This window comes from Trachurus japonicus, chromosome 3, assembly GCF_045865225.1.
Source record: "Trachurus japonicus isolate A0001 chromosome 3, Traja_1.0".
Lineage (NCBI taxonomy): Eukaryota > Metazoa > Chordata > Actinopteri > Carangiformes > Carangidae > Trachurus > Trachurus japonicus.
The window spans coordinates 30,422,040-30,542,181 of NC_140909.1; the positions used below are offsets into that span (position 1 = coordinate 30,422,040).

Sequence of the window (120,142 nt, forward strand, 5' to 3'; positions counted from 1 at the left end):
AAGATACAAATATGTCTGTATGACGCTATATATCATAAATAATAATGATAAAATGAAAATAATTTGTTTATTATATTTACATACACAACTTTCATACATATCCTGTTCCAGTTAAATCTCACGTGGTGTGTGATGAGTCATCAATGACAGTTCATGTTGAAAAGTCATCATTTGATGGCCTCCATGAAGATCATCTGCGGCTCAGTGATCCCTCCAACATTGCCTGCAGCCTCCAGACACACTCCAACAGCACCCACGTCATCGCCGTTGTCCCCCTCAATGCTTGTGGCACTCAGATCGAGGTAATGAGGGTCGTTTGTTTCATTACATTACCAGTGTTGGATGTTTCCGTTTTCATTTACTGCATGTGAACATTACCCTTTTCAGGAAGATGATGATTACCTCATGTTCAAGAATGAAATCACCACCGTTGACAACATTACAGACGTGATCACCAGGAAGCACCTGCTGGAAGTGCAGTTCTACTGCAAGTATCCCAAACGGGGAAATGTGACAATGGGCTTCACCGCACACAGAAAGAATGTCACAGTGTGGGAGAAAGGCTTCGGCACGTTCACCTACAACTTTGAGTTCTACCCCGATGGGCAGTACCAGGCCCGCATTGATCCTCGGTCATACCCTCTGGAGTACGACCTTGGGAGCAGGATTTACATGCAGATAGAAGCCACCTCCTCAGTCAACAACACTGAGCTGTTTGTTGAGTCCTGCAGAGCCACACCTTATGATAACCCCAACTACCACCCAACCTACTCCATCATTGAAAATGGGTATGAAAACTTGTTGTTGGGGCTTTGTAATTAAATCTCCTGTGGGTGTGATTGCTCTGTCGCTGTAGTGGCATCAAGTGCAATGTTTGCAATGTTCTGATCTTTTTTTTTATTTTCCTTTGACTAGGTGTGTCATGGAGCCAACTGTTCAACTCCATACCCCAGCCCACGAGAACCAGTTCAGGTTCTGCATGGAGGCCTTCAAGTTCATTGGACTGCACGATCAGGTGAGCAGAGAATCATTGAATTAGGTTTGATCAACACCTATAAATGTCTCCTGTCAGATTTCTCAATGCTTAAAGAGATAGTTTGATAGACAGATGTGTTTGGTAAGGTGGTATGTGAGATTTGACAACTGTTGTTTTCAGGTGTACATCAGCTGTTCAGTCGTGGTGTGTGAAGCAGGATTCCCGAACACCAGATGCTCGCGGGGATGCGTCAACTCCACGTGGCCAAGTGGTCAACATCACCACCGAAAGAGAGAGGCCATCGTCCAGACCACCAACCACTTTGTTTCCCAGGGCCCCTTGCGCTTAAAGAGATCAGCAGAAGCACCATCAGCCACAGGTATGAAAATGGGCAGTGTTTCCTTATCAGCCTTGTTTGAGTCCCAAGTAGACTTTGGACAAGACTGAATTCAAATTGTGTTTCTCTTTTCTCCAGTGACCAATCTGAACCTGAACCTGGTATTCATCGCTGGATGTCTTCTTGCAGTTGTTGGCATGATCTGTGGAGTGATCATGTACAAAGTCAAGACGTCAAAGGTCAAATACCAACCTTTGCCTACGTCTGAAAGTTAAGGCCGCAGAGTTTGCAGAATTAAGAAGACATCTGAATCTCTAAATCTTATTTTGACAATTTTCTTCTGCATAATTTGGGTGTTTGTGTTTCTCCTAATATTGACAATGAAATAAAGGATTTTTATGTTCACATTCTTACAATTGCCAACAGCCATACAGTATGTGTTTAAATGGAAATACTGGAATCAGGAAAATTATGTCTTTGCAAGTGGAAAAACAAACACTTTTAGAATGATTAACATTGATGATGATGAACTTGTACTGCAGCTACTCGGTGATCGATCAATGTGTGTTTAAAGGTCTGGGATTCTAACTGCTTCAACTTATATTTACTGCTGTCTGATTTAAAATGCATTGAAGATGCTGATGCATCTGAACTCCATCTACGATGTATGTGCTTTGGAAAAATAAATCTCAACATATATACACCACTACACCTATTTTGGCTTTTGTCATTTGTTGTGATGTGAAAATATCCCCAAAAGCAGGAACCAAACAGAACAAATACAAGTACAAGAAAATAGAAAATACAAATACAAGAAACTATATTTTAAAGAAATGTAGATCTTTGTTATTGTTCAATAACTGACTGGAATTGCTGCTGTGGTGGGTGTGGCTGTTCGACAGGCTCCTTTAGCTAAAAGAACATGTGCTGGAATTTCTGCAGAGTGAATATGTCCCTCTAGATATGTTCTACATTTCAGCACCATTTCATTCTGAGACCCGGCCACCACAGAGTCTAGTGAGGACTTTACATTTCACCTTGGTGGCCTTCATTAAGTTTGGCAAACACATCAGTCTGCATCACTGATGAGATAAGTTATGTATCTTTCAACAGTAATTCATCCTTCACTTTATGTGTGGCTCATTCAAGTCAGTAATTTCTCAGCAGCAGTTCCTGTTTTGCATGATCCCTCCATCCTTCCATGCACAGCTTCATAACACATGAACAAACTTGACTTTGTCTGTCTGACTTTGTGACAATGCTTCAAATATTAAGTGAGCAGTTATGGTTTGCTTTCCAAAAGAGGAAGAAGATGCAGTATCTGATTACATCAACCTAGGAAGATGCAGAGTTGTGGGAAGGCCTATCCAGAGGTGAATGGGAAACTGTAGACCAGATTCTCACCAGAGGAAGTCCTGTAGTATATTATACTCCTTAATGTTCTTTGTTTTAATATCTTGTTATTATCATCATGTATTCTTTTTTGTATGTGTGCCTTGTTTGGAACTGAAGGAATGTCTGGACAGATGTTCTACTTTATGGGTTCCACAATTTGCTTAGAAGTCATCTGACCTAATGGGATATGCATGGTCCAAGACGACTGAATGACCCGGTTGTCTTCTCTAATGGGTAAGATCTCATTTTGGACCAGAGATGCTCCAGGATTCGGCATTTTTGTACACTGTTCTTCTTCTTGTTAATAAACTTCTTTTTTGAATACAAGCGAAGACGTGTCAGCGGTGATCCCTTCTTTTCATCAACACATCAATATACCACACATCAACAATGCTTTGCCCATACGTTGCAGTTAAGGGTTGGTGATAGAAGGATTGAGTGCAGACGTCTGCTCATCAACAGCTGCGCTGGCGATTTCAGTTCATCAACCGTGGTGTTCCTATATTCCAATAGACCCAGGTACAGTAGGGGTCTGTCCACTGTGCATGTGCTTTGTCCATGAAAGTTTTGGCTGTTTGGACAGTCTTTTCAGCTAACCCATTGCTCTGTGGGTACAGTGGGCTACTTGTGATGTCCTCAAAGTCCCATGCACGAGCAAATTCTTTGAACTCCCATTAGCTATATCAAGGTCCACTGTCACTCATTAGTGTCTGTGGTATTCCAAAGCTAGCAAACATAAGCTTGAGTTTTTGGATGACTATGTTGGATGTGAGGCTGGTGATTTTTTCCACTTCAAAATATCTGCTGTAGTAGTTGATAGCAACAATGTAATCAGTGTTGTTTCATGTGAACAAATCTGTGGCTATCACCTGCCAAGGTCGCTCCAGAATAGGATGTGATATCATCGGCTCCTTTTGGGTGGAGTTGAGTTGCTCCAGGCAGATGTTGCAAGAATCTACCAACGCCTTTATCTCTTTACCCATCCCGGGCCAGAATAGTACATCTCTCGCTCATTGTTTGCATTTTTTTCAATCCCTAAGTGTCCTGTCCTGTGTGAATGCATGAAAGCATTTCTGCTCTGAATGAGTGTGGCATGTAGCCTAGAAATCTAGACGCACCCTAGCGGCAGCAAAAATATTTGCTCCGTAGGTGGGTCTAGAAATGAGCCATAGGAACTTTTTGAGTCTCGAACACCGATTGTGTTCACCAATCACAGCACTCTATCTGTTTACAGAGTCGTTGGGCGGGCTTAACGCCATGACGACATGCATTTTAATTGGCTTGTCAGGCTTACGTCATCCTGCTCTTTGCTCTGATTGGTCGTAGCGCTACCCTATTGCGTGCAGAGGCAGTTTGAAAGACAGCCTTCATCCCGCCCCCTGGATTGAGCCGAGGTCTACCGGTCGTTGCCAGACTATACATTTTAATGATATAGTCTGGCTTGTCAGGCTATGTGGCATGGTGATTTTTTCTCCTTTTAGCAGGATACTACTTTGTCTCCGATATCTCGTCCCTGTGGTTCCCGTATTGCCAAAATAGCAGTATGATATTTCTTGTGTGACTCTGGCCACCCTGAGGTGCCTAAACATTGAGAGTTGCTCATCTTGGGCTGTGGCAGCTCTGATCTCTGCCATTTTGTTATCACTTAGGCTAACCACAGTGTGTATTTGTAAGTCCATACCTTAACTCAGTGAGCTCTCATTGCACTCAATCGGCTTTCTGGAAAGTGTGTCTGCAACTGGTATTTGTCTTCCAGGCTTGTGTGTGACGACAATGTCATATCGCTGTAGTTGCAGTATCATGCATTGGAGTTGTCAGGGAGCCGCTGCCAGATGCCTCCACATGATTAACTCCAGCGGTTTGTGGTCCGATTCGACAACCACCTGGCTACCATGCAGGTACTGATGAAACCGTTTGCATCCAAAAAGCACTGCATATAGCTCTTTTTCTATCTGAGCATAGTTTTCTTCTGTCTCATTCAGTGCTTTGGATGCGTATGCGACTGGTTTCTCTTCCTGGAGCAGCATGGCTCCTAAGCCGTATTTAGATGCGTCACCTTGCAGCTTTACATCCTTTGTGTAGTCAAAGTATGTGAGTACAAGGCCAGGTTCCTGCGTCAGAAGATCTTTCACTTACTGAAAAGCTGTGTCATGATTTTGAGTCCCACACAAACTCATTGTTCTCCTTTAACAGCTGTCTGAGGGCCTTTGAAAGTCTGAGGGCAAACATGGAGAGGTAAGTGACCATGCCCAATATGGTCTCCAGCTCTGTTTTGTTGATCCAGCAAAAATATACTTTTGTCCACATTGAGCTTTATCCCTCTCTCTCTAGTTCTTTCCAACATGGCACACAAGTGTGCATCATATTCCTTCTTGGTGCGGCCATATACCAGGATGTCGTCTACGATGGCTGCGACGTCTTGAAGCCCTTCATAGGCCTCATCCACCCTCCTTTGAAACTCGTCCTGTGCAGATATGATTCCGAAAGGGAGTTGCTTGAACCTGTATCTGCCGAAGACGGTGTTGAAGGTAGTGAGCATGGATTCATGGCTTAGTTTGATTGTAGCCGGATCTGGCATCCAACACACTGAAGTATTGTGCTCCAGCTAGTCTTGTAATGTCGTCTAGAGTGGGAAGCGGATAGGGTGGTCTCTGGATGGCTTTGTTTCATGATTGAGGTCAGGATCAAGGCACACCCTGAGTTTTCCACTGCCACTAAAGCATTTACACACTCATTCGGTTCTGTCACCTTTTGGATAATATCCATTTTTTCCATTTCATCCAGTTCATCTTTGAGCCTGCCATGGAGAGTGTATGGGATGCGGCAAGGTAGGCACACTACTGGTGTAGCTGAAGGTTTGAGGTGGAGAACACATTCACCAGGAAATAGTCCAATGCTTTTTTCATGTAATATGTTGAGAGTGGACAAACCATTTTCTTCCTCTGAGGGTGCCTTTTAACCACTGAGCACATGAGCACAGAAAAGAAAAAAGAAGAATAAAGGAGCTTATCTGCCTACATCAGCACCCTGCTGCCTGAAAAAGTATTTCTCTGATTGATTGCACACCACTGAACTATAAAGAATGAGAAAGATGTGGTGTTGACTGGTGATGGTTTTAGCTTTTCAGAAACCAAATATATGGCTAGACTTTTTTTTCTTTCTTTCTTTTATTTTTTTTTTTACTTATTTCTGTCTAACCTTTTAGTGTTAAACAGCTCCTTGAAACTGCCCGTTTAATGTATCATCCAATGGTTGTACTGTATTAAATTTCTAACATTCACAATGATCACCAAACAAATAATGTCAAGGCAAAGGCAAGATCATTTTATGTGCACTTCACTTTCAGTTTGAAGATTAAAAAAAAAAAGTGTTTACATAACAAAAAGTTATTGTTCAGTAAAAACCTGTTTTTTGAACTTGGAACTATTGTTCTCAAACATTGTATGCATGCCTTTAAATTTGATACGATCGTGTGCAGATTCTCTTGCAGGTCTGTGGGTGTATATAAAGATGCTGCAGGTGGATGCAGCAGAGAATCTGAGGACAGAGGTAAGTTCTGGGCATCATGGCTTCAGCACTGGTGCTCCTGCTTTCGCTGCTCCTGGTCTCACTGGTGTCTGCATCACATCACTTTGGTGGAACTGTGACCTTCACCTACAAAGGAAGAAACTTAGATGGATCACATAGAGTGAGTAAAATGGATGTGTACTGATGATTTATTTTTATTGTCATACTCAAGAAACTTTCTCTGATTTTGTGATCTATTATTGTTATTATCAGTAAATTTTAATCAGTAAAGTAAATTAGTATTTGGAAATTGCTCTGAAAAGGTAGAATTAAATTTTCCATTTCTGCTTAATTAAAGCCAACGTCACTGGTCACTGTAACTCATTAATATTAGCATTATTCTGTCGACTCTTGCCACACGTAGAAGAACCAAACAAAAAAAAAGAAAGATAAATAAATCATACAAGTTCAACTAAACAATATTTTCAGAAATGTAAATTTTTTGGCATTCGTTGCAGCCAACCACAAAGGCAGACTTTGGTCTTACACAATACTTACATGAAGTCAAATAACTTCAGTACAATCAAACCTTGGCTACTTTACGTCTTTAAGTACTGTATCTCTCTAGTAGACAGGGATGTACCATTTTATTCCTCTTACCTTATTTTTAACCACTGAGTACATGAGTACAGACGAGAAAAACAAAGGAGCACTTCTGCTTACACCAACACCCAGTTGCCTAACAAGAGAAGTTTACTAAGGCTACTTCATATTGTAAATAATCTCTCTGTGATCAGTATTTGCAACAAGAAATTTGGTTAGGATTAGACTGTGACATTCAACTAAAGGAAGGATCACAATATGATAATTCCTTAATTTAGGGTACACTAACCTCCTATAAAAAGCATTATAAAGAGATTTAATGGGTAAGTTTACAGGGTATGTTCTCATATCCACACAAACATTTAATTTAATCATTTTCCACAGGTAATTATTCGAAACAGGAACACATTTGATGGGTGTCAGTACCACCATTACTGGTACTGTCACCACCAAAACTGTGGCCAAAACACAAGAAGTCAGACGGGTGTGCTTGACAGGAGCACCAGTGCTCCACAATACAACTCACAGTGGTGTGAAACTGAAACAGTCATTACGAAAAAACTCTGGAGTAATAGACCTTTTCAAGAGAGGTGGGTATTTTTTCTTTCTACCTCTTTTGTTTACATTATTTTGTTATTAATTCTACACATCTACAGTGCATCTTTCAGTATTTGAAGTGTCATTTCTACACATATCAGGGCAGCTAGCTGTTGCTGGATCCCAACACGCAATGCAGTCAGTAGCTGGAGGCTGATGACTCATGTGGATTTGGGAAACAGATCTGACACCAGACAACCAAACAGATCACCAGACATTGCCATTCTACCTTTCCTCCGGTAAGCTTCCTCTTGACCCTGAAACTACTCACCACTGGCTATTTTTTAAAGAAATCCACAATATTTGAGAATTTCCTCCTGATATCGAAACACACTTCTCCAACAGCTGATTTGATCTTTTTTTCTTAACTCATGTTTATGTGTCTGTTCAAGAGTTCCTCAGAACTGCCCACGGACATACAACCTGATGTCGTATGATCCTGACGGTGACCGAGTTCGATGCCGATACGGAAGGGTTTTTGGTTTAGAGTGCACCAACTGCCAACTGCCTTCAGGCTTCCACTTAGATCAGGTCATTTGAAAAATCTGTTTACGAATTCATTGCAAAATATTAGAGTGATACTATAACTCTTTTATTTAAACATTTTTCTCATTGTTAGGACTCCTGTACATTACACTACCAAAGCGCCAGTTCCAACCCCAGAGTTTTTGCATTTGAGTTGGTGGTGGAGGATTTCCCACGTGGCCACATCACTCTAGCCTACACCGATGGATCCCTCTCCTCAAGGAGTCCACTGATGACAGGGAGGAGAAAAAGACAAGCATGGACTCCCTGGACCACGACAACCGCACCATCGACTTCAACCCCAGGGTGGTGGTACACTACAACCCCACAGTCAACCACCACTGCAACACCTCCCACCACAGCTGGATCAACCACATCATCATGGTGGTGGTGGCACTCTACAACCACAGGTCCATCAACAACCACAGTCAGAACCACAACACCATGGTGGTGGTGGCACTCTACAACCACAGGTCCATCAACAACTACATCTGCACCGACAACCACAACTGCAACAACAACCACAGTCGGAACCACAACACCATGGTGGTGGGGGTGGCATTCTACAACCACACAATCAGCCACCACAACACCATGGTGGTGGGGGTGGCATTCTACAACCACACAATCAGCCACCACAACACCATGGTGGTGGGGGTGGCATTCTACAACCACAACTGCAGCAACAACCACAGCCAGAACCACAACACCATGGTGGTGGGGGTGGCACTCTACAACCACAACTGCACCGACAACCACAACTGCAGCAACAACCACAGCCAGAACCACAACACCATGGTGGTGGGGGTGGCACTCTACAACGACACAGTCAACCACCACAACACCGTGGTGGTGGTGGCACTCTACAACCACAGCTGCAACGACACATTCAACACCATGGTGGTGGTTCACAACAACCACAACTCCAGGGCCAACCACAACCAGGACCACGACACATTACACAACGTCGTATGCAAACACTGCTCCTCTCAGTAAACTACCTTTGCAGTTCTCTTTACTTGGTAAGTATTATTGTCCGCATACATGTTTGACAATATTTCTGTGAGGTAATCTACATTATTCATTCATGTTGAAAAACCTTGATGTGTAGCATTACATGAGCCTGTAGAAACTATTAAAACGATGCTGACATCCAGAATCAAATCAAATCCTCATTTTAAGATAAGTTGGCTGTGATTTTTTTTTAATTTTCTATGTTTAACTCCAGTGGACCCACCTGCCCCCTCATGTCAGGAGGGATTCTACTTGCCAAAGTTTTTGCAGCCAACACCTGAAAATGGAGCACACATCCATGCAGAGGTCAACAAAGAAGTGGAGATCAGAGTCAAAGCTCAAGCTGCGTATGCAACGTAAGCATGAACCTATGTGATTAGTGAGGTCTTGTAGCAACAAAACATTGTATATATTAGCATAGAAGATTACATCACTGATAATGAAACAATATCTGGTTTCTTATGTTTTCACACAGACTATATGATATCATCATCAGTGGACCACTGAACATCACCAAGCACAGGAACACACATGATGAGTTTGTCATTAGGTGGACACCTGTCCTAGATGATCTGGGAGATCATTACCCAATATGCTTTGCTGTTGAAGCAGCAACAGGGTGAGCACTGGGTTCATTTCACTTACGACAAATCAGTGTGTGAACAAAATCATAATGTAAGTGTTTTGCATATTTTACAGGTCTGCTGCAACCAATTTTCAAACCACACAAGGTCACTATTACCATCACCATGTCACCCCAACTTCACAGTAAGTGACATTTCTCTGTGTTTGATGTTCTGTAAAATCCATGTCCAAGCAAGACAGTATAGAGGGCAAAACCTTAATGATGAGGCATAGTTGAGACCAAGAGATGACAATTAATGCCTCTGTGAACAAGACTGTACAAAGAAGTTTTAAAACATGAGTGTCATAGGTTGTGGCTGGAATTTTTTCTTGGCTCTTGTGTTTCGTGCCTCTTGTTGTGGGTTTAGGGGTCGATTTCACTGGGCCTGGAAACACCTTCCTGCTTGAGAATGTAATAGACGAGAGGGAGGTTGTGGCCAATGGCACATTTGTTTTAATGCTGGAGGTCCAGTGCTATATCTTGTGGGGGATACAATCGTCTACAGAAGTTTTAAGAAAGCACTAGAAAAAATTAAGGAGCCTGTTTAGCAACCAAGATTTAAAATGATTCACAATCATTCACAAGTTAGATTGAAATGCTGATGGCTTCTGCATCTTCACATTTAATCTCAACATCTATGTTCACCAATGCTTTTCAGGTCTGGCATCTATCAGTCTGAGATGAGGTGTGTTGTAGTGGACGTTGAAAAGAAGCAAGGTGAGTCACAGGTGTACTTTACTGTCAACATTTGATGTTGCAAGTCCACCTGTAAATGTGTAAATTTTCACCCAATACTTAACCTGCTAAATGGTATACAGCCATATGGCTGCCGCGCATTGGGGTGCAAACTATCAGTGTTTAACATTTGTCTTTGGGAGCCATTTAATTCAAATTTAATTTAAATTTATAAACATACGTATGTCTGCATGAAGTTATATGATTAAAAATAATTAATGTACATACACAACTTTATACATATCTCATTCCAGTTGAAGCTCATGTGGTGTGTGATGAGTCATCAATGACAGTTCATGTTGAAAAGTCATCATTTGATGGCCTCCATGAAGATCATCTGCGGCTCAGTGATCCCTCCAACATTGCCTGCAGTCTCCAGACACACTCCAACAGCACCCACGTCATCGCCGTTGTCCCACTCAATGCTTGTGGCACTCAGATCGAGGTAATGAGGGTCGTTTGTTTCATTACATTACCAGTGATGGATGTTTCCGTTTTCATTTACTGCATGTGAACATTACCCTTTTCAGGAAGATGATGATTACCTCATGTTCAAGAATGAAATCACCACCGTGGACAACATTGCAGACGTGATCACCAGGAAGCACCTGCTGGAAGTGCAGTTCTACTGCAAGTATCCCAAACGAGGAAATGTAACAATGGCCTTCACTGCACACAGAAAGAACGTCACAGTGTGGGAGAAAGGCTTCGGCACGTTCACCTACGACTTTGAGTTCTACCCCGATGGGCAGTACCAGGCCCGCATTGATCCTCGGTCATACCCTCTGGAGTACGACCTTGGGAGCAGGATTTACATGCAGATAGAAGCCACCTCCTCAGTCAACAACACTGAGTTGTTTGTTGAGTCCTGCAGAGCCACACCTTATGATAACCCCAACTACCACCCAACCTACTCCATCATTGAAAATGGGTATGAAAACTTGTTGTTGGGGCTTTGTAATTAAATCTCCTGTGGGTGTGATTGCTCTGTCGCTGTAGTGGCATCAAGTGCAATGTTTGCAATCTTCTGATCTTTTTTTATTTCCCTTTGACTAGGTGTGTCGTGGAGCCAACTGTTCGACTCCATACCCCCGCCCACGAGAACCAGTTCAGGTTCTGCATGGAGGCCTTCAAGTTCATTGGACTGCACGATCAGGTGAGCAGAGAATCATTGAGTTAGGTTTGATCAACACCTATAAATGTCTCCTGTCAGATTTCTCAATGCTTAAAGAGATAGTTTGATAGACAGATGTGTTTGGTAAGGTGGTATGTCAGATCTGGCTACTGTTGTTTTCAGGTTTACATCAGCTGTTCAGTCGTGGTATGTGAAGCAGGATCCTCGAACACCAGATGCTCGCGGGGATGCATCAACTCCACGTGGCCAAGCGGTCAACATCACCACCGAAAGAGAGAGGCCATCGTCCAGACCACCAACCACTTTGTTTCCCAGGGCCCCTTGCGCTTAAAGAGATCAGCAGAAGCACCATCAGCCACAGGTATGAAAATAGGCAGTGTTTCCTTATCAGCCTTGTTTGAGTCCCAAGTAGACTTTGGACAAGACTGAATTCAAATTGTGTTTCTCTTTTTTCCAGTGACCAATCTGAACCTGAACCTGGTATTCATCGCAGGGTGTCTTCTTGCAGTTGTTGGCATGGTCTGTGGAGTGATCATGTACAAAGTCAAGATGTCAAAGGTCAAATACCAACCTTTGCCTACATCTGAAAGTTAAGACCACAGAGTTTGCAGAATTAAGAAGACATCTGAATCTCTAAACCTTATTTTGACAATTTTCTTCTGCATAATTTGGGTGTTCTTTTTCATTAATCAGGAGAATTATGTCTTTGTAACTTTGTAGCTCCTGGGTGATCAGTCAGTGTGTGTTTAAAGTTGTGGGAATTCAATTAACCTTATAACTGCTGTTACTTGCATGTACTACAGTCTGATTTAAAAACAAGTGTCTTAATTGTCATTATATTGTATTATCATAAATCCTTTTTACGGCTTTGGATCAATCTAGACTTCAGTTATGATATGTGTTTTATGTTGAAAATAAAACAACATACACTCTAACACCAATTTTAGCATTTGTCATTTTTATTTATTTTGAATGAACAAACACCAAAATAACACTATCCTTGACCTTATGCTGTTCTCTGACCAACACGTTCTCACTCCCAGTGCGTCAACAGCCTGACGAACGGTCACTGTCCCTCATCGTCACATGCCTGACTCATTAGGTACCCGTTTTTCGTCAGGTTTTGACGCGCTCGGCTTTAAGTTGATTCCAATGCAATCCCCTTCGCGGCGATATGTGACGCTCAGAGCAAGTGATCCAGCCGACCCGGCGTGCAGCACTGAAAGACGCTGTGAGCAGAGGATCACTTTTTTTTTTTTTAACTTTTCCTTAAAGCTTTATTGAACCTGATGCTGCTGTGTCTGACGTAGCTTTCGGCAAGGATGTTATTTATTTATTTCTTTATTTATTTAGTGATCATTGTGTTTGGTGCAGAATAATCAATGAATAAATAAATAAATTAGGTCGGAAGCTACGCCAGACCAGGGGGGGGCGGGGGGGGGGTTGTGGATTCTACAGGTGAAGACTACTTCCGCGTTCAAAAAGCTGCTCTGTTTAATAAATATTCTGAAGAAAGATCTGATTATTAGCCACAACGCTGTAACCATCCAAGGAAGACTGTGTAACAATATTATGTGCTTCTGCTGAGTCCTAAAGCCCTGTGTAATATCAACTTTATTTTAAGAAAACACGCTTTGTTTCCAATGTCATATCACGGAGAAGCACTACATTACCCATAATCCTCATATTTATCAGTGACGTGTCTGATTGGTTGAGCTTGCTGTTACCAGCAAATGAAAAAATAAAACAAATTGAGCTTATATTATTTTCTTAGTAACTTTTTTGTTTTCAACATTGAATTAAAAAAACGGTGCTATATTGTTAAAATTCAACAATAAAGTGCATAAAAGTTGGCTTGACTTCTTTCTTTTTTTCTTTTTTTTTCATAATTTTCACCAGCATCTTTCTGGTCCACATCACATCACATTTATTGTAATTTTTAATTCAATGAGTGAAATTTTATTTTTTATCTGAAAAACATTATTATGAATTCAAGGGTCAGAGGTCACTGATTAGTGTTAAATTTAACCTTTTTGACCCTGTTTCCTTGAATAAATCACTAAGACTTTGATGCGGGAAGCTGAGATTTTGATTTGACTTTGTTCAGAGCACTAGGGACAAAAGTTTCTGTAGAATTTCAGACCTGTCGGACTTCCAGAAGGGTCACAGCTGACCGTCCAGGCTCGTTTCTCGGCCTTCAAAGCCTAGATTTAGAAGCCTTTTGTCTAATAATGTCCACATCCTTGGGGTTATAAGGATGAAAGTTTAATGTATTTGTCCGGGGCCTAAGGCCATCCACCATGTGCAATTTCAAACCTGTGCGACCTTCACAAGTGTCAAAGGTCGCTGATCTGTGACCTTTTTGACCCCGTTTCCTTGAATAAAACACCAAGACTTTGATGCGGGAAGCTGAGATTTTAATATGTGGTCCAGAATGTCTAGTAGATTGTGTGTGCAAAGATTCAGAGCTCTGTGACATTCAGAAGGGTCACAAATAGCCAAAAAGCAATGCTCCTTTCTCTGACCTCTTATTAAAGGAGAAATGTTTCAACAGCAATTCTTTAATAGCTTCCAGATGCTTTGGCCTATCAGGCAGAATTTTTAGCTAAAGGAGCTGGTGTACGATCAGGAAGTAGGGGAGCTGTGCATAAAGCCAATTGGTAAGTGTCAAAGGTCACAGGGGTCAAACATCAAAGTGAATCCAGCCATTCCTGCTTTTTCTCAACAAAACATACACGCTTTAAGTTATCATCATGAAATATAAATATGTTGTATATCAGAGAGTCCTCTATCAGAATATTTTGGTCCCGTTGCTCTAGGGGCCCCGGGGGGCCACTTGGCTTTCCCATGCTCCCACAGAGTTGGGTCTCGGGGTGATGGATAAGGGCCTCACCATGAGTCCACAGGCCAAGTTTCAAGTGATTTGGTCGGTTTCTATGGAAACGGCGGCCTCAAGGATACAGAGGAATGTGGCTGTTTGAAGTAGGGCCCGACCGATTTATCGGCGAGCCGATTAAATCGGCCGATTATAGCCCGTTTGAGAATAATCGGTAATCGACCAAAACTCGCCGATTGTCGCCGATATTTTCAGAAATAAAATGCAGGGAATAAGACTTGGTTTTACTTTGAAAATGTTCCCCCATTTGAAAAGATCCCCGACATTAGGTTATTTATCCTGTAGAGGGCGCATCCAACTGCATCCACTATCCACCTCACAGCACAGCAGAGTGACTGATCTGCAGCAGGACACGCTCCGCCATAGCCTCGTCACTCACACACATCACACAGCTTATTAACAACTTGATTAACTGTTAACTGTCTCAAAACCAGTGTTGCTGCTGGCTTTCTTTTAACTTTTTTTTTTTTTTTTTTTTACACCGCGGTTGGGTTGTGATTTAATTAATTAATGCTCGTGACTCCGGCTGTGTTGGGTCCGAGATTCAACAAGCCGGTCGGGTTTTACAGTTATTACCGGCAGTAGCCTACAGTAGCTACGCCCGTTTATCAATAAACACAGTGGATGAGGAGGGTGAGTGACTGAGCTCAGGCTGTGTAGACTGGGGGGCGGGGGGGCGGCGGTGCGGGTCTCTGACTGCAGCGGGACAATCATGTCTCTGCTCCGTGACACACTAAAGCGCTGTGGGACCGGGGCTCGCGGCAGCACCCGCTAAACATTGAAAACAGCGGTGATACGTGCTTCCACTTCGAGTTCAACAAACCAGAAACGTCTGGAACAACACTGGAAAAAGTCGCTTTTCAAAAAAAAAAAAAGAGAGCGAGAGAGAGAGAGAGACCGCCGTGCCGTGTAAAAACAACAACAACAACAAAAAAGTGTCACGTGTCATGACTTCCTGTATCTGGCCCTTCAAAATAAAAGCCCTATAGCCTTTCACAGTTCAGTCATTGATTTTGACTTAATTTTGACAAGACAGTACTCCAAATGTTGTTGTTTTTTCCTGCAACCAATTGACCAATGAACACTTGGCAGCCCTAATTTATATATTATATAATATATGTAGATATATTACTTAAATTAATAAAATTGTAAAACTTTATAAAAAAAAAAATAATCGGCCGATTAATCGGTTATCGGATTTTTTCCCCCCTAATAATCGGCATCGGCATCGGCCCCAAAAAATCCATATCGGTCGGGCCCTAGTTTGAAGCCCCGCCTCTCGAAAAGTAATGGCTCAATCAGGACCGAACACACATCTACACGTTCGTCTTGGGCCCCCGAACCATGTATTCAAAATTAGAACTGTACGACTTTTGGAAATGTGTTTTGTCTATTTCGGCTTTTCTGACTAAGAGGGTCTCTCACGCTTTAAGTCTGACAGACTCTGAGTCAGTCAGTGTGTTCGGTCCTGATTGAGCCATTACTTTTAGAGAGGCGGGGCTTCAAACAGCCACATTCCTCTGTATCCTTGAGGCCGCCGTTTCCATAGAAACCGACCAAATCACTTGAAACTTGGCCTGTGGACTCATGGTGAGGCCCTTATCCATCACCCCGAGACCCAACTCTGTGGGAGCATGGGAAAGCCAAGTGGCCCCCTGGGGCCCCTAGAGCAACGGGACCAAAATATTCTGATAGAGGACTCTCTGATATACAACATATTTATATTTCATGATGATAACTTAAAGCGTGTATGTTTTGTTGAGAAAAAGCAGGAATGGCTGGATTCACTTTGATGTTTGACCCCTGTGACCTTTGACACTTACCAATTGGCTTTATGCACAGCTCCCCTACTTCCTGATCGTACACCAGCTCCTTTAGCTAAAAATTCTGCCTGATAGGCCAAAGCATCTGGAAGCTATTAAAGAATTGCTGTTGAAACATTTCTCCTTTAATAAGAGGTCAGAGAAAGGAGCATTGCTTTTGACCCTTCTGAATGTCACAGAGCTCTGAATCTTTGCACACACAATCTACTAGACATTCTGGACCACATATTAAAATCTCATCTTCCCGCATCAAAGTCTTGGTGTTTTATTCAAGGAAACGGGGTCAAAAAGGTCACAGATCAGCGACCTTTGACAGTTGTGAAGGTCGCACGGGTTTGAAATTGCACATGGTGGATGGCCTTAGGCTTCGCACAAATACATTAAACTTTCAGCCTTATAACCCCAAGGATGTGGACGTTATTAGACAAAAGGCTTCTAAATCTAGGCTTTGAAGGCCGAGAAACGAGCCTGGACGGTCAGCTGTGACCCTTCTGGAGGTCCGACAGGTCTGAAATTCTACAGAAACTTTTGTCCCTAGTGCTCTGAACAAAATCAAATCAAAATCTCAGCTTCCCGCATCAAAGCCTTAGTGATTTATTCAAGAAAACAGGGTCAAAAAGGTTAAATTTAACACTAATCAGTGATGTGGGAGCCAAAGTGTGTTTTGTGTGCTTCTACAGGTTTTGTTTGTTTATTGTAAAGTTCACATTATTGTAAATAAATAATTGATTTGTTTTGGATAAATAGTTGATTAAAAATAGGCAACAGATTAGTTAAATTCATGTGATTTAATTCATGATAAGTTAAATGTGATTTTTGTAACCTATGTTACTGTCGCTTTAAGAAGACAGAGGCAGTTGAGGCTTGGTTAGGCATGAGCCACACAGTTTTCTTAGTGTAGTGCCTTTTTGAATGAGAAAACTTTGATTTTGGATTACTCCTGTAATAAGATACCTTTGGAAAACAAGGAATAAATACATTCTTTCTCATCTTTTTACACCGGAGTCCTGTGGACATTTTTTCCATGCACTAAAGGTGCACGAGTCAAGTTAACCTGGCTAAAAGCTTCAACTCCCACGAGTGACCTCTGACCCTTGAATTCATAATAATGTTTTTCAGATAAAAAATAAAATTTCACTCATTGAATTAAAAATTACAATAAATGTGATGTGATGTGGACCAGAAAGATGCTGGTGAAAATTATGAAAAAAAAAGAAAAAAAGAAAGAAGTCAAGCCAACTTTTATGCACTTTATTGTTGAATTTTAACAATATAGCACCGTTTTTTTAATTCAATGTTGAAAACAAACTTTTTAAAAACCTTCTTAGTTACTAAGAAAATAATATAAGCTCAATTTGTTTTATTTTTTCATTTGCTGGTAACAGCAAGCTCAACCAATCAGACACGGCACTGATAAATATGAGGATTATGGGTAATGTAGTGCTTCTCCGTGATATGACATTGGAAACAAAGCGTGTTTTCTTAAAATAAAGTTGATATTACACAGGGCTTTAGGACTCAGCAGAAGCACATAATATTGTTACACAGTCTTCCTTGGATGGTTACAGCGTTGTGGCTAATAATCAGATCTTTCTTCAGAATATTTATTAAACAGAGCAGCTTTTTGAACGTGGAAGTGGTCTTCACCTGTAGAATCCAAAACCCCCCCCCCCCCCCGCCCGCGATATTTTTTTTCATCTTTCCCGCCGTTCCCGCCTCTGATTGGCTAGATGGGCTCCATTTTCGACTCTGATTGGCTAGAAGGGCTAGAAGGGCTCTCGCCTGATTGGTTGTTTGTTTTAGTTGTGAAAAGGCTGTGAAACGGCTGTGAAACGCAGGCTGTCGGCAAAGCGTGATAAGTGCCTAGATCTACCTGGACTCTCTCTACTTATCTGGCATGTCTACACTCTACCTGGCCTTTTTACTAAACTCAACCAACTCCTTTCTTCATTGCCTAAACCTAACCAATGGCACAATTACACTTCTCTCAAACTCAAAATGTAAACTTGGAATATAAATTTAAAAACTAAATTTTTCGGAATGTGAAACCAGCGGGGATCAAACTCGGATTCACCACACCGCAGGCGAAAAAGCAAACCGCTATGCCATGGCGTCTGATCACATTTAATACTTCAGTTGTGTGTATTTTAGTTTACTACAGTACTGTTGTGAGATGACGTCAATCGGAGGAGAATTCATCCAGCCAATCAGAGGCGGGGAAGAATAAGAAGAAAAAAAATATTGCCCCCCGCCCCCCCCGGATTTATTTATTCATTGATTATTCTGCACCAAACACCATGATCACTAAATAAATAAATAAATAACATCCTTGCCGAAAGCTACGTCAGACACAGCAGCATCAAGTTCAATAAAGCTTTAAAGTAACATTGCGGAGTTTCAGCGCAGTGCTTCCACCATCTGGTTGAGAAGCGCTATCGTCTGGGGGGAAAAACGAAAACGAAACTTATCAGCGAGCGCATCCAGCGTTTATTCCCATTATTAAACGACAGTATTTCCCACATGTTTGCAAGGAGACTGTGTGGTGGGTGGTCGGGGGAGGGGGGGAGGGGGTGTGTGGGGTGGGGGGGCAGCGGCGGCGGCAACAACGGCGACGACGCGCGGAGGAGAACCGTAGTTTCGCTTTTACCCACCACGTCTCTCCCTCGACGCAGAGGGGAGGGGGGAGGAGGGGGGGCGGTGTTTCGTACCCGTGCAGGGAAGTTACATAGTGCGGTTTCAGCCGACGCGACCCCGCTCAGGCTGCGGCGGCAGCACCATTCATCCTATTAACCATTTTTCTACCATTGCAATGAGTCTGGAAACATTATTTTAAGGCCGAAAAACTCCGCAATGTTACTTTAAGGAAAAGTAAAAAAAAAAAAGTGATCGTCTGCTCACAGCGTCTTTCAGTGCCGCACGCCGGGTCAGCTGGATCACTTGCTCTGAGCGTCACATATCGCTGCGAAGGGGATTGCATTGGAATCAACTTAAAGCCGAGCGTGTCAAAACCTGACGAAAAACGGGTACCTAATGAGTCAGGCATGTGACGATGAGGGACAGTGACCGTTCGTCAGGCTGTTGACATACTGGGAGTGAGAACGTGTTGCTCTGACAGTTAGCGGAAGGCTTGCAGAACATTTGTCAAACTACTGTTGTGTTTTTTTGTTGTTGTTGTTGTTGCTGTTGTTGTTTGTATGTTTTCCAAGCAAGGGAGCCAAGAAAGTCCCATGAGAACTAATATTATCTTGCTCATACAAGATAATGCTTTGTGTTACAAGTTATTGTGGTTATATCTTGTGGATTCTGCATAAAATGTATTATCTTGTGCACACAAGTTTAAAAAATACTTAACATTTAAGCAGGATCATTGCTAGCCATGAAGCTCTACTGGGACACAACTCAGTCCTTACCATTTAAGTTTGGGCGGGTCAAGCAGCACCTGTATAGGCACACATACACTCACTACACACAAAAAATGCACTTTCCATGGTACGGTGACACCCGACCCCTGGCTATACAAGCACTGATGTGCTCATATCATGCTCAGGCAACAGTGGAATTCATCATACTGCACAACAGAAAATAGCAATAAAAACATGTGCTTACCTTTTAAAACTGCTGACAAACCATCCATAGAACCTTTGGACTCCTTATTCCTATATTCTTATTTTACTCTTGGCATAGCTGTGTCCTTTTGTTTTCTTTTATTCCTGCTTTCCACCTTATTTGCGCCCAACTCTGATTAACATGCATCCAAAACAGGCAATCTATGATGTAACTTCAAAGAGAAATTTAATTGAAGAGAAATCTGGCATTTGGATGTGTCATCATTATCCTTGCTGGGGCTTGAGCCCTCAACCTCAACCAGCTCCTAACTCACTGAGCTAATTGTCTGGAAGTGAGTCCTGGTGTGTGACTTCTCAAATAGACTCAGGGGGCCCTAGTTTCTTGGCGCAGCGCAGGTGGCGCAAGGTAACGCAGCTGGTCTAATGCAAGTTTCGACCAGCGCAGCCTAGCGCAAAGTCAGATTGGAAGATTGGCAGATCGCGCTGCGCTGAGATAGGCGTGGCCGCGCAGCAGGGGGAGGCGTCACAGATTCAGCTTGGTGCAGTGGAAGTTTTGTGCGAAAATGTCCCGCCGAGGTTGCGCTGAAAGCTCGCCACCTCCAACCAGGTCTACTCTCAAGCGCAGGGCGGAGCGCAGCAGGTGCAGTGGAAGTTTGGCTGACTGACGTGCAGTGCACACACGTCACCAAGACCTCACAGGCAGATCTCCACAGTTCCAGGCACATTTCAATGCAATAAATATCCACAATAACCACTATTTAACGCAACTAATGGAATCAACACGTGAATTTATATCTATATAGATTGTCCCGTCACATCTGACGTCAGATCAAAGCAGAGATCAAAAGCTGTCGGTGCGTAAAGGAAACTCCACCTGAATTAACACAGCAGGGACGAACTGGCACTGAAAAGCAGCTGTGGATGTCCCAAGCAGGACTGAGGGTGGATGACTGCATGTCGCTGCCGTGTTGAGATACCACTCTGCCCTTGTGATGATCGCTTTATTTATTTATTTACTTATTAATTCATTATCGCGAGCGACCGCATCACGCAGCCGTAATGAAAAACAAAACACAAATCTTCATCTGTCTTAGTCCACCACAACAGCCTCGGTATCATATAGTCAGTATATAGCCTACTACAGTATACTCAGCATCTCTATCACAGAAAAAAAAGAGACGGACAGAGAGAGAGAGAGAGAGAGAGCGTCCTTTACGCTGATTTCATCCCGCATGGTGTTTGTTTATGTTGTGATTAGTGTAGCCTACACCTCTCATCTTGCTTACACAGGGTTTGAATAAATGTGAGTTTCTTTATTAGTTTATTAGTTGTTGTTTCTTACACTGAGCACCGGTTCTCAGTGTATCAGATCAATCCTGGTTAAGTATATTAGTATTATTATTAGTAAACTCATTATTGGTCACTCTGAGCTCGGACCTCCGGACCAAAACAGCTGTTTCCTCCGGGGAGAGGTTCGGCCTCTGGCGTCGCTGTCTCCTCCGTCCATGTCCAAGTATAAAATGACAAACTTGCAGCGCGCATCACCCGCCGCGTAGTTAAAGGTGAGGAGAGGAGCTCATTTGATTGGTGAAGATCTGACTCGGCTGTGTCAAACCCACTCCACGCCTTTCTCTCCTCCTCCTGTCTCCCTCCCGCCCTGTCTCCTCCCTCTTCACCGTTTGCGCCGGTAGGAGGGACGAGGGGAGGGTTTACGCTGGCGTAAGTCTGACTGCACGACCCACCAAACTTGCGAAATGGACCTGGACACGCCTAGTTGACGTGGCGAAGCTGCGCTGAGGTTAGACTTCGCCCGGTCTACGAGACTAGGGCCCAGGGAGTCACAAGCCAGGCAGCAATTGTCAAAATGTCAGAAATACAGTTATCTAAACAAAAATCTGATAATACATTCATTACATTTAGATAGGATGGAAATGTTGGTGAAGTGTTTTGCATCGTAAGATAAAATCTGATGTTTAAAAAATGCCACTCTTATATTGACTGCAGTTGTTCCCATGAGAGCAGATTTAAAATGTATTTAGCAGGAATTGGATAGTATATGTTTACAGTACTGTTTACAGTCAAACGTTTTCATGCACTGTAGGCTCAATTTTTTTTTGATAAATCAAAAATCTGTCTGGATCGTTTGTGGAGGACAGTGTGAAGATCCTCTCCAGCAAGTTTGGTGTCAATTGAGCAAAAATTGTGGGAAGAGATAGGTTTAATAAGTTTTACAGATTTAGAAAAAAACAGAGTGATGGACTTCATAATTTGTAATGAGTTTAAGTGGACAAAAGTTTCAGCAGTATTGGAGCGACATTTTGGTGAGAGTTGCAAATGTTGGTTTGGTAAAAATTTTCAAAGTTTTTAAATTGAAACACTTAGTGTGAAAAGTCTGAAAGTCTTGTCAACATTTTACAAGAAACATGTTAACATAAACCAAGAGAGAAAGAAAAAGAGGTAAAGAGACAAGGTTACAACAAGGTCATTAAAGCGAGATACTAACCCACATCCTTTGTGTTGCCAAGCTGACACCATATGCACTGAGCTGCAGTGAGACTTGTTTAACAGGGATTTTGCACTGTGATCAATTTGATGTTATTCAATGATGGCTGAAAGCCAAGCAAAATGCTAGAAAATGAGACCGACCAAGTGGTAGTAGTTTAAGTTCAAAGAGGCTGGTACACTAACAAAGTTGGCATGGTGGGATTTGAACCAGTGATCTTGCAGTCAGGAAGCAGCCACCTTGCCGCTGGACTATAGCAATACTTGAGAGAATTAGAGGTTGAGACTTTTATGAATGTGAGATTATTCATTGATTCACACTAATAATAATAAAGAAAATGTCTGACACAAACAACAATAAATGTCTGACACAAACAACAATAGAGTGAATGCTGGAAGAAAATGGCGGACACAAACAACATTCAGCATTCACACCAATAATACGGTCAATGGTTGGCGCTGGGCAAGTTTTTTTTCCTTTTTAAATTTAAAGGCATGCTGTGACACTACCATTGAAAACATCTGGGATTTTAATGTATCCTCATGGGTCACCCTTACTGGGCCTTGAACCCACAGCCTTTGACACCAAGAACCAGCACCTATCTCACTGAGCTAATTACCTTGAATTGCGATGTGGTGTGTGGCTTCTCAAATGCTCGACTGGGCAGCATCTGTCATAGCAGATTTTGAAAATTGTCAAAATGTCACAAATTGTATTATCTAAACAAAAATCTGATAATACAAAATTGCATCTTGACACTATGGAAATGTTGGTGATTTGTTTTTAATGATAAGTGTTTTTCTTCATAAGAGAAAGTCTGATGTTTAAAAATGTTACTCTTACATTGACTGCAGTTGTTCCCATGAGAGCAGAATTCAAAATGTTCTCAAAAAATCAGATTTTGAGATAAAATTCTGATATTTGCCAAACTTCATCAACCATGACTCCAAAATATTGTCAATTTTTTTCAGGAAGATTGAAAATGTATTTAGCAAGAATTGGATGGTATATGTTTACAGTACTGTTTACAGTCAAACGTTTTCATGCACTGTAGACTCAATTTTCGATAAATAATCTAAAAAAAAATAAAATCTGTGTGGATCGTTTGTGGAGGACAGTCTGGAGATGCTCTCTAGCAAGTTTGGTGTCAATTGAGCAAAAATTGTGGGAGGAGATAAGTTAAGTAGTTTTACAGATTTTGAAAATAACAGAGTGATTGACTCCATAATTTATAATGAGTTTAAGTGGACAAAAGTTTCAGCAGTATCTGGGCTACATTTTGGTGAAATTTCAAAACTGTAGCATGTACCGTTGTTTTGGTAGAAATTTTCAAAGTTTTTAAATTTAAACGCTTATTGTGGGGGGAGCACATGTCCTTGGAGTTGAGTAAATCTGGCATGGGGTCGAACATTTCTGTGAAGATTTTTTCACTGATTATGCATGGGAAGTAGGACTTCCTAGGAGGAAGAAAGAAGAACACTGAGAAAAACAATAGGGTCCTGCCAGCTGATGCTGCCCAGCCCCTAATAAAATACAGACAGAGAACAAATAAAGTTTACCGGGACATAGCTCATTTATACTGGGACTTGTGCCCCAGTAAAAGTGGTCTGGTGATGCCCATGGTTGCAAGATTTAGGGGCTCTGTAGTAGGCCTAGATACAAACTACATACTTTGCCAAAAAATCAACTTTCCTGAAACATTAAGAAAACACTGTGGTATTGGGGAACATCCAGTGAACATTATGCAACATTCCCACAAACGGACATTGTTGCTGTTGATAATAAGTCACAATAAGGTCTCATCAGACTCTTTTTTATGTCTTTCCCCGGGGGCTAAGAGGTTCGTAGCCATGTGCCCCTGAGCCCAGGCTACACCAAAAAAGGTTGGGGAGAGTTTCAATGATGGTGCAGCTTGAGGCAGGTGGAACCACCCATTCAGAGAACTTGGATTATAAATGTAACCTCTTATTACTATACGTTTGTCAACCGTCAGAATAGAGTTGTTACAGGGTGCTCTGTTGGCTGAGTGGTTAGGGTGCGTAAAGTGGAGTTGAAAGTTTCAAGATTAACTCCCGTCCTGAGTGACCATTTATTGCCCCAACTCTCTCTTCATTGTATCTGTCATCAAGGCATACTACAGCTAGTGCATAGCTTCACGTCAGATTTAAATCTAAAACACGATATAACAAGGAAATAAACATTTCAAAAGGTGAAAATAAAACCACGCCGAAACAAGAGATAAAGCTGAGCCTGTTCACTGACACATGCATCACGTCAGATGTCGGGTGTTTTATTGGGAAAACACTGACGTAATCTGATGTTTGCTAGGTCATGTGTAAATTTCTTTGTGGGTCTCCAAATATTTTTACAACACTTGTCACTTTGATGGGACTGAGTAATTCTTTTTAGAGAGAACAATTTCTTCAAAGATTTGGAAAAACTGCCCTACAACACTGTTTGAAAGTGATTTGCACATTTATTCATGAATGTGTTTTTACTTCTTCTTCTTTCTTTTTTTTTAAATTCAACATCAGTTTGCATTATGGGCAAATTACATTTAAATTCCTTGGCTTGCTTTTTACGTAATGGTAAAATCAGATTAATTTTCCATCTGTATTTGAGGGAGATGGAAAGCAGGTTGGATGGGTTTCTCAGGGGCTCTGGGGGCTTCTGAGGGGTTATTATTATTGACAGAAGTAACAAGTCATGAAATTAGGTTAACTAAACACAAATCTAAAAAAAAAAAAAAAAAAAAAAAGCAAACATCAATGTAAAGTATATTCAATGAACAAAGAAAGACAGCTGTCTCTGTGCCTCACTGAAGCATTAACTTTGTGATTGTTGAATCTCACCCTCTCTGTAATGCTTATCTGCTGATTGTCTTTCTTTTTTGTGTTCTCTACCTTTTGGTATGAGTAAGGTGTGTTTTTGTTTTGTCAGTCTCTCTATCTGCCCCCACCCTTGTCCATTCTCTCTCTTTCGTTTCACACACTGGCTGCACACCTGTAATCCAGCTGGTCGACTGGTTTGTCATCAGATACCCATTCACCTTATGAACTCGGAAATTTCATCCAGTCACCCACAGATGGTTGTGCCATTGATGCAGTTTGTGTATATTCCACGTTTCTGCAGTGCAGTGATAGTTATGCTAACGTCAACTCTCGCTCTCTGGTTCCTCTGGTTTGTAAAGTATGAAAGCCTGGAGGTCTCAATCTGTGTTCATGAGACCGTCATTGGTTCAGCGCAGTTCAAGGTGGAAACACTCAGCCATGGTGGTGATGATTTTTATTTTTCACTTACATGTCTTTATTATATAAAAAACCTCATATGGACTTTTTTTTCTTTTTTCAAATATGTATATATTTTTTTACATTATGGTTTATGTACCATTTGATTCTTCTTATCAGCTACCAACAGGATGCTCATTAAATATTATATCTTAATACAATATTATATCTCTTTTTGAGCATTCTTGAGATATAATGTCGTCTTCATTTTAAAATGTGTTGTAGGGCCTTGTTTATCCTTGTCGTCTTTGATGGCAGGGCAGTCCCACATGTTGGGTAAGTGCACTTCCACAGTTCCTTCATCAAACAGGTAGATTATTATCATAATGGGATTTTTGGGCCATATTGACATTCTAACAAGGTTAGAGTCACACATCAAAAAAAGATTCAGCCAAGACAAAATGTATTCATTGATTTTGATTTTTAACACATTCATTTTTATAGTTCATATAAATGAAGATTAATAATGAGAACTAGGTCCCAGTGCCATTAAAAACTGTTGTAAACAGACTGTGACACACAATATGAGAACTTTATCATGAGCATGTTTATACTCAACTTAATATCAGGTGACTAAAACATTTCTTCTCTCATCTAAATTCATTATTGATTTGCTATCTGAATCTGAGAATCAAAGAATTCAAACTGGAAGGTGAAAGCACCAAAGCCTTTCTCTGAGAAGGCGTACGGTATGGGTTCTTGCGCTTGTGGAAATAATTTGACTTGTATCAGCAGATGTGATCTCATTCTTGAAGATGATGTTACCATTATCCTCCTGGAGGTAAAGAAAAAATAAATGCAGATCGTTATAACTGATTCAAGATTCAAATCACTTAAATAATACATCAAACAATAACAACAACATAGGCTACAGTAAAACATACACTCAAAAATACTGCATTAATCAGTGCTGAGGAGCTGGACAACTCTAAAATGTTTTGTCCAATTTTGTTGTTGTACCTAGCTGTCTGAAATGATGGATGCAGAGTACACTTCTGGCGCCAGTCGGGTATAGTGACAAAGACTCAGTGCCAGTCCTTCAACAGGTGTGGCTGAGCTATTCTTAACTCTATATTGTTTGATTGTTTCACTTCATGTCTGCTGCTGAGCCAAAAGAAACATGTCAGTGTTGTGCAATATGCTTGTACAGTATTTGATGCCCAGTCGTCTTACAGTAAACCCCTCCCCTGTGTTTGCAGGTTTCCAGTAAACAGATCATTGTTATTGCTGCTCATTGTTCCCAGATAAACAAAGCAGGTTAGATAACAACAATTCTCAGTTGAGCACAAGCTGCTATTATTTTGTACATAGAATAGAATAGTACTTTTTTAAATCATTTGCAGGTGATTATGATGTCACAGCAGCTCCAACAGAGTAGAATAAATTAAAAAAAACAATAAAGACGAGATAACTTAGAAGAAATAACTTAGGCTAGCTATAGTACTATTAATAGAAAAAGAAAAGAAATCTGTTTTCTGGCCAGTGATATTATCTTATTATCAGGGATAACAGCTACAAAAGTGACAAAAATTAGAATTGCTCAGAATTGTCACTGCGATGCCATTGTGTCACTGGTCAATTAATGAAAACACATGCAAAGACTCAAACAAACAAAGTTACTAAGTCAGAAAACATCAACAGCTAATGATTGATATAAATCTTAATTTTACATTCTGTTTTCTTTCCCTAATACTCTTTTTGTTATTTTATTTGGGTCCTTGTCTGGTATCATTTCCTTCTCTTTGTATTTCCATGTGCCATATCTTTGCACAGTTTTACACATGTTTTTTATTAATTTTCATAATTATTATTTTATGTTCAAATTCCACTTAAGTTGATAGATTATTAGAAGATAATAAATCAAATATATTTGAAGAAGTTTTAGTTGAACCACGGATCCTGATCCTGTAGACGTCATTCAGACCTTGCTGTTCTGGTACAGTAGGCTATTGCTCATCAGCGAGCTATGAAAGTGTTGTCATATCATGTCACGTAGCTACCATGAAGTGACATGTGAGGTGATACACAAGACTTCTTTCAGGTGCATCCTCATCTTCATCACAGGTTATCAGTGTGTCACCTTTATTACATTCTTGCTTGTCACATTCTTGTCATGCGAAAGTGTCCGTTTGTGTGAAGCATCTCCTGCTCAAAAGATGCTTGTCTAACTCACTCAGCCTGTTTCCACCAAAAATGAAAGCGACACTGAACCAAATGATAACAAATTCTGACCCATCAATCTGTGTCCTAAGCAGAAATCCAGATTCCTAGTTTTCTAGGCGTTGCTTGTTCTGATGTTAGGCTTAACTGACACACATGACCTGTATCTGCAGGACTTTATGCACTGCATTGATGCCACATGATTGGTTGATTGGATAATTGTGTGAATAGACAGATGTACAGGTGTTCCTAATATAGTGCCTGGCCAATGTATATACCTAATATGCAGTCAATGAAAAGGGAAATCAGCAGCCAGTCTCTAATCTTTCCCAGTCTTTATCTAGTTCAAATTGTAGCCAATGCATACTATATGATAAAAGATTAAAAGGTGTCACAAATACATCAGTGATCTACTGGTAGATCATTAAGCCTTTCTCATAGATCTGGAGAACTAAAGAAATCTGGATAAACTAATACACCCTTGTTGGTTGTTTGCAGTTGCAAATGTTGTCTGCAGAGTTGCAGTTGTACTTTCTCAAAATGTTGTAACGTGATAAATAGGATCGCAATCACAACATAGACAAACTCATAAGGCCACATGACATGAAATTTGTGTTCATGTTTTTTTAGTGATAATCTAAAGTAGGATGAAGTTTTGAAAACAAGAAGCCGTGTCTCTAGGTACAGTCTCTGTGATTCTAGATACAGTTCATTCTTGGTGTCATTCATGTGAAAGCTGGACTGAAGCACTTGTAATTCAAATACAGTTAGAACAGAGAGGCCTCAGGTTGGAAACACACCCTGAGTCTTTTTCTCTACAGCAGGTAGATCTGTGGCTGAAGAAGGTTGGTGCAGAGGGTAACTCAGAGGATTTGCTGCCTCCTTCAGAGGCTGCATTAGTGAGCGATGGTTGTTCAATTTTCAAAGCCTTCTTCAAATGCAACAGTGAAATGTGACCTTGTTTTACAGAGAGTTTCCACCCATTGGATCCTTGATGGCCCAAACTATCCTGAGATTTGCTGTGCATCAATACTGAAAGAAAACAACACTGACACTGAGTCAGAGTACACTTCAGTATTGTGTTTAGCTCAGTGGTAACAGCTGTTTAAAAACCAACAAGTAAAGTTTTTGTGAAAGTAAAAAGTTACGCTGATGCAAAGTGAGAATCCTTTTCAGTCATCACAGAGGGGTGCAGCCTTGTGATTGGCAAAGCAATGTCTGCTTTACTGTTTGGTTTTTATTAATTTACAAATACATGACAGCTAGTTTTTGTCTGCTTTCAACTCCTTCGAGGCCTTCAACTCTGTTTTAAATGAGGGACAATGTGAGACCATTGGACACAGCCAAATGGTAATGGTATCCATTGGTATGTGCATCATTTCCTAAAAGGCTTACAGGAATAAGGACTGAAAATTAGCCACAGTCCTACATACATTGTATCTCTTTCACTTAGACTATACCTACAGTACATGCATTGTCCCTGACAGATTAATTGATAATAATTATATGAAAGTAGACAGAGTTCTTTGATCAAGATCTTTAGTGTTGCTATGTGACAGTGGTGGTCCTGTCACTATGCCTCCAATTGATCATGTGCCCTGGCTACTTGGCCAAGGGGATGTCCCTTTGGGTGACTGGCAAGCGCACATGACTATTACCTGGGAGGAGTGGGTTCCATCCCCGCCCGGGCCCTCTTAACCTTGCCACACTAACAGAAAATTCTGAAGAAGCTTAAAATAGAAAAGAAAGAAAAAAGTCCAATAAAAGAACAATATAAAAACACAGATTATAAAACAATTGCCACATCAGAGGAACTTGGGCACAGCAGTGAGTTGTCACATCAAAGTACACGAATGAGCAGTGAGTTGAAGGTTGAACTGCTATGTTTATTTAACGTGTTTGTGAGAGGAATTTGCATGAAGGTCAGTAGGGCAGCCAAGACAGCTGACAGTCCATCAGTCAACTCTGATGAAATGTATCTAAGACACCAGCTCACACTTTTCCACAGATGACTGACAACACCGTGCTGAGCCTTTGTGATACAGGCAGTGATTGTTTCAAGGGTGTAACTTCCCGGACAGGAGCTTATCTCTGATCATATAGACAACTCCCACAGACAACTGTAAATCTCTGTGTTGATCCAGATGTCAAGTCTGATGGACAGCTCCGCTCTACTGTCAGCTTCTTTCATCACACCTCACATGTAGCCTAAAATTACAATCATTCCAGTCTGATTAAGATCCAGAGACTTCTGACAAACACAGGGCCAAATCTTTTCAATAATTAATTTCTTTATTTTCTTTTGTTATGTTTCTCTTTTGTCTTTACATAAACCTTTTTTGAAACAATTCAGTGGGTATATCACTTGAAATCTAATGGTATTTTGATACATATGTATGTATATATATATATATATATATATATCATATATCAATCACATATCAATACATTGCTCATTTATATGAAAGTAATCTGACACACTGAATGTAGGCTACTTCAGTTTGATGATAGCCTGTAGATTCATTTTGTTTGTATTCAGCTTCTGTTTTTGGATAAAACTGGAAAAAGTTCAATAAAAACAATGTACAATATACAATAAAAACAACAACAATAAAAGTTCAATAAAAACAATGAACAATAAAAAATAACAACAATAAAAGTTCAATAAAAACAATAAACAATAAAAAAATAACAACAATAAAAGTTCAATAGAAAACAATAAACAATAAAAAATTACAACAATAAAAGTTCAATAAAAACAATGTTCAAAGAGTAAAAATGAGACAGCATTATGCTCGAACCAAACTTAAAATAATATGCATCTGTGGATTGGAGTGTAACATTTAATGGGACAGGTGCTGTACTGTAGTATTATTTTTATAATTTAGTATTTATTTTTTTTAAGATATTAATGTAGGGATAAGACAAGATAAGCTTCTGGTTCATCCTATGGCTTATCAGACATCTTTGAATTAATTATTAATGTGTGTAAGGTGCTTATATTGAGTCATACTTCTCATCAGCTGTACTGTTGAATGCTTTTGTTATATTATTTTCATTATTATGTTTGAATGTTTCATTTTATTTCTTCTATTTAGTTATTGTTCTTGTTTGAAATAAAGGAGAATAACATCAACAACAAAAAAAAACAAACATGTGGAAACTTTCCATGATTTGTAAGATATCCTGTATGACCGTTTGTATCAAATTTGATACATGGGTTTTTGAGACCTCTATATCCTCACTGTGATTTTTTTTCCCTTGAAAAACCTAATGTATACAATCAGATACATGTAATGGTCAGATAATCCACCAGGGTGAAGTAATTACATACATCAGGGGGTCTTCACTTGGGACATCCAAAATGGCCACCGTCAATCAGTGACCCACATGTGTTTTATCGTGGATATTTTTGGCTATTTTGAAAACATTATGGAAAGAAAAACTTTTTTTTTTCACTGAAACTTGAATACAGGGCCGGCTCTAGCCATTTTGGTGCCCTAGGCGAGATTACTCTCAGGCGCCCCCCCAACAATGATCATAATGATCATAACGATAACATAGCAGTGTATCTCTATGTCCCTTCTGACCCTGAGATACACAACTTGCACAACAATCAGTAAAATTGCATTGAGTATATCCTGGGTGAAGACATGAAAAAATTAGTCTCTTCACAATCATGACAACAAACTGTTGTGGTGCTTGAAATGGGTATACGAAAGTCTGGGCTTCACAAAAGCAGTGGAATATACTGTATGATATAAGGCGATAAGTGTGGAAAAAAAATTGTGAAATTGCTTTTTGAGCATAAATGTTAGGCCTAACTGTCATTCTCACCAAATGTCTCAAATGTGGGATAACAGAAGCTATAAATATTGACTTCATTGACTTCAACTTCATGAGATGTGTGTAGCCCTAAATGAGAGATTTTCTCCAAATATCAACTAAGTAGACAAAAAACACACAAAATTTACAATATTTAGCCTATATAATGTATCCTATATGTGTTGTCACTGTGGTACTGTTTGAGAGGTAAAAAAAAAACAACTAGTTTGAGAGCTCAGCAGGTCTGAATACAGAGCTGGAGCTGATCTGGAGCTGTGGCCCACTGGCCCTGCTGTCTGAGCAGGCTGAAGTCTCAACTCTCTCTTCTTTTTTCATAATCTTCCTCATCAAATTAGTCAGAACTTTCAACCTCATCATCCTCACTGCCTCTCTCTCTCTCTCTCTCTCTCTCTCTCTCGCTCTCTCTCTATCCCTCTGAACGACTCTGCTGTTTCGAAGCGCTTCACAGTTGTTGTTTTGATTGACAGGTCATCAAGGGCGTGCGGCCGTGCGTATTTGAAAGAGGAGAGTCTCCCAATCACAGTAGTTGAACCACATTTCTACTGCGTAAATGACCGAAATATGAAAAAAAAAAACATATTGAGACGGTCGCGCAGACGCGCCGGCATTTGTGCCACACATCTAATTAAAAATGTGGCGTTTCTAACAAGAAAACGGCTTGAGAGCATTCCTGCTGCAGACAGGTATCTGCTGTGTGTGTGACTATACACAATTTAGGAACATGTTTGTCATTGTTTATTTATTTGTTTTGGGGTTTTTTTTCTACACAGAAAACACTAAGTGAGGGGGCGCCAGCGGACATAAATCATTATTATTATATATATATAATAATAATGACATAAATCATTATTATATATATATATATATATATATATATATATATATATATATAATGATTTATGTCCGCTGGCGCCCCCTCACTTAGTGTTTTCTGTGTAGAAAAAAACCCCCAAAACAAATAAATAAACAATGACAAACATGTTCCTAAATTGTGTATAGTCACACACATATATATATATATATATATATATATATATATATATATATTTTTTTTTTTTTTTTTTTTTTTTTTTTTTTTTTCCCTTGACTGGCGGCGCCCTCAGTTGGCGCTCTAGGCGACCGCCTATATCGCCTATGCCTAGAGCCGGCCCTGCTTGAATAGGAACAGTTACTGCATTGATGTAATGTAAAATCATTTAATATTTAATAACTTGTAAATAAATGTGTGTATCAAATTTGATACAGCAGGTTTAAAAGGTAATTTTTTTTTGCAAATCTGTCAATAGTCATTTTATTGCATTTCATACATTATGCATTCCATAAAGCAACATACAGTCTTCTTATTATTTAAAGTTACTGTCCCAGGTGGCTATAGCCTATTTAAGATTTTTTCATCAAATTGCACAACTAAACACCCACCCCCTCTGTCCAAGACCATTGCTAAGTAAAACAAACCATTGCTAGCCTTCAGAGATGGTTCAGAGTGATGAGTTAGGCCCAGTCCAGTCAGTCTGCATCGATGCAGAGTCACATGAGTAGCAGCACTTTGAGTCTCAAAGATGAAAAATGTCCTCTTAGTTCTTTGTAGTCGTTTCCCAGTAATAAGTCACCAACTATGTCAAACAGACATGAACTAGAAAATGAAGTCATTCACTCGCTTATGCAGAGTGTGTACGTGAGTATGGCTTGGAGTTGGGCCTGTGTCATTCTGCTGTGGTGCCACCTGCAGGTGATCTGCAGCACATTTGTACACACATTCGTTAACCTTTTTACCCAACTCTGTTTGTGAGCGACTTTTAATGTCAATTAGTTTTTCCTCAGTTGTTTTGAGCTCAGTTTTATACATATTACTCTGACCTGGAAGATCATCCCAAACATCAGAAACACGTGATTCATATTTAGAGCATTTATATGTATGTGTGACAGATTTTGATAGTTGAATGGATCATTTTTCACTCTAATAATGAAATTCCATTTATAAGCAGTGGAGAGTTTGATGATTTCACAGAGAATCAACTGATTATTTCTGATGAAGTGATTTTTGTGCATGTTTGTGGTACATTCTTTACGTTACACACATCGCACAGTTACACACATCACACTTTTTTTTTTACTTAGCACTAAAATCAACACTGCCAATTTGTTGTATATACTTTTGTACATCACATTTTATTTTATTTGCTATTGCTATTTTATTATGTATAGTTTGTTCTTTATATTTTACTATTTTATTATGTATAGTTTGTTCTTTATATTCTTATTCTTTATATTCTTATACTATGTTGTTATCAATAAAATCTGTCTATCTATCTATCTATCTATCTATCTATCTATCTATCTATCTATCTATCTATCTATTCTTTTTTTTTTTTTACGTTTTTGCACACATGTCCCAAAACAATGCAGACATTGTAATTGGTTGTAAACAACAAATAGGACCATTTTTGTCATTGGAGAATTGAGCCAAAGTGAAAAATAAAACCTTTAAACAACCCAACAGTCAATGTAGTCTCCTACAGGAAAACAGTGTTGAATGTCAAAATACAACATCGTCTTGTGTGTGGCTCAAATGTTGTGTAAAATGTGGAGTGTAATCTGATATGTGAAACAGAGAAAAATTATTACATACATGTTGGACCCAGCATCCAGGAGAACAGAATCACTGTGTCTTTGTTCATAGATAAATACTGTAATATAAGGTGTTTTGTAAACAACCACATGTTTACAATATCTATGCAAAATCATTGTGCAATTATTATTATTTGACGATGACTCAGCTGTCACCTTGTTTTGGCAGCTTCTTCCCCAGAATCTGTGAGTTACTGTAAGACTGAATCTGTGTTTGTCATCAGTCACCACCTCATATGCCTTATCTCTCTGAATAATCATGATAACAATTTCAAAAAGAATCATGGCACACAAAACAAACCACAGACACACAAACACACAGCATTGGGTTTATTACTAATTAAGACTTTACAGTGTGATATTCTATTGTAATTAGTAAAATGACCGTCTCTGATTTACAAGGAAACTTTAACAGTTGCATATTCATCTGACCAGAGCTACATAACATGTTTTTTTGTTTTGTTTTTTTTTACTTTTTCTTTATATCATGTGTTTAACAAATGAAAGATGAATGCATAAAACAACATGGTTTTAAAACAAAAAATGTGACCAACGTACCAAGTTATTAAGCAGTAATAGGTAGTAACCTCTCCAGTTTCACTGACGCACACTCTGTGGGTTAGTGACATCACGACTTCTGTTGTGTTGTGAGTTTTTGCAGTGCATGTGTTTAATTATTGCCTGAATTTGTGGCACATTTGTGTCTTTGCATGTATGTTTAAATTGCAGTGCATTGACCCCTCAGGGGAGATGATTCTGTCACCTCCAGCAATAACGTCCTGATCTTGGCGTCTTCATCAAAACCAAAAGCACAAAATGCTACCAGCTAACTGGCTACACCAATGCCACTGTTCACACAACAGGATTCTCACGCAAACAGATTCACACAGCAGCTGAATTAACTCTTCATGGTCAAATTAAAGGTGTGCATATTTACGGGGATTAAACAGGACTGTATTATTTGCTGAACACAAGATACTGTCCATCTTTCTTAGTTCACCTGAGGATAATTGCTGCAAAAAATCCTGCAAAACCAGATAAAAGGAATTTTGTTTCCATAAGAAAACTGGTTATGTGAGGGTTTGAAGAGCCATAAATAGAAACCAAAATCATTCTCATTGCAGCCATTGGTTTGTTTGACTGTGATGCAATGCACAATGGAAAATTATCAACATGAACAACAAGAACAATGAAGCAGTAAAGATTATAATGATTCCTTCTGTTTGTACTGGCCATTACTGTAAAATATCTTTTGGTAAAAGAGATGGGGTCAAAAAGCTGCACAATAAGGACAATGGCTCAAAGCATGTTGGGAAGTTATCTAGTAAAGCTCCATATTTTACTTTTATTTTACTTCTGTGTTGATTGATTTGAAGATACGACAATCACCAGATTGACTGGATGTTTTCTGAGTGATCCAAGAATATCAAGCGGGTTTCAGAGAAATGTGTCTTGTGACTGTTTTGTTCACACGGCTACAGACAGTCGTGACAGCTCGGTAGGGTTAGGGTTAGTTATGCCAGGTATGGCACTGTAGGTATAATTTTCTTCTTAGCAAAATGAGTTATTTAAGGGTGTTGCCAAGAATCTATGACAAGTTTTGCTTTGTTAAGGCATTTGTGGTGATCAAAGAGATTTTTCAGTGATACAATACACAGACATGTTGCAGTTTGGACAAAGTCAGCAGAGCCTTCAGATTATTTTCTTTGCAGTTTAACCAGACTTTACAGTAAGTCATTCTTTAAATACAAAATTAAAATCTACAAAAACTTCAGAATATTTTGATTAAACCTTGAGGGAAATGTTTTATTATTTTAGGGAAATCTTAAGTCACTTAAGGTGTTTTGTGCAACTCGCACCAGTTTCTGAATCCAGGCTGTGTGCATTTTTCTGTGGACTGGCTTTGTTACTTTCACAGTATTAGAACCTAGACCTGAAATACTGTAATCCTATACATGGACATCTAGCTTTATACTGTATGGAGCTGGAGCAGAATGTATATAATTTGAGGAGAGACTTTTTAGTGGTATGTCACACTTGAGAGCAGCTGGGTTTAGCTGTCTACGGCAGAATCTATGAGAGCGCTTCGATCTTCCTCTTTTCTCTTCTTGCTGAAGTAACGAACCATCACAGCCATCAACACCACAGACACTAAGAAGGCGCTGGCAAAGACCACTGTGGTGATGTTGGTGGTTAGGAGCCGCCGGATCTCCCAGTCACCTCCTCCTGATCTCACATCTGGAAAAACTGGTGGAGGACTCACTGAAAGGTAATACAGCAGTTAGATAGATAGATAGATGATAGATAGATAGATAGATAGATAGATAGATAGATAGATAGATAGATAGATAGATAGATAGATAGATAGATAGATAGACAGACAGACAGACAGACAGACAGACAGACAGACAGACAGACAGACAGACAGACAGACAGACAGACAGACAGACAGACAGACAGATATAGATATTAACCTGCTGGGTGCTCGTCACTCTTTTTCATCACAACCTTATCATCACTTGCTGCATTGGGAGCAGCCGCCCCGACAAACTGCAAAGGCCCCTGGGTAATGTAGTGGCTGCCTGTCTCCCTGCCTGAGCTCCGCCTGCGTCTGCGGGATGGATTCTGCAGACAGCCAAGGGCACATCTGGAAAAAGGACTGTCAACCTTGCACAGGATGACGGAGCAAGTGATGTACACCTGCACAGAGGGAAAGAGAGAGTTTTTAGTTAATGGCAGGAAATGTGTTTGTGTTGTGCTGCAGTTTGTATTTCAGCAGGTTAAGAGTTCACAAACCAGATGATCTTGTAAGATTTGTCTTTTTACCTGGTCATGGTTTCCAGTAAATTTAAAGGCTTGAACCTCAAAGTTGAATGAGGTTTGATTAGATGGATGAACTTTGACTGTCTCATCCTCCATACACCTGAAGGACACAGTTTATGAAAATGTATTACCTTGATCTTATTGTGATAATAAACATGTTCTAAATAAAGAAATACTAAACGTTTGCATGCCTTGAAAAAGCATCTGGACTCACCCATTTTTGATGAGGTCATAGGACAGGCTGTTTTCAGGATTGTCGTCAGGAGTGGCCTTGCACGATTCGACAAACAGTTTCAGGTTCGGTAGCTCAGACGTGGCGTCGATGCCCATGAAGATGGTGTCCAGCAGCTTGACCTCCACTGGGTAGGCGCGGGCCTCCACTTGGTTTGTGAAGTTGCTGTCACGGTAAATCTCAAACGAGTAGCCAAAGCTGCCGAAGCTGGACTCAGTAAAAATGTAGTCAGATTTGTGGAGATTGTAGAAAGTGGAGATTCGGATGCTTTTGGGAAACTGGCAGGAGAAATCGATCTTAACCGTCCTCCTGCGGGTTATGACCTCGTTGGGCAACTCAAAGGAGTTGATCTCATTCTTGAAAACAATATAGTCGCCTTTAGCCTTGATCGAGACAAAAAGAAAAAAGAATTGTTGACCTTGTTTTCCTGTCACAACCTTTCGTAACTTGGGTGAAAAAATGTAAATGTTATTTATTATTCTCCACCTCGATCTTAGTGCCACAGGTGGAGTAGGACATGCTGCCCGTGATGTGCGTGCTGTTGGAGGTTAGTGAGCAGGACGGGTCGCTCAGCTTCAGGAAGTTCTCGTCGATGTCTGGCATGGAGCTTTTGTCCAGGACCACCCTCATCATGTTGGTGGAGCATTCAACTTTGGCCTTACCTTTAAATCACAGACAGACAGACAGACAGATACCTAATTAATATATAGTCTGAAATTCTTGAAAATTAATCGTAATCGTTTTAACTCTGCGACTGAGTTTGCAATTTTTATTTGAAAGATAAATGATGAGGAACACACCTTCAATGATAGTTGCTTTGGTTACCATGACAACAACACACCTCATCTCTGACTGGCTGAAAGACAAACGTAAGAAGGTATGTTTCAGTGCAGAAACACGGGATGAGGGACAATAATTATTATCTTTATGTTACTGGTGCTTTTCAATATTTAAAAAATCGTGCTGGATTAGATTATTATTTGCAATTTATTTGCAATGGTACCGATACCCACAGCGTCATCTTCACCTCCTCCACTTGACTCAAGCAACCTCACACATGACCTAGTTAACATTCACCACACTGAACTTAACATGGCTGAAGGGTCATTGCCACCATTGTTCCGGTGACTGTAGATGAGGACACTCACGTTTCATTAGTCTCTGCAGTGAAGCAGATGGGGACAGCTCTGTACAGGTCGCTCTGCTGTGGTGTCCAGCTCACAGTGAGCTCAGCTGATCCTGATTCATAGTCTCTCAGCTCTTTGCTCATGTTCTGAGGGCCGCTGAGCTGGAAGTCGTGTATGCTTCAGGAAAAAGGAGGCAGAGAGGAGGAAAAAAAGTCACAAAACATTTGCTCTTATCTTCTTTTCCTTCAGCCAGAGATGATGAGATTCAGTTAATAAGTTAATACCTGGCGTGATGAGCTTGAGCTTGGGCGTGAAGCTGGAAGGTCTGACCCACGGTGGCATGAAGAACATCACCGTGTGAAGGAGTCTGAGACAGGAACATGGGCTGAACACGACCGGCTTCACAGCTCGGTATGGGAGGAAGAACTAAAACACAGAAACAAGAGAAACATGCTTTATTGCTTTATGGTGGTTTCTAGTTTCTTTCGGAGTAATAAGGAACCCTGGTGCAGTTTGTTCCTCTTCTTTGAGAATAGTGGAAGACAAAGTGTGACTGAAGACAGGGCCAGTCTATTTACAATCATTGAAAAATAAGCTGTGCGTAATTAAGCAAGAAATTAATCATAGCTCTGGAAATTATGTTCACACGAACACTCTATTGAAGTACATTTTTTATATATTTGTCTTTTACTTACCTTTATATCAGAGTACTTCATTTCACTCTATAACTTTAACTTCTATTCTACTACAGTATACATACATCTACAGAGTTGTGCAGACAGTCGGCTCATCTGTGAAGCCTTGTGTTTTTGTTTAGCTTACTCTCCACACGGAACTGGAGCTTCACCCTGCAGAGAGGCGGTGAGTTTATGTCAGACGCCTCCCGAGATGCTGATGTTCCATCCGCATAGGTCAAAGTGATGTTTGTGTTGGGGAAATCCTCCAACAGCACCTCAAACACCTGCACGCCAACGCTGGCTTGACCTGCACTTGTCAGTGTGCACCGAGTCTGGGAAGGAACGAGGAAGGTCAAAAAAAGTTATAAACCATAAACCACCAAAAAAAAAAAAAAAAGCACTTTTTAAACATTAGTTAATTCATCATTGATACTAACTAGTATGCAATGTTTTAACAGAGATATACATGTTTAACTTTTGATTAATAAGCTCATCTATCATTTGTTCTTGGTGTGGATTTAATGTCTGACTATTAGAGCCTCTAAAAGTCTGTCGTCATGTCAATTTACTTTGTCCAGAGTGAAGTTTGAAGGGACTGGAGTGTCCGGATTGAAGCGGCATCTCACAATATCGTCATCTGGATCATGGGCCAGAAGCTGGATCACTGAGAAACAGTTCTGAGGCATCCTGATGAAAATATACACACACGTCAATAACATCACTAAATATAAATTAAAACATTTATCTACTGTCTATACTGCCTTTCTGTGCAGGGTCGTGGGGTCGTGGGTGGGCTGGAGCCAATCGCAGCTGACATATCAGTCAATCAATTAATCACATTTCTTTATATAGCAGCTTTCAAAACAATCAAGAGCAATTCAAAGCACTTTACGGTTTGATCGAGAGAAACAAAAATGCACATAAAAGATAAAGAATAGAGACAGAAATAATAATACAGCAGTAATAAATGAAAGAGATCAAGAATAAAAAGTAAAAACGATCATCTGTCACGTAGTTTTTAATTTACCTTAAAGCTGACACAGCTGTTGTCACTGGACATCTGTTGAGGGAACGGGAGTCAGATCGAGTTCCCAGGTCCAGTTCTGCATCACTGGTCCAGTTTGTTCTCCCATTGACATTCGACGCCCAGCAGCAGCCTGAGCCTCTGAGAAGAGGGCATTGGAAGGTATAATCAGTGATTATGAGAAATCAAGCATTAAACTTTGTAAAAATCCCCTTTGGATATCTCTGTTGTTACTGTAATACCCATTAACAAAGATGGCCGCCATCTCTAGAAAGGAAATGTTGTTTTTCTGCAATAAGTTCATCCACAGTTTTCTCATATGAATAATCAGAAGTGTTTTTCTTCTGAAATGTTATTTTTGGCACAACTAGCCTCGCACGAGGTTGCCTGGTGAGCTAACTTCAAAACAGAATGTCAGATTGTCTTGAGCCGATAAGAGCCACCACTGCTGCGTCCAGACCACACCCACAGATGAAAACACAACCTGATACCAGAAACAGTTTGTTCCCATGACGTGGACGTACCTTAGAGAAAAAGAGGTTTTATTGGTCGACACAATTGCCGTTGTGTGTCCTTCAGACTGGCACCAGCGGCCTTGGCCTGTGTCATCCTGATCCGTTTGCAGGACACTCGACCTATTAAAGCTGGTGCAGACCCCTTCTTCACAGCTGAGGGTCGACTGGTCCTGACAGGTGCTCCATCCGTTCTGTCTGTGGTAGAAGGTCACCTGCAGCATTTGGGAAGAGAGCTGCATTAATAGGCTACTGTGGAGCAAGAACTACTTCAAGGTTTATTAGAAAAGAGGGTGAAACACAATATCTGTGATAGTTTAGTAAAGACACTTAATTGACACTCAATAAATATTTTATAGGTGACAGTCTTGCATCACAGAGAACATTTGGCTGCATGGTTTCTCACAACAGCAACAACTGAACTACGGTACTTATTGATCTCAGTACACTACTGATAGCCTATTGTATTAAAGCAGAAGTAAGCGATCCGGTGGTTTTGGCTAACTTCTTGTCAGCCGATGGAGTTAGCAGCCCCCGCCCTCGTCATGGATCTGTTGGTCCTCGTCCCTACGTCACCACATTCACGCGCATCCCTTGGCTGCACACAGAGAGAGGACCGCCCCTTTATGCCGTTCTCTCTCCTCATTGGATAAAGGTTGTAGGATACAAGGAAAGTTTTCTCCTCGGCTTACAGCAGAGCAGAGTGACTGACAGACCCATGTTTCAGACCAAACACTCTATATAAGTGATTGCTGTCGGAAGATAGAACTATTTAAGACTTTTATTATTATTATTAACACAAACACAAATATTCCGCTTACTTCTGCTTTAATACCTGCCATAATGTATCTACTATTATCATTATATTATTACTCAAACAGCATCATGACTCTTCTCTCATCCCACCTATCTGTTACTGCATTGTTTCCTTTTTCTTCTCAATTTAATAGAGTATAAGGCTATTTATCATTGATGTATTTCTTTTTTTACTAAATGATTTAGAATAATTTATGTTAAAATGTTTACGGCCTCTTAGAACAAAATTTTCCACCTTATGTTTCCTTTTTATTGATCTTGTTTGGCTTATTGTACCGGATCTCCTTCTGTTTGTATTGTCATGCGAGAATTTTTTTGTTGTTAATTTAAAAATGATAATAAACAAAGAAAAGAGAGTAGACATAGTTTACTCCAAGTATAGCATTTAGCTGTTATTAAGTAAGTAAAACCCAAAAGTTTGCCAAATGGTAGTATTCTCTAATTTAATTATGTTTAATAGCTATATTATGAAGATTTAAAGAAGTCAATAAGATAATTACTGTACCCTGAATGTCCCATCGCTGTTCTTCTGTGGAGGCATAAAACTGATGCTGTCTCCATTAAAGCCCTGAGCCCCAGCAGACCCCAGTGACACGGACACCAGTAGCAGCAGGACAAGTGCTCTTGCCTCCATGGCGTCTCACTGAATCTGTCTGTGCAACAGCTCATTCTGTCAGTTTCAGTGTCACCTATGGGTGAGGCAGCTCCTTTCCAAATTCACTAAACAAACCAGTCAAACCAGATCTGGACTGTACTATGACAATTCACTCTTTTTTTTTTAATCCACCTTATGGATATTGAGTTTTTTTGATTTGATTTGGTCTTGTCAGTTTGTAAACTGAACTTTGTTCTTGTTCTTGAAAAAAAAATATCCTAAATATTTTCACATTGCCAAGATTAAAAACACAAGCAAATAACAAAAACAACTTCACAGATCTGACAGTAGCCCACCTGTGCAGCATTTATTTAAAAAAAAACCTACAAAAAACAGCAAAATGGGAAAAGCCTTTTGACTAGACCTACCTAATCTTTCCAATTGATCCAGTTAAAGGCTTAATGGTAATTGGCTGAGCCTTTCATGGGGTCGACCAGTAGGTGTTGACCACAGCTCCTGATCGGATGTGGAAAAAAAAGAAAAGTTCTTTTTACAGTCTATGCTATGAACCATAGACTGCTATGAACCAATCATTTTCAGCTTTTAGAGTGACGTGTTGAAGCTTAGAACAATTTTCGCTTTCGTCAGATATTTGGGCCTGCAAGCACCCGTAGTGACGTCAGTTTATGGAAATTCTCAGAGTGACAAGATGGCTACGGAACCAAATAAGACTGAAATCCTCACCATTTTCAAAAGATTAAGATCCATTCCTACGAACAAGGTAACCGAACCAAACGCCGCCGACGTTTGTGTATCATCCTCTACGCTTGTTGTGTACTGACAGCTCGTCGGTTTGCTCGATGTGTCCGGTAAGAAGCGGTTAGCTGTCTGGCTAACTGTTTTCCAGCTAGGCCCGGCTCTACGGTCGGGGAGCAAACGGGAGCTAACGGGAGCTAGCCCACCGGTAAAGCAGTCAAACATAAAGGCCACGTATACAATTTGTGTTTGCCGAGGTGGCAAACCAGTCTGTTGAGCCTCGCCAGGTTCGAGAAATGACAGAAATCTTCGTTAGCCGGTCAATAAAACTAGAAATGTCGAAGACGCAGCGCGTGTAACGTAGACGGACACATTTGTAGTTTTGAAGCATTTGTCGTTGATGTTCACAGAGGATATCGAGCAGGTTATAAGAGCCTTAGCACCAGCTGTACAGTCATGTATATGATATATCGGCAGGCCGTCTTCAGTAAATGAATAAACAAAGACGTTTTTCAGCTGCTTTAGTGTCCCACCATTGTTACTGAGGCCATTAGCGTGGCAGCTTCTGTCTTCATCGGTACTTATTGAGGCCTCAGAGAAAAACTCACTATCATCCAACCTTTCATTGACTGTTCTCCAGTTAATGCTTATTTCACTCTAACTGTAAATTTCACTATTAAAGTCAAACCTAGAGTCATTTATTTTACTGTGATCCTCACAGTTTCCGTTACAGTTACAGTTGTGTGGCCTTTAGTCCTTGTCCTGTTACATAATCCCTAATTACAGTTTCTGGTTGTAATATGAATTTATTTGGCTACAAGCATTTGATGGTGGAAAACTTACTACAATCAATGGTGGTTGAGTGGTTATCCTGATGGGTTGGGTTCTTGATCTGTTTTTCTTTTAAACTTATGTAAACTGTATCATTACTATGGAGGTTTAGTGTTTTACTATGCTATCAAAGTGAAAGTCAACTTTATTATTGATTTCTGTTACATATAAGGCATACACATTATGTTTCTCTCTAACCCCCTTAAGGATCAAAAAGCAACACAAAAGAGTATGGAAAAAACATAAATAATAACTTTTTCTGTTCCACCTGTATTTATTAAATACTTACACAAGGTGCTCTATGTTGGCTCGCATGACGAGGAAACTCCTAATTTTGTTAACATGGTTTTTGTTAAACCCAGGTGACTTTCAACAGGAAAGTCTACTTTCAGTACCTCTGAAGTAGAGGGACAGTTATTCCTCCTCTGTTGATCTTCCATAAACTTTTTGAACTATTTCATAAGTTGGTGTTGTGTGTTGTTGAGCTTTTTCAAAGTCTAAGAGACCAACGTGACTGTCAGCTGTGAATTTTCTTTGTGTGTGTTCATTATTATTTAATAACAAAAGTAAAGATAGACCAATAGTTGAGATAAGAAATTGGGAGCTTGCGATTACACATAATATTGTGTTTGAAAACAGCGGTCATGTTGTTAAAGATCTCAGTGAAATTGTCCTAGGACAAACGTTTCCTCTTCTAAGGAGGTTGTTTCCACTTGTTTATCTGTCAGCAGGATTATACACAAAGCAGCGAACTGATTAGCAGCAGACTTGGTGGAGGGATGGGACATGACATGAGTCAGGGGATTTTAACTCACAAGAGTTTTGTTTTCTTTCTTTGAAGTCTGGATGCATTTTGTTTGACATTGGGAATGGTGGAGGTCTGTGCTTTCTGAGCGTTTTCAAACATTTTGTTCTTTGCAGGTATGTTTTGACTGTTCAGCTAAAAACCCCAGCTGGGCCAGTATTCCCTATGGTGTGTTCTTGTGCATCGACTGCTCTGGCATCCACCGCTCCCTGGGAGTGCATCTCAGCTTCATCAGGTAGGCTCAACAATGAGTATTGTTGGTAGCAGTCGCAGACATGGTGCGTTCTTCCCTGACAGTTCTTTTGTATGAGACAAAAGGCATGTGCGTGCGTCACTTCTGTTACAGGGAAGGGGACACGAGTGAATATTTCTGTATACACTGTTCAGATGAATACAGTTTTCTCTTGGAACTCACAGCTTGTGAATGACAGAGAATCAATAGACATTTGAGCCAACTGTACCTCAGCCACACTTTCCAGACTGAGTCATTTTGCGAAATCAAAAGTTCAACATCGACACACACTGCTGTGTGGAAGTCAGAAAGGAAGCCTGGGTTTTCACTTCTCTTAGGCCTTTTTTCTTTTGTTACACAACAATTTGTAGCACTTGTCATTTGTGCAAACTAGTGCATCACCATGTCTGTCTTCCTCAACAGCACCACATTGTAAATACTAGTTCAGAGTACCTGTCATACAGGAGCGCTGACGTGCCGTCTTCTTCCCTTCCTCCATCAGATCCACTGAGTTAGACTCCAACTGGAACTGGTTTCAGCTTAGATGTATGCAGGTTGGCGGCAATACCAATGCGGTAAGTTGAATAAAGTCCAAACCCACATTCCAGGAAGTATGATCACCTGAAACTAAAAAAAATTAACTCTCCCCCCCCTCCTCTCTGAAGACGGCATTCTTCCGCCAGCATGGCTGTTCTACGAACGACACCAACGCCAAGTATAACAGCCGTGCAGCCCAGATGTACAGGGAGAAGATTCGGCAGCAAGCAAACGCCGCACTGTCCAAATATGGCACAGATGTGAGTACAAAGGAAGTGGAATCGAATCCCGTAGCCTTAATCATTACAGATGAGTCCATTATAGATGACCCGGCTGTGTCCCTGCCTTCGGTGGCAAAGCTACAGGGCTGTATTTCATTTTGTTTTTTAAATACTTCTAGCAATTTGTTACGACCCCCCCCCCTCGTGTCTAGGGGTGTGGGAGCAGTAACAAAACGAGTGCGCAGGGAAACAAGTGAAAATGGTACGTGGATTTATTGGTTAAACAATAACGTAACAAGATAATGGGGACGTAACGGGTGGCGTCAAATCAACAACAAAACAAAAGGATCAAATGGAATACAAAACGAGAACGCCACCCATAACCTAAAAGAAAAACACAAGAAAACCAGGGGGAAAAGCAATCCCCGAACAAAATAGCAACAACCAAAACTAAGTCCTAATCCCCAAACAAAGACAAAACAAAACGAAGGAGCGAGGCGTGGGGCCGACAGCCACATGAAGACTGGGCCCACCGAACTGGCCTTCCAGCCGGCTTATGAAGCGTCCAGGCTTCCGGCTTCCGGCACGGACGAGAGATGACGAGGGATGACGAGGGATGCGTGATGACGTATGACGCCAGCAGCGCACACCGGGACCTGGGCAAGGACAAAGGCAGCAACACACACACAAACAGACCTATACCCATAACACCCCCCCCCCCCACAAATACAAACCCCACAGGTTTGTTACACAGCACGAGACAAGGCATCTGCAACTACATTATCAGACCCCTTCTTATGCTTAATCACCAGGTTATAATCTTGTACCAGTAATGCCCATCGCATCAGCCGCTGATTTTGATTATACATGCGCGCCAAAAACACCAACGGATTGTGATCCGTATGGACGACTAGGGGCAAACTACACGGACCTATATACACGTCAAAGTACTGTAATGCCCACAACAACGCCAATGCCTCTTTCTCAATAGTTGAATACTTACTCTGATGGATGTTAAACTTACGCGAGAAGAAACTGACTGGATGATCCACACCAGAGGAAAATTTCCACATTTGGGCTGCTAACAGATATTATACTGTGAATATCGCCCAGGCCTCTTCCAGCTATCATGAATCTGCACAGGCATAATGAACCCTTTTTTGACACAATAAACCTGTCTGCATATTATCCTGTATCTTAACTATACACACACATACACACTTATATCTTCCTCAGTCAAAACATAGCTGTCAGTTTAATATCAAGTGAAATGTTTACATCGATCATGTGATTTTTATGTTCACTTCACTGCTCTGATCTCTGGTCCAGCTCCTGTTGTATTTTAGCTGACGGCTGCACACAGTCTGATACAGCAGTTGAATAATGGCTTTTGATTTGCCTGGTGCCGCCTGGTGGATCACTGACATGTTGCATAATAATGATTATCAGCCACAGTGGCAGAACTGGTTCAGAGTCCACACAGTCCATCACTGGCAATAATCCAGAAAAATAAAGATAAAAGAATTGTTATCATTCTTCTGGGCGTCTCGTCCTCTCCGTCACAGCTGTGGATCGACTCTTCTGGAGGAGGCACTCCCACAGTTCCTGAGAAGAAAGAGACAGACTTCTTTGCTGAACATACACAGGTTCGTTTGTTTTCCTGTCAAATTCACAGCAGTAATGCTGCTGTTGTCTTCTGCTAACAGTTTTATGACGGAAACCATTTCAAGTCAGGGAATATGATTTCTCTCTTTTTATATAATTTCTAAAAGAACTTGGGGGATGGTGGGTTTGAAGCTGAAGCTGGACAGACACAGTTGGGACATTACATTAATGTCGCACTAATTACAGATTACACATGAGTTACAAACATCACTGGGATCTTAAGTGGTATCAATAACTTTAAAAACTATGTTAAAGTTGAGGTAAGAAAAATAACTGAGCTGTACAATGATGTAGTCTAAAAGTGGTTCTGAAAACAGCATAAAAAGGTATAATAATAAATTACAAATACTTAACTTTAATTGTTTCTTTGCAGCTGGCTAATGACTGGAGCATGGCGCCGGCCTCAGAGCCAGAGCAGAATGGAGCCGCTGTCACCCCACAGCTGACGGACACAGCAGCTAAAGTCCAGGATGACACCCGTTAGTAAAAAACACATTCGTCTGTTACCTCATATGTCTTGCTACTTATGAAAGCTGCTCAGCCAAAACAACTGTATCACGTAACTGCACTGCTGCTGAAAGAAGCTTCCCAGAGTCTGACAAAATGTTGCTTTCATAGTAAGGGACATGTTTTAATAGAAAGTGTTGCAGGGGATGTGGAGCATGCGATTTACACTCCCTGCTCTGATTGGACAGTTGTTTTCTGCTGCTGTAGGACACACGACCACCTGTCTTCCTTTTTAATATCCTGGTCCATTGTTAAAGACATTTCTGAGACCCCACAGTACAAATAGAGGCTGCGCAGCCATTGGCCACCATCAGAGCCAAAACTTCTTCTGATAACAAGAGTTAATATCCCATTGGTGCTGATTAATCAGTCCACCTCTAATCTTCTCAAAGTTGCCACGGAGCAGCTGTCAATGTGGCAGCTTTTTGAAAACATAATGACCTTTAGTCTTTAGTCTCATTGTTTCAAATGTTTGATGTTTTATTTTTTGTTATGGTTTTTTTTAGCGCAAGAGGAAGGACCGAGCATCGATGGCCTGAGCACATCACCCAAAGCCTCCATTGGTGAGTCTGAGCGCCGTCCTGCTCCGCTCTTATCTAACCGCTGTCACATGTAATTCCTCCTCTCACGTCTGACACTCGTTCTCAATCTCACTCTGCATCTTCATCTTCATCTCTATCTCTCTTTCTCTTTCTCTGTATGTCTCTATTGCTTTCACTCTCTTTGTCTCTTTCAATCTCTGTGGTTTATCTGCACAAACTATTTGACTTTGTTCTACACAGTCGACATGACTGCAGATTATGCTGGTTGTTGCTCTGCAGGTTCAATTGCACAAAGTCTCCAGGAGACAAACAGGGTCCTGATCACTAGAAGTTTTAGACACAATTAACAAGAAAACCATGAGAAATGTTAAAACTCTATGTCTCTGTCTACTGTTAGGTGAGGTGTCTTCATAATCATGAACATGACTTTCACTTTTTATTTTCAAGGTCTGAAGCAAATGTGCCAGTGTTTACATTATTGATTATTTCCCTGATTTATTTTTTCAGTCAATGATGCCAATGTAACACAAAGTAATGATGCGCAAGAAGATGCAGCACAATAATGGAAAAGTGTATAAATAGACAGTAATTACACCTCTATAATCTGTTGTTTGACAAACGGGTTAATTGATGGGCGGTTGTGGTGACTGGTTTGTCTCCTCCCGTAGAGGAAAACATGCGTTTGTCATCACAGGAAGAACGGACAGCCAGAGGTGACTGACTGGTGTGAGCTAAGCTGTTGTTTCTTTTGCCCCAGGCGCATGGTTGTGTTGCTTGATTGACATCTCAAAAACTGCCTCCCTCTCTCCCCCGTTTCTCCCGCACACCATTCCTGCTGTTGAACAGGTTTTGGAATTGAAAATGAAATGAAACCTTCTTGTTATGCAGATGATGTGATTAATCGTCTCATCTGAGTCTCTCTCAGTCATATCAGTATCAGAGTATGTGTTGGTCAATAAGAAACCATGACAAATATTTTTTTGTTCCCTCAAACTTCACAGGTGAACTGGGTTTAATTTAGAAATGTCCTTACATTGGTTAATCAACTAGAAAAAAATTCTGATAGTGTTGTGTTCATTCAGTTTGTGGTTCTCGCATTTCTATAGGTTTGTTTCACACAACACTGTTGGGCAAAGTGTGTCATTATTCATTACAAAAGTTGAAAGTTAAATATTGAGCCTCAATACATATTTGTGTTTGAACCATAAAAGTATGCGTAAACATGAGGAATATCAGCTGATTAATCAGTTATTGAAATGTTTTACTCCCTAATATCAATTATTGTTTGGGCCCAAGTTGTGGAAGTGGAGATGTTTGCGTCGTGAGGTCGCCCACGAGTCTTGCTGGAGCTCTGGGGAGTTTCTTGTCACTCACTTCTACAGTAGTTAGGGGTGTCAAGATTTCGATTTTTTATCGAAGTCAAAGAGAGGATCGACGACCCCCCCCCCCGCCCCCCCCGCATGTCCCCATTGCGCACCACGCGTCTTTTCAGTCACTGGTCCAAGTTCTCCTTTACTTTGTCTTTCGAGATAACTCTCTCTGTCTCTCTCTCTCTGTCTGTCTGTCTCTCTCTCTTTTTTATTTTACCGGCGGTGTCAGCTGATGTGCACATCTGCAGCAACCCAAACAAATACACGTGTTGACTGGCTCTATTCCAGCCACATGATTGGTTCGGCACAGCGGAACTCTCAATATCATTGGCTATTTGCCAAAACATGGATGAACGAAACCTATCGACCATGTCTCATATTTCTATCGAAGAAAAGTTAATTCACAATTTATACTGTTTTATTGCCCAGCTCTAGGTGGGCTATTGTCGACGGTAAATTAATGAAAATAAAATTATGATAATGTACAGAATAAATATATTTGTTTCAAAACCTGGGGGGGAAATTTTGGCCCCTGGATCATGATTTTTTGGGGGCATTCTTAGTAAAATCGTTACCTTTATATTGTAAATAAATTATTTAAATGTGACCATTAGTGCCTAATGTGATACATTATGGAAATTGCATCACTTATATGTATGTAGCCCATCTTTTGAAATAAGATTTTCTGTACAAAATTTGATGAATAAAACCAATGATCATAGACTAGACTAGTCTGAAAATGGCATAGGCCATTGTGCTGTAAGAAAAAGAAAAAAAATCGAGAATCGAATCGAATCGTGACCCTAAAATCAGAAATCAAATCGAATCGAGGATTTGGAGAATCGTGACACCCCTAACAGTAGTTCAAATACAACGTATCGTCTGATTCTCATAAAGGAGTTTAAAAAAAAAAACAGTGATTGCGAGAAGGCAGATGAATTTTGGAAACTGAGGTGAAAAGAAGAAGAGGAAGGAGAAGTTTAGATACTGTGTCTGTGCTCTGGCTTCTCTAACAGAGCATCCTGCTTTGTGTTTTTGTTGTGAGTTGCAGTTTGAGAATTAACCCACTCAGTGCTGCTTCTCCTTAGTGGCAGCTTTTTGTTTTGTTGAGCTGGTGTGTTTTTCTTTTCTTAAATCAGGATTTGAAAATAAAAATATCCTGCAGGTTTTTTTTAATAAAGATTATGTCACTTTTTGTTCCAGATGTGAAACCTTCTATTATTGGAAAGAAGAAGCCGATGGCGGCCAAGAAAGGGGTGAGTCACAGTTTAACCAGAAAGTTCATGTTGGTAACTGGACTGGATAGTAATGATGACGGTAAAGTGTAGAAGGAAGTGTTTATTGATGTTGAAGATGGCCCCAAGGGTCAAATTCAAGATGTAGGCATATAAGTATTTACTTTTTTGTCTGTTTGTCCCTTTTTTTCCTACATAACAATGAAATATGGATGTTTAGGCCCCAAAGAATACTGTACTCAGGAAAGCATATTTCCTTTAAAGTATTTATTATATTTTAAGTGCAATATTTTTTTTAATGCTATGTCTTAACTTGCCATACTACACCTCCTTTTGTTGTATAATTTGTACAGTGACAGCAAAAGGCTTTCTATAGTTATAAAGCTTAAAGATGCATAGCAAACCATTGTTAAAATAAACTAAGTTGAAGAAGAAGTTACCTTATTTGTGAAAAATATTAGGAAATGATCTGCTTTGAATAATAGTTGATGTTACAAGGTGTTAACAAGGTTGTTCCATTAAAAAAAAAGCTCAACCATCACAGTCAATAAGGAGGAAAACACTAACTTTTTTCCCTGATGCAGCTCGGTGCTAAGAAAGGTCTCGGTGCCCAGAAGGTGAGCAGCAAGAGTTTCTCCGAGGTGGAGAAGCAGGCGCACGTGGCCGAGAAGCTGAGAGAGGAGCAGGCGGCCGAGGCAAAGAAACAAGCCGAGGAATCCATGTGAGTTTTCTTTGATCTCTGTTTGTCTTCAGCTTTGAGGGAAACCGTGACGGCTCCTCACAATTGTCCGCGTTGCGAGTTGACGCGGCTCCGTCTCTGTGTTCTCAGTGTGGCCTCGATGCGTCTGGCGTACAAAGAGCTGGAGATTGACAGGAAGATGGAGGAGAAGAAGATTCAGACCATGGAGGGGAAGAAGAGGGAGCAGGCGGAGAGGCTGGGCATGGGCTTCGGCAACAGGAGGTAACGTCATGGCAGGAAATGACGGGTTGCTTTCAACCTGAAGGTCACCATGGGGACGAGTCGTCTGTTCTCCACCGGTGTTTGAGCTGCGAAGTTGAAGCTTTAGTGTTTGTGTTGTTTCCCGTTGCAGCGCCGTGTCCCACTCAGTGATGTCAGAGATGCAGGTGATCGAGCAGGAATCTCCCATAGGAGCAAAGTCCTCTTCTCGCTCCAAACTGGACATGTTTGATGAGCCGGGCTTCACCTCTGGACCCCCCAAGTAAATATACGTGCCCTCCCTTTATTGATCCTCCTCTGTCAGTTTTAAGTCGTGAACCCACCGTGGTTAAACCCACTGTGGTGGATGTTTCAGGTACAAGGACAACCCGTTCACAGTGGGAGATAGTTTCGGGTCCCGGTGGGACGCTGACGGAGGGAGCGCCTCCTTCACCGCCTCCTGGGCTCTGGAGAAAGACGACCCCAAAGAGGAGGTCACCATCTCTAGTATTCAGCCAATAGGAGAGAGGTAACTACACTGACTCTAGGGGGGTTCAGCCTCTGCTCAGTGCCGTCGTGTCCGCTGCAGCTCTGACCGTGTGCTGTCCTGTTGAATCCAGACTCCCCAGCAGGAGGAAAGCTGAGGTGGCGGCTCCGGTGTCGGAGTCGAGCGAGGCCCGGCAGAAGTTCGCCAACGCCAAGGCCATTTCCTCGGACATGTTCTTTGGTCGGGAGAGCAGTGCCGAGGTGAGACACCACATCTCCCTTCACCTCTGTCTAGAATAAAAATCTTTACTGTGTATTTTTAAAATATTATTTGATGTCCTGTTACGATCCTTGTTCTAACTTTCTTTCCGTCCTCTGTCAGTACGAGGCCAAGACGAGACTGGAGAGCATGTCCGCTAGCACCTCCATCAGTTCAGCTGACCTGTTTGGAGACGGCAGTGACCAAAAAGGTGAGAGCTGCTCCTCAGTGTGGAGCCAAGTACATTAAAAAAAGTTAAAGTAGCAGCAGCTTAAAGGACGTTACTGTGTTCGTGTTAGTGACGAAAAAACAACATTCAGCATCAAGACAGTGTCTCTAAGATTTCAGTGAATGTATTTTGAGCTCTTAGATAGATTTAATGTTCAGAGAAGAAAACAAAAAACACGAGAAACAGGAACAGGGAGGGTTACTGATCATTTCTCTACAACAAAGTGATTAATTTGTCAAAATGAAATCAGGTCTAGTAGGAAGTTGTAGTTGTGTGTTTATCGCTGTCTGTGGCACTGAGCTGTACATCTGTAAAAACACAATATAAATCTGACTTTGTAAAGTCTCAGAATCTCCCAAAACAGCTGGTCACTGACCTTATTTAATTAAACCTCACTCAGAGGGAGTGACGTGAATTTGTTGGGGACTATTTTCTGCAGCGGATTAATCCACATCCTGTAATATATTGTGTGTGTGAATTGGAACGAGTGTTAATGGAGTTGAACTGCTCTGCTCCTCAGCGCGGGCCTCAGGCTTCGACAGCGTGCTTCCCTCCGGCCCCGACATCGCTCAGTTCAAACAGGGAGTCAAGACCGTTGCAGGCAAGATGGCCGTCCTCGCCAACGGAGTGATGAACACGATCCAGGTGAGAGTGCTGACCCAGAAATCATATTTTCATCTTCAGCATTCAGTTCACAATTATTGCTCATAACGTAGATCAGAGTTCTTTTCCTGTAGATCTCTATATAAACTTTCGTTTTCGTAAAAGTTTTTACACTTTGGGGCGGTGGATTTGTCAGCGCATCGATAAAATGAAAATGCGACTTTTTGTTATGGAAACAGGTTATGCGAATTGAGCCAGAGTTTGTGGGTGAAGTGCTGCTGGACTTCACCCAGCGACGTTCAAACAAATGGAGAACAACGCGGTGTCCCAGCTCTCGTCTCTGCACACCGCAACACAAACGCACTCCGTAACCCGTAATCTTTTGTTTATGACGGTTAAGACTACACAAACACACACGCCGTAACATCGTATATGTTATGTAACGTTATCCACCGCTCCATTTATTGATTTTTCGCCGGCTTTGTTGTCAACAGATGCACATAGGCGAGAGGAGCATTATCCAAAACAGACTGTCACAGTTCCCTACTGTCTTTCTGTGTAAATATCTCATGTTACAACATGAAAACCTGCCGCTTATATTCAAGTGCGGCCTATATGTACAGTATTTTCTTTTAAAATTTAGCTGGCGCGGATTATATACAGGTGCGTCTATAGTCCGGAAAGTAGTCAGCTGAGTGTCAACTGTTGTCATGGATACATTCAGGCTCTCTCACGGCGCACTCCTCTCCCAATAATCGCAAAACAATAATGAATGGAAACGGTCATAAATTCGCATTTGCTTTTTGCGCATTTTCACAAAATCTGCTCTTAAATTTGATACATTTGGATGGAAACCCAGCTATTGAATATACAGGTTAATACCAGGTGTGAACGGGACCGTGTCACAGGGTGGAGGAGCATGTCTCCTGCTGTTTGACCTTGTCCTGACTGTCGTGTATTTCTCTCTTTGTTGTTGTCAGGACCGTTATGGCTCCTACTGATCGGCCCCCAGGTCGAGCGTCGGCCTGTGGGAACACAAACTAACCAACGTCTGCGTAGAGCCAACCAGCCTCCTGACTGACATGTGCATTTGGGCGGAAGAGACGGGACGAGAGAGAAGAGGGGCGGGAAGCGGAGGATTTGCATGAAGAGTGGAGGAAGAAGTCGTCCTTCTCGCCCGTCCCTCTTTTAGAGACAATTTTCCAGGAGTGAGACAGTATTTTCTCCTCATCCTCATTAGCAGACTCTTGAGTTTTATTTTCATAAAGGAAACCATGGAAAGGTGTAGTCTTTTCTAAACCAAGAGTTTTGTTGTAATTTACTGTCAAGAAAATTTTTTGGTCTTAGATTTTCACAAATGACGTCAAGAGTTAATTCTACGATATTTTATTCCTCCTGCATAAATCAAAGTGTTGTTCATATTATCGAATATTCTTCCCAGTTTTGTCTTTTATTTTGTTTTATTGTGATATTAAAAAAAATGCAGTATATATATTTTCAACTTTTAGCATCAATTTGAACAAGAATCCACAATGTTTGCATTCAGCGTTTGATTCACTGCTGCTCACTCACAGTAGAGTTTGTCCACAGGTTATTGTTGTTTTTTTATTTACACAATTTCAGAGACTTTGTGAGTTCTGGGATGCTGCACTTCTGTCTGGGTGAAAACACTGGAGCATTAGATGTTTGATGTCCGAGCTGCTGCGGTTATTTATTATCTGACTTGTGTCGGTCGCGCACAGGAATTTGAGATTTCAAATTAAGACTGATGGGAGGGGGGGGCATTGAATTAAAAATATAGATCAATGTGTATTGTGTTCAGATAGAACGTGCTCAGTCCCAGCTCATTAAAAGTTGACACTGTCTCGACTATGCATCTACATTTTACAACTGTCTCTGCCAGTTGGATCTGAAGTCTGCCACGACCCTGAAAACACAAGACGCTCTGTTGGCGCTGCCTTTTCCCCCGTTTTCTTTTTATTACTTTGGAAGGCCGATGTCTTCAGTTTACATGGTTATCGTTTCACACATTTTGACCAATGAGAAAATATTCCAGACGTTCACATTGTAAAACATGATCATGTTTGTGCCTCTTAAGTGATGATGATGATGCTCAGAGTAAGAAGCCTTTCAGTATTTGTCTTTCTTCCTGTTTGTCTCAATCCCCTCGGTCACTTGAGGTCCTGGCAGATTTCACATTCAACATGTTATTGAGAGGACGGTCTGAACAGATGAGGGTCCTGGTTCGTGATTTTTATTCTTTTTTTTGGAAAGATCAGAGTGTCATATTTTTTTCCCAGCGTGGCCGAGCCTGCGTGTGTGTGTGTCCCACCCGTGTGATAAACTCCCACAAAGTAACAACCATGTGGAGCGAAAGGATGAAACATTGGACTATTTATTTGTAGGCTACAAAAAACAGAAACTTATTCAGTATGTTAATAAAGATGGAAAAAACCTCTGCTGCTGTGTTCACGTCTCTGACTCCGACACCACTGCACACACTTCATTATATATATTATTAACTTTAATCTGCTTCAGTAGCTTCACTTCTCTGTGCATGATAACTCTCCAACAGTGGCTGGTGGAAGTGAGAGGTGGAGAGGTTTATGTGCTTCTCGGGTTTAAATCACTGCACCGCAGCTCTGCCGTCACTCAGACACTTGTGATTCTGCCTGAATCTTACAAATTTGACAAGTCAAGTGCTAATACTCCACTGGACAGACAACGAAGAAATCAGACGTTCATAAGGCAAAACACTTTCTTTAGCATTGATCAAACCAGTTCTTTGTAGTGTCAGAAAGAAGGATTAAAACCTGCAGGTCAGAATCATGTGACTGTTTAGATCTCTGAATTCAGAAACATGACACTGTCATGCTGTCACTCTCTATATTTGATTGTTGGGGGGTGGGGGAGGGTCATGATGGCGGGTGTGTCTCTGACCAGCCATGGGACACTTTATTTCTTGCCGTCGCCCCCACGATGATGTTAAAAAGGTTGAAGGTGGAGACGCAGCAGGTTTTAGCCCCAGTTGTAGAAGTAGATCTTCTGCCAGGTGGGGAGGTAATCCATCAGAGGACCTGGGACACAGACACAGGGGGCGGGGTCACAGCCTGCTGATTCTTGATATATTTTCTTTGTATTTTATGTTTAACTCAATAAACACTTTTTTCTGGAGTTGAAAAGACCATGACGTGATTGAAGACCTGAGTACTTACGAGCAACGAGTCCTATTCCTGGGACGTGATCGGCCAGGAGTCTGAGCAGGAAGAGGATCTTCTCCCTGCAGACGAAGGAACACGATGCCAAACACAATTAAAACAACAAATCTTAAAAACATTTAAAGCTGCACAGATAAAAAAAAAGATATGCATGTTTTTCTTGTTGAACGAAAACAATTTATCATTAAAGGGATACTTCACCCAAAATCGATAACTCACCAATTTTCTACTCACCGTTATGCCAAGGATGGGTTGGAGAGAAACGCTTTTAGAGTTCCAGGGGGGGTCCGGCTGGCAACAGATTTTCATATCATGGTGGCGGATAGAGTTCACTTTTGAATCGTCCAAAACACACAGAAACATCTAAATACTTAATTTGATCTCTGTTTTTAGCTTGCATGAGATTTGCTGCGAGATGTTCATTCATTGCCATCTCGCAGCAAATCTCACGCATGCGCACAAACAACAGAGCCACTGGGAGTTGTTGCTACAACAAGGCTTAAAAACAGAGATCACATTCATTTTTCCGAACAACTTTTTCATGTCGTGGCTTCAGGACACTTGGGTCAGTACGGACGACCAGTATGGTGGTATTTGGATGTTTCACAGTGTGTGTTTTGGACGATTCAGTAGTGAGCACAACCCGCCGCCATTATATGACAACACGTTGCCAGCCGGACCCCCCCTGGAACTCCTGAAGTGTGACTCAGAAAGTTCTCCGAACCCTTCCTTGGCATGACGGTGAGTAGAAAATTGGTGAATTATCGATTTTGGGTGAAGTATCCCTTTAACCTAATTGATGGAAAAAATTGTTATCTTGTTTTGGACTTTTAAACATACGACCTTGATCTATGGGAAATCTTCTGAAATTTCACAGACTTAAATATTTTACTGATTCTTAACAATTTAATGGACTTCAAAAATGACGGAAATGAGGTACGTCGCTGCGACACTTACTCTGAGTATTTGTCGTAGAAAGGCGAGCGCAGCAGGTAGTAGAGCAGGAGGAAGGTTCTCCTCCTCATCTCCGCTCTCTCCCAGCGGTTCTGAAACTTGGTCTCATTGAGCAACGCGAAGCTGCAGGAAAGAAAAACACAACATCAATCACTGAATGACTGAACATGAAGCTTTTCATAGCTCAAATCAAAGACACAGAGCACATTTATCTTTGATTTATTCATAGCAACTGGTCAAGAAATAACTGACTACATTTCTTTCCAAAATAATAAAGCATAATTTGTCTTGCCTTGTCTTGTCTTGGTTAAAGGGATAGTAGCATTTTTTTTAAAGTGGGGTTGTATGATCTACAAATAGCCTCTAAGTACTTTAATTGCAGTAAAAGACTCTCTGCACTCCTCCCGTAAGCAACGCCAGCCCATAGCCCTGCCCAGAGATTTACAACATACAGTGTTGTGAACAGACCCAAAGAAACGGCCTATTTTCGCAGCCTAAAAGAGGTTTTACCTGAAAAAAAAATACACAGTTCCATTGTTCGCTATAATATAATTTTTTCCAGCCCTTCAAAGTGCAGGAAAAACGCAGTTTTTATTTGGACCTAACCAACTCATGTATCCCTCCGCCCAGGGTTAGCGCCCACCAATCAGCAGTTGGTTAGGTCCAAATAAAAACTGTGTTTTTCCTGCACTTTGAGGGGCTGGAAAAAATTATATTATAGCGAACAATGGAACTGTGTATTTATTTTTTCAGGTAAAACCTCTTTTAGGCCGTGAAAATAGGCCGTTTCTTTGGGTCTGTTCACAACACTGTATGTTGTAAATCTCTGGGCTATGGGCTGGCGTTGCTAACGGGAGGAGTGCAGAGAGTCTTCTACTGCAATTAAAGTACTTAGGGGCTATTTGTAGATCATACAACCCCACTTTAAAAAATGATACTATCCCTTTAAATATTCAGTATATGTACGTGAGGACGTGAACCTGTTTTGGAGGAGCTTTCTCACCTGGACAGTTCGAGGGCTCCGGAGATGAGCCACGGCTTCCACGACCGTTTCCCACAGATGGCGAGGCAGAGCACTGCAGGCAGCGTTCAGGAAAAGTGAACTGAAGCAGGACCCTGGTCTTCTTCTGTTAACATTTACATGGCTGAGCTGCACTGACAGATGTGCTGAACAGCAGTGGACTGAGACAGAAGGATACAGTGGACGAGAGGCCGGCTGATGTACACAGACTCAGCGATGGTCTCCTGCAGCCCCAGCTCTGTTGGCTTGTTGTGGAGCTTCTCCCTCAGGCTGCTGCTCCTCCTCTTCCTCGGAGTCGGTGCCCCCAAGAGGCGGGCCTGCAGGGACGGACCTGCCGCAACATCAACAAATAAATCAGTAAAACAGCTGCTGGTTTAAGGCAAATGTCGAGGCAAATGTCAACTTGTGCGTAAGCAGTATGTTGTTTGTTTTCTATTTTGACTATTTTTTTTTGTGTGTGTTTTTATATACGTGTAACAACAATATGCAGATAACAGATGGTATTAAGGCAGGCTGGTACAATTGTGAGAGATCACTAAGACACTACTGAAGAGCTCAACTGAGTCCTGTATATCGAGACACTAAGGAGAATCAATTGGTCCACGATGGAGTTGCTGAGCTGGTCACTGAATGCCATTGACAGAGTGTTCTCAACAAGGCGTGCGGGTTCTGGTGAACCTACATGCCCGGACGGGACCTTCATGTCTGGCTACATCCTGGATGGATGGGAAAAGTGCCTTGCCGCACTGGATGTGGAGGATGTCGAGGACGTGTACATATTCACGTTCATGACAATTGGAATGATCACCTTGGGATGTGGAATCTTCATGCAATATCGGAAAATGAGGAAGATCGCCACTGAGCAGACCAATGCGGGGGCAGACAACGCCACTACTCGGAGTGCTGTGGTCGGGATGCGCTCTGACATCTCAGCAATTTGCGAGTACATCTCAATGATGAGAGCTGACGTAGCCAAAACTCGGGAGGATATGGCGAAGTTAAGCGCAGCGAAAGCCGCAGAAGAGACGAATGAATAAAAGAAAAATGTCGATTGGACCACTTTGTGACTTTGTGACATGCCAGGCTACAAGATGAGACTGTTGTTCACTCCTGAGTCCTGACGGACAAATATGGACACATGTGCAGACACACACGTAATCTGTATGTACTGTCTCGAGCTAAACTTCAGCTCTGTATACTACCTACTGCTGTCAAAATGTCATGAGTAAAAGAAAATGTTATGTCAAAATGTAAAAAGCAAAAGAAAAGAAAAGATTATGATGAAGATTTTATTCTGTGGGTAATGGGGGCGGGACTAGATAAGCTTTAGCTTCTCCCGCTTTCCCTTTCGGCCATGTGTATTGTATTATTTGAACTAAGATAAAGTGTGATGATGATGATTTAATTGACATGCCCGAAATAAACAAATAAATAAATAAACATTTTTGTACTGTTGTAAGTTCACACTTTCTATTCATTTCTTGTTACTGCTATGAAAAGAATATGTGTTTCACATTCAAAGCAGCACTTTGAGTGTAAAGAACCTTGTTTTTATTTGAATGGGTATAACTTGACGAGCAGAAGAAAAAATAAAGCTGTGACATTAAAGAGAGTCCACAGAGCTCTGTCCATCGTCCCCATGGAGACAGAATGATGATTTTTTTTCTTACCACTGCCCAGCGGCCGAATGACCCGTCCTGACCTCTGACCCACAAAACACGTGTCATCTTGCGCTTCGCCGTCAACATCATCTGTGGAGAAAAAACAACATTTGTTTTGTAGTTTGAAGCTGCTTCAGTGATTTATGTTAGGCAACAAAAGAAGCTGTACATCATTACCCTGCAGAGGCGACATGATGAACTTGTTAACAAACACATTTACTTATTCTATACATTTGTTTTAAAAGGACAACGAGGAGTTTCTATTTGGTTATAAAAAAGTCTCACATTAATGTGGATGAATCTACGTTACCCACACTTGTTAATGGCTCCATTTTCGATAAATATATCGTTTTGTCTCTATCGTTATTTTGTTATTTTAATTAATGGCAGAAATGCTAGTCGAGCCGACCGTTTATGGTCGGAACTACGACGGTATGTGATCGTCTTCAAACCTCTGACTTTAATTATTGATGAATGAAAACATGAGTCCATCTTGCGGCGGTCAAAGAATTTCACGGTGTGCGCAGAGGCTCATAAATGTAGTGTGAAACAATTTGCTTTTCCAAAACTCCTCGTTGTCCGTTTAAACAAAGCCCTTCTGGTTTAAATACAATTTATTTATTTTATTAAATTATTTTTTTGTTTGTTTCATGTTCATTTGCAGCACTTTGGTCAACTCAAGCTGTGTCTGAATGTGTTCTGGAGATGACACTGACTTGACAAATATACATCATTTGATATGTTACTAATAGAAAAATAATGAGAATATTGGGAAAACGTTTTTTTAATTACATTTTCTACTACATATTACAATTTGACTCCCTCTATGGAGGATCAGTGAAGTCTTATTTCATCTTAGTGATGAGTGCAGCTTTAATTAACTGACATTAACTGTTAATTGGTGTAAATTGTTGGCAGTGAATCTGAAGCCATGCTAACAGCAGCTACGAGCTAAAAGCTACTGTTAGCAGACACATGCTCACTAATATGTGATGTAACCTCTTGACTTTGAAGCTCAGAGTCCAATATTAAAAGATAGCTGACCTTCAACGCTGAGCTCTGCAGCTCTGTCGAGGGGGATTATGGGAGGTGAAGTCTGGATACCAGATTTATACCACAGAAGAAGCACAATGCGAAAAACTGTCCTGAGGATTAACATGAGAAAAAAAATGTCAATGGAACAACAGAGTTACTTCATACATTTATGGTTAATTAGTAGATATTATTATACAAGATCTGACAACAAGTTTTATCTTATTTCTGCATCTATTCCTTTTTTTTTTAGAATCTAATCATTAAATAATATGAAACAACGCATGTACTTCAAACCAGGTACTAATTCATCAACAAGTTCAATCCATTTTCTGGTTCCAGCCATTCTACCAGATGTTGAACCAGCTGCAGAGATTTTCTTATTGCAAAACACAGACGGTTTATGTTGGTCTTAAAATCCAAATGTTTCTTGTAAGATTAGTGCACAAGTTAAATATGGGATCACTCCATGTTTATTGAAACTTAACTAGAGGAGTTTTGAGGGATAGTTTACACACATACTTAAAAATCTGAATGAGTCCGATCACCAGCCAGCGGCCAACGTCACCCCATAGCTTACAGGCTCCAATCTCCAGGAAAACTTCCACGTACTCCAGCACAGAGAGCCAGGTCAGGAGCCTCTGCTGAGACAGAGACTGAACACACACACACATCAGGTGCCAAAATTTATGAATGATGTTGCCACACTTTTTATGTTTTAGATTTGAATTCAATAGTTGGGATTCAGTTACAAGTTTAAACAAATGAGTGACTTCTGACAACTCCTAAAGCATCCCTGGAAAGTATCCAGACCCTCACAGTGTCGTGTTCATGAAGAAAGACAAGAACTAAATGGGTCGTTGTGGTTCACTGAGTCCAGCATGATGGACAAAAGTTGTTTAAAGGGGAAGCCTTGAGGAGGAACTCACCACAGGGAAGGTACATCTCAGGCCTTTGCGCAGGATGCTGTCATTGAACAGAACCAGGAGGTTGGAGGCAGAATAAACTGAAAAATACACAAAGAGGTGTAATCAATCTGAATAGCAGAAAACCCCTGAAACAGGCCCAACAGTGAACCGATTACAAAAACAACTGCTGTTTTTTCTACAGATAAACTCATTTTACTGCATGTAATGTTAATTACTTGTTGTAAATAGATCAACAAGAGTACTCACCTAGTTCAGATATCTCATGGGAATCTGCAAATCGCCCTGTGTGAAATAACAGTTACAACATGTTACTGTTTATTATGTGCTGGAAACATTAGAAAACAACAGAAACACTGTGGAAAGTCTCTCTGGTGTTTGGACACATCAACATTGACAGGGAAAATTGTATATCTCTTGATTTCTGAAAGTGAACAGAGGTGAATTCAGACAAATGAGTGTCTCTTCAAATGTTTCTGTTAAAAGAACAGCATCTAAGATCAAGACAACTTTCAGATACAAAGGTCACTCCAAGACAGAAAATGACCATCCACACAAAATTCACAATCACCATATCTGCCCCAAAGGTGCAATCACCTTTAATGTCCTAACTGCATGCCTCTACTGTATTGCTCTGTCTTAACATATATTAGTATCAGTAATGTGTTGTAATATTGTATGTGTTTATGCTATTTCCTACTTAAAATGTATTCTAACCTTTTGTACTGTATTGTAACACCAACCTGCCTAGAGGACTCCAGATGGAAATTAGCCCTCTGGCTAGAATCTGACACATTTACAGGTACTACGGTACATGTTTTATTAATGTGCATTGTCCTGACTTCTAAATAAATAAATTACAAAAATTACAAAGAGATAGATACTTTATTTGATTACTTTATTTTAAGGCCTAGGTATTAACGTTACCTGTGATATTGGGTACTGAATCAGTAGCATGGTGCGATAACAAAGCTGCGGTGCAATAATTAATCATTTGATGCCAGTTTTAAGGACAGTCTACAGGGGAACTGGTTATTTTCTACTACACAAGTCAACATGTAATTTTGCAAACTTTTGCGTACAATGGAAAATGAAACTACAAACTCTCTAGGTTGAAGCGAAGCGCAGTGATATCCTGTCACTGCCGATGCTCAGCCTTAACACGGCCTCTACGCGACTGACGCTTTTTAAAAATATCGTTAATACGAGTTTAACCAGATGCTGCTGGGACTCACCTGCGATCAGATAGGACAGTGTCCGCACGGTGCTCTCCAGCTGTGCTGTGGCAGCTGGATTCGTCCTCACGTACTCGGTGTAACGCTCATAAACACGCGTCAGTCTGTCCACGTACTCTTTAATGTGAGACATTTTACCTCTCACTTACTGCGCATTGAAAAACAAGCTCTTCATTTAATGTCTGTGCCAGTCAAAGTTTGTTTGTTTATTTCCTGTTTTCTCTAATGAACTGTTTTTTTCAAACCAAGCAAACTTCCGTGTACATGGTCCGCCGCTCATTTACGTCCCCCCGCTCTCTCCTTCCAACACATTAGTTCCGGTTCCGGCATTTAACGCTGCTGCTCTTCCGGGCACGCTATTGTTGCATCAGCACCCAGCCATCCAACACTGTGGCAATGTCGACCTCAGGAGAGACAGGTACTGTGACAATAATCTCACACTCTTTAGCTGAAAAACAAGAAATTGCCCTGACAGTGATGTTCTCCGTGTTTTGTTGTTTTTTACCACCTGTCACCGCCGCTGAGCTAACGTTAGCTTGGTTAGCCAGGAGAGAGGCTGCAGCAGAGCAGAGCCGCTTATAGCTGCAGCCACCACTGTCACTGACTGAAGTGACAGACTGAAGCCCATCAACAAAAACCTGCGAGTTAAGCTGATTGTTTATGGATCGGAATATATCGGCAAAAACAGATAAACAAATTAGACACGACGTGAAAGTAAAGCGGACACGCTGATATTCGGCAGATGTGTTTCACATGGAGGTGTGTCAGTAAGAAACGACAGATGTTGTAATTAGCTAAATGTTTAAAGATTTTTGTGTCACCTGTTGTCATTTTAAGATAAATATATGCCAGTCCGTCATGCTGCTTTAAAAAAAAAAGAAAGAAAGAAAGAAACCTGAGGCAATTTGAATAGTGTTCCCAGTTTGTGGCTCTTTATGAGAATAAAATGCAACGCTGCAGCCTTAAATCAAGACAATTACAATAGGTATTATTATCCTGTTCACAATGTCCCACCTGAGCTGATGTTGCATCATCTGGAACAGGTTATAACGGTGCTCTGCATAACCGAGAAGATGTCCCTTAACATTTTAATCCTGTCCATATCTCCAGGGGGGTTTAATTGTGTACTGAAGCTTTGATGTGATTGGTCGATGTTGTTGGATATTGTGTGTTTATTTATACACTGAAATAATTACATTTTAAGAAGTTAGTTTTTATTTTCAGTTTCTATTGCTGCATCATCCAGTGGGATAGCTCAAATGTGAAAGTGTCAAACAGAAACTAACAGTGCAGTGATCAAGCACTGTCATTCTTATAAAAAAAAAGGAATAGAATAAATATAATATAATAATAATATTTATAATGATCATTATACAAATATTAATATTTCAAATGTGTGAAAAAAAAACTCAGTTCACTTTTTCCATGCTCAGTATAATATAGGCTACTGTTCACCTCTTAACTATTGCTTGTATTGTGTGTTCTTCTCTTTGCATTGGAATAATCAAATTATAATAGATTAGTGTTTATTATTCAGTTTTGCTTAGGTTGCATGCAAAAGTAACTCATGCTCACTATCGCCTCTTTAATGCTTTGAAATAGATGGTTTATTTGGCAATTCATTAAGCCACAAGCCTTAGCCTAATAGCGCAGTCATCTCAGTCTAAACGATGCTGTATATTTGTTGCTTGTCCCTCATTTCATGTTAGTGACGTATCCTCATGAACCACTCGCTTCTGTTGTTGTTCCAGCTTTGTCTGAGTCACTTTCTTTTTCACTTTGTTTTCACTTTCTGTCTTAGTATTTCATTACTCATGCATGGAGCAAAGACATTACGTTTCTGTTTGAGTTGCCAGTTTTCACTCTTATGGTGTTTGTGTTTGTGGGTTGGAAAATTCAGAGGATCATTATTGGATTGGCCCAATAGAGATTCAGATTTTGAAACTTTCTTTAACTCTTTTTCCACTTATTTATCTGTTTGCATTGCAACTCCCATTCAGAGTCATTTCCCCTGCAGTGTCCATGTTCATGTCTGAGCCCCATGCTGTCATATAGTTGCTACACCACGGACAGAGACAATGTTAACTCTGCCAGATGTCACTAGACACTACCGGTAAATGCAACATCTGGCATCTGTATAGTTGAAAACCCAGCGTCTTGGTGCATTGGTACATCTGCCCAGGACCATAATATACCATCTCATTTAGATTTAAGCTGATCATAATGGTTAAGTATCCTTTCAAGACAAAGACAGGTTCAGCTTTTGTGCTTGTGTGTTACTTTTCAGGAAGATTTCAGTTTAGTGAAAATTATTGTTGTTTTTTTTTTTTTACATCATGTGAGTTAAAATGTGCTTCTTCAGTTGATCTGGTGGTTTCAGCGTGAACTTCCTCACCGTCCTGTTGTTGGTGTTTTTCTCTGGCTGTTGCAGCCTGGTCGGTGATTCATTGCGAACATCTGCCCTCTTGTTTTCTGCAGCCTTTGAGTTTGGCTTCTTGCTACAGATAAATGAGGAGGCCGCGCTGGCTGTGGCCCTGAATGACTACCTAACCTCACGCAGCTACCTGGCTGGGTTCAGCCCCTCCCAGGCCGACCAGAAAGCCTTTAAGCTGCTCCACAGGCCCCCAGATCCACAACATGTGCACGCTCTGCGCTGGTACAGACACATAGCAGCCCTGCAGCAGGACCTGACCTCTGAGAGCAGCAGTGAGTAGACAGCTGAAGGCATGGACAGGATAGACATGGTTGAAGTTGAGGCTGCCTGAGGCAGGAAAAACTGAGAGCAGCTCTAACCTGACGCTCTGCAAACACTGACATGCATGCACCCTGAGCTTCTTCTGCAGGGGTTTGGATGAATTCAATTTTAGCTTTCACTTTTCTTGTCAGTAACAGCAGTGGAGTGTGTGTGTGCTGCCTGTAGCCGAGCACCGAGGACTCTTTTTTTTTTTTTATCGCTGTTCAAACAAAAAGACAGCAGCTGTGACAAACTGCACTAAAGTCACAGACTGCACATTTCCTTACAGAGAGACACACCTAGCTGGTTACACACTAGACCACTGATTTGAATAACTTAGGGAGACCACAGACGTACGGACAGTTTCAACCAAACAGGAGATGATTTAGCCAGACCATAAGACCACACGCCTTCCGTATGTGGCGACAGTTTCACTGTAGAGATTCCCCAGCAACAGATCTCACTGAAACTCATGTGATCAATCATGACTTTAGATGAAAAACAAATATGGGACATGGTCAGTGTCATGAGGAGAGACTGTCCTGGTGTGTACTCTGTTATGCTGTGGAAAAACAAAAAAAGAAGGAAGTATATTGGTGAAAATCTGGCTAAGAGGACAGTGTAGGCATGGCAACCTGTAAGTGGCAACATCCGGTTTGTGATGCTGGTCTGGTCATGGTTATATTATATTGCGAGTATTTCCATCAGAGGTGAGGTTCCAGATCTTGAGGCTCTGACTTGATTAGTAACAGGAAATAAAATAATAATTTTGACACGACACACTTGAGGATTACATAGAGTAATCATCGTTTATGACATGCCACACATCAGGCCACACCCTTTGTTGTTGAGGAAGACAACTTGTGCCTAAAATTGTCTAGTGTACATGTGTAACCAGCCTAACGTGAAAATCTGACAAGGCCCCTGCAGACACATCAACACACACGTTTTCAGAGTATTAGACATTGTCTCTCGCAGGTTTTCACTGCACCTATTCATGTGAACACCATGTGTGGGTGTTTGTGCATGCTCTGTGTGTGGCAGCTCATTGTCTCCTGGCTTTATGTGTGTGTTCCTTTATATGAGCTCTCAGCTCATGGATCTGCACTGACCACTCACCTCTCTGTTATCTGACTGATCCAGACCAAACTCACTCACTTTTCACACTTTGAGCCAAATATATAATAAAAATCAACAACAAACCAAATTTCAAAAAATCCTGACAAATAATAAAAATCGGACTCTTATAGTGCAATAGTCACTATTATCAAACATTAGTTCAATCAGACTAGATGTGATCTCTCACATCTAGATATGAAATGCATCTTATCTTGATCAGATGTATTTTTCCAGAAATTGTTTTGTGTGTTTTTCATTGATCACCCAATCAATGGAAATTGAATCTGCAACATTTTCAATTTATAGTTTAAGCAAAAAGAATTGCAACAGTAATTTCCTCAATTTTTTTGATATTCTATTATCTTATCTAGGAACGTAAAATTGAATAAAAAGTACACAGTATTGGTTTAGCAAATTTTTATTAACCATTCCTTCTACTTAAATGCTAATTATTACGTAATTTATAATACATATATAATTGTTTAACTCTGGATTAATAAAATCATCGATAACTTGTTGAGTGATACTTTAGTTTATAGGCTATTTATGTTGAATGATGTACATATTAAATTATGTACAGGATTGTTATTGGATTATTGCACATTGGTGAAAAGGGATGATCGTCCACGATCAATCACTTGTGATACCAGAAAGTAGCAGGACAACAGTGAACAAAAAGGCCTAAACTCCCAAAACGAGGATGTTTAAATAATGACAAAAAGTAAAGTGATGCACAAAATTAATGATGAAAAGTAAAACTGAAATGTAAAATTCTGCATGTAGTGACTTCAATCTTTCTTCATAGAAAAATAATAAAGTTCAGGTAAAACATTTGCATTTCATTTTTCAAAATGAAACAAATGTCCTTTGTTAAGTTACTGTGTGTTTGTGTGTTGTTTCAATTTCAGTGAAGGGAAAGCGGGTCCAGCCGGCCTGGTCTCCTCCAGCAGGAACAGGAGTCCCTCAGCTTCTGCTCTACAACAGTTTGACCAGAACAAAGGTCAGAGGTCAAAGTCAAATCCCTGTGGCTGTGCTTGTACTCGCTCATTAACACAATACCTCCGTCCTACATACAGTACTCAATATATACTGCATTGTGTCCATTACCCAGCTGATGTTCATATGAAGCCAGTATCCCAGAATGCATTTACTGTAGCAGGAATAGGCAGCAACAGTGATGTTTGGCATGATTTTAAAGAAGGCTGAAAGCTGATAACACTTTTATATTATTTTTCTATTTTTAGACGAGAATTAAACTGTGTTACAGTTTTTGGTCCACTTCCTAGCCCACTATTGTATTTTGAACAGCCGCAGTGCATCATGGGACAGTTCAGTGTGAAATTCTTGCTCATGCTAATATTTCTCACGTACACAAAATTCACCTACTCTGCTGTGTGAACGCACTACAGAATAGAATAGAATAGAATAGAATAGTTACTTTATTGTCAGTGTGCACAGAACGAAATTTCGTTTCACTGACTCTTGGCACAAAACAAAATGTATATACGTATATAAATATAAATAAATTAAAAACAGACAAGTGAGGGCGGTCAGTCAAAGTGCTCTGTGTGCATATGAAAGTATTTAAAAGAATCACAGTTAAAAAAGTTAAAAGTGTTAAAAGTGGCATGTACAAAAAACACACTTATTTTAATGTCAAAGTATTCTGCATAGTACGTTAGTAGGGGGTTCCCAGCACAGCCTTTATCAATAATCACTCATAAAACAGGGACTTCCTAATATTTGATGTCAGAGGTTCCACTTTTGTAAATTTAGTTTTTCAAATCGGTTGACTCCAGTGATCTTTTTGTATGAAGTGTAAAGTTTATCAGAGGAGTGGAGCTGATTTCCCATTAGGACACATGTGATAATAATAAGATGAGTTCTGACCATTGTCCCTCAGCTCATTAACATTGATTACCTTTCTTTTCCAGGAGCCGTTTGTTCCTCAGAAAGGGAACAAGGTGACCTGGTACTGCTGTGGCCCCACAGTGTACGACGCCTCACACATGGGACACGCCAGGTGAAGTGACTAGAAAACCCACTGTCATGTGTCGGTCGCTCACCAGCAGCACGGTCTCTGATAGTCTCTCTCTCCTCCATCAGATCCTATATCTCCTTTGATATCCTGAGGCGGATACTGAGGGACTACTTCCAGTACGACGTCCTCTACTGCATGAACATCACAGACATAGACGATAAAGTGAGTGTGGTGCATTAACAGGGATTATTATTGTTTTTATTTTTAATAAGCTGTGAAATGTAATTGATTTAATTTGATTAAACCCAGGATTGATTTAAAGCCTTTTCCCTTTATAACTATCCATCCATCCATTTTCAACTGTTTATCTGAGGTCGGGTAGCAGGGGCAGCTGATCCACTTTCCCCTTTTATTACCCTGTATTTATATCAGATTGAGTTTTTCACCAACCGATAATTTTGGTTGGCAACATGTAGCGTGTGCATTATCATTTTAGGATTATGAGTTTAACACTGAAACATGTCTGAGACAGGCAGCCATTATGTCCTCCACTCACTATTGGCTGACAGGATCAGATGACATGATTGAGGAAATCTATACTACTGTTTGTGAGTGTATGTGTATGTGACCTGTTAGTAAGTTGAACTTGGAACAGACCTGCTTTACCACCCTGAGCAGGTCTGTTCTTACACTTACTCAGTGACGGCTGGTATCAATGGGCTAGTGGGGCTAAGCCCTCCCTGCATTACACAACAAAAGATGAGGAAAAAATATTATATATAGCCTATATTATATTCTCTAAATAACATACAAAAGATTGTTCTAAGTCTTAGTAAAATCGGAACTGGCAACAATATTAAATAGTTTCAAGAAAAACACAGGATATCTCTAAATGGGCTAATTTTAATCAGCCCGAGCTCACCGAGTCTGCTCTCATTCATTTTCCGACTGTGGATGATTGACAGGTGCCATGTCCCGCCCTCGCCATTGACCGACTGTTTGGGCTAATTTCATTCAGCCCACAGGCCGATCGGTTCTGACCAATCAGCAGCGGGCTGACGCAGGGTCAGTGATTGACAGGCGTCATGTCCCGCCCCCTTGGTTAACTTGTCATTGGGGCTAATTTCATTTAGCCCAACACCGCTGTTTTCAGACCAATGACAGGAACCGGAGGAAAAGTTGTGTTGTTGTGGGAGGGAGAAGACAGAAACAGCGGCGCTAGGCGCTAGCATCACAGGTAGCATAACTTTACTGCTCTAAACTGTCTTTGCTAACATGAACGAAGTGGAGAATCTAGTTTCTAAACTCACCGGGAGCACCAGACTTAAATGACATGGCGATAACAGACCAGAAAGGCCGTCGATATGAGCTGCATATATCGTCTTTTTTATTTATTTATTTATTTTTTAATTGAGCAATATCGTCGGGTGTGTGTGCGTGCGTGCGTGCGTGTGTGTAAGTGTTTGTGTGTGTGCGTACGTGTCTCTGTGTGTGTGTGTGTGTGTGTGTGTGTGTGTGTGTGTGTGTGTGTGTGTGTGTGTGTGTGTGTGTGTGCGCGTGCGCGCGTGCGTGCGTGTGTGAGAGAGGGAGAGAGAGAGAGAGAGAGAGACTGTGTGTGTATCATAGACTGTGTGTGTATGTGTGAGATAACCAGGTGAAGTTTTTTTTTTTTTGGACTAGACCCTTACTTAATGCAGTGTGTAGGCCTAGTTAGTTGTTATACTTTTGTGAGATGGGATAACCCTAACTTTTAGCTGTGTTAACCATTTAATGGGTATAATTTATTTATTAGCCCACCCAACTAATTTGACCACCAGCCGCCACTGCACTTACTGTAATTATAGATCACATACCATACACACCAACACTCGCAAACAGTACATTATAGATGTCCTCAATCACCTGATCTGTTCTGTCTATCTCTGTAGCCTCATGTCTGGAAGGAAATGAATTAATATCAATTATATACATCCTCTTGATGTAGAAAGGTATTAATGTCAAATACCCACTGTAAAATGTGTTAATTTTTAACACACACACACACACACACACACACACAGATTTCAAGGAGAGATGATCATGTGGGTCTCTTATAGCTCCATCTGTACAATATGGGACTGTTGACCCTAAGGTCATGGATTTGATTCCCATGTTGACAGAGATCACACCCCAGCAGCGACCCCTGTGGCACTCTCAAAATTTCTGGAAGGAAATGTTCTGATTATACTTATTGCATATGTTCCACTTACTGATATTTATATTATTGTCTCAGTTACCTTATCCTTATTTATTTTAAATGTTTTGACACATGTGGGCTTCATGTTGTGCCGTCCTTGTGTTTCAGATCATTAAACGGGCCCGGCAGAACTACCTCCTAGACCAGTACAAGGCCAAGCAGCCTCAAGCTGCTCAGATACTGCAGGATGTCCTGAGCGCCAGAGGGGTGAGACACAGCATCACTTCAAATCAATTTATTTTAAAAAACCCACACATTTAAAACAAGCAGAGTTGATGAAATTTCTGTGCAACACCATACAATGAATATAACATAATAACAGCTTCCTGACTGACACAGACAGAGAGGAGTGTGAGATAAAAACACAGGGGATAAAGGTGAGATTTTAAATCTGATGGACACTCGGAGTCCAAAGAAGTCGATAAGTCAAAGTGCATCAGATCAGATGTGTAGGAAGCAGATCAGTTAAACATAACACACTCTGGTTAACCCAACACACTCATCGACCACAACACACTTCCGTTAACAACGTACTGTAGGAGCTGAAACATCAGACCTGAAAGTTTAGTGTAGGTTACTTAAATCTGTGTGTGTGTGTTGGTTTTCAGCCTTTCCAGGTCAACTTGGCTTCGACCACAGACCCAGACAAGAAGCAGATGCTGGAGAAGCTGGACGCTGCTGTCACTGCCGCTCTGCAGCCTCTGCAGGCAGCGATGGAGAGGAAGGACGAGGCGGTGCAGCCTCTGGCAGAGGTGAGTCTGAACCCACGGCCTCTAATGTTCAACTGGAGTTCTGCATTTTAATATGGATTTACTTTCCTTTGGAAAGACGGAAATACCAGACTGTGTGTGTAAGACATCTTATAAACTGTATTTGGTGTCCACATAGAATAGACACAAGGAATAACAAGTCCATCTTAATAATTGAATATGATCTTGCAATAATATTGTTGAGTGAAAAATTCATTTGGAGTCAGCTGTGATTCAGGCTCAAAATTTTTGGTCTGATCCTGTCAATTTTTAAAAGGCAAACACAGCTTGAAAAGAAAAAGAAAATAGAGACAGAGACATAAACAAATGCCGGTATTACCGATAAGCTCAAACGATAATTTGGACTTATTGCTATTGTTTTACTATTTTATTAAAGTTGATAACGGCCGCTATTTTTATATCATATTTAATGTAAATATCCTAGTAACATTGTTTCAAAAAGTGTTGTACAAACAGAGTTATTATTGTCATCATTATTATTGATTTCCCATCATTTTTCCAGGTGCTGTTGGAGAGCTCCAAGGACCTGCTGTCCGACTGGCTGGACAAACAGTTTGGAAGTCAAGTGACAGAGAACTCCATCTTCTCCATTCTGCCCAAATACTGGGAGGGCGAGTACCACACAGACATGGCCGCCCTGAATGTGAGTCAGGCCACGAGAGACCAAGAAGGCTTTAGGTTCATCACACTGTGTCTCCACTGGGGTCGTGTTGATACTGTAATGTCCAACTCAATTGACCATTTTTAATAACACCAGAGAAAATGACTAGGAGGCATAAAGGCATTTTATTCAACGTTAATGACAACAGTTGAGCTGTGACACAGTTTATTCTTCAGTCTTTCTCTGGTCATTTGCCTTGTATGCAAAATAGTGGACTTGAAAATCTTACCTTAGTACCAATCTATTTTTTTGACAACCTCAGTCTCCATTCATCTGATGTATTGAGAACTGTAGGACATCGGTCATATGTCAAGGATTTTGTCTCATCTCGTCCTGCTCTGCTCCTCCAGGTTCTTCCCCCTGATGTCCTGACCCGAGTCAGCGAGTATGTCCCCGAGATCGTGGAGTTTGTGGAGAAGATTGTGTCAAATGGTTACGGGTGAGGAGGACACTGCAGCCGTTAGACACCGCTGACACAACCATCTGACTGTGGCATTGTTGTTGTTGTTGTTTCTTAACTGTTAATTAATGTTAATTAATTAATTTTTGTGATGTTTCACAGGTATGAATCAAACGGTTCAGTTTACTTTGACACCTCAAAGTTTGACGCCAATCCAAAGCACTCATACGCCAAACTGGTGCCAGAGGCAGTGGGAGACCAGAAAGCCTTACAGGAGGGAGAGGGTATGTCAGCATGCCGTTACAGCTTAAGTTACATTGCGAATTCTTTTTTCTTTTTTTTTGACATTTTTTTATTTTTATTTTGTGAGAGCATTACAATACAGTAATTACTTTCAAGAAACATACAATGTTACTTCTGCCACTCACAATTACATTTTTTTTTATGTGTGTATAAAACAATAAACAAAATACACAAAGGTAAATGAATTACATCTAAAAACTTTGAACAAACTGGGAGAGATAGGCCTACATAAAAGAGCAAATAAAGAAATGTCTACCAGGCAGTTTTGAAGTAAAGTATGAGTGGTACAGATTAATCCTAAATTCCAACAAAACAATAAAAAAAAAAAAAAATAAAATAAAATAATAAGGAAAGAAAAAAAACAGCATTGCAAGGTCACCCATTCCGTACTTCTGTCTGTTCAAGACCGGCATATTTAACCCACTTGGCCCACCTTTTAGTAAATATGATTTTTTGAAGGCGGAGGGAGAAGGTAATCCTTTCCATAAGGTAAATGTCATTTACGATACTTATCCACTCCTGTATTGTGGGTGGATCGGGGACCAACCAATGTCTTGTAACTGCTTTTTTACCAGCAGTTATCAAAGTATCAAATAAGTATTCATCAGCTTTCCTGACCTGTAAATCAAAATTTCCTAAAAATAATGTGGAAAACTGCATAGGCAAATTAGTGTTAAATAGACCACTTAATACTTTATGAAGCTCTGCCCAGAAGGATTTAACCACTGGGCATTCCCAAAAAATATGCCAGTGATTGGCTTCCCGGTGTCCACATTGCCTCCAGCACGTAGCTTCCCCTCCAGTAAAATGTGCCTTTTGTTTAGGTGTAATAAAGAAACGGATCATACACTTCCAACCGAACTCTCGCCATGAATGAGAGCTGGTGCATTTCCACTGGGATTGGCAAATGTTGAGCCAATCCTCTTCAGATATTAACAGACTACCCTCTCTCTCCCATTTTTTCCTAACATAATCTGTATTGTGGGACTTTTTAGACAATAGGCCTTTATAAATTCTGGAGATGACACCCTTGTTTGATTTTCTTTGATAAGCATCAGTAAAAATTTTTGATATGGGGTCATTAAGGTCTGTTTCCTTTCTGATATTTTCAAAACGACTACGTACCTGGAGGAACCTAAAGAATTCAGTTCTGTCCAGGTTATAGTCTTCCTTCAACCTATCAAAGCTTTTAAATTGTCCCTTTTCTGTAAGAGAATAGTATGTCGTTATCCCTTTCGAAATCCATGATTTAAATCCTTTATCTATTGCGTTAGCCTTAAACTCCGGATCGTAAGCACACCATTGAATTATTTGTAATTTGTTACTTAATTTGTACTCATCTTTTATCATATTCCAAATTTTTAACTGCACTTTGATCCATGGGTTCTGTATCTTATCTACAACTCCTCCCAAATGTTTGTGAGGTAGTGCTGCTTGTATTGGGGGATCAACTAGACTTGAGAGTTCTATATCTTTCCATCTAGCTTGAAAGGATGGGTTACACAAATTAATTAGGGGTCTAATCTGAGCTGCATAAAAATAATCTTTAAAATTAGGTAGTGACATTCCCCCTTGCTCTTTTGGGAGTTGTAATGTCTTAAATCTAACCCTGGGTTTTTTACCCTGCCAAATAAATCTGGAAATAATCTTATTCAGTTCAGAAAATTGTTTTGGGGAAATTTCTACAGGGAGTGCCTGAAATAAGTAGAGATATCGTGGGAGAATATTCATTCTTACAGAGTCAATTCTGTGACTAAGACTAAGAAAAGAAATTGAGTTCCATCTGTGTATGTCGTCTTTAATTTTCGTTAAGAGGGGGCCATAATTTATCTCTGCCAGTGTTTGAATTCTTTTCGGCAGGTTTATTCCGAGATATTTTAACGACTTTTGATCCCAGTTAATGTGAAATTTCTCTCTAAGTTGCTTTGTGGGTTGATAGTTAATGGTCAAAATTTGTGTCTTTTGTATATTTAATTTATATCCTGAGTAATTACCAAATTTTTCTAGGATGGTCATTAGTTTGGGGAGTGAATTAGGAGGGTTACTTAAATAAACCAACACGTCATCGGCGTATAGCGCCACCTTGTGGTCTCCGTTAATGCAGATGCCTTTAATATTCTGAGTCTGTCTTATCCACAAGGCTAGGGGCTCTATATAAAGTGCAAATAACAGGGGTGAAATTGGACATCCCTGTCTCGAGCCCCGTTCCAGTGTAATGGTATCGGAAAGGTATCCATTTATTTTCATCCGAGCCGATGGTTTGTTATATAATGTACGGATCCCTCCAATAAAAATGTTGTCCAAGCCAAATCTTTCTAAAACTTTGTATAAGAAAGGCCAACTTACCGAGTCAAAGGCCTTCTCGGCATCTATACTAACTAAGCAGGCTTCAATATTATTCTTTTGGATATGATGTAATACATGTAATGATCGCCTAATGTTATCGTGAGTCTGTCTTTGTGAGATAAATCCGGTCTGATCGTTGTGTATAAGCTGAGGAAGAACTTTGTCCAGTCTTCTGGCGAGGACGGTTGCATAAAGTTCGTAGTCAACATTCAACACCGAGATGGGTCTGTATGAACCGCACTCTAATTTATTTTTTCCCTCCTTAGGAATAACGGAAATAACCGCCTCATTCCAAGATGGGGGCATTTTAGCATCTGTTAATGTGGTATTACAAGCTCGGAGAAGGATTGGCGTTAGCTCAGCTTTAAATGCCTTGTACCACTCTGAGCAGTAGCCGTCCGGGCCAGGTGATTTGTTTGATTTTAGGGTGGAGATGGCCTTAGTTAGCTCTATCTCAGTTATAGGGGCCGTTAATATTTCGTTTTGTTCTTGAGATATAGATGGTAAATTGAGAGATTTTAAAAAGTCATCAATTTGCTGATCACCTTCTAATTGGGGTTGTGTATACAAGCGCTTATAGTATTTTCTGAAAGTTCTTTGTATTTCTTCTTGTTTGTACTGTATAGTGTTAGAGTCTATATCCCTTATTTTGTATATTGTGTTGTCTGCTCGTTGCTTTTGCAGTTTTCTTGCCAGGATTTTAAGTGATTTTGCTCCAGACTCATAATAAGTTTGTCTTGTGAATAACATCTTTTTTTCAATTTCCTGTGTATATATTAGATTTATTTCGTTTCTAACTGCTTTTATTTTAGTTAGTATTTCTGGTTTTTGTTCTCTTTTATGTTGTGTCTCAAGATTTTTCAGTTCTTTATTAAGATCTATCAATCTTAATTGTTTTTGTTTCTTTTCATAGGCACAGAATGATATTATTCTCCCTCTAATAACAGCTTTTAAAGTATCCCATACTGTAGCTGAATCAACCTCGCCGTTATCATTTTCCTCGAGAAATCTTTTTATTTCCTCTCTCATTTGGGTTTTAAATCTCGGATTATTTAGGATACTTGTATTCAACCTCCACAAAGTTCTACCCGGGTTATCAATAATATCTACAGTGCAGGAGAGGGGGGCATGGTCAGATAGATCAATGCATCCAATATCACAATCGCGAATTCGATGACGGTCTCTCTTTAATATAAAAAAATAATCTATTCTGGAATAAGCATCATGTGGATGTGAATAAAAAGTATAGTCACGGCCGGATGGATAGAAGTCTCTCCACAAATCCAAAATGCCAAGCTCTGTTATTAAGGCATTAATTTTCCTATGTAACAGCGTAGTAGCTGGGTTTTTGGATGAATCCTGTTTTGGATTGAGACGGATATTAAAATCACCTCCACATATGACAACCCCTGTGTCCTTCATCATCAAGTCAAATATGTTTCTATAAAAAGCAAAATTACTTCCAGGGGGAGCATAAACATTACAAATTGTTATAATTACATCATGTATTTTCCCTGTGACTACTACATATCTCCCTTCCTTGTCAGATGTCTCTGAGACCTGTTCAAATGGTATTTGTTGTGAAATCAAGGTTGCTACACCCCTCCTGTGACCTGATTTATAAGATGAGTAGTATACCCTTTAAAAACCCATTCTTTTAAGTTTTTCGTGCTCCAGTGAGGTGAGGTGCGTCTCTTGTAATAGCACAATCTGCGCATTCTCCCTTTTCATTTTTGTTAGTATCTGCCTCCTCTTAGCTGGATTTAAAATCCCATTCACATTAAATGAGATCACTTTAAGGGTTTGCCTGTTCATTATCTATCACTGTGGTCCACATTTACTGTAACACACCCACAAATCTCTCCTGGGATACCTGGACGTACGTATAACGTTACTAAACCTATCTTTGAATTCTTTTTTTTTTTACATGTGAATTTACTTGCCAATTAAATTTACTTGTAATTTAATTGGCTTCTCATTTACACATGTCCACACACCACACAAATATTCAAAATAAGACATAAAACAAAACAAAGGAGGCAAAAAGTAGTAGGGTCATAATAATAGGTTTCAAAAAGGTGAGCAGTTTTCATTAAAGCATTGGCGTGATCCACCTGCACTATAACTGAACTAGTTTTAACACTGACGTCACCTCGTGACTCTATTGTTTTAAACAAGGAAACTATTTCTCCGTCCAGGACTCTTACCCTTCAAGTCGTGTTGCTCATGTTATTTGCCTCTCTGTTCTGTGCTGCTGCAGGTGACCTGAGCATCTCTGCTGACAGACTGAGTGAGAAAAAGTCCCAAAATGATTTTGCCTTGTGGAAAGCCTCCAAGCCAGGAGAGCCATCCTGGGACTCTCCATGGGGGAAGGTGAGTGGTCACTCTGCCTCCAGCACAATGTCAAAGAGATGATCGTCTCATTCACTGAGTAAATAACAAGAGAAAGTGCAGAGGGCAGGAACAGAGGAGGCAGTTTGGCCAAACTTGCATGGTCTTTTATTAAAGCAGAAGTAAGCGGAATGTTTGTGTTAATATAAGTCTTAAATAGTTATATCTTCCGACAGCAATCACTTACATAGAGTGTTTGGTCTGAAACACGGGTCTGTCAGTCACTCTGCTCTGCTGTAAACCGAGGAGAAAACTTTTATTTTATTTCCTTGTATCCTACAACCTTTATCCAATGAGGAGAGAGAATAGCATAAAGGGGCGGTCCTCTCTGTATGTGCAGCCAAGGGATGCGCGTGAATGTGGTGACGTAGGGACGAGGGCGGGGACTGCTAACTCCATCGGCTGACAAAAAGTTAGCCAAAACGACCGGATCGCTTACTTCTACTTTAATTTGCTTAGTTTATAAATTAGTTGAATAGTCACATTCATGTTTATTTTCAAGCACAAATGTAAAAAAGCTCCTGGTTCCAGCTTTGTAGTGATGTGTTATTTCTCTTTGTCATATTTAATGGGGAATGATGGTCACCTCTGGCTCTGTGAAATTAAACTGGACATTGTTTCTGTTTTCTGACATTTTACATGAATCTGTGGTTGTTTGGATGTGGTAACAGGGAAGACCAGGCTGGCACATCGAGTGTTCAGCCATGGCCGGCTCCATCCTCGGAGAGTCCATGGACATCCACGGCGGAGGGTTCGATCTCCGGTTCCCCCATCACGACAACGAGCTGGCTCAGTCTGAGGTGCAAAGGAAAAGTCTGACTATCACTGTGAACTTGTTCGTGAGATGATAAACAGAAACGTTTTCTAAAGTAAAATCCAGATGTTGAGAGCCGCTGGTTGTTTCCCTTGCAGGCCTTCTTTGAGAACGATCACTGGGTGCGATACTTCCTGCACACCGGACACCTGACAATCGCAGGCTGCAAAATGTCCAAGTCTCTGAAGAACTTCATCACCATTAAAGATGCCTTGGCAAAGAACACAGGTGAGTCAGATGCCTGACCACCAAAGGAGTAAAAGTAAAATCATCAGTGTCAAAAGAATTTCTGTTTAATTAAAATGAAGCTTAGTATATTTTATTAGATAGAGTTCCCATGTAGCTCTGCTTTGAAACAGAGACCAGCAGGGTTTACCTTGACAACCATAAATTCTGCTTCATAGTACAAGATTATCAGGACGACCAGTGTTAGGTTCAGATAACCCAGATAACTGAGAGTTTTCCTGCATTTTTTGAGCGCCCTTGGTAGTACAGGGTGGAGCCACAAGTTGCAGTCCTCATAAGTTCCAGCAGAGGGCAGCTTCATATGACAGCGTTTCACAGCGTCTCTAACCCTGAAATGCTGATGGTGGAAATGACGCCTCCCTCTGTTTGTCCTCCTGCAGCTCGACAGCTCCGTCTGGCCTTCCTGATGCATTCCTGGAAAGACACCCTGGACTATTCCTCCAACACCATGGAGTCAGCCGTCCAGTACGAAAAGTTCATGAATGTGAGACCAAGTGTGGTTTTGATCCTGACAGCTTGTCTCTTCACATGTTTGGCCTTGATCTAATTAGTGCCTTTTTTTCATTGAACAGGAGTTTTTCCTCAATGTCAAAGACATCCTGCGTGCCCCCACCGACATCACGGGTCAGTTTGAGAAGTGGGAGGCAGCAGAGGAGGAGCTCAACAACAGGTGAGAGAAAGTAGAGAACAACATTTAACCTGCTCATAGACCCAACCACCTCTGCACTAAAGAGAGAGAGAGAGAGAGTCTTTGCATTTCAGTCACTGAAGGTTCAGAGCAAACAATGACCAGATTTAAATGATTGTGGGGAAATATAAAGAAGTCAAAAAACTAGGACACTTTTTGTAACATATGGACTGGATCACTGTAAAATAATGTATTCTGTTCGTCTGGAAAACGAAAGAAGCCTCAACATTGAGTCTGTATCATTTGAAAATGTTAGAAAATTAGTAGATCTGTTATTCTTATATTCTATATATTCTTATATGATGAAAAAAGTTGCACAGCAAGGAAGACAACTAGATAACTAGTTAAAAATCTTGAATATTAAAACGTTTTCTTGGATTCAAGAAGACATTTTCAACAATGCAATTATATAGTGCGTGATCAAGTTGTAAGTATGAGATCATTAGATCTAAACTGGAGCCATTCAGTCACCCATTGAAAATCCATTATTTTTGTGAGATTCCTATGTGTTTCTGGCCCATTGTTTAGATAAGGACTCTCAAAATATGTCTGCCTCTGTCGTCCAGTTTCTACGACAGGAAGTCGGCCGTCCACGAGGCTCTGTGTGACAACGTGGACACTCGCACCGCCATGGAGGAGATGAGGGTGCTGGTCAACCAGAGCAACAGCTACATCGCCGGCAGGAAGGGGGCCAAGCTGAGGCCCAACCGGCTGCTGATGGAGAGCATTGCCGCGTACCTCACCAACATGCTGAAGGTGAAGCTCGTCTTCACCACCACTGTTTTCCATCATCATCAACATTTATAAACTGATTCATTCAAAAAAAAATATGGAAAATATTCAACAAATGTCCATGGACAACATTAAACAACACTCAGAAATTATCTTTTTCAGCAATAAACATGATCTGTCCCTCAGCCAACAGTCAAACTCTGTAAAAACTGAGCTAGAGACAAAACCATCAGTTTTTAATTAACATGCCAAACACATGAATAATTTCAAAGGCATCGTACCACTTTATTGATTTCCCATTTATTGTCTGTTTTTTATTGTCTCATTTTAAGGAAACACTTAAAATTTGCTCAAGTATTGCAGTATTGTTTACAGTTGTCTTAGAGAAGAGAGAAAAACAAGATTTTTCTCAGTAGAATTGAAGATTCCTGCTGTTTATTTTCTGTGGGACGCCTTGTTTGTTTGGCAGTTTTGGATAAATGACTAATTTCATCATTTCATTGTTTTCTGATTTAGAATATGACGTGATATTCTATGTGAAACAGCATTGAACCCACTGACCCCAGTCTGTTGCCTTGTAGATATTTGGAGCCATCGAGGGGTCAGATCCTATTGGTTTCCCCGTGGGTGGACAAGGTCAAAGTGTTGATGTAAGTGATGAGACTTTACTGTGTTTTTACTATTTGTATTTAACACTGGCTGGTTCATAGAACTTAAAAGATCCAGATTCTCTCCTTCGTCTGCGTTTTATCTTTAGTGTTGATACATCTCAGGCTTCCTTCTGGAGCCATAATAATAAAAAATCTGTGTCAGCCAATCAGAAGAGAGCAGAATCTGAGTCACTCTTCTAATAGACTGACTGTTTTCTGAATAATCCAATAAAAATAGAGCAGATTGCAAGTGAAACACTCAGAGAAACTAAATCCTGCATCCTGCTTTATAATCCAACAAATACTATATATGGAGCTTTTATGACTTTTACAGACATGTTGCTGCTCATTTTTACACAATTTCAGGCCACTGGTCTTTAAATCACACTGACTGAGGTATTGTTGCTGCTATTTTTCCAGCTGGAGAGCACTGTGATGCCCTATCTCACGGTGCTGTCCGATTTCAGAGAGCAGGTCAGAAAAATTGCCCGAGAGCAGAAAGGTAAGAACCTGCATTTAACACCAATAGAATTCATGTCTGTATCAAATAAGAGAGGCTTCAGGAGTTTTTTTCAAGGTCTAATTAAACCCACAGGATATGTATTATATATCCACACCCAGATATCATGTTGTCTTTGGAGCGTCATTACTCTGCAGGAGTGAGTGCTATAGATATGATCGCCGACTATAGTCTGTCTGTAGCACTCAATAACTTTCTAACGTAAAAACACAAATGTAGGAAACAAAGGAAAGGTAAATGTTTATTTGTCTTTTTGTTCTTCTTTTTTAATTTAATGTAGTGATGGAGCTGCTGCAACTCTGTGACGTTGTCCGTGACGACACATTACCAGAGCTGGGTGTCCGACTGGAGGATCATGAAGGTAATGCAACTGTTAGACATCATTCATTCATTCTTTCATTCAACTGTTATTTCAACTAGTAACCTAATTTACAATGTTGTTGAAAGAGATGAATTAAAAGGTCCTAGACACAAGAAACAGCGATGTCAAGCTCATACAAGTGGCAGGAGAGTGTTAATAAATACGACAACAATAAAAGCCACAGACCTGAAGAATATTTAAAATAAATACAAACTGAAACTATATTCAAATAAAGATGTACCGATCAGCTAAAAGAGAAACATCTGAAGGTAAAGTGTGATGCAATTAGAGATTTAAAGAGCCCTAAGAATAAAAGTAAAGGATGTTTTGGACTTTTCTGTTTCAGTTGTTCCATGTTGCAGCTACACAATAGTACTAATGATGATAATGATACTAAAGATCATCAGATTGTTTCAGATTGTTTTAGATCTGAGTTATGGACAGAAGCATACATTTAATTTTGTCTACATTAAGAACCACCATATGATTGTTCAGTGCAATCTGTAGATTAGAGAAACAGTGTTGGGGTGAATTAACAGCAGAGAGCAACAGGGGAACACCACAATAAATGGTTAAGGATGTTAATTAGGAAAATAATATTCACTTTGTTACAGCCTCAGTTTAGTTAATGAAGGATTGTTTTACTGTCAGAAGCTCATAATTTGGTGACCTCATGTTGCAGGGCTGCCCACTGTGGTGAAACTCGTGGACAAGGAGACACTATTGAAGGAGAAAGAAGAGAAGAAGAAGGTGAGAGGAGGATAATATGACATATTGAAGCATGTCTTCTATCTTGAATCGCATTATGCTTAATTTGGCACATGAAGTGCTGCCATTCACTCATTATACAGCGCTGTCCAAGATGTCCTCTTTCAAGTCCTCCAACTCCATCCCATCCTGCCCTGATCTTTGCAAGGACTGTGTTTTTAGAAGAGTCTATACAGTCATTAATTCTTGAAACAAGTCTTCTAGAGTTGAAAACAGTTTGGAAAGTTGGTATCATGATGGTGGAAATATCAAAACAAACTAGACCCAGGCCAAATTTGTGTGATAAGTCATCAAAGCTTACAAAAATACAATTTATGTACATATCTTCAAATTTATATATGAATTATTTCTAATGTAAAGATACTTTTCTTCTTTTATAGATGGAGGAGGAGAAGAAGAGGAAGAAGGAGGAGGCTGCCAGGAAGAAACAGGAACAAGAGGTCAGACGGATCCTTTGTCTACTTGTATTTACTCCTGCTTTCACTCCTGTGTTTTACTCCAGTTTCTCTTAACAGTCATGTGATAAAGTGTTTGAGATCATTTCTAATGCAAAGCTGAAAAACTTGCCTGGACAGAGACTGTGAACACGGTCTGAGGTTCAGTTCTCGGCTGATGTTGTTATGTCAGTATATAGGGTTAAGGTTAGCTGTTGACGTCAACTTGGCACAGACTAGCATTTTTGCTTTGATGACATCATGCCCACTGCCATGTGTCTCTGTTTACACCGGCACCACCGAGATTACGGCAGCCAATCAGCGCTGAGCGACTGACGGCCAGAGAGTTGGGATTTCTCATCTCGAGCGACAGAGCGAAAAATCCCTCGGAGCCCCAGTGATTTTTCGCCTGAGCGATTAAGCGCTCAATCGCTCGTTTGCATTGACTTAACATGTAAACTATTCACCAGCGAGAAAAACAAAAGGTCCGGTGTGAACACAGCTTTACAGCCATCAAGAAGGTTGGAATTGCCAAATAGAATTACTTGATTTGTTAATATTCAGGAAATTTAAAGCCATCCACATGTGAACATCATTTAGACAGTTCAACAGAGCTTGGGTGGAGGCAGTGTTATTGGTTTAGAAAAGCAGGTAAATCTGCAGGTCATCAGCAAAACAATGAAATGGTATGTTATGTTTTTTAAATATGGACCCCAGGGGGAGCATATGAATTGAAAAAAGAATAGGGCCCAAGATGGATCCTTGGGGCCCCCCACATTTAAGAGGGGATGTGGTAGAAGTGTGTTCACCCATATGAACAGAAAAGCACCTCTCTGATAAATGAGATTTAAACCATGTGAGGGCTGTACCTTTAAGGCCTTTTTGTATGTCTGCGTCTGTTTTGCCTTGATATTGTCTGTCTATGTTCTGTCTTGTAATTGTCCACTGTATGACTTGTCATCACAAGGTTTTAAAGTCTTCTGTATTTATGTCTTTTAGAAACCTGCCTTGGGACTGCGGCTGAAATTTAGCAGTTGTGCTAAGTCCGGCACATTTACACTAATGCTTAATGCGTCAGTGTTGATGAATGTGCACTGTCCCAATTCAATAAATAAAGAAATGAAATGAAATGAAGGCCTACACACTGGTCAAGACGTGATAACAATATTTCATGATCTACAGTGTCGAATGCAGAAGTCAGGTCGAGGAGTTGCGCTGGGAGTTTTGTTCACCATCACCAGTCACTGACTCATTGTTCTCACTCCTACAGATGGCCAAACTTGCCAAGATGAAGATCCCTCCATGTGAGATGTTTCGCTCAGAAACAGACAAATACTCCAAGTTTGATGAGACGGTAAATTGCATTCCTGATTCTCACTAAATTTCAAGTGTGAAGTTGAAGAATGGATATATTCAACTGTGATGCAAACTTGTAGAAAATGGGCCAAATACACTGTAGGTGTTTCAGATACAAGAAAAACATTCTCAAAACAAAACAAAATGAAAAATGTTTGTAGTTTTTTGTATCAGAATCAAAATGGTCTTTTTTTTTTTTTTAGCTTTACACATTGAAATTATAATTTGCTCTGCTCTGGTGTGAAAACTTGACCAATCAAAATGTATTCTTTCAGGGTTTCCCCACTCACGACGTCGAAGGGAAGGAGCTCAGCAAAGGTCAAGCCAAGAAGCTGCGTAAACTTTACGAGACCCAGGAGAAACTTCATAATGAGTATCTGCAGACGAACCAAAATGGAAACTGATGGTGTTCACAGACTGTCCAGCCCCTCTACGGAAAAACCTACAGAATAAATGTTATGACCACAGATGCTGGGTTGTCGTCCGTCTCCTGGTTATGTGTATTGGAGCAGAAAACAAGTTTGGTTGTTTTTTTTTTTTTTCAGAATAACGGTTAAAATTTGACATTTCACAGCCAAATCCAAGTCTGTATTTCTTCAAAAATCATCATGGAGGACAATCTGGACAGATCCACATGTGAAGACATGACGTGTCCTCCTTGTCCTGTTTGGGTCACTTTGTCTCTTCACAACAGCAAAGAACAACGCAATAAATGAATGAAGTGAGGTTGTAATGATACGACCATACCAGAGAAACTCTGTAACACTGCCAGTCAGTTAAGGGATTAAAGCATATTTTTATTGCATGGTTTTTACTGTCATTTACAAATGGAAGAGGTTGTACAGACAGGTGATGGGTTAAATAAAAGCCTCGGGGCGTCCAGGTATTTGATCTTGGACGGATGCAGTGATGATCTTCTAAAAGCCAAAACAAACACCATCTCATTTAGTCGGTGCATATTCTCATTTGCCCAGGTCATAGTATTCCAAAGGAGGTTAAATCGAAAGCAACTGGACTTAGTTATTTGTCTAGGAAGACGTTTCACCTCTCATCCAAGAGGCTTCATCATCGTCTTCCTAGACAAATAACTAAGTCCAGTTGCTTTCGATTTAACCTCCTTTGGAGCATCTCATTTAGTGTTTTGATGGTTGTTGTTGCTCCTAAATCTCCTGTATGTCCTAAATCCAGGCTGGTTTCTCCTCTAATCCGTCGTCTTTCTGTATATTTAGAGTTCAGACTTAGCAGAAGACACTAGAGCTGCAACTAACAATTATTTTTATTATCAGTTAAAATCTGCCTCTTATTTCCTCCATTATGGGTCTGTAAAAGTTAAAAATGGTAAAATTACAAAAATGTTTGCAATAATTGACTAGTGGTTGCAGCTCTAGATGTCAGTATTGGACCAACTGTTTTGTTTGTTTTTTTACCACCATGTCGCCAGTTGAGGAGAATTTTTCAGTCCTTTTCTTTTTTTTTCTCTAAAAAATAAATGAATTAGAAAATATTTTTTAAATAAAATTTGACTGAAGTTAGTATCATCTAGTGGAAATCAGATAACAGATAACATCTTTGGCTATTTTTATGTCACATAAATAAAGATGTATTAACTGATATTTGCAGTGAACAAAAAGAAAGATCTGTGTGATGCATAAAGGCTGTTGTTGTGCAGAGTCCCTTCACCAAACGACTAAATGTGTAACTTGTGTTGGTGATTGAGTATAGCCTCCATGAAAGTCTCTGCTTTACGCCACTGACACTTTCCAATCACTGTATGACAAGATTATTTGTACCAAAAATATTTTAGGTTATTTTCTTTTCTACATATTTGCATCAATCTTCAGTGTTTCTGGTTCATTTCACTTTTACACCTCTGGTAACTTTACTGGATTTGTACACTTTTAAAGGATAAGGCCTCCAGTATTACAGTTTTTCTTATTGTTATCATATTCCACAAAGAGACCAAAACAGACGATGTGTTAGTTCCTCTCTCTACCTTTTTCTGACTAACATAAAAAATGGTACAAAAAAATGTATAGTTATATAGTATAATTAAATACATTAAACAATAATTGTTAATAGGATAAATTCATTATTTTGGTCTCTTTGTGGGGTTTTTGTAAACAGCTGTCATCTCATTACACTGGGAAAACATAACTTCTTGAAATACTTGCTTTTTATTATCAGCCGTCCATTAGGGTTGTGTATTTTTCTACTGTATACTCATGTATTGCTGTGGCTTCAGCAACGCTCTCAGACAGGACAGTGCTTTAATAAAGAGGCAAGAGGTGTGACTGGTTTCCTTTCAAGAAATAAAATTGCTCATCCTTGTAAACACTTGTGTTGACTCTCAGAGCCCAGATAACATTTTTGCTTAAATACAAACTGTGTTCTTTCGAAATTACGTAGATTTATACTGATGCAGGTAGCCTACCTGTCACACCTTCCATAAATACAGCTGATTTCACTTTTATGTGACTATAAGGAATATGTTTCATATTGTAACTTTTTTTCATCAGTCATTTTCTGACTGATCACATATTCATACAGATAAATTCAGTGTAAAAGTAAAACAAACAAAAGCATAACAATTGGAATTAAGTAAGTAAATTAAGTAAATGCAATAAATATAAAAATGATGAATAACTTTAAAATCATGAAAATAAAATTAAGAATGTAAGACAATGCAATGTTTTTCTGTGTTTGGTTTAGCCCTTTAATTTTAGACCTGATGCCGTCAGCCAATCAGGAGCGTCCTACTCAGGCTCTGTCCAATCAGATTCCACGGAGCGCTATTTGAAAGCTGCTCGTGTCTTCGTGTTGTTATCTGCTGATTCTGCTCACGTCGGTGTTCACGGATCTTGTCAGTGCTTTGTAACAGTCGTTTCTCGAGCTAAATCAGCGAGTGGTTCCCTCAGTGACGGTCAGACGTCAGTTCTGCCGCCGTTCAACATGTCGTCTGTGGAAGTCCGAGCTGCGGTGAGTGACCTGAGTTCATGTCGTTGTTTGTTGGTGACGCTGCTCCTCTGTTCACGTCCTCGTGCTCTCCGCTCTATCAACCGTCGCTGTTTCACCTGTGTCGTTAATTATCTCGACGGTTTGTTGTTACAGCAGCGGCCGCATGTTGTGAACCCAGCGAGGGGGAAAGCTGCAGTCCCGGGCCCGAGGAGAGCTGCTCTCGGGGAGGTGACCAACTTTCCCGGTGCGGCGGTCAACGCGAAGGTAAAACAACATGGCGGAGCACAGACCAGACCTCAACGCCCACCTCCTCTCCCCCATAGACAATAGTGATGTATGCCTATGCTCTCCCCCACTGCTGCCACCAACAACAACCAGCAGACCACAACCCCCGCCCCCAACATGAGTGGTCAGACATCATTGATGCAGCACTGACAGCATGTGTTCACTACTGAATGAGATGTCTGTCTGGTCAGCAACTGGTCAGCTAATCGATATAGTACAGTTAATGTCAGTATTTTGATTAGGTTTGGCCTCACAGTTGTGAATTATCTAAACGTGTGTCAGTCAGACCAAACTACACTGACCTTATCTTAAGCCACATTATTACTCACTTTAGCTGCAGCTGACCTCACCATTGTAATCCTACACTGAAGATGAAGAAAAACTGCAGTATCTTAGTTTCTCTCACTTGTTAATATAAGTTGCTGCTTTTCCAAATATTTCTAATTGTACCTTAATCTGACTTGTTTGCTCAGAGGAGGGGACCAGTCAAACCATCAGCCAAAGCAGCAGACAAACCGTCTTGTGCACAGAAAGCCAAACCCACAGCGGTGGTTCCTCCACAGGTCCAGGTCCAGGAACCTGTGGACCCGCTCCCTTTGGTGCCGGAGGAGCCGGCCGATGTGTCCATGAAGGAGGAGGAGGAGGAGCTGTGCCAGGCTTTTTCTGAGACGCTGCTCACTGTGCACGACGTGGACGAGCAGGACGGCGATCTGCCGCAGCTGTGCTCACAGTACGTGAAGGAGATCTACAAGTACCTGCACGTCCTGGAGGTGAGTTATTCTCCACACAACCCAACTGCTCATCCTCTTGAGTTGTCTGACGACGTGTTGCGTCTCCAGGTGCAGCAGTCCATACGAGCCAACTACATGCAGGGTTATGAGATCACTGAACGCATGCGAGCTCTTCTGGTCGACTGGCTGGTCCAGGTTCACTCCAGGTTCCAGCTGCTGCACGAGACTCTGTACCTCACAGTTGCCATCCTGGATCGTTTCCTGCAGGTGAGACCGCTGCGGCCTCTCTCAAGAATTGTACTCATTATCATTATTCAGTGAGTCTCTGAGTGAGACTGAATTAGACAAGAATATAAATGTCTGTATAAAACCAATACTTTCTGCCGTCCTTCAGGTTCAGCCAGTGTCTCGCAGGAAGCTGCAGCTTGTTGGCGTGACGTCCATGCTGGTGGCCTGTAAGTACGAGGAGATGTACGCTCCAGAGGTCGGAGACTTTGCCTACATCACAGACAACGCCTTCACCAAGTCTCAGATTCTGCAGATGGAACAGCTGATTCTGGAGACGCTCAAGTTTCAGCTGGGACGTCCTCTCCCACTGCACTTCCTCAGGCGGGCGTCAAAGGTGGCCAATGTAAGTTTCTGACTCGATCATGGTCCAATAATGAAATGAACTATACTCAGAATTTCATTAGTGATCAATTGTCTGGACATTAATCTGTGAGTGTAGGGTGTGATTAGTGTCCTGCAGTTTTAGAGCTACTGTGGAAGATAACACGAGTGTTGAATAAAGGTTGCAGGTGTTAATGAAGTGTGCTCAGTGTGTTGTGGATGTTTGTGTCAGTCTGATGTAGAGAGACACACACTGGCCAAGTACCTGATGGAGCTGACCCTCTTGGACTACAACATGGTGCACTACCGTCCCTCTGAGGTGGCTGCTGCTGCTCTGTGTCTGTCTCAGCTGCTGCTTGAAGGGCTGTCCTGGGTCAGTCTGACGTCCACTCACCTTTAATGTTTCTGATTGTGTCTGTCTCAGCTGCTGGGAACCAACTGACTGGTTCTGTCCTTCTTGTCTCAGTCTCCCACACAGCAGCACTACTCCACGTATGACGAGGCCCACCTGAAGCCCATCATGCAGCACATCGCCAAAAACGTGGTGAATGTGAACGAAGGGAGAACAAAGTTCTTGGTGAGTTTACTGTCAGACAGCAGAGTCGACCGTCTCCTCACACACAGACCGTGACGTTAAACCTGTGTTTCTGTTCAGGCCATCAAGAACAAGTACTCGAGCAGCAAGCTGATGAAGATCAGCCTCATCCCTCAGCTCAAGTCAGCGCTCGTCAAGAACATGGCGGCTGCTCTGGTCAAAGACGCCTGAGGCCGACTTGGATGTTTCATCAGTGGACATTTCACTTGCACTTTATTTTTAAACTGATCACAACCTGTGGAGAAACTTTTTTTAATCTGTAATAAAATGTTTTTATCATTTTTAAGCAAAATCATGGTGTGTTCATATTTTTGGCCATTGATTCTTTTTGCTTTTATGTTGGTGACATTTTGCCAAATCTTTCTGGTACAAATTATTCTGCTCCACCTGACTTTTTTTTTTTTTTTGTGGTTTGAGCCTGAAAAAATTGCACTATAAACCTCCCTGCTACATGATGGAGAACATTTTGGACACATTTCTGGGATTTTTTTTTTTTTTTTTCTCGTTTCCAAGTCTGGATTTGATTGAGAAATCTGGAGCTGTGTACTCTATCACTTTACCTCATTATGTCAAGTGAGTGCCTTGTTTCCATTTTTGCTGCAATGGACATTTTGACACCTAATCACAAGTTTGGTTTAAATAAAATCATTAAGCAGTTGAACTGGGGGTAAAACTAATCAGAAACCACTGGTTCATCTTTGCTGTGCTAGATTTTGCAGTTCATGTGTAAATGTTCAAGATCAGGATTATCAAATAAATGGAGTTTACAAATTCAACATTTCTCTCAAATCTGTTAAGTAGAACATGGTTCAGGTAAGTTTTTAAAGATGGTGTAAATGTACAGTAACATGAGCAACACTTCTTTTGTGGATAACAGATTAGGGCTGGTCAGTGTAGCTTTCAGGGTTTATATCCAGAAGGATTCTCTCTGTAGGAACCTGCTATGTGGTCTATGCTAAGATCTTTAAGTTATTGCAACTGCTGTGGTTAGTGACTTTATAATGCAGAGCCACCCTGTCCTAATAGTCAAGGGGCAAATTTAGAAAAGAGCCTCCGTTAAGACTTTTGCTCACATGTCTGGGTAAAGTTTGGCAACCTTATTTTTTTGTTAGAAGGAACCCCTAGGAGGAATAATAGGGGTGTTGTCATCTTTTTGCTGGTGACCACTGGAGGCGCTATAACATTCAAATACTCAATTCATGCATATGGTCACAATAATGGTCAAAATGCACAGTTTATATGCATAATTTTCAATGTTCAAGATTTTATATCTAGGGAAATGGATGAAACACCAATTAAAAAAGCAATTTTTAATTGTATTGCTATATTTTGGCCAATATTGGTTAAAAAAATATGACTTTTTTTATAGGCATTTTTGACATACACATAATAAGCATCTCTTTTTTTGCAATTATAATATTCAAGATTCTAGTAATGGGATGTTATGCTAATTTAAGATGAGGGTCTTCCAAAATTTAGCAGCAGCCCCCCCCTTCTGGAGCTAGAGCTCTGCACCATGCTTTTGCCATCAGTTTCACTTTCTGAAATAACTCAACACACAGCCATTAATGTCTGAAGCGCTGGCAACACAAGTGAGTACACCCCTAAGTGAAAATGTCCAAATTGTGCCCAAAGTGTCATTTTTTTGTGTGGCTACCATTTTTTTTCCAGCACTGCCTCAACTGTCTTGGACATGGAGTTCACTAGAGCTTCACAGGTTGCTCCTGGAGGCAATATTTTTTTTCCCAGCATAGCCACGCCAAGACCCGCCTTACTGCGCGTTCACACCAAAAGCTTCCAAAGCGTCAAAAACGCCGGAAGTCAATTCATTTTCAATGAGCGCCCGGCGACACCGAGCGTCCAAAGCGTCAACAGGCGTCGCCGCGCTTCCAAAGCGTCACCAGACGAGAAGTTGAGCCGTGGTTAACTTTAGGGTAATGAGCTATGACGCGGTTAAAGGGATAGTTCACCCTAGAATGATATTTCGCTCATTATCTACTCACCCTCATGTTGACTAAGGGCTGGAAGAAGTTTCAGATTCCTCCGTGGCTTCTCTGAGTTACAGGGGGTCTCGGCATAGCAGTGCATGTCCATATAACGGTTGCAAAGGGACACCGGAGCTCTTCGTAAAAAAACACACACAAAAAAACATCCAAATACCTCCATGCTGCTCGTATGTAATGTCCGTCTTGTGCTGAAGCCCCAAATTGCGTAATTGTCCCGAAAAAAATTAAATAAGTCTATATTTTAAGCTTGTTTGTAGCGGAAGCTTCTCGAAGCTCCTCTTCCTGGTCCGTCCAAATCTCGCGTGATTCGCAGTAACCGCACTGACGCATGCTGACGCCGGCGCAAATCACGCGAGATTTGGACGGACCAGGAAGAGGAGCTTCGAGAAGCTTCCGCTACAAACAAGCTTAAAATATAGACTTATTTAATTTTTTTCGGGACAGTTACGCAATTTGGGGCTTCAGCACAAGACGGACATTACATACGAGCAGCATGGAGGTATTTGGATGTTTTTTTGTGTGTGTTTTTTTACGAAGAGCTCCGGTGTCCCTTTGCAACCGTTATATGGACATGCACTGCTATGCCGAGACCCCCTGTAACTCAGAGAAGCCACGGAGGAATCTGAAACTTCTTCCAGCCCTTAGTCAACATGAGGGTGAGTAGATAATGAGCGAAATATCATTCTAGGGTGAACTATCCCTTTAAGCGGCAACCGGCGGCAGCCTGTCAGAATAGAGATGTCCGTTGGTTGCCTTTTTTTTCTTTTTTTTGTATTTCGGCTCCCCAATGACCAGCGCGATCGAACTTTGACGTCAGTCACGTGACAAGCGGCCAAAGCAGCTGAAAATATTTGCCGTTTTGGGAGCTGTCTTGTCTGACTGTGCGTTCACACCAAAAGCTTCCAAAGCGTCAAAAACGCTCGAGGGTGGGCGTCAGATTGGCTGATTGGCTCTGCAAGGCTAGCCTACCAGCATCTTACCCTAACCTTAACCACTCCCTTCTTCATGCCTAAACCCAACCGGCAGAGTAGAGGGCATCGTGATACGCCAATCAGAGGCCTAGTAAGGCGGGTCTTGGCATGGCCATGCTGGGAAAAAAAATGAAACCTCTTCCACTCCTCCATGATGACGTCACAGAGCTGGTGGAGGATAGACACCTTGCGCTCCTCCACCTTGAGGATGTCCCACAGATGATCAGTAGGGTTTAGGTCTGGAGACATGTTGGACAGTCCATCACCTTTACCCTCAGTGTCTTTAGCAAGGCAGTGGTCATCTTGGAGGTGTGTTTGGGGCCGTAATCATGTTGGACTACTACCCTGGGCCCAGTTTCTGAAGGGAGGGGGTCTGCTCTGCTTCAATATGTGACAGTAGGGTTACTAGATCAGCTGTCAGCGCGAGGCAGGAGAGGAGGGAGAAGAGACCTTTTTTTTGGTAATCTGACACCGCAGGCGCCGTCACGCGTCGATCTGACCAATCACTGGTCAGATGCATGCGCTGCAGGCACTTGTCAAGCAGCTGCAGGTGAAGATGTGATCATGGCTTCGAAAAGAACCTACGACTCAGGCGCAAGCAAGAGGGGGAAAAAAGCAAAACAAGAGGAGACTCATGCTTCTCTCGAAGGATTTGTTGAAGTTAGTGCTGGGCCGTATTAACAGAGGTGGCAAGTAACGAAGTAGGCCTACAAATACTTCGTTACTGTACTTAGGGTGAATTCGCCTAATGTGGGACATTTTTTGCAATTTAGACTTCTGGTGTATATTGTGATATGAAGCAAACACTTTCAATCTACATCCTGTACCATTCTGAAATCCTTAGGTTGTGATCTAATGGAATCCAAAGAGAAAATTCTGATATCACACTCCTAAAAGAAATACCATACATATTTCAACTCTTATTGCAAAGTTTTTTGCGGCAATTTCCGTTCCCTAATGTGGGACAGTCATGCTCCTAATGTGGGACACTAAAAAGTCTGTTTAAAAGTAATCTTAATATACATGATAAATGCTAGATTGCAAACCAGTGTTCAATAATATCACTTATTGTCCTAGTTCTGCCTCGTCTTCTATAGTATTAATGGTTTTCTACCAATTGTGTGGTGGATGTGACCTTTTACCGTGCGCTAGAGAGTGGACTTAGGGTCATTCCCAGCCTTGGTCAACAACTTCAATTGTGGGACAGCATCATCCTCAGTGATCTCCCTATATTCAGTAATGTTTCCCCTCATCCTGTCTTTTTTCCACTGGTTGAGTTCTCTTGCTTGATTATTTTCCTTTCTTTTCCCATGTTTTCTTTCCCTGATTTTGTCTCATTGCCTTACTCTTTTTTGCCACTGTGATCTGAAATACATTCCATTTAATTAATCAGTAATGTGCTATCCTTTGATTACTTCTAAACACAACATTTTTCATGAACATTATCAAAAAAGACAAGATTTAGAGACAAGAAAGAAAAAAATTCAGAGCCATTTACTCCTTTAACAGTATTATGACCACTTCCAGTTAACTCATTGAGTGCCATTGACGTCTATGGACGTCAATCAAAATCCAACGCTTGACGCCTAGGATCCACTGGCGTCAATGCGATTTCTTGCCGGACGCGACGCCTCCAAAAAAACGGACGCTTCGGTAGGCGGGAACACAGACCGGCGAGTTAACGGACAGTGGACAAACAGACCCCCGCCCCCCGAGCTGTTCTCTATCTCGCTCCCCATTGGACAGTGACCCTGCGTCGGACGCATTCATTTGCATAAAGTTGAGCTCCGGTCAACTTTTGGACGCGCCGCAACTGCTCGAACGGACGCGCCGCGTACCCAGAATGCTTTGCGGGCGCGTCATTAACGGTTCGACGCATCCCATAGAAATGAACAGGCAGCCGCGTCGCGGCGGACGAAACGAACGCCAGTGGATCCCAGGCGTGAGTGCCATTGACGTCCATGGACGTCAAATGGGTCGTTCAGACCAAAAGCGTCAAAAGACGCTCTTGACGCTTTTCCGCGACGCTGGTGGTCTGACGCCTGGGATCCACTGGCGTTCGTTTCGTCCGCCGCGACGCGGCTGCCTGTTCATTTCTATGGGACGCGTCGAACCGTTAATGACGCGCCCGCAAAGCATTCTGGGTACGCGGCGCGTCCGTTCGAGCAGTTGCGGCGCGTCCAAAAGTTGACCGGAGCTCAACTTTATGCAAATGAATGCGTCCGACGCAGGGTCACTGTCCAATGGGGAGCGAGATAGAGAACAGGTCGGGGGGGCGGGGGTCTGTTTGTCCACTGTCCGTTAACTCGCCGGTCTGTGTTCCCGCCTACCGAAGCGTCCGTTTTTTCAGAGGCGTCGCGTCTGGCAAGAAATCGTATTGACGCCAGTGGATCCCAGGCGTGAACACCCTGGCGTTTTGACGCGCGTCAAAGAAGTTGACGTCGGTTGTGGTTGGTCATCCATTTAAAGGGGTTGCGACATCTACACTCTGATTGGTTGCCGCTGCTCCGCATCATCGCTCATTAGCATAAAGTTCAGGAGATTTCAACTTTCTCCTGACGCTCTCGCCGCCAAAACGCGACGCCAACGCCTTTGACGCTCTTCAACGCTCCTCGACGCTGGTTCTCATTGAAAATGAATGACTTCCGGCCACCGCGACGCTCTCGACGCTTTCGGTCTGAACGTACAGAAATGCAGTTTTCTGCGGCTGGTAAATGGGGACGCTCTCGCGCACACTGTGAGTAATTTTGGGGCTTCTGGGATGTGTAGAACGAAGAAGACTGTAGATCAGAGCAAGAAGTGAAGAAGGAGGAGAAGACGAGCGCGATCGGTACAGAGATAAAAAAGTCGGAAAAAGTTTCTATTTCTGGAGAAAAACGACGGGCAGAGCCTGGAACAAGTGTAACGTGGAGCTGGAGGAAAGCTTAGCTACGGTGCTATTAGCATAGCTCCAGCATGAAGTGATCGGAGGAGGCAGGAAAGGTAAACTCATCTAGATGATCAGCACCAAAATGCCGAAGCGGAGGCGGATCGCGGAGTCAGTTTCACCAGTTGCCGTCTAACCGACGTGACGACGAATCGAGAGATCAGCGCGGTGCGTCGCTGCCGCGGCCGCGTCCAGCAAAGTGGCTGAAGACGCCACGACGTCTCCCTCCCTACAGAGACGATGCAGCAGGAGGAGAAGGAGGGGGGAGAGGAGAGGGAGTGGAGGGGGAGGGGGGCGTAGGAGAGGCAGCAACTGCTCGTAGCCTACTTCAGCCTACTTCAGAGCGATAGATATAACAGAGTGGCGACAGCCTTTGATGTCGCCGCCAGCGCGGTCACGTGGTTCATGTAGCTCCCAATAGTTCCAAACGAGGCTGCCGCTGTCATGTTCTGCTATGGGACAGACAGCACTGAGCTTGCTTTTGGACGGTAAATATTAAAAAATAAACCGTACAAAGGTATATTTACAACTGTTACTGAATTACTGTATGTACATCAATGTCAGTTTTCAAACAAAAGGCAAAATCTTCTTGCTTCAAGGTTTTATTTGTCACTCTAAAGTGAAGATTAGCCTGCCCTACAGTAAAAATGGCATAAGAAGAGGAGTAAAGCCATATATTAAGCGGGAATATATATATTTAAGCATAAAAGATGTTCAATCAAATCCACACAGTTTGAAACAACGTTCAAAACACACACACACAGCCAGTATCACCTAAATATAAAGCCCGCTAGCTTAATGCTAACGTATAATGCAAAACCTCATAGACGGGCTAACAGAAATTAGCATCGATATCGCCATTTTGCGGCAACCGAGCCACAGCAGTAAAGCTGCCAAAACCTGGCTTTAGCGCTGTCAACACGTCACAGTTTTAATATTTTTTTCATGCAAGAAAGTCACCGTTTAATCCGGAGTCTGTGGTCAGTTCATAACGTTTGTAACTTGCACCGATGTTTGTTCTGGGAGAAGTGCAGAGTCTGTGTGAGCCCCGACCGGGGACCAGGGGCAGCGGCTGTCGCAGCAGCAGCCGCTCTACTGAGCTGATCTGCCGGGGCCGACCGTCCGTCCTCCCGTCGGAGAAAACGAGCCAAGTAACGTATCCGCATGCTTTTAGAGGTTTACCGCTGGCTTGTTAAATTATTTTGAAGAGATTAATGTTGGTCTCATTGATGAAATTTAACAACTGTGGCAGTGGCATTAGTTTGTTTGAATGAAAAGTGAGCAGGGCTGCTTCTGGGCTACAGACTGAAATCACCACAGTTACGTAAATAAATAAATGTTTTTCAATGAACCGATCGGTCTAATAATTTTTATTTTGTTAAGTCAACATGGTTACTGTACTTGGGAAAGATTATTACCACTTTATAACTTAAAATTGGTCGGTATTTCGTCAACATAGCTCAGTAGTTTCTTGCTGTGCAGCCATAGAAACAGACGTGGTCCAGCGCCGCGGGAGGAATGTTTGGAACTATTGAGGGCTCCATAACCCGGAAGTCGGCCCGCCATTTTTTACAACGGAGTCCTATGGGAGTGTCGCCACTCTGTTATATCTATCGCTCTGGCCTACTTGTTGTATTTTAGTTGTTGTTGTTGTTGTTGTTTTGTTTTTTGTTTAGTCTTTTTTTTTTTTTTTGGGAGGGGGGAGGGGGAAACATGTGAAATGAAATTTTCAGATGTCTTACATATTTTTGAAGCCAAAATTAAAACGGATAAATCACTATTTTTCTTGAGAGACTCTCTTTCACAAAAATGCATTTTTCTCAGCTTTCTAGAAAAAAGTGGTCTTTTTGGTGCAACCAGGCTCTATTCAACTTAAGATAAATCAAGAATGGAACAAGGTACAAACAAATGTTTTTTTTCCCTAGTTATATAGAGAGTCTCCTCTTTCCTTTGAGCTGTTTGGTGTTTTCAGAGTCATAGTACAAAATACTCTCTGGGTCTTGACATATTACTCAAAATGCCCCAAAACGCTGGCACCTGGCACTGACCATTTTATAAAAGGTCTGGCACTCAATGAGTTAATACATATAATTTTCTTTTGTTGTAAAATATTCAAAACAATGCATTATAACAATAAAGCCATGTAAACAACCATTGTTATTGTTCAACCTATTAGTTTTACCTGGAAAAGCCCTGTCCCACATTAGGAAAAACCACCTGTCCCGCTTTAGGAAAGCATGTTTCCTAAAGTGGGACAGTAGAAATGTTGATCAAAATCCTAAATATTGAGAATGGTTACACCATATTAAGATATATTTTAATGCATCAACATATTATAAACACATTTTGACAAAAAATTGCAATAATTTTGTTTTTTTTAATAAATTATGGCCTTAACATTATTTTTGTCCAAACCCTAAGTACCTAGCATTTTGGTGGTCTTCACACAGGGAGCCTCCGGTTTGAAGGCTGTCCCTCCTAAACCTATGATTGGACATTTGAGATGTCATGTGATTTTGATAATGCAATATCACAGCTTGTGTGAGACCACATTTACATTAAAGCAGATATCAGTGGAATGTTTTTGTTAATATAAGTCCTAAATAGTCCTATTTTCCGTCAGCAATCACTTACATGAAGTATTTCAGCCTAAACACGAGTCTCTCCGTCACTCTGCTCTGCTGTAACCCGAGGAGAAAATTTTCCTTGTGGGATACAAGTGTTATCCAATGAGGGGAGAGAACGGCATGAAGGGCTGTGTGTGCAGCCAAGGGATGTGGGGTGACGTAGCACGAGGACCAATTGATGCCTGACAAGGGCGGGGGCTGCTAACTCATGGTGCGTTCAAGGAAACTCGTACTTTGTGTTTTTCCTTCCTGTGAAGTCATACCAGTTCGATCTGGTACGAGTTCACGGGTCGGAAGTTACGAGTGGCCGTTATAGTGAACTTTCACAGACAACAGGACGGTAAAAACACGAGCTACGGGTTACCTGGAACGCTACCAAGTCGTAGTTGTGACTAAGCTGTAACTTACGGTTTCAAAAGCCTGCCTTGAACACAGCATTAGCCGAAACGGCCGTGCCACTGATATCTGCTTTAACTTTCTTTTGCTATAGGAAGACCTACACCCATTTAAGCTTAAGTGTCCCACATTAGGCAGTGTCCCACATTAGGCGAATCCACCCTAAGTAGATTTTTCAGGTATCTACTTGAGTATTTATTTTTGATTGAGGAACTCTACAACCTCCTGAGTTAATCTGTGGTTTTCTCCACAGGAAGGAAGACAGGGTAAAAAGGTGAGTGGAGTCATTCAGCCGTTCATCTGTCTGTGTCTTCAGCGTCGAGTCGCTCACTTGTCTGTTCCTCTGGTTGTTTACAGGGCAAAGGGAAAGGGAACAGAGGGAAAGGAAGAGGAGGAGGAGGAAACGGAAGAGGAGGAGGAGAAGGAGGAAGAGGAGGAGGAAGAGGAGGACATTAAGAGCGAGGTGGTGGTTGTCAGTAAAGAAGGAATCCTTCTCTTGTCATTCTGTAATAACGATTGTACAGAATCAAAAATGTCGTCAATAAACTGATCCAGATGGAAAAGTAAAGACGCTTCATTGTTTCACAGTGCGTTGGTCTGTTATAGTTCACCGCCTCGGGTCATTTCATTTCATTTATTTGTTTATTTGTAACAGGACTCTGCATTCATGAACATACAATATGTAAATACACCAGATTTTAGCTCTAAAGCTCATTTCCATCTGCAGTCCCGCAGTTCACACTAAATCAACATTAGACAAGGACAAGAACAAAGAACAACATGGTACAAATGCCATATCATATATATAATATATCACACAGTAGCTTCAGTCAGAAGGAGTAAAGTAGTAAAATTAAAATGCAACAAAGGTGTCGTATAGCGCTGTTAAGATTCATTAAAGTGCATCTGTTATAAAGTGCTGGTTTTTAAAGTGCATGGAGTAAAGTGCAGACTATTTTTGTAATCTAAAATCAGATCACAATCACCACTAAACTCATTACACACCTTGTGTAGCCTACTGCATAAGTTCACTTCTGCCTGATGTGAGCTGTTACAGTAAGTTTTTTATTTATTATTACTTTGGTCCACTGTCGATGCTCAACTAATAAATTGGATTGAATTTGTAGTGTATTATCCACCACAAATTGAATCATATTTGACCAGCAGTTTCTCTACTGTTTGTAACGTTTCCACATGTTACACAAAAAATAAATAAATGCAAAGATGACATTGGTTCATGTAGGTTCATTGGTGTGTGCACAGTGATGTGGTCGTTTGGTGCCTAACACACACTCTTGCTCAGTGTGAATGACATCGTACCAAGTCGACCAGTAGGAACAGGAAGCAGACAACCACAGACGTCTCTGATTGGCCGGATGCCACCATGTGACCACTCTCTGTGTTTTCACCGTGCAGGTCGTCAAACCAGCAGAACAGACCAGAGCAACAGACAACAGACGGTTACTGAGGCTTTTAAAGGTCAAAGGTGTGATGAGCGCCACCTTCAATACAAAGTCAAAAACTATTTACTTTACTTTACTTTACTTTATCATTTCTAAAATAAATTAAAAATATATATAAGTATCATCAGTTCCTAATATTCACCCAAGATGGAAAAAGGAGTAGGAAGAAGTATGCACTTTTTTTTAATTAAAAAAGAAAAACCGAAATATCACCTGAACATAAGTTTTCACAGCCTTTGCTGTGGCACTCCTCAATCATTCATCTTTGAGATGGTTCTACAGCTTCATTTGAGTCCAGCTGTGTTGAATTGAATAGTTTGGACATGATTTGGAAGGTACTCACCCGTCTAAATAAAACCTTAGAGCAGGGGTACTCAAATACATTTGTGAAAGGGCCAGAATTTTTCTTAACAGACACCTTGGGGGCCGAACATTCAAATAGGCCGAGATTGAAATTAAATTCACCTTTTTTCGTCTAATAATTTAAATATTTTTATTTTACTTGTAAGCACATAATTTTTATTTATACACTTCACGGTGTTTTGTAAATGTCTTGACATTATCATATCATCCTTTACATATCATGCTGGAGCTTTACACTGCTGACTTGTATCCTCAGACATGCCCTGTGATTTTCATCTTAAATATGATATGACCTGACCATCACAGGACATGTCTGACTCTGTTCTGAGGATACAAGTCATTGGTCCTGAAATGTGTGTTTCTCTTCTATAACACACATTCTACATCTCGGAGGCGACGTCTTTCCACACATGGGCTTCCTTCACCTTTCAAACGAGGCAGAGCTCAGTGGGAAACAGTAGGAGACACAGGCCGAGGGCACCGGGACACAACACCGGGGGAGAAGCAGGTCGTGCAGCTGTGCGCCGCAGACGTGCAAGAAAAAACAATATGCGTCTCATCAAATGCGCGCAGCTACGGCTTTTGAGTTGTGAGCGTGCATGACGTGCGGCTACATTGAATGGGTTTGAGCTCGCGCAAAAGACGCTTCATCTGAACGGCCCCCCATGCATGATGCACACACAGTTGAACCAAGACGGCGGTGAAAATCACCCACGGTCTTTGCAGACAGGCAGGGAAAACCCTGCAGTCCAGCCCGCTCCCCAAACACTCGCGCATGGTGATTTGGGTTCGTCGGCGTTTCTGTATCCCAGTGCAGCGCCTCACAGGCACACACAAACGCCTCGCACGTGTTTCCATGTCCCAGCGCTTTGACTTACAGGCGCGCGGAGCCCGAGAAATACAGAATACAGTAATATGTAAACTATTAGAACTCAGTCGCGAGCCTGATTGGAAGGTTCGGCGGGCCGGATGCGGCCCGCGGGCCGCCTATTGAGTACCGCTGCCTTAGAGCTTGTAGTGCGTATCAGAGCAGAAGGAGATCCATGAGTTCAGAAACAGAAGACACAGATCTGGACCAGGCTATGAGACACAGAGGCCTCGGTCAGTCTTACATGGAGGAAGTTTGGGTCAACGGACTCTAGTGGCTCATTTTTAAACATCAACGCTCTTAAAACCAAAGAAGGCAAGGCAAGGCAATTTCATTTGTATAGCCCGTTTTTTACAAACAGTTTGTCTCAAAGGGCTTTACATTGCATCATCACAACATCCTCTGTCATTAGACCCTCACATCCACTGAGGAAAAACTCCATGGAAAACCCTTTTAACAGGGAAAACCAGGAGAAACCTCAGGGTGAGCAACAGAGGAGGGATCCCTCACCCAGGACGGACAGACGTGACATACAGTTATGTTCATAATAATAGCAGTGTGTTTAATCACTGCTGCATTACAGTAACTACAAGGCTGATGACAAAGCTTGCTTCTGCCACCCCAGCCTCCACTAGCTCAATCTGAGTCTATGTGGAGGGTTATGCATTGTGCTCCCTAGAGTGACATAGCATGCACTTGTCAAATCCAGGAAACTTTCAGGAGGGTAGCCCTCAGTGCCAAGTCTAACCATTTTTTGCTATGAATAGTTTTAATCAAAGTGTTACTGAATGAAGAGAACAAACCAGATATCACAAGACAGGCACAGAGCCAGACAAAATGAAAAAAGGGTACAGGTACAAGTTGAATGAATTTTGGAAAAAATAAGGATATTTTACAATGATAGGTGTGAATGTTGTATCCTCCTTGATTGAAGGTCCACTGTCCTGGCATTCTACACACTGTGCCACCTGTACAAGATGGAAATAAGGTGAAAAAAATGTGCAGATACACAAATTACCTGAAGCATTGTCAGAAGACTACATTTGTTTGTCTTTTGTCACCATTGAAGGCAAACTGTCATTGTTGTTTTGTTAATTATAGATCTGTTTATATAATTTAAGTACATTGTTTTTATGCAGTTAAGGGCTTCATTGGCCACCTTAGATACTTACCCATGTTTTTATGTCTTCTGACATGCCAGGCCAGTAGAAACGTCTTCCAATGGCATCCAGAGTTTTCTTCTGGCCACAATGTGCCCCAGTGCTGCTAGCGTGAAAATCTTTGAAGATTTCTGCGGCCTTCTCTGCTCCACACACCACCTCAATGGCAGTGCCCTTTTTCTGGTAGTGCAGCTTTCCATCTTAGGGGAAAACAGACAATAGCCTATTAGATCATTAAAAAAGCATCAGTTGATAAAAAGAATAAAACACAGCCTCAAGCACATCACGCAACATGAAATTCAGTAAATTATATTCTTCAAACTAAATGGAATTAGACCTACATTTCTTTGTGACTGAACGTCTAAGTTTTTGCATCCCCCCTGCTTTTATTCTTTTTAATTAACTGCCCTCACTAACTCAGGAATGCGAATTTACTGTAGGCTACTTGCATCTGGTGCCCTCTGCTGTCTCTACTTAAAGCAGAAATAAGTGATATATTTGTGTTAATATAAGTCTTAAATAGTTATATCTTCCGACAGCAATCACTTACATAGAGTGTTTGGTCTGAAACACGGGTCTGTCAGTCACTCTGCTCTGCTCTGAGCCGAGGAGAAAACATTTATCGTATCCTACAATTTTTATCCAATGAGGAGAGAGAACGGCATGCAGGGCTGTGTGTGCAGCCAAGGGACGCCGTGAATGTGGCGACGTAGGGACGAGGACTGTTATGGTGCGTTCAAGGAAACTCGTATTTTTCCGACCGTGAAGTGGTACCAGTTCGATCTGGTACGAGTTCACCGGTCGGAAGTTACGAGTGGCCGTTATAGTGACTTTCACCGGTAAAACAGGTCGGAAAAACACGAGTGGGTTGCCTGGAACGCTACAAAGTCGTAAGTTGTGACTTGAAGCTGTAATTTACGATTTCAAAAGCCTGCCTGGAACGCAGCATTAGCGAAAACGACCGGACCACTTACTTCTGCTTTAATTGATTGATTGAGCTTTTTTATCCCCAAGGGGCAATTCAGTGTACAACAACAGTTGGCACAATAAACACACCAGGCAGAACACATAAAATGATAATAAATAAATAGAAACACACATGAGAAATACCAGTTTCCATTGTAAAAATTAATACTTACAAATTACACCAAATCATCATCTACAGTTGATTAACATATCTAACAGCTAACAGAACAAATGGTCTCAAGTAGGCCCTATCTGTTCGACCTGGCCTTCCTAGTAAAAGATCACTCCTGCATCACTCAACAATAAACAACATCAAATGCATATTGGCAGTATCTTTTGTTTATAGTTTATGGTTCTCATAGGCTATGACTTGATACCCAAAAGAAGGACAAATAATTAATAAGCACCTTTTCATTATTGCTTTTCACTTCAGCACTTTTCTTTTTAAATGTTTGTGTTTTTAATAGCCTATACACTTTGTTTATTGTCTGGTTAGCTTGACTGAGACTGGCAAATAGCCTACTGCTAATGGTGGAGAAAAGTAGCCTAAATTCCATGTGCGTCATAAAACCTAAGCCCTTTTGCGGTATTAGCGCCAAAAACAACCACTAGGGGTCACCATGAAGCCACATGGCCGACGTGTGAACTACCGTGTCGCCTTGTACAGGTGAGCTGATGAACCTATTCTGGAAAAACCAAAACCCTATGATGAGGGGCAGGGATGGATGAAGACTGATGAAGGAGTGTTGAAACCGGTGTGGTCCTGTGGTCCTATCCTACCAACTTCACTGGTTGATCCCCATGACACTGGAGAGCATGAACAGCAAGAGGAGGAGAAAGAGGAAGGAGATGATGAGTTTAACTTTGAAGATTTCAGTGAAAACGATGATGAGTGATGCATAGTGGAGAACCATTTACTTGACTGTTTATCTGGCATGGGAAAGAGAAGAGTGGTCACATCAAGAAGAGTTCTATTATGATGTTTGATCCAAATAAACCTTGGTTAAACACACAACAACCTCTGTCTAGACACCTTATTTGGTATCTCCAATATTGGCGTCTTGTAATAGGTAAAAGGGTTAGGTTTGCTTACTAGCATGCCACCAACATGTGATCACTTTATGAATAGTTGTATTGTGATCTCTGACCCCCAAAACATGGGTCTAGACACCTTATTTGTTCAGTTATCTGCAATATTGGCTGAGATATAGTGAAATTAGGTTATTTCGATAATGGCGGCACTAATTTGCATAAAAATGATACATGGGACATTCTGACAACTTTTTAACATAGCTCATCATTTTCTACACATTTTTTCCAATCTAGAAACATTGGTTAGAAGTATATTTCCGGGGGGTGCATGATACCCCCCTCTTCGTACTAGACTATACCCTTTAGCGATATTAGGGTCGTTTTTGGCAACTAATTTTGACTGCTGTAAAAATATATCAGATAAATATTTTTTTCAAATTTTTTTGCATAAATCTGTTAATCAACTTCAGTCTTGATCAAAACTACTAAACAAAATTTTTTAATTCAAAATTTTAACCCTTTGAATGCCAATTGAAAAAACCAAGTCACTGATATGGGAAAAAATACACACAAAATGAGCTATTTTCAATATAAAAAGTGATTGGACAAAGAAAATTTTTTTCATGCTATCACAGTCTTGGATATGTCAAAGATTAGTAACATAATTGGTTTTGATGCCTATTTAGTTTTTGTGCAGCAACAGATTTTCAAAAAAACTTCCTTTAGCGGTATTAGGGTCGTTTTTGGCAACAAATTTTGACTGCTGTAAAAATATATCAGATACATATTTTTTTCAATTTTTTTTGCATGAATCTGTTAATCAACTTCAGTCTTGATCAAAACTACTAAAAAAAATTTTTTAATTCAAAATTTTAACCCTTTGAATGCCAATTGAAAAAACCAAGTCACTGATATGGGAAAAAATACACACAAAATGAGCTATTTTCAATATAAAAAGTGATTGGACAAAGAAAAGTTTTTTCATGCTATCACAGTCTTGGATATGTCAAAGATTAGTAACATAATTGGTTTTGATGCATATTTAGTTTTTGTGCAGCAACAGATTTTCAAAAAAACTTCCTTTAGCGGTATTAGGGTCGTTTTTGGCAACTAATTTTGACTGCTGTAAAAATATATCAGATAAATATTTTTTTCAAATTTTTTTGCATAAATCTGTTAATCAACTTCAGTCTTGATCAAAACTACAAATATTTTTTAAAAAAATCAAAATTTTAACCCTTTGAATGCCAATTGAAAAAACAAAGTCACTGATATGGGAAAAAATACACACAAAATGAGCTATTTTCAATGTAAAAAGTGATTGGACAAAGAATTTTTTTTTCGTGTTATCACAGTCTTGGACATGTCTTAGATTAGTAACATCAATGACTTTTATGCATATTTAGTTTTCGTGCAGCAACAGATTTTCTAAAAAGAAATCCTTAGTGGCTGTTTTTGCCCCATTGACTCCCATTATAACCACATGTTTTGAATGCAGAGACATGACACCATATATAAATATAATTTTTACAGTCAGGGTGATCAACCCTGTTCAGAAGGGATCAAATTAGGTAATTTTACTGTTGATCACCTGGTTCACCCATTTACCCATTACTTAGGCCTGTTGTATTACTAGCCTAGTTTCTGTATCTGTATAATGGTGTTTATGAGCATATTTGTGTGTGTGTGTGTGTGTGTGTGTGTGTGTGTGTGAAGTTCTGAGTGCCAAGGCTCCTCTTCTCAAGATCAAAAGGCCACCTGGCCAGCAGTTGCATAATCACACTTACACTTTGTTTTTGTTTACTGTATGTAGACTCTTTGTAGTTCTGAGAGCCGGGGTGCATGTTTTGATTTTTTGGCTATATCAAGGTCGGTGCACAAAGGTCACACACCTAAGGCCGCGTTCAGACTGCCAGCAAAAATCCGATTTTTAGCCCATCCAGATTGGATTGGAACCGGATGACTCTTTTGAAGTCTGAACAGTCCCAAATCACATGAAATCCGATTTTTGCAAAACGGATCTGAAACTACCTCAGGTGGTTTCGATCCATTTTGCAAAAATTGGATTTCATGTGATTTTTTTGCAAAACGGATCTGAAACTACCTCAGGTGGTTTCGATCCATTTTGCAAAAATTGGATTTCATGTGATTTGGGACTGTTCAGACTTCAAAAGAGTCATCCGGTTCCAATCCAATCTGGATGGGCTACAAATTGGATTTTTGCTGGCAGTCTGAACGCGGCCTTAGGTGTGTGACCTTTGTGCACCGACCTTGATATAGCCAAAAAATCAAAACATGCACCCCGGCTCTCAGAACTACAAAGAGTCTACATACAGTAAACAAAAACAAAGTGTAAGTGTGATTATGCAACTGCTGGCCAGGTGGCCTTTTGATCTTGAGAAGAGGAGCCTTGGCACTCAGAACTTCACACACACACACACACACACACACACACACACACACACACACACACACACAAATATGCTCATAAACACCATTATACAGATACAGAAACTAGGCTAGTAATACAACAGGCCTATGTAATGGGTAAATGGGTGAACCAGGTGATCAACAGTAAAATTACCTAATTTGATCCCTTCTGAACAGGGTTGATCACCCTGACTGTAAAAATTATATTTATATATGGTGTCATGTCTCTGCATTCAAAACATGTGGTTATAATGGGAGTCAATGGGGCAAAAACAGCCACTAAGGATTTTTTTTTAGAAAATCTGTTGCTGCACGAAAACTAAATATGCATAAAAGTCATTGATGTTACTAATCTAAGACATGTCCAAGACTGTGATAACATGAAAAAAAAATTCTTTGTCCAATCACTTTTTACATTGAAAATAGCTCATTTTGTGTGTATTTTTTCCCATATCAGTGACTTTGTTTTTTCAATTGGCATTCAAAGGGTTAAAATTTTGATTTTTAAAAAAATATTTAGTAGTTTTGATCAAGACTGAAGTTGATTAACAGATTTATGCAAAAAAATTTGAAAAAAATATTTATCTGATATATTTTTACAGCAGTCAAAATGTGTTGCCAAAAACGACCCTAATACCGCTAAAGGAAGTTTTTTTGAAAATCTGTTGCTGCACAAAAACTAAATATGCATCAAAACCAATTATGTTACTAATCTTTGACATATCCAAGGCTGTGATAGCATGAAAAAAAAATCCTGTCTCCGATCACTTTTTATATTGAAAATAGCTCATTTTGTGTTTTTCCCCTTCCAAAATCAGTGACTTCATCTTCTAAATTGGCACTTAAAGGGTTAAAATCCTGATTTTTTTTTTTAAATATTTAGTAGTTTTGATTAGGACTGAAGTTGCTTAACAGATTTATGCAAAAAAAGTAGAAAGAAATATTAATCTGATATATTTTTACAGCAGATAAAAGTTAGTTGCCAAAAACAGCCACTAATACCGCTAAAGGAACGTTTTTTTAACGCTCTATGAGGGTTTTAACATTGTTTTACCTTGTATAACGAAGGTGTTGGTCTTTGGACGAAATTTTGTTTTTTAGTTTTTGCTATATCCAGCTGGATATACACAGTTTGGTTTTTGTATTCCACGATCTCTCCGTGCACTTGTGGATCCATAGCGAGCGTGATCACGAAATGATCAATTAACCTTTGACATGCAATATCCGTGATGACCACATAACCACAAATCTTTCTGTATTCATTTCCTAATTTCTTCCTACCACTATGTTCTTCTTCTTCTTCTTCTTCTTCTTCTTCTTCTTATTATTATTATTATTACTATTATTATTATTATTATTATTATTATTATTATTATTTGACTGACTAAATTTTCACTGTTATGCTAATTTTCACTGTTATGCTGATGATACGCAACTCTACTTGTCCATGGAGCCAGATGACAGAAGCCGCCTCATCAATCTGCAAGACTGTCTGAAAGACATTAGATCCTGGATGTCCTCTAACTTCTTGCTACTGAATTCAGATTAAACTGAGGTTATTGTGTTTGGACCTAAACATCTCAGGGACACGTTCTCCAATCAGATCGCTACTCTAGATGGCATCACCCTGACCCCGAGTACTACCGCGAGGAACCTTGGAGTCATTTTTGACCAGGACCTTTCCTTTAGCTCCCACATAAAGCACGTGACTAGGACCGCCTTCTTCCATCTGCGCAGTATCACTAAGATTAGGAATATCCTCTCCCAGAGTGATGCTGAGAAACTAGTACATGCATTTATCACTTCTAGGCTAGACTACTGCAACTCTCTCCTGTCAGGATGTCCGAAAAACTCTCTAAAGAGTCTCCAGCTGGTCCAGAATGCCGCAGCGAGGGTTTTGACAGGAGTTAGGAAGAGAGAGCACATCTCTCCCACCTTAGCTTCTCTCCACTGGCTTCCTGTGGGATTTAGAATAGACTTCAAAATCCTTCTGCTGACTTATAAGGCTCTTAATGATAAAGCTCCAACCTATCTGAAAGAACTAATCATTCCTTACTGTCCTACCAGAGCACTCCGCTCCCAGAATGCAGGTCTGTTAGTGACTCCCAGTATCTCTAAAAACAGACTGGGAGGTAGAGCCTTCAGTTACCGGGCTCCTTTACTGTGGAACCAGCTCTCTCCATGGGTCAAAGAGGCAGACACTCTAACTACATTTAAGTGTAGACTTAAGACCTTCCTTTATGACAGGGCTTTTAGTTAGGGCTGGTTCAGGTAGCTCTGAACCATTTTATAGCTACGCTGCTATAGGCTTAGACTGCTGGGGACACATCTGGTTACACAGAGCCCTCTCCTCCTCTTCTCTTCTCTTCTCTCCTCCCCTCCCCTCCCCTCTCCTCTCCTCTCTTCTCCTCAGTATATTTTTGAACTGTCATTTTCTGTTGTACTTTGTAGTTTGGCCTTGGTGTCTCGCACTCTCTCTGTGTTTCCGCAGATCCACCGGAGCTCCATCTCTCTGCACCAGCCGCCGCCTGCATCGCCCCCCCCTCCCACCCCTTCCCCTGCTGTTAGACCGGCCTCCCCTTCCTTCCCATGGACCAGTCTGCCACCCAGCCCTCCCATCGAGCTGGCCAGCTCTCCCTGCCCCCCCCCCCCCCCTCACCAGAGACTGCCTTCATCAACTCCTGCTAACATTTCCATATTTCGCACATTCTGTGACAAACTGTAAACTGTTTTCTTGTCTGTAACAACATCTATTGCACGTCTGTCCGTCCTGGGTGAGGGATCCCTCCTCTGTTGCTCACCCTGAGGTTTCTCCGACTTTTCCCTGTTAAAAGGGTTTTCCATGGAGTTTTTCCTCAGTCGATGTGAGGGTCTAAGGACAGAGGATGTTGTTACGATGCCATGTAAAGCCCTTTGAGACAAACTGTTTGTAAAAACGGGCTATACAAATAAAATTGCCTTGCCTTGCCTTGCCTTGCCTAAAGGAACACGTGTGGATAAAACAAAACATTGGTTGAGTGTTACAGTAACTTTATTTAAACTTGGAACGACTAATAACAAAAAAAAGACAGACAGTTTTGAGGATGAAGAAATTGCATTTACTGTGCACAAAAATTATTCAATGCACCTGGACCCGTGGGGTTGAGAAGGCTGCATCCGATGAAGATATTCCCTCTGGTTGTAGGAGGCTGCACTGCCTGAGGAGGTTAGGGCAGTCACATTTTGACAAAGGCCTTGTCGAAAAGTGACTGTCCCTGTAACTCGGGAGTGCAAAGGTGACCAAATTCACTGTACATGCACCTGGTAGCCTCTAGTATTACTCCAGAAATGTATGTGAATATGCACTTTGCATAGGCTACAGGGGACATTTTATAGGTTAAAAAGGTGTAAATCCATGTCACATTACAAAATATATATTATTATTATTATTAGTAGTAGTAGTAGTAGTAGTAGTTTAATATTATTTTGTTTTTTTTAAAATTATTTTTTATTATTATTACTACTACTACTACTACTTCTAGCCTATTATTATCATCATCATCATCATCATCATCATCTTACAACAGCAGCAGCAGCAGCATAAACAACAACGACAATAAAAGTAGGCTATACCACCAAAACTCATCTCAAGATTGTTTATTGAAAGACAAGTTGTCGCGTATAACAGAATGACAGACATACCGCAGCCTACTTCTCAATTCAACATTGTCCTCGCAGTTCTGCCGTGGACTGCAGTAACACACTGGTGGGCGTTCCCGTCGGAGGCGGTCTTTTGCTGTGGAGAGAGTAGGTACCACCCCGATGGGCGTTCCCGCTGGGGTCAGTCATTTTCTGGCAAGCAGTCCTTTTTTGGCACGACACCGGTGATCTGGGGCTTCAACAGCACAGGTAAGACCCATGGTAAAGTACTGACCTCCAACAGCTGCACAGGTAAGACCCACGGTAAAGTACTGACCTCCAACAGCTGCACAGGTAAGACCTGTTGTAGGGCGTTGTTATGCAGACTACAGCCCCCCCTGGCGGCACGGATGTATATTTACTTCCTTCAGGTAACATGCCTCAGTCCTGTTATGTGCGCAGCCTGTGAATACACGTTACTGAGACACAGCTCGACTCTGCCTGTTATTTACGCACCTACACTTGTAACATGGTGTCAGAAGCTGCACTGGAACCCAGAGTGAGTGTGACTTTGACTGTCGCTGGAACAGCATACGTTTATTTGTTTTGATAGGCTCAGTTAGAAGTCTCAGTTAGCCTGCTAGCATTAGCATCGCGTCGAGAGATGGCTTCCAACATTCCGCCACCGGAGCCCATGAAGATGACCGGGGATCTTCACAGCAACTGGATTAACTTTCGCTCAGAGTTTGAGGATTATTTGCTTGCGACCGGGATCGACCAGGCAGAGAAACCGGTGCAGGCAGCAACGCTCAGGAGGCTGATGGGGAAGGACTGCCATCATGTTTACAAGCACAACCTGGGACTCACAGCGGAAGAGCAGAAAGACACGGGAGCAATACTCGACAAATTGGGACAATACTTTACACCCACCAGAAACGTCATCTTTGAGAGGTATGTTTTTGGCAACCTTAAACAAGAGGAAGGAGAACCTGTAGATGCTTTTGTCACAAGACTGAGGGAGAGAGCTGCCACATGTGAATATGGAGCTATAAGAGACGAGCTCATTAGGGACCGGTTTGGGCTTGGAAAAACAGATGAGGGCGCCAGACGACGCATGCTAAGAGAAAAGGACCTTAAGTTGGATGGGGCTATTGACATTGGCCGAGCAGTGGAGGTGCTGGACAATAAGTTAAAATCCATGTCACTCAGCAGCTCCGTGCCTGGGGAGAGCATCAATGTGGCATATGGACAGCGAACAGGACGGAAACCTACCAGCAGGCCATCCGAGTCCACCAACACATCTCCACAGCCGCAAAGAGCCACAGGTGACTGCAAGTACTGTGGCACACTGCACAGACGGGGGCGAGACCTATGCCCCGCGTTTGGAAAGTCATGTCGCCTGTGTGGTACCGCTAATCACTTTGCCAAGGTATGCATGAAAAGAGGCCGGCAAGCACGTCAGTTGAATGCTGTGGATGACCCACTGCCAGTGGACCCGGAGGACAGTGACCGCGATGAGAGAGACGTATATACAGCTGAGAGCGTGGGGGCTGTGAACACTGAAGGGAAAAAGTGGTTTGTAAACCTACCATTGCACAGAGGGGTCCAGCGGTGCCAGCTTGACTCTGGAGCCACCTGCAATGTAATGAGCATTAAAGACAAGATTAGACTGGCACCAAAAGCACCTCTTCAGAAAAGTCTCACCAGACTGCGGCTCTACAACAGTGAGTGGATGAGCTCAATGGGCGTGTACAGCACACAGTGTGTCATCAGAGGCAGGGCACACAAACTGGACTTTGAGATTGTGCACACCAGCCAGAAGCCCTTGCTTTCAGGGGAGACGTGCGAGAGACTTGGCCTGATACGTTTCACCATCCCAGATGAGCTGAACAAAGTGGAACACTGCAAGACAGGTGAGCTAACCAAAGACTGTCTCATTAATACTTACAATGACGTGTTCACCAGCCCAGTTGAGTCGTTGCCCGGCGATGTTCACTTTGTGCTGGATAACACTGTTGCACCTGTCCAGTGCGCACCAAGGAACGTTCCGGTGGCCCTCAAGGCGGCTGTTAAAGTCCCACTCCCGCGACCCTTTTCGGCCATTTTAAAACCAGCTCATTAGCCATGCACATTAGCAATGCACCTCTGGGGGGTGGGCGGAGACTGCGCTGCTCTGCACCCGCCCAGCCACCTCCTCGCTTGCTGACAGCTGGACATTGTACAATTACAGATTCAGCGCGTTTAACGTAAAACTCCACACTGGGATTCGATCCCAGACTGGTGCATAGTCCTTGCTCACAGTGCAAGCTGCTCTACCAGGTGAGCTATACCTATTATACCTTGACAGCTACACCGAGCTGTGAAGGCTTTCACCTCTGAGCCAGATGCAGAGCGCGGCGGGAGCTTGTAGCACTAGTGCCCTCCCCTGGAGCTGTGACACCCTCAACTCCAGTCTTCCTGAAACTGCCAGTTTGAGTCTGCCATTGGTTCACAGCAGTTTGAAGGCAGAAAAACTCTGAAATGCAATTTTGCACTTCCTTCTCTGCTGATAAGTGCTCTAACACAAGAAAAATGCCACAGGAACATGTGAAAAGCTCAAAAAACACGATTTTCACGGGAGTGGGTCTTTAAGGCGCAGCTGGACCAATATGAAAAGGATGGACACTTAACCACAGTCACTCAGCCTACAGACTGGATTAGCAATTTGGTCATAGTGAAGAAACCGGACAAGTTAAGGCTTTGCATCGACCCTAAGCCCCTTAACCGCGCCCTGAAAAGGTCCCATTACCTCATGCCTACTTTAGATGACGTGCTATACAAGCTGCCAAAGGCACGTATCTTCACCCTGGTGGATGCACGTGACGCATTCCTGCAGTGCCGCCTAGATGAGGAGAGCAGCCTGATGACAACATTCTGGACGCCGTGGGGTAGAAAGAGATGGCTGAAGCTCCCTTTTGGCGTGTCAGTTGCACCGGAGCTGTATCAGAGAAAACAACATGAGCTGCTGACCGGCTTGAAGGGGATTGAGCCCATAGCCGATGACATCCTCATAGTCGGCTGTGGGGACGAGGAGGAGGAGGCTGTTCGCGACCACGATGCAAACCTTGTGGCTTTGATGGACAGATGCAGGGAAGTGAAGCTGAGACTGAGCATAAAAAAGCTGCAGTTTCGCATGAGGGAGGTCCGCTTCCATGGCCACGTACTGTCAGCTGAGGGCCTCAAGGCTGACCCCAAGAAGGTCAGGGCGGTCCTGGACATGCCAAACCCCACGGACGCAAAAGGTGTCGGCTTTGTTAACTATTTGTCAAGGTTCATGCCCCACTTGTCGGAAGTGTGTGAACCGCTGAGGAGGTTGCTGGACAAAGAGGTGCCGTGGCACTGGTTGCCCAAACATGATGCTGCTATGAAGGAAATCAAGCCGCTGGTCACGGCGGTACCAGTTCTGCGCTACTATGATGTCAGCAAGCCAGTCACCATACAGAGCCAGGGTTGGGCTGCTGTCTGCTTCAAGGGGGACAGCCAGTTGCGTTCGCCTCCCGCGCGCTGAACCAGAAGGAACAGAACTATGCGCAGATCGAGAAGGAGTGCTTGAGCATCGTATTCGCTTGTCAACGCTTCCACTACTACTTATATGGGAGGGGTGATGTGACTGCAGAGACCGACCACCGCCCACTAGTGTCAATCTTCACCAAGCCCCTTCTCAGTGCACCAAAGCGCCTTCAGAGCATGCTCCTTACACTACAGAACTACTGCCTCATGGTGGTGTATAAGCCAGGCCCTGAAATGTATATAAGTGACACACTCAGCAGGGCCACCACCCCGCCACAGAGAACAGACTCTCAGTACAGACGTGACATGGTCTGCAGCATGCAGCAGGAGCAGTATGACGCAGCAGCCATTCGGCAAGCAGACTACCTAAACGTCACCAGCCAACGCCTCGCACAGATTCGACGACACACAGAAGAGGATGTGTGTCTTCAAACACTCAAGTCGGTTGTGCTGGGAGGATGGCCAGAACACAAAGAGGAGAGCCCCAGGGCCATCAGAGAATACTGGGCCCTCAGGGATGAAATTAGCGCACAGGACGGTGTGCTTTTTAGGAGCCAGCGCATCATCATTCCAAAAGCTATGCGTCCTGTGGCAGCTGGTGAGCATTGACCTGTTCAGCTACGCAAGGCAGGACTTCCTGCTCATGGTGGATCACTATTCTGACTTCTGGGAGATTGATCTACTCCCAGACCTGACAGCAGAAACGCCGATCCGACGGTGCAAGGCGCAGTTTGCACGGTACGGCATCCCTGACCGGGTCATTTCCGACTGTGGAGGTCAGTTTGACTGCCGAGAGTTTCGGTTGTTTGCGAGAGAGTGGGGCTTCGAACATGTCAGGTCCTCCCCAAGGCACCCGAAGGCAAACGGCAAAGCAGAGTCTGCAGTGAAGATTGTGAAGGGCCTATGCAGAAAAGCGGACCGTGGTGACGAGGACCCTAAAAGGCTTTTCTTCACTGGAGGAACACGCCCACTGAGGGCATGCACTGCAGCCCAGCACAGCGGCTGATGGCACGGAGGCTGAGAACCCTTCTCCCTGTGGCCGTCTGGCCGACCAGCTGCTGGAGCCTCAGGTCATCACAGGGGTCACTGACAAGTTGAGAATGAAGCATCAGGCTGCAAAGCTGGTGTTTGACAGATCTGCGAGGGATCTTCCGGAGCTGGATATAGGCCAGCCCATCAGGATGAAACCGCTTCCAGGTGACAAGACAGGCCGATGGAGGAGGGGTGTATGCCTGCAGCAGGTGGGGCCACGGTCCTATCTTGTCGACGTGGAGGGAACCGCCTACCGTCGCAACAGGGTTGATCTCCGACCAGCGGGGGTTGCACTTCCACAGCCCTCAGCCCACACAGAACAGCCACCTGAGCAGCCTGGGGACATAGGTGCAGCTGTGGGGGACCATGCAGGCGGGGGCAGCGCGGTGGATGTCGTCAGCAGCCCTGCAACGTCTTCAAGGTCGTCAGCCTCGAGGTCACCGCCATCTTCCCCACAGGCTGTGACCACGCCATGCAGGGCCGGCCACTGGCATAAACACTCTATGCGGTTGTTTAGGGCCACAGCCGTTAGGTGGGGGGCCACATGATCAGAAAGGTACCGGGGTTCATCAAGTCATTTAACCCTTGTGTTGTCCTCACATTAAACACACATCCTGTGTCTCCTTGGGTCACAGTGTCCCCAATGATTGATTTTTTGTCCATGGGCAAAACTGACACCTCTTCCTTTTCGTCACCGCCCCGGTGAGGTTATTTGCTTATCAGGGAATGCTTTTGAAAACATGTGTTGCAGGATGTCTAGAAAGCTAAATTCTTGACTAATGGCTACAGCTTTGTATTATGTTGTTGTTGTTATAATGTTTGCTGTATTAGGACTAGGACTGGTAGCAGTACAATGTTTCTTCCAATTAGCACGGCAAGGTGAAGAAAGGCAAGGCGGCAACAAAACAAAAGTCAATTTTATTTGTAGCCTACAGCATTTTACAAGTATCGACCACAATGTGACAACTCCATCATCATCATCATCATCATCATCATCATCATCATCATCATCATCATCATCATCATCATCATCATCACAGTCCACAATTTTCTGCCATGAATTTGTTCTGCTCTGTCACTGAACCAGGTGCAATCACTCATTAGCTCACCTTCCTGACTAAACTGCTGTGCTGATTGGACTCAACTGGTTTTGTGGATGAGGAGGAGAAGAAGAAGAACAAACTCATGGCATGGAGATGACTTGATGTCTCCACTTGAGCTCTATTTTACATGTTGAGACGGTCACTTCAATAATTGAGAGGAGAAAAGCAGTATCGGTCTGTGTCTGTCTGTCTGTCCTTGCAGCTGGTTTGCGAATCACGAGTGAGTGGATCGAACGTGGATTTCATTTCAGTGCATGTTTTTGCACACAAACAACACACAGAGTCAAATCAGCAGATGCAGCAGTCACTGCCAACACTGTCTCGGGCAGTGAACATTTTTCCAGTTGACTTTTTTTTGGTAGGCTACGTCGCTCAGATTTCTGTGAATCAGATCTCAGTGGAATGGTTTGAAAACATTTCCTCCATATATTTTTTTTCTTCCTTTTTCCCATTCCATTTGCTTTGTTGTTTCGCTTCAATAGTTGAGAGGAGAAAATCTGTGTCTGTGTGTGTGTGTCTGTCTGTCCTTGCAGCAGGTTTGCGAGTGAGTGAGTGAGTGAGTGAGTGAGTGAGTGAGTGAGTGAGTGAGTGAGTGGCAGCGTGAACGTGAATTTCATTTCAGTGCATGTTTTTGCACACAAACACAGAGTGATTCCTCAAATCAGCAGATGCAGCAGTCACTGCCGACACTGTCTTGGAGAGTGAACATTTTTCCAGTTGACTCTTTTTTGGTAGGCTACATCGCTCAGATTTCTGTGAATCAGATCTCAGTGGAATGGTTTGAAAACATTTCCTCCGTATTTTATTTTAGTTTTTTCCTCCTTTTTTGCCACTCTATTTCCAGTGTCTGTCTGTTTGTCTGTCAGTCAGTCCTTGCAGTAGGTTTGCAAATCGTGAGTGAGTGAGTGAGTGAGAGGCAGCGCAAACCTCGATCACGTCCTCAGTGAGAGCCAGTCAGTCCTTGCAGTAGGTTTGCGAAATACGAGAGAGTGAGAGGCAGCGTGAACGTGAATTTCATTTCGGTCCATGTTAGGAGAAAGCAGTGTCTGTCTGTCTGTCTGTCTGTCAGATCCATCAGATTGAATTCACTCCACAACTTGCTTGAGTTGTTCACCCTAAAACTTCTAGCCTATATTATACTCACCCAATTTTCGTTTGAAATGTCATTTCATTTCATTTCAGTGCATGTTTTTGCACACAAACACAGAGTGATTCCTCAAATCAGCAGATGTAGCAGTCACTCCCGACACTGTCTCGGGCAGTGAACATTTTTCCGGTGGCTGTTTGGACAGTAAACCTGTGACTTTTGCTCAGTTTTCTGTGAATCAGATTGCTCAGAGAGCTGTATACAATAGTCAGTCAGTCAGTTAGTGATGATGTCCACAGTCCTGATCCTGGTCCTCAAAATTCCATCAAACTTTTCCTGAGCTCTTTGTGTGGATCAGAGGTGGGATATATGATGTAATAAAGTCATCTCTGCACCATAGTACACATATATTTTTCTTTCTGCTCATGCAATAAACAGCTAAGTCCAATCAGCACAGCAAAGTTGTTTTAGTCAGGAAAGTGAGTCAATTTGTGAATGCAACTGGTTCAGTGCATGAAGAGAACAAATATAGGCTACCTCTTCTTTCTTTGAATCCTGGGCTGGGCTGGTTTTCAATAGTGAATGCAGGTGCTGTCCACCACGGCCGCCTGACCCGGCTGCAGAAACAAAACAAACAAAAAAAAAACACCTCAAAAATCAGTAGTGAATAGTTAAACAGTAAACAACAGTTTTCAGTAGACCATTTTACTTAAAAAAATAAAATCTTTTGACCTACACGGCCACCACCACCACCAGCAGCAGCAGCAGCAGCAGCAGCAGCCTTTCAAGGGCACGCCAGTTTCATCTGCTTTCACCGTGGAGCTGTCAGGCCACACACTGTATTCTTCTTCTTCCTGAACTACTCCTGCTCTACATTCTCATCTCTGTCTTGATAGCAGCTGATAGCCATACTGCCCTGCTATGCCAGACCACAGTAACTACTCGAAAATTCCAAATTGAGTTATAAGTGAAATTGAACTTGTCAATAAATGTTTTATCTTGTGTAAAGTTTTCAGAGGTCAATGTTGCTCAGTTTTAGAGATATGAGGTATGAAAAATTATGGTAACTACAAAATCACTCTTGAAACTAAGCCAAACCGCAGTAACTGTAGTTACTGCACTCTCCTGTTTCCCTGTACAAAATCACGCTCAAAACTGAGTCAAACCGCAGTAAATGCACAGTTACTGCACTCTCCTGTTTCCCTGTCATGTTAATTGCTACAAAGAGATGAATGAGTGAACGAAAAAAGTGTGTTTTAGGAAAGGATATTGGTGTAAAAAAAATCATCACAAGAGTAGAGTAAAACTTTCATTCATCCCTGCAGAGAAGTTCAGGTGTCAGAGAGCTCACAAAACATATGACAACAACCACACTACCAAATGCATATAGATGAGGACAGCCTAGCACAAAATGAAGACATCACAGTGGCAGGACAGAGCAACGAAAAACTTGAAGCTACCGTATAATAACCTTGCACAGGAATCACACACTATTATGGGAGTCTTCCCTGTATGGCCCCTAACATCTAAACTGTCCTGAGTAGACTCTCTGCTAAATTTGAAACTGATGTCATCAAAGGGATTAGGGACAAAGCAGTACCACATAACACAGGGTGAAAGCAAATCAGCATGTTATCAAAGACCGATTCTATTCATAATGCACTTTTCATACATGCTACAAGCAACACTAAGTGCCTGACAGAGTCTGACCCCCATCCCTCCCTCTTACAGGTATGTTACAAGTCCAGAGCAGTTGTGGCCCCAACTGCATGATCAACCACTCATGGACACACACACACACACACACACACACACACACACACACACACACACACACACAAACAAACAAACACAGAAGATACAAAGAAACACATACCTGTTACTGTTTGCTGCTTTTCCTCTCTGTTCCTCTTTGTTGCTGATGGCGGTGTTCTCCACACTGATGTCCTCAAGACTCCATCAAACTTTTTCCTCTTCTTTCTGCCCACTGCTCACCACTTGGCAGTGGCAGTTTGCAGTCAGTCACTGGTTTGAAATCAACATTGTCTTCTCTCTTCTTCTTCTTCTTCTTCTTCTTCTTCTTCTTCTTCTTCTTCTTCTTCTTCTTCTTCTTCTTCTTCTTCTTCTTAGGTTTTGTGTCTTGACTGTGCAGCTACTCTTCTCTGACTAAAGTATTTGTGCTGAGTGCAGTGCCTCTTTACAACACCCAAGTGAAGCCAACCCTCTCCATCACCGCCGCCCACTACTCGGGTTTCGCCTAATGAAACTTGCAACTTGCACTAACAAACTCAGTAACTAACTACAGACAGAGCTTATAGTCTGTGTTAGGCTGTCCTCATCTATATGAATTTGGTAGTGTGGCTGTTGTTATCTGTTTTGTGAGCTCTCTGACACCTGAATTTCTGTGCAGGGATGAATAAAGTTTTACTCTACACTACTCTTGTGATGGAATTTTGTTCATACAATAATTCAGTTGCAATTGTGCATTGACCTTTGTACGGTTTATTTTTTAATAATTTACCGTTCAAAAGCAAGCTCAGTGCTGTCTGTCCCATAGAAGAACATGACAGCGGCAACCTCGTTTGTGTGATGTTCCTTACACGTTTGAAACCACTCAACAAACTCTGAAATGGA

General features: G+C 41.5%; 7 protein-coding genes across 11 annotated transcripts in view; 5 read left to right on the forward strand and 2 right to left on the reverse strand.

Annotated features, from left to right (window-relative positions):
* Nucleotides 1–1,704, forward strand: part of LOC146990140 (uncharacterized) — an 11,309-nt gene extending 9,605 nt beyond the window's left edge. Inside the window, exons 10-14 of the mRNA XM_085769582.1 lie at nt 112–302; nt 388–788; nt 916–1,015; nt 1,157–1,355; nt 1,452–1,704. Of these exons, the coding sequence (XP_085625708.1) occupies nt 112–302; nt 388–788; nt 916–1,015; nt 1,157–1,355; nt 1,452–1,588 (1,028 nt within the window). The 3' untranslated portion in view covers nt 1,589–1,704. The remainder of the gene's footprint in view (nt 1–111; nt 303–387; nt 789–915; nt 1,016–1,156; nt 1,356–1,451) is intronic.
* A 4,472-nt stretch (nt 1,705–6,176) lies between these two features.
* LOC146990141 (uncharacterized) lies at nt 6,177–12,372 on the forward strand. The gene is made up of 14 exons (XM_085769568.1): nt 6,177–6,396; nt 7,203–7,408; nt 7,517–7,654; nt 7,808–7,946; nt 8,035–8,962; nt 9,169–9,310; nt 9,430–9,573; nt 9,654–9,722; nt 10,238–10,296; nt 10,569–10,759; nt 10,845–11,245; nt 11,371–11,470; nt 11,612–11,810; nt 11,907–12,372. The coding sequence occupies exons 1-14, from the start codon at nt 6,274–6,276 to the stop codon at nt 12,041–12,043; spliced, it is 2,976 nt and encodes a 991-aa protein (XP_085625694.1). The 5' UTR covers nt 6,177–6,273; the 3' UTR covers nt 12,044–12,372.
* A 23,351-nt stretch (nt 12,373–35,723) lies between these two features.
* Nucleotides 35,724–42,058, reverse strand: LOC146990142 (uncharacterized). The gene is made up of 13 exons (XM_085769594.1): nt 41,875–42,058; nt 40,566–40,768; nt 40,045–40,182; nt 39,587–39,704; nt 39,163–39,349; nt 38,625–38,766; nt 38,362–38,517; nt 38,014–38,069; nt 37,700–37,875; nt 37,196–37,596; nt 36,985–37,081; nt 36,633–36,858; nt 35,724–36,420 (listed from the first exon to the last, which is right to left on the reverse strand). The coding sequence occupies exons 1-13, from the start codon at nt 42,001–42,003 to the stop codon at nt 36,212–36,214; spliced, it is 2,238 nt and encodes a 745-aa protein (XP_085625720.1). The 5' UTR covers nt 42,004–42,058; the 3' UTR covers nt 35,724–36,211.
* Nucleotides 42,059–42,649: 591 nt separating this feature from the next.
* arfgap2 (ADP-ribosylation factor GTPase activating protein 2) lies at nt 42,650–54,666 on the forward strand. Of its 2 annotated transcripts, XM_085769781.1 has the most exons (17): nt 42,650–42,745; nt 44,473–44,591; nt 45,091–45,163; nt 45,254–45,385; nt 46,912–46,992; nt 47,385–47,490; nt 48,025–48,081; nt 48,729–48,773; nt 50,634–50,686; nt 51,250–51,386; nt 51,495–51,626; nt 51,757–51,885; nt 51,979–52,131; nt 52,223–52,349; nt 52,471–52,558; nt 53,097–53,221; nt 54,160–54,666. In XM_085769781.1, the coding sequence occupies exons 1-17, from the start codon at nt 42,674–42,676 to the stop codon at nt 54,178–54,180; spliced, it is 1,650 nt and encodes a 549-aa protein (XP_085625907.1). In that variant the 5' UTR covers nt 42,650–42,673; the 3' UTR covers nt 54,181–54,666. The 2 variants fall into 2 exon arrangements, with proteins under 2 accessions (XP_085625907.1, XP_085625918.1); XM_085769792.1 differs by lacking the exon at nt 48,729–48,773.
* Nucleotides 54,667–55,163: 497 nt separating this feature from the next.
* On the reverse strand, nt 55,164–63,497 carry pex16 (peroxisomal biogenesis factor 16). Of its 2 annotated transcripts, XM_085769804.1 has the most exons (11): nt 63,227–63,497; nt 62,241–62,276; nt 61,995–62,071; nt 61,588–61,721; nt 61,078–61,178; nt 60,043–60,123; nt 58,551–58,703; nt 58,355–58,427; nt 57,355–57,474; nt 56,395–56,459; nt 55,164–56,256 (listed from the first exon to the last, which is right to left on the reverse strand). In XM_085769804.1, the coding sequence occupies exons 1-11, from the start codon at nt 63,357–63,359 to the stop codon at nt 56,198–56,200; spliced, it is 1,032 nt and encodes a 343-aa protein (XP_085625930.1). In that variant the 5' UTR covers nt 63,360–63,497; the 3' UTR covers nt 55,164–56,197. The 2 variants fall into 2 exon arrangements, with proteins under 2 accessions (XP_085625930.1, XP_085625939.1); XM_085769813.1 differs by lacking the exon at nt 55,164–56,256 and having other exon boundaries at nt 56,395–56,455; nt 57,351–57,474.
* Nucleotides 63,498–63,567: 70 nt separating this feature from the next.
* On the forward strand, nt 63,568–85,203 carry cars1 (cysteinyl-tRNA synthetase 1). 2 transcript variants are annotated; one of them, XM_085769762.1, is made up of 23 exons: nt 63,568–63,644; nt 65,705–65,932; nt 67,988–68,079; nt 69,014–69,102; nt 69,186–69,282; nt 71,405–71,503; nt 71,905–72,048; nt 72,569–72,709; nt 73,078–73,166; nt 73,290–73,411; nt 78,037–78,149; nt 78,839–78,967; nt 79,080–79,209; nt 79,608–79,711; nt 79,800–79,897; nt 80,482–80,671; nt 81,229–81,297; nt 81,718–81,799; nt 82,098–82,178; nt 82,861–82,928; nt 83,327–83,386; nt 84,651–84,734; nt 85,012–85,203. In XM_085769762.1, the coding sequence occupies exons 1-23, from the start codon at nt 63,623–63,625 to the stop codon at nt 85,138–85,140; spliced, it is 2,460 nt and encodes an 819-aa protein (XP_085625888.1). In that variant the 5' UTR covers nt 63,568–63,622; the 3' UTR covers nt 85,141–85,203. The 2 variants fall into 2 exon arrangements, with proteins under 2 accessions (XP_085625888.1, XP_085625898.1); XM_085769772.1 differs by lacking the exon at nt 65,705–65,932.
* A 2,381-nt stretch (nt 85,204–87,584) lies between these two features.
* On the forward strand, nt 87,585–90,259 carry LOC146990146 (G2/mitotic-specific cyclin-B2-like). Of its 2 annotated transcripts, none has more exons than XM_085769607.1 (8): nt 87,585–87,712; nt 87,845–87,955; nt 88,450–88,746; nt 88,816–88,974; nt 89,102–89,338; nt 89,549–89,689; nt 89,783–89,893; nt 89,972–90,259. In XM_085769607.1, the coding sequence occupies exons 1-8, from the start codon at nt 87,686–87,688 to the stop codon at nt 90,080–90,082; spliced, it is 1,194 nt and encodes a 397-aa protein (XP_085625733.1). In that variant the 5' UTR covers nt 87,585–87,685; the 3' UTR covers nt 90,083–90,259. The 2 variants fall into 2 exon arrangements, with proteins under 2 accessions (XP_085625733.1, XP_085625740.1); XM_085769614.1 differs by having other exon boundaries at nt 87,671–87,712; nt 87,848–87,955.
* The last annotated feature ends 29,883 nt before the right edge of the window (nt 90,260–120,142 follow it).

Bases quoted from the DNA above. Each gene is read 5' to 3' on its own strand.
- LOC146990142 (XM_085769594.1), bottom strand. From the start codon at position 42,003: ATGGAGGCAAGAGCACTTGTCCTGCTGCTACTGGTGTCCGTGTCACTG. The intron at 38,518-38,624 runs GTATTAACTTAT...TTTTTCCTGAAG, and splicing joins GCTCAAGCTCATCACGCCAG to CATACACGACTTCCAGCTCA. The intron at 37,082-37,195 runs GTGAGTCCAGAT...TGTGTCCTTCAG, and splicing joins TATGACCTCATCAAAAATGG to GTGTATGGAGGATGAGACAG.
- LOC146990141 (XM_085769568.1), top strand. From the start codon at position 6,274: ATGGCTTCAGCACTGGTGCTCCTGCTTTCGCTGCTCCTGGTCTCACTG. The intron at 10,760-10,844 runs GTAATGAGGGTC...TACCCTTTTCAG, and splicing joins CTTGTGGCACTCAGATCGAG to GAAGATGATGATTACCTCAT. The intron at 11,471-11,611 runs GTGAGCAGAGAA...TGTTGTTTTCAG, and splicing joins TCATTGGACTGCACGATCAG to GTTTACATCAGCTGTTCAGT.
- LOC146990146 (XM_085769607.1), top strand. From the start codon at position 87,686: ATGTCGTCTGTGGAAGTCCGAGCTGCG. The intron at 87,956-88,449 runs GTAAAACAACAT...TTGTTTGCTCAG, and splicing joins GTGCGGCGGTCAACGCGAAG to AGGAGGGGACCAGTCAAACC. The intron at 89,339-89,548 runs GTAAGTTTCTGA...TGTTTGTGTCAG, and splicing joins GGGCGTCAAAGGTGGCCAAT to TCTGATGTAGAGAGACACAC.
- cars1 (XM_085769762.1), top strand. From the start codon at position 63,623: ATGTCGACCTCAGGAGAGACAG. The intron at 69,283-71,404 runs GTGAGTGTGGTG...CTTGTGTTTCAG, and splicing joins TCACAGACATAGACGATAAA to ATCATTAAACGGGCCCGGCA. The intron at 72,049-72,568 runs GTGAGTCTGAAC...TCATTTTTCCAG, and splicing joins CGGTGCAGCCTCTGGCAGAG to GTGCTGTTGGAGAGCTCCAA.
- pex16 (XM_085769804.1), bottom strand. From the start codon at position 63,359: ATGTCTCACATTAAAGAGTACGTGGACAGACTGACGCGTGTTTATGAG. The intron at 58,704-60,042 runs GTAAGAAAAAAA...ATGTTGCGGCAG, and splicing joins CATTCGGCCGCTGGGCAGTG to GTCCGTCCCTGCAGGCCCGC. The intron at 56,460-57,354 runs GTAAGTGTCGCA...CTTCGTCTGCAG, and splicing joins TTCTACGACAAATACTCAGA to GGAGAAGATCCTCTTCCTGC.
- arfgap2 (XM_085769781.1), top strand. From the start codon at position 42,674: ATGGCTACGGAACCAAATAAGACTGAAATCCTCACCATTTTCAAAAGA. The intron at 51,387-51,494 runs GTGAGTTTTCTT...CTGTGTTCTCAG, and splicing joins AAACAAGCCGAGGAATCCAT to TGTGGCCTCGATGCGTCTGG. The intron at 52,132-52,222 runs GTAACTACACTG...TGTTGAATCCAG, and splicing joins ATTCAGCCAATAGGAGAGAG to ACTCCCCAGCAGGAGGAAAG.